Source organism: Schistocerca serialis, chromosome 7 (assembly GCF_023864345.2).
Source record: "Schistocerca serialis cubense isolate TAMUIC-IGC-003099 chromosome 7, iqSchSeri2.2, whole genome shotgun sequence".
NCBI classification, from domain to species: Eukaryota; Metazoa; Arthropoda; class Insecta; order Orthoptera; family Acrididae; genus Schistocerca; species Schistocerca serialis.
The window spans coordinates 69,172,450-69,293,174 of NC_064644.1; the positions used below are offsets into that span (position 1 = coordinate 69,172,450).

At 41.8% G+C, this 120,725-nt stretch overlaps 1 protein-coding gene across 1 annotated transcript; it reads right to left on the reverse strand.

The window, feature by feature from the left end:
- Nucleotides 1–4,544: 4,544 nt before the first annotated feature.
- LOC126412429 (uncharacterized) lies at nt 4,545–72,113 on the reverse strand. Its single transcript, XM_050082022.1, has 6 exons — nt 71,999–72,113; nt 26,636–26,743; nt 12,679–12,815; nt 8,624–8,688; nt 8,351–8,434; nt 4,545–4,702 (listed from the first exon to the last, which is right to left on the reverse strand). Exons 2-6 carry the CDS (start codon nt 26,741–26,743, stop codon nt 4,581–4,583), a joined length of 516 nt encoding a protein of 171 aa, XP_049937979.1. The 5' UTR covers nt 71,999–72,113; the 3' UTR covers nt 4,545–4,580.
- Between the last annotated feature and the right edge of the window lie 48,612 nt (nt 72,114–120,725).

The following is a 120,725-nucleotide window of genomic DNA, read 5'->3' on the forward strand; positions in this document are numbered from 1 at the left end:
TTTCATCACTACTGTTCAATCCAAACATAGAAGAAGCAAGGACGGAAATGAAAGAATGGTTCATGATTGGGATTAAAATTCAGTGTGAATGGATATGAATGCAAACATACGATCCTCAGTAGAATTACAGGGTTTGTTGAGTAGAATGAACAGTCTAATGAGTATAGAATTTTTATTGAGAATAAACCCCAAAATGACAAAACTTATGAGAAGGTGCAGCAATCAGAATATCGAGAGGCCTAACATCAAAATAGGTGATTACGAAGTACGCGAAGTTAAGGAATTCTGCTATCTTGGAAGCAAAATAATCCGTGACGGACAAAGCAATGAGTACATAAAAAAGCGGACCAGCAGAAGCAAACATTGTATTCCTGGCCAGGAGAAGTGTACTAGAGTCAAATATAGGACTTAATTTGGCGTAGAGATATCTCAGCATGTACGTTAGGAGTACAGCATTGTATGGTAGTGTATCACGGGCAGTGGAAAAATGGAACAGAGAAAAATCGAAGCGTCTGAGATGTGACGCTACAGAAGAGTGTTGAAAATTAGGTGAACTGATAAAATAAACGGGAGAAAGAAACATACGGAAAACACTGACAAGAAGAAGAAGCTGGATTGTAGGGGATGTGTTAAGACGTCAGGGAATTAAGCTCCATGGTACTACAGAGAGTTATAGAGGGTTAAAACTGTATGAAAGATATTTGAATACATCCAACAAATAAATGAGGGCTAAGGGTGCAACGCTAGTCTGAGATGAAGGGGTTAGCACAGGAGAGGAATCCGTGGCAGCCCACATAAAATCAGACAGAAGATTAATGAAAGAAGAAAGAAGGAAACGAATCTTTACGAAAAGACTCATTATAGCTCCGTCTCAGATATACATTTTTAATTAGATTACGTGTTTCAATCACTCAGGTTATCTGCAGATCTAAGTAGTTGTGTCAGCAACAGTTCTTGTCTAGTCAGAAACATTTCTCAGAGTACTGATCAGTTCTCTGACATGTGGTTTTGAGTATACAAGACGGGTTGCTTATGCAACTACCTAGATCTGAAGATGATCCTGAGTTATTGAAATGTGAACCTAATGAAAAATGTGCGAATGAGACGGAATCATAAATGAGAATTATCGTTGATATCAATATAGTTGCTGAATGTCTCAAGACGTGTATTTTGGCTTTAATGGGAATGATTATTGTATTATTTTTGTCTTCTCTACTCTTTCTGAAAACTGTCTGAGGATACCCTTCGGCTGGGCGAAAGTCGTTATGGCATTTTAGAATGCTTTGTGATCTTTGTCACAAGAAAATAAAGGAAGATTAAAGGCAACAATTTGCTCAACGATGGGCCGGTCTTTCTACAAGGTTTTCCCATTTCGTCTGACGTCCTGCAGTGCCATCCAGTACAGTCTGAATGCTGTAAGTCCATTTCGGATGCGATTATTTCTTGTGGATCATGAATCAGAGCGCAGGAACCTCATTTCCGCCACCTGGATTCTACATTTAGAATTTCATTTCTGGATACAGAACTCTTCACCATAGGTACTGTAGGAAGTGCAATGGTTGTATAAAACTTCGTCACTTTTTCAGCACTGGTTTTTCCATCAAAGATTATTTTAATTTTTGAGACGTGACAGAACGCTGTCACACCACTGCAAACTCTCAAGTTAATAATTAAACTCATTAAAAAATTAAGCATAACTAACTAAAGTACTTACCTGGAAATGTTGTTAACTGCGGCAGTACTTTATTGTACAAAGAATGGTGAAAACAGTTTGGCAATTGGAATTCATACAGGTTGCTTGTTTTAACTTGAGGCACCTGAATACTTTGAACACGATGCGTTGAACGAAAAATGTACTCAGTGAAAATTTCATCTGAGTAATGGGGACATGGGACATTTTTGTTGTTTGTGCCACAACTGGCCTCAATTGTGCTCCTTCCCCCCCCCCCCCCCTCCCCCCTCCCCGCGTTTTTATTACATGTTCCAATTTTACTGCCAAAAAGTACGTGCGGTTTACTCAAACTATTGTTTTACATTCGTACTAGATGGCGCTGTAATCGAAAAATATCAAGTGTTTTTAAGTCTTACATGCAGTGAACTTTATGGCGGTGTTTTAAGTATGTTTCTGCTGATGACAAACTACCCAGATTTAGACGCAGGTATTTAATGAGCAATGCTTATGGCACGTGCGAGACACCAGGCTGCAAAGTTGGTGGTGTGCGGCCTACTGGCAAACTGTTACCTGCCCATTGTAGTAATATTGTCATCGTTGATGACCCTTTGGTCGCGTTCATAAGTCACGTCATTTGTTGCTTCGCTGAATATCTCATTAATCATTTCGACTTTCCAAATTACTCTGGCGAGTTGCGAGAAGTTGCATGTGCCCCAATATACGATGTAACCCAAAAACCTATTAGTATTTTTGGAAATTGACTGATACACATGACTGAAATGAGGTAGGTTTTATTGAATCCAAAACCAGGGGACGAAAGGTGAAGCTTCATACAATACAAAAGCAATGACGGTGTTCCTTGTAACAAATGTTCAACATGTCGGCCGTCATTCACTAACGGTACTTGTAGTCGAAGGACCAGTTTGTGAGCAGCACGGTATAGGTACGTTGAGAAATTGCCATCGGATGTTTTCTTTTAGCATACGTAATGAGCCGGTCGATCGCGGTAGACTTGAGACTTCAAGTAGCACCCTAACCAGTAATGACACGGATTGCGGTCTGTGCACCTGGCAGACCAAACATGACGGAAGTGGCGGTTCAGTACGTCATCCTCCACCAAATGATGAGTACAAGATATATTTCACATGTGCAGCAAGCAATATGAAGCGGAGCATCATCCACATAAAAGTTCTACCTCCCAATATGTGTTTATCGACCCGTATAGGGATGATGCGAGTCTGTAACACGTCGGCGTACATCTCACCCGTCACGTTTACGATTCTCATGCGACGGAACAAACCTTCGTGTCCAGTGCCATCTGCTGGCCGTTTTCTTCAGTTATTTTCTGTTTCAATAAAACCTCATGCCAGTTCACACACATGTGTCGAGTTTTCTCTCTCTACCTACATTATTTGTGGGTTAGTGCATTTTTCAAATGTTTATGGACTTTTGGGTCACCCGGTTGATTAGCTAAATAAAACGTAACTGTTACATGAGTGAAATTCCGTGTGTAGTCTTTCTACCTCTGGCGTCGGCACACTCACATTTGAGCCAGCTATGTGAATTCTGAAAAGCGCTATCTTTCGTTTCATCCTAATTACGAATGAACAGCCACTTATTTTCAAGACACTGGTCCCCCATCATACAGTTCTCTTCTAGCAAATAAGCTTCTCTTCACTCGTAGATGTATTCAAATTCCCCAAGTACACCTGTGTTGAAAACTTAATTAGGCAGCATTAGGCAGGTTTCGTGTTTTCGAAGGGCAGCGTAATGGTAACGGCATTGGCCGTAAGGACAGATAAGTCTGATATGTGGATGGGGAGACGCTGGCCAGCAATCACGAAGTACTGGTAGGCAGTTCAGTGCCAACATAGTACCCCGCAACCCCTTAACTGCCTCCTGCTGTAACAAAGAGCTATATGCTTTGTCGATTAGGGTTCGTCGTATCATATGCGCCCATAGCCGTCCGATATGGCTGGCCCCAGCACAGCTATTAACTTCATAACAGAAATCAATCTGACCATGTTACAAGACTACACACTTCTGTTTTAATCGTGGGAAGAGCACCGCAAGGCATCTTATAATTCTGTAACTACTTCCCTGTTTGTAAAAAATAAGGTCATGTTTCGTGGCTTTATATTGAATTTCATAGCTAAGTATTTTTTCTGTTATGAACAATGTCAATCGCATCAAAGTTAAATAAAGCAAGTGATAAGTTACAAATCTGTTTACAGTGACATACTCCCTTTTCTTTGTACGTTTATCTCCTATCCAAATTCTGTTCAAATGGTTCAAATGGCTCTATGGGACTCAACATCGGAGGTCATCAGTCCCATAGACTTATAACTGCTTAAACCTAACTAACCTAAGGACATCACACACATCCGTGCCCGAGACAGGATTCGAACCCGCGACAATAGCAGCAGCGCGGTTCCAGACTGAAGAGCCTAGAGCCGCCCGCCCGGCTCCCAAATCTGTTTCTCGATAAAAAATTCTAACAGCCAAACGCGTTAGGACCTCATCTCTTTCCATTATTTGCAATAGTGTATGGATGAAAACTGGACCAAACATTCACATAATTCATAATGACCATTAAAATAGGTTTGTTGATTTATTTATATTTTCACTTAATTGCGCCATACTAAATACAGCACGTGTATGATCTTCCTCTTAGAAAGCTGTTTTGATGATTTAAGCATTTTTTCTGATACATAACTCAGACTCAGACATGTAATAATCTGGTACAAAATGTGCTGCATTAATATTCATAGAGAAGACTCTAGTTGAAGTATAACAGTAGATTTTGGTGTTTCCTGAAGGTGAATACCTCTATTGTCCACAATTGGCAAGTTCTAAAAATTTAAAAAAGTCGTGTTTTGAAATCAGGGTTTATTTGCACTATACATAATCAACAGTTGACTCTCCTCAGTTTAGACTCGTTTACCTCTGGACTCTCAGCAACGACTTTCCACATTCTCTTCAGCACTTCGGCACTGGGATTCTTCACATTCGTAAAGACTTGAACGACATCTACAACAAAATAGCACAACATTTAATGAAAACCACGCATTTAGCTAGTATGTTTTATGGGGTGAGTCAGGAGGAAAGGTAAATGTTTTGACGGGTGATAGCATTAGTGATTCTGAACAAAACCTTTATGTGGATATATGCCCCGTTCCGAATGGTTTCCGAGATAGAACACGTTTAATGCACATTTCTATTTATTTTCTGTGATATTCATTGTCATTGTTCACAACGTACCACAATAACATAGAGGAAGTTGAGACGAACATTTTGATGCATAACACTTGTGGTCTATCAAGTCGGAAAACTACCCCAAACTGGCCTACAAAAACTACCTAAGCTACGGCGCACGCTCGTCGCGAGAGATTTTCAATGTTCTCGCGATTTCTCCGCCTGAAATGTTAGTCCTAGACAAAAAATAAATAGAACTTTTTTGTAGTAAATTTAATTTAGTTTAATTGTGTTCCGAGACACGTTTTCGTTGGAGTGTGCGGTTTTCGAGCTATCAAAGGAAAACGCACAAAAGTGATTCTAAATGTATTCTATCTCGGAATCCAGTCGCCTTAGAACTTACTGCTGCATATAATTATCATTTGCGTCACAACAAGTTCGTTGCTTATTGCCGTAGTGATAGCTTTCCTGTATTTCTCCAGGAATCAACTGAATGAAATGGGGTGCCTGGGAGGAAAACGGCTTGGAATGCTCGAGACAGGTCAGAACTTGTAGTGCTTTGTAGCAGGAACCCTCCTCACACCGTGGATGACCTCTGGTGAACTAATTAAGCAGCAGCGTCTTGAACTCTTGGTCAAGAGCGTCCCGCGGAGTATTCATGGTTGTTAGATTGCATGGGATGGAGCAAATTGTGTTTAACGTTACTCAGAACTAATGTTTGATTTCACTGAGCACTTCCGATCAGACTGTATTTACTTTGGCGTTTCACTGGCTTTTGTTTCACAGCAAAGGTTACCTGTAAGGTTCCACACAACTTACTCTTTCACTATCCGCCCTCTTTAAATCTACACTAACACGTGTTTGCAGATGTGCGTGTGGTCAGTTCATTCAGCCCACTGTTTTCTAAACTTCCATTGCAATGATCTCTCTATCATTCAAAACAGACGTCACTACCCTGTGATCTCCGGTGTTGACGGTTAATCCGACCGTTGGTGGGACACGACAGCGGTTCATCGCATTGGCCTGACCACTGAGTCAAGCCGAAGACGATACCAGTCCATTTGACCACTGCAAGACACTTCTTATCATGCTGTGGCAAAGTCTCTACCTTTCTTAGACGGTACTTCCGTGACTTAGCTGTTTACTGGATTGCGCTTTGGACTGCTGTTCTATGGATTACTGGCAGATGTAGTTGACCCGGCACAGCAGGGATTATTGTCTTGCTGTATACTACAATTAGCGACGACTCGGCGCTGGTTGGATATATGATCTGTTGCTTGCAGCGTATCCGTATTTTCTATATAAAGAAGAGTGTTTCGAATCGTAGCGGGCGTTATAGATCATTTTCTGTATTTAGACGAAAATAATGAATTCAGTTCTCGAATGAAATATCTAGCAAATATGGATACGCTAAACTACTGACTATCAGCCACGCTATGAGGACCGTAGCTTTCAAATTACATTCACAGTTTGGACAGTAGATACGTGAGATTCAAGCCTATGCGGTCCAAAGTGAGACCGAAAGTTCGTCAATTCAACACATAATGAGAGAGGAATTTTGGCACATGTGATATCAAACTTCTGTGATTGTTGGTGACTTCATTATTTACTCGCAGGATGTGTTTTCTAGCTACAGTAAGTAAACAGTTTCCTTGTTGTTTACCTGAGTGCAAACACAGGATCATGTTATAGACTATCCAATTCATGATTAATGTTCTTCTGAAGGGCGAAAAATTACTATTGATATTCTATTGCCTTCAACAGTAATATCTGTGCGTACCATTTAACACTGACAAAACGGAAATCCTGCCCTTTGCAGTTAGTGTAGGCATCATAATTAAGTCCAGCTCGATGTAACAAGAGATGTAACAATAAACTCAACATTCAGAAAGGTAATTAATTGGTTTCTAAGAAGTGACATAAAGATACTTATATGCGATTGCATATAAAGACAATTCGTTCAGTTACATTACAAGACCGTAACAACAGAGCGCGAGGGAAAGGAAATGTGTAAAAGCTTAAGTTCAAAATTCCAGGGTCTGCACACTGATCAGAATTTTTACCCGAAATCATGTGTTACATATCTTCAGAAAAGCTTGAGTTTAGGAACTTTTTCTATAGCTCAATTTCAAATACTGGCTTATTTGTATACCTCCAATCCTTAACTTCGTAAGGAATAATTTTCTGTGACACTTCCACACAAGTATTCATTGTACCGAAACGAGCTCTAACTTTAATGTCTGATGGTGATCTTCGAGCATTATTGCCTTATTGAGGCAACCACAAGCAAATTAGTTGCGGTAACCACCACCTCTCAGTAGATTCATCCTGATGAACGAGTTACAAATTGAGAATAAAAATGGCTCTAAGCACATAATGTTACCATCCTCTTAGTCAGCAAACAGCAAATTGTGCTGACATAAAAAATTTGATAATCACCCTTGCGAGTGAAGGGTCGTGACACGTAATGAAAATGTAAATAATTATCTCAGTAATTTGTGTCTGATATGTTATTTTACTCCATTTATGAATTTCTAACCAGATAATAGCAATATGAGACTTGATTAGATTTATTGAATTTAATTCTAAATTTGGATAAAACTTTAAATAACCTGAATGCATACGTATTTTAACAGACGAGCTGTAATGTATTTGCTCACCAACTGACACATTCCAAGTCATTGTGAGTCGCCACAGAATACAAATAAACAATTATATCAATTTAATTTCATAATTTCTGGTAACATTATTGTGCCTTTACTTCTTTAACACGGACATCAGAGACAAAATTACCTGAAATACTGCCAGGAGTAAAATGTTTCTCTTAGAAGACTGACATATACACTGAATACGAACCATAAAGAATAAAACTTGAGAGCTATACGTAAGATGAAAGTAAGTTATTTCGAAAATCGAACACAGAGAACGGATCATCGCCTGAAAGAGTACTGCCTGTTATGCAGCTGTGTCCGAAAGAAATGCGAAATTGAAGAATGGTAGCTTAGTCTTTCATTGAAATTTATGACATTATCACCGACATACTGCTATAAAGACGTGAGCTTCAATTTTTGACGTCACTAATGCAGCAGTTCTATTCTGAAGCGAGGCTGAAATTCCTTTGGAAGTTTAATTACTGGTCGATAACGTGCTGTGATGCATCGCTCCTTTTCATTGCATACACGAAGATAGCTAACAGCCTTGCTCGTAACATTGACTTGAATTCGTCATTTCACATAGTCAAGATTCCAAAAAATGTAGATTGAAACAAGAGTGTAACATGCAGATTTCGAGAATGAAAGGTGGTCAGTTAAATATCCTCACTGCAGTTATTCAGTTTTAGAGTTGTGGTTTTCTATAAATCTAGATCTGTTTAACAAGAAACGTTTACTGCTCCAGAAACTTGTTGTAGGGAGCAAAAGTATTCTTGAGCAGCGCAAGCAAGTTGGTTCAAATCGAATGTGCTAGTTGGAGCAAGATACTCACCATTGCCTAAGAAGCAGTAATGATCAATGAAGAGATCCGCATCTGTGTACACGACATTGTACGGTCCACTCAGGAAGGGATACCCTGAAACAAATACCGATTCCTGACTGTGATGCAACAGTACCTGGTAAGCAAGGTAAACAGACCCGTTATTAACTTTATCCTTTCCTAGAACCAAAAAAAGGAATACGGCAAATTTGAAATACCATTTTTTTCATACATATGAGCGCACAGAATGCAGTAACCAATAAATTCGTTCACTTTTATACTCACATATGCCTTTGTAGACTTTGTCTAATCGGTTCCCGTTGAAAGTGGCTTTAGCCGACAAGGGGAAACTGCAAGAAAACGAAGAGTGTTAGATTCACAATATCTGTAATTTGTAAACGTTTTGACGTTCGTGCTTTCCAGACTAACCACACAAGCAACTTTCAATACAAGCATTTGTACAAACGTACCCTGAGGGTCCGTTATTCCGATAGACGGAACTGGTATAGTTGTCTGAACAGTGGCATAGTATTTTACATCAATAGCCTTCGCATATAAAAACGAATTTCTTAAAAAAATTATGTAGTTAATAGCTACAAGACTAATACCAAGATGGTTCCTTCATTGTGACCACAATTTTTTGTCTGAGCCTGCAAAAATTCTTCACAGGTTAATGCAAGTACAGAACGCAACAGATGTTACCACGCTGCCTACATCCCTAGCTGCCTAGTTAAAGCCATGCGTAATTCTTCGCACAGTTATGCGTACCACTGTGCTTGCTGTGGAGTAACGAACCGTGTGTAGGACTCTCTGATCAGGTGTACCCTCTACTCATCCTCCTTCCTGCACTGCCTTTACTTGATCTGTTTTTCAAGGACTGTCAAAAGAGGCAGCCATTTAGCTAATTTTTAGGGGCTTAAGGAACCCATAATGGAACTTATCTATCAAAAAGATAAGCATTGAAGATAATACCTCTCACATAACTAGCGAAATATTCATAGCTTCCTTGGAAGTGTTGTTCCTCTAGGATCAGTGTAGTGCACACTACATTTAAGCATCCAATTTTATGTTATTTATGATGGGATGCGTTTATTCATCCTTGATTATATCAGTAAGAGTGTTAGATATTATTCGACCGTGGAGGCTCCAGTTAATTTTATCTCTGTCTTCCCGTTTCCTTCTTCCACCGGGGCTCTGACAGGTGCCACGAATTTAGCTTGCAGTTTTGATAGATGAATGCTGGCTCACATTGTTTGGAATTGGCCGGCAGTGGGTTGTGAAGTTCTCAGCGGGACTCAACAGCAGGAGCAGCATTCTCTTGAAGATGGCGACCAGTTGGATCGCCGAAATATCGAGCGCAGTTGATTTTAGGATTCGGCAGTAAACCCGAATAGACTTTCAACTGAGTTGTACCTTTGCGTTTGTTTTATTGGTGGAAATTTTTGGTGAAAATTCGTGACCGTCCCTGCCCTGGTGTAGATTGTACCCCTGAGACCATTACTTGTTGTGGATTACTAACACTGTAAGCGGTGTTGCACATTCGAATTCAGTGGTTTAATAGTGAAACTTAACTTTAGTCTCGTGTTTAATGAAGTTATTTACTCAGTTTTATTAACTTGGTCCTGAACGGTAAGGTTTTATTCCTGTTCACTGAATTTGAGACTTTTTTGTGTTTTGTAAGGTTAATCATTTTAGCTTTTAATTATTTGAAGGGGAAATTCCTCTTTTTATGTTAGGCCTATAACTTTTCTTCCGCCGTTTTGCAATAGACGGCAGTAGTGGAAATTGGGGTGCGGGTGGTTAGTCGTTGGTGTAATACAATAAGCGTATGCATCTGTAAACATAATGCGATAAAAATGTTAGTCGATTTGTGATCGCATCATAAGGTTATTCTCGATTAAGTACGTCAACTTACGCACCGGTTCCCGTTTCTGGCCATTTGCGGGAAGTTTTAATTTTCTGCTTTAATATGAAGAAATCTGCGGCTATGGCTCTTAAAATGCTGGGTAAGACCAATGGCGAGCGAACTATTAGTGGAAGAACGTGCAGAAAATGTTTTCAACGCCTTGAGGACGGTGATTTTGATGTCGAAGACCAGCATGGCGGTGAAAGACAGAACGTTTTCGTAGCTACTGAAACAGACGAAAACAATCACAGGACATCATTATCGAAAGCAATTGATGGGTTCGAGCCCAGCGCTAAAACACAAACGGACACAAACAGCGATAGGCACGTAAATGTAATTTTGCAGCAGGTCATTGCTCTACCCCATGGCCCAAAACCCGTCAAAATATACATGGAAACGTTGAAATGAGAAATCCTATCCCTCCCGCCATATTCCCCATACGCTGCTCTCTGACTACCACCTTTTTCGATCAGTGGCATATGGCAGATGGGAGGATATAGTGGCCAGAGATGGGCAATACTATAAATCTTTTTTTTTTTTGTAGTTTTTCACAATAAAACCCCGAACTTAGAGAGAAAACGTCGGAAGCAAAGTTGTAGACCTGGTACTTGTGTCTTGAAACTATGTTCTAGATGGCTGTTAGGCCTGAGGACCGATTCAAAGAAATACTGTTTGGAATACCTGGATATTAAGTATTTCCTTGGAGGGGTAAGCTTGATCGTTTATTTGTTCTCTCTGCTTGATTCAAGTAGGCACCTGACAGTGTAATTTTGCTCTTAAGTTTACGTAAATTGTTTTGGGAGACATTAGTTATCACATTTTTATAGTCCCTTGCCACTGACGTAAGACCCGTCCGCTTTAGGCAGATTTTTGGGGTTGATATTTACTACCTTATTTTATGATGGATTTTTTTTGAACTTGTAGTCGTGATCGCTTAACAAGGTGGCGAATGTTGTTCATGTGGTTCGTATTTCCGTAACCTGTATCCCACCTTTGTGTTGTTTGTTAGCAGCGCTTCTTAGCCTTGTCAAGCGCGAACCCAACGATTCTGCGGCTGCCAGCCACGAGGTTCTGTTGCTATTGTGCTCCTGCACGTGCCTTCCCGCTGTGTTTGACACGTGTCCGCTGTTTCTACAGTGGATCTATTCACCTTGGCGGCTTGCTTCCTTTACGTTAAGCTTCGCTTTTCGCTTCTTAAGGATCTGATTTACTTCCTTTAACTTATAAATATTCTGCCAAAAGGCCTATATGTAAGCGATGTTGCAATTAAAATCTGAGTTAGTTCCTTTGCCTGTCCATGTATTCGGGTATTTACTTGGTGTGCTGAGAAAAGGTTTAATATAATTTCAGTTCTAATTGCCATCTCCTTAGATTCCTACTTTTAATTATAGCTCCCTATTCTTTGCTTGAGTTTAATTTACCAGTGTATCCGTTCTATGGAGGTAAGAAAATTTGTCAGATCTTCCATGGAAGGATGTTTATTCTGAATTACCATTTCTTAAAGTAGTGACGGTGACGGTTTAAGAAGACTGTACAAGAGCTATCGTTTACGCGCTTATTGTTTAAGAGAGGTTTGTTAGGATTTCCTTTTTTATTTCTTGTTGGCACTGATTCCTTGAGGTAGCAAGAATTGAAAGTTTAGTTATGTCAATCTATGGTTAAATTTTAAAATGGTTTGTTTTCATTTAACAACTTCTTATGTTCAGAGATATTTGGTTCTTACAGTATTTTATTTCTTACTATCATGTGCATTGTAAATGTGATCATTCAAAGGACAAATGATGTAAGAATTGTGGACCCAACCATCCATATGACACTTTTCCTATCCCAACCCGTATCTTGAGGTTTAGATTATTTCATATTTCATTCCACAGACCAAATACATATTAATCAGTGCATAAACTAGAAGTTACTTGGCTTACCCGGGATATCACTGGGTTCTTCTGTTTAGCGAATAATTTAATGAAATAAAAAGTCATTTCTTGAGCACGAACTTCCCACATTCATGCATGTTTTAATTTTTCTTAGATACACAAATCATTTCAATAACTTAAATTTCCTGTTCTCGACATTTGTGTGGTTTGTCACCAGTGGATATGTCACCTTTATCTGTGTCTTTTCGAATGATATCTCGTGTATTATTTCCTGTCTGGTTTTTTGTTGGTTTATTCCTTGACTTCTAGCACCTTATATGTTATTAGCGTGTATTGCTAACACGTCTCGTAGTCCTAAGCAATTTAAATTAAATTACCCTTTTGTTAATTTCAGTTTGTATTTTCTTTCGATTTTCCCTGTATCAATATCTTATGAACTTTCCCACAGAACAGTTGAAGATTGTTACCCTAAATACTGCAATTTTTTATTGTATGAGCAACCCTGGCAGTGAGTTCTCATCAAGGAGATAGGGGCAGAGCGGTTAGCCGGGTAGACTTACAGGGGTAACTTGCTGAAGTTGCCATTCAGGTACATCTCCGTGTCGCTGTCACCAGGCGACTGCTCGTAGGTAATGCAGCCGATCCATGACAGGATGGGAACCTGGTACTGGTATTGCTGGTACCAAGATTTCTCCGCCTGCGCAAACAAATAAATTGCTGGTTATACACATTTAAAAAAAAAATTGTTTAACTGGAAAAAAATAAATTGGCAAAACTGTTCAAGAGTTCTCACTACCGATACACTGAGATAAATTATTACGTGAACGGCACTGGTGCAGTAGGATTTTAAATTTATTGAGAAGTAGCACAGAGCAGGACAGCACTCGGTATTCTGGGATAGTATGTAGACAGCCTGGATGCCTAACTTTGTCGACTGGGGTCGAGGTATGATTGCCAAAGTAAAGGCACAACGCAGAGGCGAGTAACCAGGTGTTACAATGCTATTCCTTACTTTATTCATTGTTATAATAATTTGTGAGCAAAGTTTCGGCACCCTCACGGATAATCCAAGTAAGTACACCTAGATTTTCTCTAGTGAACTCGATGAAATAAGATGACATTTACGATCATAAGTTGCTGAAGCAACATGGAGGGTTTGCTCATTAGGCTTCATGGTATGCCCTGAAATGCTGATCAGTGAGCGACAGTTCCTTTTTTCATGCGTGTGCCAAGTCTGGCTCTAAACGCTGCAACTGTCCCACGCTTAAACGTCACCCTTGGCTAACCGCTCCTCACACCTCTGTGTTTAACGCAACCAGTCAGTCTATCGATACCTAAAATTCTGTATTCGACATCATTATAGTTGGTTTTTTAGTCACAGTCTCCACGCACGAACACCACATCTAAGGGCCCTGTTTTTATCATTCACGTGAGGTCTGCATTATATGTGCTACTTCCGGCTGAAATTTATTCTCCCTCTCCACACAGACCTCTCCCTAGGAGAGCTACAGGTCTCCGGAGCCTAAGGTCTTTTTTCTTCATAGCTTTTGGGGATAGTGCTTCTCACTCACGTAGGTAATCAGTACCTCTAAGCTGAGTGCGCCCAATTGTAGGCCTGCCGATGAGGAGCACTTGTGGGAGCAGGCAGCAGCTTCTCTGTATGGTGATCAGACAAGCTGACTGCAAACTATAGGTTGTCCATGTATAGTCTTAGACATAAAAACTGACCGCCGGCCGGCCGCCACAGAGACTAAGTACGAGTCGTACACTTAAGGTGGCCAATAGAACCGACCACCCCTGACAACGCTAAGTCCGGCCATCTGCACGATCTGGCAACACTTCTAGATGCGGAAGTGTCAGGAGGAAGTGTTGTCTACTTCCGAGACGTGCTTGTGTTGGGTGAGCCGGTGGTCTAGAGGTAATCGTCGCGATTTCTAAACTTACAGTCGCGTGTTGGCGTCAAACTGTATTTCTATTTTTAACCACATTTCGGCCCTCATCTAAAGCTATGAGTCCAGCAGTAACAAGCACCTCCAGAAACAATTCTGCAAGACAGCTCGTGGCTATGTCGCGATCAGAACAGTTTACGCTCGAGAGTTTCCTCGACCTGCAGCGGCTACCGACCACCGGCCAGACGCCACCCTCCACCTGAAATCCCGCGCCGCCCAGGTGAACGCAGCGCGACGCTGTCAGTGTATGTATCAACTGTCATTTTCGGATTCGAAGTTCTAGTTATCATCTTGCAGTTAAGCATTGGATTTTGCATATTTGAAAATCATGAACAACAGTTAAACGTTGTAAAATTGAGTCTCAAGTGGAGAAAGGTGTAACATCTGCAACACAATTTTTATTTTTGGTATAACGGAGGGGTTAATGCAGACGAGGCAGCTAGAAAGATTTGAACTGTGTGTGGAGCGAGTGCTTTTGGGAAAAATGCGCCAGTAAAAGATATTCTTGTTTCAACAAAGATCGTTCTGGCGTGAATGATTTTCCACATTATGGAAGTCTCGAATACTGATATATGTGACGGATCACCATTTAACCATCATGCGACATTTGCGTTCATCAGGCAAAGTTCAGAAGTCTGGTGTAGGAGTACTGCGTGCTCTAATTCGAAACAACAAAAATCAACGGAGTGACTATTATTTAACGTCATCAGGTCGCTCATTGAGCATTCCTATGCAGTACTGTTACTGGTGAGGAGTTATGATGCCTTTATCGTTAACTTCCTAAGAAGAAATGAAAGGCTGAGCCCCACCAAAAGACGTAAACCCGAGCAAAGAGTAGTGTGAATATAATATTTTACATCTGATAGCTCCAAAAGTGTTTTGCGCTACGAATTCTGCCCCAAGGTATGTGCATCACAGCTGGAATTTGTTGCCAACAACTGAGACACCTTTCGGTCGCAGTGTAAGAAAATCGAACGACAAAATTACATCACATGTGATAAGTTACTCTGATGATTTGAGAAACAAAACTGTCCAGGAGACTGATAGGAAATTTATCTCTTAGGCACTTGTGTTGATAGGGAGGTCCTCTCTCAAGCACTTGTCCCTCTCATCATATACTCGCAAAATTTACCTTTACCACTATTGATCGATGAACCGTAAAGGCAATCCATTTCTAGAAGAAAATACTCTACAAACTACACTGGTTTAATGACGTCATTAGAACCACTAGGTTTCTACGGATGTAGAATTTGTAAACTACTTTAGCATTGTCAGATTGTTTTAGATATCGTGACAGAAAATCGTGCTGCTGATTAATTTCTCTTTGATGATTACTGTTGCGTTCAGTAAACTAATGAAAAACGCAATTAAAATATTCACTGTACTAATACAAATTAAATTCAGTCTACTACAGAAACATCACGACGGCAGCCTATTTTAACACGAATTAGTAGGATATTACCGACTTTTGACTTCGCAAATATCTGTATTTACTTCATGTCCTGTATCATTCGCAAGTATTATGAAAATGTGGCAATTCATAGATAAAATTATTTATTCACAACAACAAAAAGTATTTCGGAAGAAAACAAAAGTGACATGAATTTTGCAGTACCGTAAGGTTTTCGCTCTAAAGCTAAGGGGTACTAAAAGTAGCAAAACGAATTTTGCTCGAGCGTTGTCTTACGATTCTCTTATTGAGTTTGTATCTGCCTGCTTGTAGCTCTGCTACAAAAGAATAAAAAATCTGGCTTTCAGCGAGTTTCGAAAGGCGAACGAAAGCAGCTTGCACTTGGTAGCCATGCATGTTACATGGGAACTGTTTTTTTCCTGATGTGTGTAGACATCATTTTGAGGTTGAATTGCTGGCAAAAGTCAGTCAGACGTGTGTCGTTGGTGTAAGTGTTTCGGTGTGTTGAATTTGTGCCAATGGTTTATCTATAGATTTTTTCTGTCCCAAATAGAGAGCTGAGGAGTCCCATTAGTATCTACACGTCGTCTTGATGAATTCTGCTGATGGTTTTTCCGAGTGTGTGCCAGAATTTTTCAACATTTTCGGTGTTTTCTTATTTTCTGTGTTGGTGGGGGCATGTGCATTGATAAGTGTGTATTTTTTATCGGGACTCTGAATGAGCATAGTCATAAGTCGATTGTTGATGGGTGTGATTTCTTTGACAGAGTTGATAGTAGATCTGTGTTCGAGAAATGCCATGCCGAAGATTGGTGCGCCTTTCGGATTTCAGGCGGCGGCTGGTGCCGGGTGGCTGTTATGATCGCGACGCAGCCACGAGCTGTCCTGCGGAATTGTTCCTGGATGTGCTTGTTATTGCTGGTGGGTAGAATGCGAAGAGAACTATCTTCGATGTTCAATCAGACTCATAGCTTTAGATGAGGGCCGAAATGTGGTTAAAAATAAAAATACACTTTGACGCGAACACGCGACTGTAAGTTTAGAATTTGCGACGATTACCTCTAGACCACGGGCTCACCCACAGAACTACGTCTCGGAAGTAGACAACACTTCCTCCTGACACTTCTGCATCTAGAAGTGTTGCCAGATCGTGCAGATGGCCGGACTTAGCGTTGTCATGGGCGGTCGGTTTTATTGGCCCCCTTAAGGAACGACTCGGACTTAGTCTCTGTGGCGGCCGGCCGACGGTCAGTTTTTATGTGTAAGACTGTTCATAAACACACTGCGCAAAAGTTTTGAAGGTTCACTTTTTTGAAATCTCATAATTGAACCCCCAATGCAACGCAGAATTCAGAAATTAGGCTCAAAGGTGCTTACAACCTCCTTTCGGTCCCTTCCATTGATCAAAAACTTGGCACCCTGCGACTTCCATCCTCGCGCTCGGCGAAACTTCAAACAGCAGGGTATTGAAACATGCAAAAAGAAGACCAGAGCTCATAAGTGCATGTGAGGCGTAAGTCACATTGGAGGCCCGTTTTAGCACATTTCTCCCCATTTCCACCGTGGACTTGTCACACGACGTCCCTTAGAAATACGAGGGTTGCTCGGAAGGTAAGGAACGATCGGTCGCGAAATGGAAACCATAGTGAAAATCACAACTGTTTTCTTTGCACATTTAGCTGCACCTTCCAGGCACTTCTCCACATAGTCGCCGCTCCGACTTAGACATTTGTCGCAGCGTTATACCAAATTTCCAACATCGTAATAGAAGACAGCCGCCCGTGCTTTCCAATAATTCTCTACGCTGGTCTATAGCGCGTAGCCTGCGTCCAAGTATTGTCTTCGAATCCAGCGTTTCATGTGAACAGAGATGATACTCAGGACGACCCAATTAGGGCTGTGTAATGGGTGATCGAACACTTCCCATGGAAAAGGCTGCAGGAGCGTCTTCACTGCCCCTGCAGAGTGCGGCTGAAAATTGCCATGAAGAAGGAACTGCGTGGCAGCTGTGTTAGGTGGGCTGCATTCATTAAGGCGAAGCTTCTCAGAGGACGTTCCTGCTTGGTGGGAGACATTATTGTTTTAGGCACCTTTACTCGTTCACAGTGCGCTCACAACTGAAAAGAGCGTCTTGATGTGATCGTCTGGCATACTAGAGACACTGCCCAAAACGTCTGTGAAAAGCCTCGTCGGATTTTCAAAGTGGTTCCCTTTTCGCGACCGATCGTTCCTCACTTTCCGAATAGCCCTCGTATACGTAATACCTTTTCTTGAGGTAAGAACCTCTGCGGTGGAGGTAAGAACCGCGCTTTCCAGTCTTGAAATCTCAGGCTTTTCGTAACGGTGGCTGAGGAAAACATTTCAGACACACCGCCGTTCAGAATGGATAAGGAAATTCCTCAAAAGCTAGCACAAAGGGCGTTAGTGTAACGACCTGCTTCCTTGGGGAATTCGTTTGCACACATTTCGCAGTCAAAAGCGACACTTTACACTGCGATGAACCACGGTAGGATACCAGCCACCAGACTACTCGGCGCTACTCTAAAGACATCGTGGTGCTGTACCCCCAGTTAACGTGACCTGATCCCTTTGGGATACCAGCCACCAGACTACTCGGCGCTACTCTAAAGACATCGTGGTGCTGTACCCCCAGTTAACGTGACCTGATCCCTTTGGGATACCAGCCACCAGACTACTCGGCGCTACTCTAAAGACATCGTGGTGCTATACCCCCAGTTAACGTGACCTGATCCCTTTGGGATACCAGCCACCAGACTACTCGGCGCTACTCTAAAGACATCGTGGTGCTTTACCCCCAGTTAACGTGACCTGATGCCTTTCGAGCGAAGAGTGACAGTATTTTCTTCTCTAGTATACAGTATTTAACCATTTGGGATCGTTCAGAACCATTCTAAGACATCTGAGCGTGAAGTGAATCAGCGAGGGAATTATATGCACTTTAATTCATCCTGCTTCGTGGTCTTATTTAGCATGATCATGGGAGGATAAAAGCACATTGAATGAGCGTAAATTAAAACCCAAAGGGTTCCTCTAAGACTTCCCAATAACTCCCTCCTCGGTGCTACATACATACCTTGTAACTATCATTAAGAACGATTATTTCTTTAAAATTACGTTGAATGAATGTATGATCTGTGAAATGAGTACTGATCTCGAATTGTCATGTTGCGTGTTGTAAGTGGAATTGGTGTGCTTACTTTGTGTTATTGTTAGCAAAACTTTACATAAATTGACTGAGCAATGCAACGCCCGGTACCAATAAAGAAATACAGTCACTGCAAAATACATTCAGCCCTTTAGGAAATGAAGCACCTCTCCCTCTTCAAAACTGATAACTTTGATCGCTGTGTACATATCAAATAAATTAAATTGTCTTACCTCTAAAGAAGCAACGGCGTAACGATATATATTCTGGTCTCTCACAAAAAATATAGATATGCTAGTTAAAGGTTCAGCGATGTGCAGTACTGGCTGTAATACTTTGAAATGCATTTGAAACTGTTTACGCTGATAAATGAAAACATTTATGAGAATGCAAATTCTTTGAAAAATATATGACCTGTACAGGGAGGTGGCACTGACTGTGGTGAATTACTAGTACTGAGTTTTTTTTTTTTTTGCAAAAATCGTATTGCGAGTTATGTTTGTCTTTTCAGAAACATCTGACAATTGAAGTTACATTACTCACAATTGATTCACAAACAATGAGATTTAAACAGCAAGTATTTTCTAACTTCGTCAATCCAATATAAACGCAAATCATCAAATTAAATATAGCTCTGTTACCAAATCAAAGAAACTTTACAAAGTAAAATATCTAACTAGCCTTTTTATCAAAACGGTTTACTTACATTCTGGGTATACTCAATAATTATAAATTATCAGCCCACTCATCTACACTAACGCGCTGACAAAAACATAAATCATAATAATTTAACGTGTTTACCTTGGTTGCATGAAGACTTCAGCTCTCATGTTCAACGATATAGACATACTTCATGAATCTATCACTTGGCAGCTTTACACAGCACACCCAAAAGACTGCCTGCTCCATCGTCTTTCCCTCACAGTTACCTACAACTGTGCACCCAGCGCTCTCTTACTCCAACAAAGCAGTATCTTTGGCTCTGCGGTCGTGCACAGTCACGATCCGCATTATCGAGCCTATCAGAGACACTGATCGTTTATAGTATAATAGTTTCATTTATTAATAATCGTATCTTATTCTGGTGTCACATAAAAGCGTGGCCCAGCATACTCCTTTCAGCCTTTATTGAGCATTTTTAAAATATGCCTGTACTGAGACATCCCTTGATCAACTAAGGCCCGCAGACTGGCAACCCCTCGACACTCTTCAGCTGAGTGACACGCTCCTGCCACTCTAGCACCTGCTTGCAGGTATGCGGAATCAGTGGTATCGAAGGTTGGCTTGCATGCAGATGCCTAGGAATCAGTTAAGGGTTGTCTCTGGGTGGTACGTTTTTGAAGGATTCAACAAAGGTGCAGAAGTAGCACTGAGGGTGTTGTCGAACTGCGGGGCGTTAGCAGGACCCTTTGCCGTATTATTCACACATGTTTCAATGTCAGACACATGTGATCACGCCACAGGAGGCTGCAAAAGAAGAGGGGTGCGAAGGGCTACATATCATTTTCTGCTTTGGAGCAATTTCAGTTCTGGTCGATTGATTCTGAATTGTCCCTACTGGTTCCACATTATACACCAGGAAAAAATTCTGGTGGCGCTACACGCCAAAGGATTCAGATCACGTTAAATGAAGCTATAGTCCCACGATGTGCTTACAGTAGCGTTGAGTCGTTTGGAGTGTGTGAACAATGTCACAGATTGTAAAGAATGTCCCCTTTTGCACATCGCACTGCATATTGCCATTCTAGAACACGAAATGTGTGTAAATGAACGACCTAGAGGTTGTTTCTTTCACTCCCTTTAGGCCACTTTCGTTATGGCGAATTTGTGTGGCGGTTCACCTGAAATGTTTTCCTCTCCCACAAACAAGAAAATCGCGTGAGATCAACAAAGGGAGTCGCGGTTTTGACGTTCATCGCAGAGGGGTCAGATGTAGATAAGAGGAGGTGTGACCTCTTACCAACAAATAATTCTGGACAGATAGAGAGTATCACGACGAATGCTGGATTAGTGACCACAAGGCAGTTACTGCTAGGCTGAATACCGAAACCCCCACAACCATTAAAAGGAAACACAAAGTACATCTTGAAAGGTCTCTGTTGGATTACTTTCATGTTAATTTCTTAAATCTGTTGTCATTTACGGCATAAATTCCTCTTCTAAATTTACTGTGGTGTTTCTGACTATCTGGGAGGAGACTGAGCAGTGAAACGTGTTACTTTTACACATAAACAAGAACGATCTGTCACACTACTACACTTTAAAGCACAGTTTATATGTAATTCATGTCACACAGTCTCATACGGAACCTACATCTGCTTTCTTTTATATACTGTATATGATAAGATACTGTCATCCCCCTTCCCTTCTGTGTGAGAGGATGAATGAGAAAATGTATTTCTAGTTGCATGCTGGATGGTAGCAGACAAGCCTGTCTGCTAGAGAACAGTAGGACCAACGTCGGAACAGGTAGCTACGCTTTCTAAAAGCAAAGAGGTTTCTATCCTTAGTTGGTCCTGTCCGTCCCTTGTCATATTGGTATAGGAAGCTGCCTCTCTGGTCACTTCCGTTTTGTATACGGAAGCACCGTTGGTAGGAGCCCAGGTCAGTCTGTCCGCGGCGAGCGTCTGAAGTGGTAGGATCTCCGGCTAAGCGCATCTCTGCTAAGTCTGTAGGACAATGGATTTCTTAAGATCAGCCTACCTGAAAATTTAATCACCTTTATTTCAGGTTTAGCTCTAAGATATCTAACGTTATCTTAAATTGCAACGCAGTGTAATTCGAGTGTGAACTTCAGAATATATTCCGGTAGTTGCTTTGTCACTATTTTTCAATATAGCAACTTTTATTTGTGTTCAACCCACATGGGGTGTACTTTGTGAGACCAGTACCACGTGCTTATACAATTGTTTGACCCATCAGGTTAGTAGTAAGACTATAGTAACCAGTTCGAGGTTTTTCTGTTGTAAATTGCTTTTCGATCCAATTTATTTTAATTATCAAAATTTTTGTGGATTACACTCTTTGTGTAAACCAAGTTGACCATGTGAAGCATGTGGTGTAATCATCAAAGTAGCCCTCAGCTATTCTTTTCGGGAAGATTTCACAGGGAGTTAGTATGAATTTAGTATACCAGTGTGTGGTAATTACATGACGGACAGGATTGTGCTACGAACGTAACTTCTTCGGGTGAAAAGTGAATCGGTTGATTGTGGTAAATTTCCTCTTGCATATGTTTCAACGTTCTTCGTGTGTTATTTTATAAATGCAGTGTTGTATGCAGTCTGCCAATCTTGGCTCCATATTTGATGTGTTCCGTAAGAATACAATCTCACATTTTCACAATCCTAAATAAGGCACCAGTTTAGTTATGAATCAAGTTTAATGTGCTGAAATTTCAATGATCAATGTTAAAATAAATTTCCAAATATAAACTGATTTATTTCTTTTTATTTAAATTCTCTTATATATATATATATATATATATATATATATATATATATATATATATATATCACCGGTTGTCGTATGACTATTAAAAGATTATAATTAATGTTAGTCTGATTGGGAATTTGGTAAGCTAGACTGGATACTTGGTGAAACAGTTGCGCAGTAATGCAAGGTTAACTTCCCCAGACAGCTCACAGCTTTTAAACCGCTTTTATTCTCTATCAGCACCGCTTTCAGAACAAATTAAGCAACAACATTACAATCTATTTAAAAAGCTAATAAAAATGATCTTAACGCCTTTTTAAGAGACAGTCTCCACTCCATCCAATCGGATCACGTAAGCGTAGAAAAGTTGTGGAATTATTTCAAAGAGATTGTATTGACGGCAACTGAGAAACATATGCCGCATAAATTAATAAGTGATGGTACTGATCCCTCTTCGTACACAAAACGGGTCAGATCGCAGTTTCAGAAGCAACGAAAAAAGCATGCCAAACTTAAAAGAACGCAAAATCCCCAAGATTGGCAAAGTTTTGCAGCAGTTCGAAATATAGCGCTTGCTTCAATGCGAGATGCTTCTAATAATTTCCACAATGAAACTCTGTCTCGGAATCCGGCAGAAAACCCAAAGAGATTCTGATCATATATAAAACATACCAATGTCAAGTCGCAATCATTGCCTTCACGGAGCGATAGCTACATAAAAGTAGATCTCCTCTGTGTTGCAAAGCAGCTTAAATCACTCAATAATCATTACCTTCACGGAGCGATAGCTACCAGGTGCAAGCTGCTTTCGTTCACCTTTCAAGACTCGCTGAAAGCCAGAAGTCACTTATGGCAGTGCCACTAAAGCAGAGTTATTGAACACGGTTTTCCAAAACTCCTTCACTAAAGAATACGAAGTAAATATTCCGGAATTCCAACCAAGAACAACTGACAAGACGAGAAACATAAAAGTAGATATCCTCTGTGTCGCAAAGCAGCTTAAATCACTCAATAAAGGCAAGGCTTCTGGTCCGGACTGTATACGAGTCAGTTTCCTCTCAGAGTATGCTGATACAATAGCTCCATATTTAGGAATTATATACAACGGCTCGCTCGTAGAAAGATCCGTACCTAAAGACTGCAAAATTGCTCAAGTCACACCAATATCCAGAAAGGGAAGTAGGAGTAATCCGCTGAATTACAGGCCCATATCACTAACGTCGATTTGCAGTAGGGTTTTGGAACATATTCTGTAGTCGAAGATTATGAAGTACCTCAAGGAAAACGATTTATTGACACATAGTTAGCATGGATTCAGAAAGTAGGTTTCTTGTGAGAAGACAACTAGCTCTTTATACTCATGAGGTAATGAGTGCTATCGACAGGCGATTTCAAATTGATTCCATATTTTTAGATTTCCAGAAGGCTTTTGACACCTTTCCTGACACGCATCTTCTAACCAAACTGCATGCCTATGGAATATCGCCTGAGTTGTTGCGACTGTATTTGTGATTTCCTTTAAGGAAGGTCACAAAAAATGGCTCTGAGCACTATGGGACTCAACTACTAAGGTCATTAGTCCCCTAGAACTTAGAACTAGTTAAACCTAACGACATCACAAACGTCCATGCCCGAGGCAGGATTCGAACCTACGACCGTAGCGGTTGCGCGGTTCCAGACTGCAGCGCCTTTAACCGCACGGCCACTTCGGCCGGCAAGGAAGGTCACAGTTCGTAGTAATAAACAGAAAGTCATGGAGTAAAACAGGTGGAAACACAAGCGGCCAAAGACACTGCTAACTAGGGCATAACCACCTATGGTAAACTAACATACCCAAACAGCGACAAACGCCGGTAAGCCCCTGCATATCAGCAACACTGACTGGTAACTACCAGCTGCTATTAGAGCCGTCCAACAGGCCACAGCAGGGACACCGACGAGCTCGCCCACAGACGCACGAACAATCTGCAAACACTCCCTCACACTGTGCCTCCGGTATATGACCTATCGGACACAAGACCGATAACAAACCTAACTGTTGCAGGTTGCAGGACGCTGAACGAGGACTCTGTACCAGCACCCAGCGCCAGCCGCCGAGCAGCACAAACGCACAACGTCAAGGTATCGACATGCATGATACCCACAACTAACAAAGCCTATCCTTGCACAATCTATCGCAGGCAGCCAGACAACCGCTACTGCTCTTGCCGCCCGACCTAACTTTCGCAGAGGTTTTTTCCCTTGGCTCTTGCCTTGGCACTTTTTTTCCTCTGCCCTTCAAACCGCTGCCCTTCGTCACATTTCGACCAATCTATCTCCAGATGAGCGCGTATTAATGGTTAATCCTAACCAGACGTACGCAAACATCGCAGTACCCACATCCTGCGACACCTCACTTTAGTGAATACTAACCACTATGCAGAGATGGCAGTAGACCTTTTGTGTTGGCCATCATGCCGGTGTGGGCGTGGAGGGGCTCCACCTCTATTACAAAAAAGTAAAACAGAAGTAATATCCGGCGTTCCCCAAGGAAATATTATAGGTCCTCTATTGTTCCTGATCTATATTAGCAACATAGGAGACAATCCGAGTAGCCATATTAGATTGTTTGTAGATGATTCTACCATTTACCGTCTTGTAAGGTCATCAGATGGCGAAAACGAATTGCAAAATGATTTAGATATGGTATCTGTATCGTGTGAAAAGTGGCAATTGACCCTGAATAAAGAAAAGTGTAAAGTTATTCAAATGAGTACTAAAAGAAATACGCTAAATTTCGATCAGGCGATAAGTCACACAAATCTTGAAGCTGTAAATTCAAGTAATACTCAGGGATTAAAATTACAAATAACCTAGTTTGGAACGATCACACAGCTAAAGTTCTGGGTAGAGGAAAGCAAAGACTGCGATTCATTGGCAGAATACTTAGAAGGTGCAACAGGTCTACGAAAGAGACTGCTTACACTGTACTTGTCCACCCTATCCCGGACTATTGTTGTGCGGTGTGGGATCCGCATCAGGTGGGACTGACGGATGACATCGAAAAAGTTTAAAGAACGGCAGCTCTTTTTGCATTATCGCGAAATAGGGGAGATAGTGCTACAGACATGATACGTGAATTGGAGTGGCAATGATTAAAACAAAAGCGTTTTTCGTTACGCGGGGTCTTCTCCTGAACTTTCAATCCCCAGTTTTCTCCTCCGAATGCGAAAACATTCAGTTGGCGCTCAACTACATAGGGAGAAATGATCATCACGATAAAATAAGAGAAATCAGGGATCGCACAGAAAAATTTAAGTGCTCGTATTCCACGCACTCGTTCGAAGGTGGAGCGGTAGAGAGACAGCTTGAAGGTGGTTCACTGAACTCTCTGCCAGTTGTGAATAGCAGAGTAATCACGTAGATGTAGATGAGATGTAGAGGAACTTTCCATAGTGTGTCACGTGCACGGCAGAAGTACGTTCTAGGCACTTTTGAGCTAAATAGCAAACTTCTGTCTCTCAGTGGAGAAAAATGACGTGTTTTCGAATGGGTGATCTTTTAACTTCATTGCTCAGTGTATACACAGTGAAGTTTTGTACGTTTATCTTGAATAACTCGAAAATTTCACCTTCCTACGAAAACGTGGCTCAATACACAAACTAGATTAAATTTGCTACAAGAAAGGTCCGATGTGTCTTTTGTCTAGGACTAACAGTTTGCGCGAAGAGATCATGAGAATATTGGAAATCTCGGGCGACCGGTGTGCGCTGTGGCTTAGGTACTTTTTGAACGCCAGTTTGAGGTAGTTTTCCGACTTTATAGACTACAAGCGTCCTGAATCAAAATGTTCATCTCAGGTTCATCTATACTATTGTGGCAAGTTGTAAAGAGATGACAATAAATAATACAGAAAAGAAATAGAAATGTACTTTGAAAGTGTTCTCTCTCGGAAACCATTCGGAATAGAGCATATGTCCACATCAAGTATTTTGTTCAGAATCACTAATGCTATCACCCGTCAAAAGTACGTACCGTTCCTCCTGTTTTACCCAGCATATCGATAATGTAGGATGAAATTTGTGGAACTAAGATGGCTTTTACATCGATGATGAATCATTATTTTACGATAAGCACAAGATCCGAGCAGTTCAGCTGTTGAATACAGCAGGTGTTTCTACCAAGAGTTGTCAGGTGAACTTTCTAAGAAGTTTCACGATTTTTTGTAATTTATTTTATGAATTAGCAGATGGAGTGCTACTGTGCAACGCGCATTTCATAGAATTCACGACTGCGATGGAAAAAGGTGATTTATTACTCATTAAAATTCTAGGTTTACGAAACGGAAACTATCAGTGGTATTATGGCACCGATGGCGCCTATGATGACACGTCTTGCGTCCAGTGTCCTGCTCTAAAAATCACCACGCTAGCTTCAGTAGGTCTCGCCTAAAGACGAGATCCAGAGTGTTTGATATTTAATAAAGAGAAAGTAATGTTTCGTACGTGACTGGTCGCACTGAGCTGTAGACATAATTTGCATGTGTCACTCAAGGCATGCACGTCGCATCAACTTACTGTTGTCGCGTTGAATTGTTGTGTGGAGGGAGGCGGCAGGGAGCATCCAAACACGTGCGAGGCCTCCGAGAATGCTGGCAGCACGACGAGAAGCGACCACAGCAGCATCTGCAAGGAGAGAGTCCCGCCTGCTGAGGATCTTCATCGTCAAATCACATTTAAATATCAATGGCTTGTGTATCAAGTTCGTCCCTGGACCTATCAGATGAGGTTATTGGTACTCGATTTTGTAGGCCAGTGCCCTAAACCTTCATTCCAGTATTTATGATATAAATGCATCGTCAACTGAGCTGATTGGATTACATTTACCTTGGGAAATGTGTGTCTCATCTTCGACAATGATAAAGGCTGAAGAACTGAATTAAAATTTGTGTCATGGTGAAGGATTGAACCCAGGGATCCTGCTAGCTGAAGAACTGAATGAAAATTTGTGCGATTGCTGGACTTGAACTCAAGGACCTGGTTACTACGCAGATTTGCTATCCATTACACCAGCGTACCAGTACGGCTAAAACAACTGAATGGAGTATCCTACTCTAATATGCTGCCGGCCGCGGTGGTCTAGCGGTTCTAGGCGCTAAGTCCGGAACCGCGCGATTGCTACGGTCGCAGGTTCGAATCCTGCCTTGGGCATGGATGTGTATGATGTCCTTAGGTTGGTTAGGTTTAAGTAGGTCTAAGTTCTAGGGGACTGATGACCACAGATGTTAAGTCCCATAGTGCTCAGAGCCATTTGAACCAATCTAATATGCTCCCTAACAGGTATAAGGCTGGGGTGCTATTCCAACACCGTAGAACCTTGGCAATACAGATGTTTTAAGAAGGGGATTGAAGGCATGAACTCAAGCTTGTGTTAGGATGGGCATTCGTTTAGGGTAGTCCATGCAGTTGTATTAGGCACATTGCTATGGTCGTGTAATAGTTAGCAAATCGCAATAGTACCAGGAGTCATGGGTTCATGTCCCAGCCATGGCACAAATTTTAATTCATTTCTTCAAGTTCTGTCATTATAGGAAATACGTCATTCTTTAGTTGTAACGACTTTCTACGCTGACGAGGAAAACACGGAAACGCGACAACCCGGTTTCCCAGACACTTCACTTACTGTAAGAGGAGCAAAAATAAGCGAACACGCTCTCTACCTATCTCCAGATACTAGACCGATTCTCAAAAACCTACCATCAAAGTTGTTCAAGCAATTTAGAATTCATTAACCAACATACAGTTAGAAGACAAACAAGGAAATCCTTATTTCAGTATACTTTGGAAAATATTAATGTAGTATTATTCCACGCACATTGGTAGATAACTGAATAACAAATATAAAAATGAAAACAATAACAGGATTCCGAAAGCGGAGAGATCAGTGTGATGTCACGTCGCTACCCAGTGGACTACCGCTCTGGTTGGACTGTTTTCTCCCTAAAAGGCACATACGTTACCTCGAAAACTTTGACCGTCGTGTTCCCAGAAATGGTCGAATATCTATTGATAAGCCGAAAAATGTATTCACTTATTCTGACCCCTCTTCCACTGAGCTAAGTTTCTGGGAAATCTGATTATGGCACTTACCGTGTCCTCCTCGCGGTCAAGGTTTTTGACATTCGGAACAAACGGCAATATGAACTCCTTAAGTGTCACTATCTTGTAAGTGTGCGTGTTTATTGGCGTTTTCCTCTCTATCTTTGTGTATAACTGAATTTTTTGGCTGATATGTTTTTTCACCACCACTGTCAATATGCTTAGAAAATGAAGAAGCTTTTACGTTAGGTTGAGTGCTTCAGATCTGGTTCATTACATAAGCTTCGTGATTTTCGATATTTTGTTCATCGTTAGATGTGGCAGTCCGGTGAAAGAGTGGAAGGGTGTTTCTGGCTCCTGTGCAGTTTTGACTTGATTTCTGTAATTTTTCTACCTCTTATATACTGTTGTAGCCTGCCTGAAAGAGACTAACGGTGTTTATGCCGGTAAATTCTAATCACGCTACCCACCTTCTCAACTTCAGTACAGTTTCCAGATATTTTGACAATACATTTCAACAACAATAATAAAAAGCGTTACATCACTGCACTCCTCTTTTCAAGACTCTCGAATGACGTTAAGAAAGGTGTAGAAACAACAGTTTCTCCATATGCCTCCTCTGATACGGGAGTTACGTGTACAAATGTTGTAACAATATTATGTGCATTTACGTCAGCAAATGCTCAAAACGAACACCTTCTAATTACACAAACAATTTGCACTGAAGAATGAAAAGGAGATAATACGTCCCGTCTAGGACAAGTCGGTTACCACTGGGGAAAGAAATCGACTGTGGCCTTTGAGAGGAAACATATGGACATTCGCGTTAAATGAGTTTGTAAAATGACGGAAACCTAAATGGCCGATGACCGAACAGGTATTTCTACCACCGTTCGCTGGGATGCAGGTCTCTATTCCTGACATTGTGTCAGCTCGCTTTGTTTCTTATGTGAAGACATCTAGTCAGACCGAATACGCTTCATCATAATCTTTGCACTAGCTGCCATAGCGCAATGGTTTGGATCCACTTGAGTCGTGGAACTGGGGTATAGCCTACATCTGCCGGCCGAAGTGGCCGTGCGGTTAAAGGCGCTGCAGTCTGGAACCGCAAGACCGCTACGGTCGCAGGTTCGAATCCTGCCTCGGGCATGGATGTTTGTGATGTCCTTAGGTTAGTTAGGTTTAACTAGTTCTAAGTTCTAGGGGACTAATGACCTCAGCAGTTGAGTCCCATAGTGCTTAGAGCCATTTGAACCATAGCCTACATCTCTGACACGATGACGTTACGGCACTGGTGTCAAATCAGTCGAAACTGCAGAACTTCTGATAATGCATTCTCTTATCTTTTATTGACTTTCAGCCATACAGACCGTACCCACTGAACCACCTTGCTGGTTTTATGACACAATACGAACGTAGGAATAACACAACGGCCAGTCCCGGAGCGGAGGAAATCTCGAACCATTCCCCCTCTGTCCAGCGATCAGTAAAGTAAGTCACAAGCGCTTTGCTAGCAACAGAGGATGGGTGAACTGCGAACCTGTTGTTCTGGTACCACACACATCTAAGTATTTCAAATGGTTGTTCCGCTACGAGAGCCGAACGTACACTACATGATCAATAGTATCTGGACGCCATTACGTATTGCGGAATTTACCACTAGTTGTCATGAGAGAAGGACTCGCGAGTGTGAAAGTAGGCGGGGAGTATTGCTTTTTCAGTATAGAGACAACAACAGCAGAATGGGTCGGTCAAGAGATCTGAGTGGCTTTCAAAAGTACCAGTCACTGAATGTCACCCGAGTATCAAATCCATCAAGGGCGTTTCAGTCCTTGTAAGGCTGTCCAAGATGAACAACTACAGTTAAAGCACGACGAGGCAGACTTCAGGTATAGATGGACAGGAACCCCTCAGCATTACAGTAGGTGGTTGTAAAGGAATTCTGAGCCCAGCCAGCACGATGACTGTGCGAATGGAGTTAAAAAGCATAGGGCGTAATAGTCGGACACCTTCAATGAAGCTGTAGTCAGTTCTAAGCGACACCTGTGATGGTGTGAAGACTGACTTACTGAACCGTGGATGACTGGAAACAAAACGTGGTTTGGAGTGCTGAATCACGCTATACCCTGTGGACAGCCGATGGATGTGTTTCAGTTTGGCGAATGCTTGGAGAATGGTACCACGGTACCTGCCGTCAGGTGTACTACCAACAGTGCGGTACACAGTATGTTGTGTTGCGGTATAGGGGTGTTTTCCGCGCTTAGTGCGTGATCCAGTCATTGCGTTTAAAAAACTACAGTCTTCTTCTACTGCATACAGTAGAGGAACACAACCTGCCATAAAACAAACAGTGGGAGGCAACGGTTTGTGGACAATATCATTCCTGAAATGCACTGGCTTGCCCAGTCTCCCACCGTCAGCCCAAAGGAACACCTTTGGGATGAGCTACAGCGCGTCGACATCCCACCAAACTCCAGCGTGCACCATCACTACCTTCCCTAGTTCGGCTGTCGGGGAACAATGTGGTGGCGTTGCTTCACAGACGTTCAGCCACGTGAATCAGCTTTCACTCTGCAGCTGAGTGCGTGGGGATTTGAAACTTTCTGGCAGATTAAAACTACGTACCTGACAGGGACTCGCACTTGCACGCTTGCCTTCCGCTGGAATGTGCTCTACCGACTGAGCTATACAAGCGCGATTCGTAATTTGTCATCACAGTTCCTCGTCACCCAGTACTTCATCTCCTACATTCTTACATTCATTCTAGAAACAATCAACGAGGTTGCGGGTAAACAGTGTCTCCACAAGATCCTTTCTGCCGCTAGTGATGGTCCCGTAAGGTATGTAGGAGAACATCTGTCAAGTTCGGGACGTAGGAATGGGATACTTGCAAAATTGGAACTGTGAGGACGAGTCGTGAGTAGTGTTTGGATTGGTCAGTATGAGCGAAAAGCAAAGGTCGCAAGTCAGAGTCCGAGACTGGCACACAGTTTAAACCTGCGAGGAAGTTTCACTCAGATAAGTCATTGAAAGAGTCGCCAGGAGAGTCAAGCCGTCAACGCGAAGGGCGGACACACCCTCTATTGATGACCACTGACAGATGTCCGGAAGCTTTTGATCAGATAGTTATTACGAGGGTTTAAGTTATACGAGGCTTAACGAAGTAGGTGCATAGCAGTGTGTACACAACTCATCCCATAATGATTTGCCGCAGAGGTAATTTGGTTAATGGTCGCCTGTACATTGAGATATTGAGATACTTACGGCTGTTGGATCAGTAAATGTGCCTTGCCTCGACAGTTCCTCACTTTATATAGAGCAGGCCGAAGATCTGACGTGTCGTAAAGACAATTAAGTAAACACTTGCAAATCACACCTATGCACTGTGGAGTCAGGTGCAGGTGAAGTCGCAGTGTTTACACGAGACTTGTTAACTACGTCTTTGGAGTACAAGGAGCAACTACGGCCGTACTGTGGATATTTGAAAAGCACTGAACACCAATCAAACGTACGCTCCGTCGCACGACTGTCTAACTTGATCAGTAGAAAAGGCACTATCTCGAGAGATATTTTGATAATTAATAAATTAAATTATGTTTTTTCGTTATTGAATGTAACAGCTGAATTTAGTAATTATACGGCAGAAAGTGTACAAATTACTGAAAATAGTATAGCTATTAAATAGTACGAACTATTTTAAATTTTGCAGTCAATTCAAAAGTGAATGGAAATTTTTTCAGGATAATTTAATTAAATTAAGATCCAAAACTGGAAGCAGGGAAGGAAATATCATAATAATGCTCAGTTTAGTATGAGACTAGCGCTGATTGTGGATTTATTTCGTTGCTTGAGCTATAATCGTGTCATAAGTGTCAGTAAACTATACTTTAATAGAAAGTTTCATGGGAGATGCTCGGTACATCTGTTTATTACTCATCAAAAGTAGTTTAAAAAAGGATTTTCGACAATTTGGAATGGATTATAAAACGAGCTAGTAATTAGCTCTATTAGACGGATAGAGCTAATTAGTAGCTTCTTTTAAAATCAGTTCGAAATTGAACGACAGGAAGTTCAAAATGGCTAAGCAGGGGTGGCTAGAAGACAAAGGTAAGGATGAAGACGCATATATCACTAGGGTGAAATAGATACTGCCTACAGGAAAATTAAAGAGACCTTTGGAGAAAAGAGAACCACTTGTATGAATATCAAGAGCTCAGATGGAATACCAGTTTTAAACGAAGAAGGGAAAGCAGAAAGGTCGAAGGAGTATACATGGGGTCTATATAAGGGCGAATTACTTGAGGGCAATATTATGGAAATGGAACAAGACGAACATGAAGATGAAATGGGAGATACGATACTGCGTGAAGAGTTTGACAGATCACTGAAATACCTAAGTCGAAACAAGGCCGCGGGAGTAGACAATATTCCATTACAACCAGTGATAGTCTTGGGAGAGCCAACCCTGACAAAACTCTACCATCTGGTGAGTGAGATGTATGAGACAGGCGAAACACCCTCAGACTTCAAGAAGAATATAGTAATTTCAATCCCAAAGAAAGCAGGCGTAAACAGGTGTAAAAATTACCGAACTATTAGTTTAACAAGTTACGGCTGCAAAATACTAATACGAATTCTTTACAGACGAATGGAAAAACTGGTAGAAGCGGACGTCGGGGAAGATCAGTTTGGATTCCGTAGAAATGTTGGAACACTTGAGGCAATACTGACCCTACGGCTTATCTTAGAAGATAGATTAAGGAAAGGCAGATTTACGTTTCTAGTATTTGTAGACTTAGAGAAAGCTTTTGACAATGTTGACTGGAATACTCTCTTTCAAATTCTGAAGGTGGCATTGGTAAAATATAGTGAGCGAAAGGCTATTTACAACTTATATCGAAAGCAGATGGCAGTTATAAGATTCGAGGGGCATGAAAGGGAAGCAGTGGTTGGGAATGGAATGAGATAGGGTTGTAGCCTATCCCTGATGTTATTCAGTTTGTATACTGAACAAGCAGTAAAGGAAAGAAAAGAAAAATTTTGAGTAGGAATTAAAATTAATAGAGAAGAAATAAAATCTTTGAGCTTTACCGATGACATTGTAATTCTGTCAAAGACAGAAAAGGGCCTGGAAAAGCAGTTGAACGGAATGGACATTATCTTGAAAGGAGGTTATAATATGAACATCAACAAAAGCGAAACTAGGATAATTTAATGTAGTCGAATTAAGTTGGGTGATGCTGAAGGAATTAGATTAGCCGACCGGTGTGGCGGAGCAGTTCTAGGCGCTTCAGTCTGGAATCACGCTACCGCTACGGTCGCAGGTTCGAATCCTGTCTCGGGGACTGATGTCCTCAGATGTTGAGTACCATAGTGCTCAGAGCCATCTGAACCATTTGAATTAGATTAGGAAATGGGACACTTAAAGTAGTAGATGAGTTTTGCTGTTTGTCGAGCAAAGTAACTGATGATGCTCAAAGTAGAGAGGATATAAAATGTAGACTTGCAATGGCAAGGAAATCGTTTCCGAAGAAGAGAAATGTGTTAACATGCAGGGTAGATTTAAGCGTCGTAAATTCCTTTCTGAAATTATTTGTGTGGTTAGCCATGTACGAAAGTGAAAAATTGACGATAAATAGTTTAGACAAGAAGAGAACAGAAACTTTCGAAATGTGGTGCTACAGAAGAATACTGAAGATTAAATGGGTAGATCACGTAACTTATTAGGGGATATTGAATAGAATTGGGCAGAAGAGGAATTTGTGGCACAACGTGACTAGAAGAAGGGATCGTTCGTACGACATGTTCTGAGGCATGAAGGGATCACCAGCTTAGTACTGGAGGGCAGCATGGAGGGTAAAAATCGTAGACGGGGACCAAGAGATGAATACACTAAGCAGATTGAGAAGGATGTAGGTTGCAGTAGGCACTGGGAGATGAAGAAGCTTGCACAGGATAGAGTAGCATGGAGAGTTGCGTCAAACCCGTCTCTGGACTCAAGACTACAACAACAACCGCCGGAAGGAAACTACTGGTCTGTTTTCATCATTTGAGTACCATACTCGTCTCCTCCGACGGCCGTTGCGTTACTTTCATTGGTGCAATAATTTTCTTCGTTACCGTTACTTGTAATGTCCTGTCTGGCAACAGTAGTGACGCTTGCTTTGCCTGCTGCCATTGGCGACCACTCGGCTATGAACTGCGCTTAGTACTTTTTGTATGAGTTGTCAGTAATTCCCATTTCACTCTTTTTATGAATCGGGCGACTCCAACTTCGGAAGCGACAACTCACCATATTTGAGTTCGGTCCTCAGCTCGATGAAGGTACCGCAGACACTTCTGTGCTCACGAAACGACCGAATAATTCTCCCCCCCCCCCCCTCTCTACCACTCGCGCATCGCGCGAGGGAAAAACGACTGTCTGAAGGCTTCAACACGAGCTCTAATTTCCCTTATCTTTGAATGGTGATCATTGCCCGATTTTAAAGTTGGTGGTAATATATATGCTGTACATCCTCGGCGAAGATCGGATTTCGGAATTTAGTGAGCAGCCCCTTCCGTTTAGGGAAACTTCAAACTTTCTATGAGATTTGTAACGCTCTCGCGATGGCTAAATGTACCAGTCACGAATCTTGCCGCTCTTCTTTGGACCTTCTCAATCTCTTGATTCTGACCCAACTGGTAAGGCTCCCATACGGACGTACAGGACTCTTAACACTGGACGAACTAACTTACCGTAAGCAATTTCCTCTGTTGACGGACTGCATCGCTTCAGGATTCTACCAAAAAACCACAATCAAGAGTTCGCCTTGCCCGTTACTTGTGTAATCTGACCATTCCATTTCAGATCATCTCGTATAGTAACACTCAGATACTTGACGGATGTTACCGCTTCTAACGACTGGGCGTTTACTTTGTACTCGTACATTAATGCGGATTTTCGGCTTGTTATACACAGTAGGTTACACTTACTAATATAGAGATTCATTACGCCACGCACTTATATTCTGCAAATCCTCATTGTTTTGTTCACAACTTTCGTGTGATACTACTTTCCTGTAGACTACAGCATCATCGGAAAACAGTCTAATGCCGCTGTTAGTACCATCAACCACATCGTTTATGTAAATCGTAAAATGCAGCGGACCTATTACACTGCCCTGGGGCACACCTGAAGTTAGGCTTGTTTCTTTTAAAGTCAACCCGTTCAGGTTCTGTCTGTTAGAAAACTATCTATCCAACCGCATATGTCATCGGATAGGCCGTAAGCGCGCAATTTTTGGAGGAAGCGAAAGTGTGGAACTGAGTCGAACGCTTTTAGGAAGTCTAGAAATATGGCATCAACAAGGGAGCCGGTATCTAGAGCCTATTGTATATCATGCACAAAGAGGGCCAGCTGTTTCCTAAACACGTGCTTGTTTCTGCAGATGATCTTCTCATAGTCTAGAACTGTCATTATGTCTGAATACAAAATATGTTCCACGATTCTACAACAAATCGATGTCAGTGAAATTGGCCAGTAATTATGTGCACCCGATTTTCCACCCTTATTATAGATTGCAATGACCTGCTCTTCTTCCAGTCATGTGGAACTTTCCACTGTTCCAATGATATCGGATAGATTGTGGGTAAGAATGGTGCTATATTTGTAGCATACTAAACATATAACCTTACGGGGATACCATCTGGGCCAGATGCCTTCCTGGCGTCTAAGGATCCTAACTGTTTTACAATCCCAGACACTATGTCAGCTATCCTTGTGTTTATTCGATAATTGAAACAGAGAATGATGTTGCAGTCCTCTGCCGAAAGCGAGTTTTTGAAAGCAAGGTTCAGAATTTCGGCCTTCTGTTTATCATCATCCCTTCCATTACCTGTACTGTGAGCAAGACAAGGTATTGATTTTTTTTGTCGCGTTCATAGATTTTACATACTACAATAATTTTTTGGGGTAACTTTTAGAAGCTGCAGATAAGATATTGCTTTCAAATTCGCTAAAAGAATCTCTCTCTGACCTTCTGACAGCAGCTTTCATTTCGCTTTATTTCTTTTTGTCAGCAGGGCAGTGTCTATGTTTAAAACGACTGTGCAAAATTCTCTGCTTTCTCAGCAAACTTCCTAATATGTTAGAATTATATATTAATACATTCAGCTGCTGATGGACGTCGATCTATATCAATGGGGACAGGTGAAAATTTGTACTCCAGCCGGGACTCGAACCCAGGATCTCCTGCTTACATGGCAGACGCTCTATCCATCTGATCCACTGAGGGCATGAATAACAGTGCGACTGCACGGACTGTCTTGCACATGCCTTCCGCAAGACCCACATTCTGACCTTATATTCCACACACTGTAAGATGGCAAGAACTATGTCCCTTACATGAAGTCATTAAAGATCACCGAACTCACGTTGAGTGAACAGTAGGGCTGAACAAAAATGACTGACAAGGCACTATGCATCTTGTAGAGGGTATAGTATAAACGTATTGGAATAATTAATGTTGGGTGATGGTTTTAAAGTAATTCACACGATATGAAAACTTTGTGGAAACACGCCGATTTACTAGAGGCTAGTTCATCCCAGGGAAGTATTCAGCATTGACCATGGTGTGCAGCTGGGTAGCAGCAAAGGGAAGCGAAAATAGGCAGCTTAGGGCGGCTCAGACTCTTGAGAAAGCGGTAATGGGGCGCGGCCTCCAGCTTCCTTAAGATAAAGTGCCAGTGAGGGGGGGTTGACCCCGTGCTGGTGTGCTGGGAAGCAGACGGAGAACTTGTATGCCTGTTGATAAATGTCCATTGTCCCGTTTTCAGTGAAACATGCGAGTGATCCGCGCAAGGCTACAGTGGAGTGGTCAACAGAGGCCAAAATATGCGTGTTTGTGACTACAGCAACTTCACACTGAATTCACAGTCTGCAGAGTCTGAAGTAAATCAGGTGAAGAGTGACAGAATGAAATACACCGGCCTCCAATGGGAACATAGGACCAAGGAATTTGAAGTACTCTCCTGGGAGTCAGAATTCCGGAAAAATTGGTGTTTGTGCAGATGATAACCTTGATGGGTGGCCTGGGAGGAGCTCAATAGCAGAAGTTGAGGGGAAGGGAAATTTTGTGGGAATTTGTTCACTTCCCAGAGCAGGCATTGGTCGGCACTGGGAAGCGACTCATAATTAACGTGACTTGCGTTGCAATTGGCGTAAGTGATTTTGCTGGAGGGGAAGCCGAGGCAAAGAGCTGACTGGCAGAAGTCCCCGTAGTAGTCCTCCGTTCCCAGCTTCCCTGGAGGGTGGACGTGGCGTTCTTTACTCAGCTTGCCTGAGAGAGAGTGAGCATCTCTGCAGTTTAGGACTTAGCAAATGGAACGATTGAGCTAGGAGATAGAAAGTTTTCGTTCAGCTATGTACTGAGCAAGATAGCTAGAAGTGAATAGATGAGCGCAGCCTTGCAGCAGCATGAGGTCGGCTGACGTCCGCATAACGATGCCGCACTGCCACGCTGAATTCAGTGATATTGCGTCCGCTCTGGCCACTGATTAATTTGTTGGATCTATTCAGCAAAGTTTCCATGAGAGTTTCATGGGTCGTGTATTGTAGGATTCTTCTCGCACTTCGCATTACGCCTGGATCAGTCGATAGGAATTAGTTATGATTTATCGCGCTTTACTCAACGCAAACGCAATTTATTACCACGGCCTGTGAGGAGAGTCATGTAATGTGATGAATGAAGGTCGTGAGTTAAAATAAATCTGTGCTAATCGACTGCATCTGTTTTCAATAAAGTATTTGAAATCACAAGTGACTTTCTTCATTAATTTTATGTTCAACATTTGCATGAGGTGTTCAATAGCTGACTATAACGTCAATGTGCACCCCTTTATAATTAAATGGGATCAATTCTGAATCAATTAATGTCAACACTGCCACTGCAGTTCAATCAGGAGTCACAGGGCCTTATTACTTTCTTTGTGTTATCTGACATTGCGGCAGTTTTGCACTCTCTGTTGATCTGTTAGTCAGTTACCTGGGGTGAACACACACCAAAACCAGATAACTGACTGGTGGGGTGTTACAACACTACATTCTAGGTGTCCCTACGCAACACACTCACTACTCGTGGAAGACATTTTTACCAAGTCCCATAAGAGTTTGGGTAATATGTGTGCATCTGCACAGAAGAGGAAGGTCATGGCCGGATTTGCTGTTCTGGGCGCTCAGTCCGGAACCGCGCGACTGCTACGGTCGCAGGTTCGAATCCTGCCTCGGGCATGGATGTGTGTGATGTCCTTAGGTTAGTTAGGTTTAAGTAGTTCTAAGTTCTAGAGGACCGATGACCACAGATGTTAAGTCCCATAGTGCTCAGAGCCATTTGAACCGGATTTGCCAGAACTATATACATATACGGATATGGTGTCTGTTCTTTCTGACATGTCCGAAAGAACCGACACCATATCCATGTAAGTCGTAATGTGTTTGTTGTACCAAGGTATATCCTTTCCCTCCCCTATATTTTTGCTGGGTAAATACTTGTCTAGCATGTGGTGGACCATACCTTTAAATTCTGACAAAGGCTGCTCAATACCTTTGTGTCTCGTGATGAACGTTTGTAGCTGATTATGAAGACATTCATTAATGACACTTTTATTTCCTTTTCCAAACAAGAAAACTCTACGCTGTTTCTTTCGTTTTTTTGCATTCCACTGACATAGAAGTCACAACGTCATTACGGTCGCTAATGCCTTCTTCTAGATTAACTTCCTCAAAAATATCAGGTCTGTTTGTCGCCAAGATACCTAATATGTTCCCATTTCGAGTTGGTTTTCTAACCAATTGCTCAATGTTGTATGTTGAGAGCGCTTCTAGAATAACTTCGCACAAGTCTTTGCTTCCACCCCATGTGATAAACATGTGATTTTCCCAATCAATGGATGCCAGATTAATGTCTGCAACTATAACTAATACATAATTTGAAACGTTCTGCGTCGTTTGTTCCGGATGCTGGTGGTCTATAAAAACATCCTTATACAATGGTCAATCCCTGTTTGTTTGACAGCTTTATACTGACCATCTGACAGTCCGACCCAGTATAGATCTGAACTGCGTTTAAAGAGCTTTTAATTGCAATGAACACACCACCTCCCATAGCATCAGTCCTATCCTTCCTAAGCATTGTCAGAATTTCACTGCTATTTATGTTTGGTTTCAACCAGCTTTCGGTACCTAATAGAATACTGGCGTTGCTACTATTTATTTCGGAGAGTAGCTCGGGGATCTTGCTACAGACACCTCGCCAAGTTACTAACATGAAATTTAGCACATTTATATCCTTCGGAATGACCTATTTAGGCGAACTAACAATTTTTAAAGTTGGCACACCCACATCAGTGTCATGAACAGGTAATTTTTCAGACCAACAGTTTCTCTCCTGTGGGGAGGAACCTAATCTAAAAAAAAAAAAAAAAAAAAAAAAAAAGCATGCGCAGGTACTGTGCTACCCATGTAGCTGCTTCCTGTGTGTATTGCACCCCTGGTCTATCGAGAGGCGTCCTACAACCTTCCACCCCATAGCGCACGTCGAGGAATCTACAACCATTTTCGTCACAGAGTCGACGTAGCCTCCGGTTTAGATTCTCCACTCGACTCCAAAGCAGAGGACCCCGGTCCACCCGGGGTACGACGCTGCTGGGAATGGAGGCGTTCTCCTGTAATTCAGGCTTCTGGGGAGTCGTTGTGTGGGAAAGATCTGTCCATTATCTGCACATTCGAAATCTCAGAAGCGTCCGTGGTGCCTTCATAGTGCTCTGGATTCAACGCAGATGTCAGTGTGGAGATACTCGGCGTCCGGTCGCAACCATAGAAAGGCCCAGTTCACAAATCCTGTGAAAACCGAAGCCATTTGACGGACAGCCCGTGATATTGATCATGGTATCATCGGAATAATCTGCGAAATCTTGTTTGTTTCGAGTAGTGTCGTTTCAGTTTCCCTACTGGATTCGTGATTTCCTGTCAAACAATTCACGGTTGCTGCAGACAAATCACCGTGTAAAACTGATGTAATAACTAGGGCAACCCAAAGAAGAAGGACTTCCGCTCTAGCCAATTCATATAATTGAGTTACGAGAGAATTTGAGCAGCGTTCTAAGATAGTTTGTAGATGATGTTGTCGGTTAACGCCTAGCAAACACATCAGAAGATCAAAACCAATTGCAAGATGATTTATACAACATACCTGTATGCTGCGAAAAGTGGCAGTTAGAGTCAATGAAATATGTGGGGGCATCCACATGGATACTGAAAATAATCCGTGAGGTTCTGTTTACATGGTGCGTCATAAAAATTTAAACGTGGGACCCTTAGGTCAATTAAAGATACTGCTGACACTACATTTGTCCGGCCTCTTCTGGATTATTGCTGTGAGGTATGGGATCCGTATCAGATACGACTGACGGAAGACATGAAAAAGCTCAAATCATGGGTACTCGTGTTGTACTGTCGTGGAGTAGGCGACAAAATGACATGGATATGAGACACCGAATTGGAGTGAAAAAAGGTGTTTAACGTTGCGGCGGGATCTTTTCACGAAATTTCAGTCACCAACTATCTCTTCTGGATGAGTAAATATTCCGCTAGTGCGCACCTACGCAGGAAGATATAATTATTGTAATAAAGTAAGAAAAATCAGAGTTTAAGTGCTCCATTTTCCTTTGCCCTGTTCGCTAATTAAATGACAGAGGAATAATCTGTAATCCTGTAGTCGTACTGCACAATAAATGTCTTGGATGAACTTCACACATTTTGTATAACCAGTTACGCTGATATGATTATTATTCTTTTTATTTGAACTAAGACCCATTTGTAAATGTATATAAAATCATATTATGGATAAGTAACTCACACGTCATAGAACCAATGCTCCCAAATTTGTAAAATGCTCTAATACATATTAGATGATGATATATGTATTGCTGGAATAGGCCTATAGCTCAAATAAAAAAATTAATATTCGTAGCAGCGCACTGTTTATACAAAATCTATTATGTTCGTGATAGAGAAATATTGTGAAGGTCGTCCGATGGACCATCTGAGGGCAGACAGCTCTACATTTACATCTACATCTACATCTACATCCATACTCCGCAAGCCACCTGACGGTGTGTGGCGGAGGGTACCTTGAGTACCTCTATCGGTTCTCCCTTCTGTTCCAGTCTCGTATTGTTCGTGGAAAGAAGGATTGTCGGTATGCCTCTGTGTGGGCTCTAACCTCTCTGATTTTATCCTCATCGTCTCTGCGCTAGATATACGAAGGAGGGAGCAATATACTGCTTGACTCCTCGGTGAAGGGTTGTTCTCGAAACTTCAACAAAAGCCCGTACCGAGCTACTGAGCGTCTCTCTTGCAGAGTCTTCCACTGGAGTTTATCTATCATCTTTGGCGATTACTAAATGATCCTGTAACGAAGCGCGCTGCTCTCCGTTGGATCCTCTCTATCTCTTCTGTCAAACCTGTCTGGTACGGATCCCACACTGCTGAGCAGTATTCAAGCAGTGGGCGAACAAGCGTATTGTAACCTACTTCCTTTGTTTTCTGATTGCATTTCCTTAGGATTCTTCCAATGAATTTCAGTCTGGCATCTGCTTTACTGACGATCAACTTTATGTGATCATTCCATTTTAAATCACTCCTAATGCGTGCTCCCAAATAATTTATGGAATTAACTGCTTCCAGTTGCTGACCTGCTATATTGTAGCTAAATGATATGGGATATTTCTTTCTATGTATTCGCAGCACATTACACTTGTCTACATTGAGATTCAACTGTCATTCCCTGCACCATGCGTCAATTCGCTGCAGATCCTCCTGCATTTCAGTACAATTTTCCATTGTTACAACCTCTCGATATACCACAGCATCATCCGCAAAAAGCCTCAGTGAACTTCCGATGTCATCCACAAGGTCATTTATGTATATTGTGAATAGCAACGGTCCTACGAGACTCCCCTGCGGCACACCTGAAATCACTCTTACTTCGGAAGACTTCTCTCCACTGAGAATGACATGCTGCGTTCTGTTATCTAGGAACTCTTCAATCCAATCACACAATTGATCTGATAGTCCATATGCTCTTACTTTGTTATTTAAAGGACTATGGGGAACTGTATCGAACGCCTTGCGGAAGTCAGTTAATTGTGAATTGCAGAATAGTCGTGTAGGTCTGGGCGTAGAGGCGGGTTACCCGGCCCGTGTCATACGATCATTTCATTAACACCAAAATCATTTTAGATGAGCAGCATTGCTGTATGAATAAACACCAGAAACGTACACAGATATACTACATAAACTAGGAGAAGTTCACAAAGTTCACAGGTTGCATTAATTAACATTAATATTTGTATAATAAGTGCACCTCCGTTTATTTTCTGGTCTGCTTCCCTTCTCCTGCAGTTTTAGCAGGCCATCCTTTCACGAGAAGCAGCCGAAAAAGAAACGCAGATCTACAGAAAGAGGATCATATTAAGAGCAGAAAGGCAATTGGAACCTGAAACAGGTTTATTGTCCTGGTAGACGGAAGAGATGATATAGAAAAGTTACTGTCCAGTGTCAAGATTGAAGTCAAACACGCCACAGATAAGGTGATGAACCCATTGGAGAGAAGAAGTAACAGGACATGGTTGAATGGTAGCTGTAGAGACGCAGTGGACAAGAGAAATACAGATAAAGTGTTATTCCTGACAAAAGAACAAGATGAAAGAACAAGGACAGGATACATGAAAGCAGCAAGATAATCAAGAACGGTCCTTCAAAAAGAAAAGCGAGAGTATATAATCAGCAAGATAACAGTGGCAGAAATGGATCGAACAGTAGATAATACAATATGTTTCTACAGGACAGGCAGGTTCATCAAGAAATGATATAGCGCAATGATAAATGTGGCTAAATGCGAAGCAGGACAGATGTTAAGAGATGAAGTGAAAGCTGTGCATGAATGGAAAAACTATTTCGAAAATCTCCTGAATTTTGATGACATCAACGACGGCGTTGCGACAGCAGCATCGGAAGAAGAAGAAGAGTTATAAAGACAAGCTAGGGTGGCAGTACCAGCAGCACCGAATGAAATACCGAACATAAAACGGATAGAAGTCACAAAAATGTTGAATAAAGGAAAGGTGCCCGGCATAGACGGAATATCTGCATAGTTGCTGAAAGTGGGAACAGATATTCTACAAGAGAGAGTATATAACCTAAAATGTCAAAGTTCGAGGACAGAACGGCTACCGGGCAGACTGGAAGCGGTCTTTTATCTGCCCAATATTTAAGAAAGGAGAGCGAATGCGATGCACCGACTGTAGACCAATTACCGTACTATGACCAGCGAGTAAAATCGTAAGCATGTGGTTATTGAAACGGCTAACACCGTACGACGAAAAGAAAATTGAGTACCAACAAGCTGGGTTTTGAGAATGAAAGTCGACGGTAGACGAGCTACATTTAATCAGGAAATTCTTATTTAGAAGCTTGGAATTTCGCGGAGATGTTCACTTTCTTTTAGTGGACTTACAAAAAGTTTATGATAGTGTAAACACGCAGGCAGTGTCACAGGAACTGGAAATTGCGGGTTTCCCAGAAAACTAATACAATTAACACAACCAAGTGTATGGAAAGACGCCGGAGAAGTTCAAGTTGAGGACTTCTGCTTAATCCTATTCTGGAAGGAGCATTGAGAAAGGTAAGAAGCCTGAAGACGGAATTCAACTGGGCTGAGGGCTCAATACCCAGCACTATGCGGATGATATAGTATTAGAAGAAAAGAACGAGAAGCATCTGTTATAGATGGCAAAAATGTTAGTGGAAGAGGCAATGAGAGTAGGTTTGAAGATAAAGTCGGTTGAGAGCAAATACTTCGTGACACGTGACGCCTTTACATCGCTCCCGTTTGGAGCCTGTGTATCGGGAATACGACTCATGTGTGCACCGTGAGAGATGGTCTGAAGTGGGTTCAGTCGAGAACGTAGTTCTAATTTTCAGCCACCAAAGTACAGTAGCGGACAGAGACAATCAAGACACACGTTAAAAGAATTTTATTGTGAATAGTTCAGTGTATTTCTTGAAGTTTTTTCTGTTTCTTTATGTTTGTACAAAATGGTTCAAATGGCTCTGAGCACTATGGGACTTAACACTATGGTCACCAGTCCCTTAGAACTTAGAACTAATTAAACCAAACCAATCTAAGGACATCACGCAACACCCCTTCATCACGAGGCAGAGAAAATCCCTGACCCCGCCGGGAATCGGTCCCGGAAACCCGGGCGCGGGGTGCGAGAACGCTACCGCACGACCACGAGCTGCGGACTATGAATGTACAGTTTTGTATATGTATTAAGTTGTGTAAATGATGCATGAATGTGGCCTAAAATAAATATGTAGATCATTGTTATTCCGATAAATGCTGTACAAACTAGCGTGATAAATTTTTAATACAGTGTTAATGCAGACGACGAGGAATTTTGTATCATAATATGTTAAGTAAGTTTGTGGTAAAACGGAAGTTAATTCGAGTGCTAATGAAAATGGTGAATAAAGTAAAGTATAAATAAAATATCAGAATGATAAATATTTATTTCGGAAGACGGTACATTTCGAAAGTGCATTATTTGTTGATTGGTTAGTCATGAAAAGCGCGGACTAACGCGGGAGAATAATGTCTTTCTATTGGGCTTAAAAATACTGACCATTCAGAACGGAGTATTCTTCGCAAGTCTTTTCCCTCGGAAATATGGAATGCTTACAGTAGTCAAAAGTAGTCGGAGCCCAGCCTTTCAATGGTTCGGTCGTGTGTAGTACGAGCTCCGAAGGAAGTTACAGTTTGCCGGTTTTAGTTGTGCTACATGCCTCAAAAGTGCTTTAATGTGAAGGTATATATATTCCGTTGCGTTTTTTAGAAAGAACGGATTTTTTAAGGTAATTTTGTGTATGACGAAAGACAGTAATTCCGCGTGGCATATTGAGCAGATCGGTGACCAAAAACTTGATCGGATTAGACATCGATAAACTTCCTAGTGTGAGGAGCATTTTCATTTAAGAACACTCTGCGCTTTGTAACTGTTCAGATTTCGGGAAATGTGTAACCATAAACTTGCTAACGTGAATGAAACGGTTTGTACTGTGTTAGGATCAGCACGGGTTTGGCAGTGAACTTGTAATTCTCAGCTTCAGGATAAACCAGCAATTTCCAGTATTTCCACCTTTCATTCAAAATTAAGACCTTTTCCCTATTTTTTGAATAGCTGCATGCAGCCTGCTGCGAGTCGCGGTACGGTAGGTTTGTGCTCGGCTTTCCTACCGGCGATTTGCTGCGACAGGTAGGTGTTGGTTTAATCCCAGAAAGGTACCGCGCCGCTGTACATGGTGGCTCTGAGCACTGTGGGACTTAACTGCTGTGGTCATCAGCCCCCTAGAACTTAGAACTACTTAAACCTAACTAACCTAAGGACATCACACACATCCATGCCCGAGGCAGGATTCGAACCTGCGACCGTAGCAGTCGTGCAGTTCCGGACTGAGCGCCTGAACCGCCAGACCACCGCGGCCGGCGTACATGGTGCATCGGCCGGGAAAACAGTTAATAAGCCGTAGTACATTGAATCCGTAGTTAAGGCAAATTTACTGAAAGACCGTAAAGTGAACGATAACGAAAAATTTTGTTAGTCGTTACACGCGGAATTTGGAACGGAACACGTTTCGAGTCGCCGGAGGGATATACAAGAAAGAAGATGCTAAGCCGGCACAATAACAACAGGAGCGCATCGAAGTAGCAGACGGCGTCTTAGCGGTGTCAACAAGCAGCAGTACGGCGGGGTAGCGATGCCAACTTACACGACAAGTGGGGTACCTGAAACTGGTACGGCAGACGAAGGAGGTCGGACTCGCAGTTTCTGCACGCCGAGGCTGCAGCATTCAATGAAAGATAAGCTAAGTTGGTTACATTTGTTGTGTGTGTGTGCAGGAAAACTGAGTAACATGTAAACTAATAACGATTTTGTAAATACGAACGAAGTGGAAGGACTCTCATTCAATGTAAGTGCTTCACAAACTAGCACGCCTAGACGGAGAGAAGGAATAGATGTTCTACATATACATCTACATCTATACTCCGCAAGCCTCCTGACGGTGTGTGGCGGAGGGTACCTTGAGTACCTCTATCGGTTCTCCCTTCTATTCCAGTCTCGTATTGTTCGTTGAAAAAAAGGATTGCCTCTGTGTCGGCTCTAATCCCTCTGATTTTATACTCATGGTCTCTTCGCGAGATATACATAGGAGGGAGCAATATACTGCTTGACTCCTCGGTGAAGGTATGTTCTCGAAACTTCAACAAATGCCCGTACCGACGAGCTACTAAGCGTCTCTCCTGCAGAGTCTTCCACTGGAGTTTATCTATCATCTCCGTAACGCTTTCGCGATTACTAAATGATCCTGTAACGAAGCGAAGGTAAAAGAAGTTTTTGAGGATATTTCTTTGTTATTTACGGACAGTGGAGTAGAATCTGCTTCAAGTATGTCAGTTAATGTAACTAGTGAGATTAGTGTAAATACTGAAAGTGACATTAGGCATGAAATCGGTAACAACCAATTGCGTGATGACAGTGTGGGGAGTGTTACTGAAATAATTGTGTCAAATGTTGATACCAAATTTGATACAGTACCGGTGGAAACAAGTAAACAGGGAACAAAAAAAAATGGTTCAAATCATTCTGAACACTATGGGACTTAACATCTGTGGTCATCAGTCCCCTAGAACTTAGAACTACTTAAACCTAACCAACCTAAGGACATCACACACATCCATGCCCGAGGCAGGATTCGAACCTGCGACCCTAGCGGTCACGCGGTTCCGGACTGAAGCGCCTAGAACCGCACGGCCACATCGGCCGGCAAACAGGGAACAGTAATGCAGTAAATAGAACCTGGAAGAACGCAAGAAATGTTTGCAGCATTAATGGGTTCTGTAAGAGATGGACATACTAATTTATCTGAAACAATTGGTCAGAAAATTGAAAAGAAAATTAGTGATTTTAATGAGAAACTTGAAAATCAAACTATTGATTTTGATGAGAAACTAGAAAAGCAGACTTCGGTTTTAAAAGAAATGTGGAAAAATGATTTAAAGTTGTTAGAAAGTAAAGTGGATGGCAAAATTTTTCAAGTTAAGTATAACAATCCATTATAATAGTAAAAAGTGAATTGACCGACGCACTGAAAAATGTTGCCGTTGGAAACAAAGAGAGGTAGATTTAGTAAAAGAAAGAGTGCAGAAAGTAGAGGTCAAAATAGAGGCGGTAGGGTCCATATGTGTAAATGGTAACACGTTGTTAGAACGTAAAATCAGTTCTAAATATTCCAAATGTATGAACGAAGGAAAAACTGTGTCTGACCGAGTGGCTGTGTCTAAAGAAAATGTTATTCATCTAACTGATCAGGTAGAAGAGGTTGAAAATAAGTTGCATGAGCACAGAAGTAGATTATGCCAAGTTCAGACTAACCCCAGACATGGAACTGATAGTAGTGGGTGTAGCTTTCTAGCAGAATCGCCTGATATATCATATGTCGCTAACAGGCAGTTTTTATGTTTTGATCCAACAGGAAATGTACTTCCAAAAGAATTTTGGAATGACTCTGCAATTGTTCTACGTAGCTTTGTGGTCAGATAGACAAAAACAGGGTTTGTTACGTCTAAATGTTTGGAAGGGGCAAGAATTTGGAGGATTATTGCTACTGAACAGTACTTTATTATACACAAATGTAAAGAGGCATTTTTTAAAGAATATTGGGGCAAGTAAACACAAATGTAGTTGCTAAATAGCTTCTGGGTTGGGGAAAAGTTTAATCCCTGAAAGAAAAGTGTAAGGAAATTTGCGTTAAAATGCATGACCAATTTGTCATATTTAAACAATAAAATCAAGCCAGAACAAATTGTTATGGGTCTGGAGCGTAAACTGCCCATGAGCTGTCGAAACAAAATTATTTGTAGGTCCGAGGGATACGTTCTTAAATTCATAAGTTATTTGGAGAGAGTTAAGAAGTTGTTGCATGAGGAGGAGCATGCGAATCGTAATGGTAGATCAGCGAATGATGCAGAACCGCGGCAGAATGTAAACGTTAACAGATTTGGCGTGTACCAGGAGGTGGCGGTATCCAGCAAATGATAGGTGAAATAATGGGGAGAAGGTGCACAATTGTCGATCGTATTCTCCGGTACGAGAAGATGATGTGTCAAGGCGACAGCAAATGGGGTTAAACGTGATAAATGGTACAGAATCACAGAATCCATTAAACTAAATGCCGTCTGTGAAAGTATTAGCGTTTACAAGACAGGAAGTAGTAGTTTGAACCCGCTAGCAAAACCCTTTGTACATACTGGAACTAAACAAATGGTTCAGATGGCTCTGAGCACTATGCGACTTAACTTCTGAGATCATCAGTCGCCTAGAACTTAGAACTAATTAAACCTAACTAACCTAAGGACATCACACACATCCATACCCGAGGCATGACTCGAACCTGCGACATAGAGGTCGCTCGGCTCCAGACTGTAGCGCCTAAAACCGCACGGCCACTTCGGCTGGCTAGAACTAAACAGACAGGGATTATAAGTGAGGAGCAGAGGAAGGTAGTAACAACAGACGGAACGAGCAACATAAAAATCGGTACATTTAACAGAGGTTTTGGGGATTTTTTTGGACACACATAAACAAAAAAACAATTGCAGACGACATGGTTGATGAATTACCGGAATATGTGACATAATCTGATTTCCAGGAAGTCTTTAGCAACCAAGCTGAAGTCGAGTCATGTTCTGGGGAAGGAGAAAGTACAGAAGTTGCAGTATTACAGGAGATTAGTGATGTCAGTGTACAAGAAATTCTAGAGTCTATAAATGATGACGTATGTTACGTTCTATGGAAGAGGCAGGAAAATGGTGACCAAAATGTGGGTGAGCCAACTAATTGTGGAAAAAAGGAGGAGAGAGAGAGGAAAGGGAGAATGGCGAAACAGCCGGAAAAAAATTTTTTGCTCTCTTTTGTGGACAGAATAGTTAGTAATAGTAGTGGTAGTAGAGGGGTTTTTGGGCGCACGACAGCAAGGTCTTCAGCGCCCAGAATAGTTAGTAGGTGAGAGAAAAGTGTTGTGGGTAATTCTGCAAATATCTATGTAATTTCTGGAAACAAGGAAGGTTTCGATAGAAGGGAGGTTGTGAATGATTTGTTGGAGGAGGGTTCTGATACTATCAATGAAAGGAAGTTGGTGAGTCAGACAGCAATTAGTCTGCAAGTGTGTAACAAAAAAGTACAATGATTAGCAGATGGTGGCAGTGATTTATGTGCTGTGAGTAAAAGTTGGCTCGAATCGTTGCTAATAGAAATGAACTTGTAATAATGCCAGTAATGGGGGTGCAGACAATTGTAGCTACAGGAGAAGTTAGGAAACCTATGACGCCCACAGTTCTAGACGCTTCAGTCCAGAACCACACAGCTGCTACAGTCGCCGGTTCGAATCCTGCCTCGGGCATGGATTTGTGTCATGTCCTTAGGTAGGTTAGGTTTAAGTAGCTCTAAGTTTAGGGGACTGATGAACACAGCTCTTAAGTCCCATAGTGCTTAGAGCCATTGAACCGTTTTAGAAAACCTATTAAACATTATGTTCTGTTGCCAGTAAAAATAATTGGTATGCAAGTACCCCATAACTTCCTTATAATTCCTGATATATGTATAAATATGCTAATGGGCGTATATTTCTTTAAACAATTAAAAGGGAGATTTAATTTTGATGAAAATATAGTAACTTTTGAAATAAATGGGTAAGATGTAGTGATAACATTTTTTTGGGAGAATAATTTGACCAAAGAAGAAGTAGCCAGAATACCAAATAGATATTGTAGAAGGATGGAGGATTTAGAGGGCTACAATTAGTATGGGGCTGATGTGGGGTTGGAGATTGAGGAGATGAAACAATTGGGCTTAAGAAATGTTATCAGCTTGAAAAGATAAATTAGTCAAGTGTTAGATATCAGCTAAACTTGGAGGCTTTAGAGATCATTGCTAAATATGCAGTGCTAGGTGTTTGACGAACACCAGGTGCTCGAGTTACTGACAGTGCTACTTCAGTTTCTTTTCGTATTGTTAATCTTCCTCTTCTGTCATTATGAGCCGAAACTGTCATCTTTAATTCTCTTCTCTATCCATGAAGGTAAAGTGTTTGAGAGCTTCAGACGGATTTATAGTGTCTTATGAGGAATTAAGTTTTATGGTTGGAGAAATAGGGGTCAAATTGTAATGGAATGAAGCTACAACATAATTATGTTAATATAGGGAAATGAAAGCAACTGGATGAGACAAGTGCAGATAATAAAGGAAATTTTCATGATGAACCCTAAAGTGTACTGGTAAGGAAAAGACGTGTTGTAATGAAGAAAGATGATATACAGTAGCCACATAGGTAATGCAACTCTGACAAATGTGACGAAAAATATACTTGGATAAAGCTGAAAAACATTTATTATGAAAGGAATATGAACTCCACCACTCCTGGAACCAAGACCAGTGCCTCATCTCCCAAGCGATGAGGAAGGAGAAGGGGGTGGGGGAGTAACACCTCATAAAAAAATCTGTGTTCATCTGGCTCTGGATGATAGTACACTGTGAAAACCCCTGTCTGGGATTACAGGTGAAGCCTGGTAAACAGTCTCAAAGGTGGAAGAGGAATCAAAACTCCCAATGGCAGAGTGATAGGAGGAACCTAATGGAGAAAATCACCAAAAATCATCATTTCGAACCAACAATCCGATCTTACTTTGGAATTTATTTCCTACCATGTACAATGTACAATTTCCATTGCAGAATGAAAAGTCTGCCAGAAGAAAACACTACCCAAGTTGATAACTCGGAAAAGGATTACACCTTTGCTTTATGCAATGCATCAGGACTTAGAGTTCTGGGGAGTCCCAACATCTGCATTGAGGATGGAGCATCCTTGGTTTCTTTCCATACTCAAGTTTGAAAAAAAAAGTCTTTGCAGGCACCCTGAAAGTAATCTCATTACTAAAAATTGGTGAACAAAAAGAACTTGAAATTCTTAGATAAGCATGAAATAAAAATTTTAGCAGTTCAAGAAACAAGAGTTTTGGATGAAAATGTTACAGAAACAAAAACCACAGAATTATTAAAAGTAAACCAGGAATAAATATCATGAATAGCTTGACAATACATGGTACTGCTTTCTGTGTTCATAAGAATTTACATCATTTAAGTCCACTACAGAAAGACTATCTCTTCTCATAGTTAAATGCAAAAATAAACAGTATAGCATTGTTAATTGTCATGCACCAGTTAATGACGACAATAAGAAAAATCCAAGTAAAGTAACGGCATTCTGGGAACTTTTAGGAGAAGAAATATCAAAAATTCCAAAATCAAATGTTGTTACACAGTTGGGGGATTTTAATGTACAAATAGGAAGGGAAAAATCGTTCCAAAAATTAGTTGGATATTATCCGGCCAATGAAAGAACAATCAAAAATGGCACAAGACTAATCAGTCTTTGTAGAACATTTCAGTTTAAGATAATATTAAACTTCTTCAAGAAATTACCAACAAAGGCAAAAACATGGATCTCTCCGAATGCAATGTTAGGGGAGTTCCAGTTAGATCACGTGGATATTTTTTACAGCAGTTTTAAAGAAATAATAAATCTAAAAGTAGCAAGATATAGGGAATTTGATTTTGATCATTAATTGACTAAAACTGAATATTCTCCCCAATAAAAACCAAAAGAGACAGCAAAAATTAAATAAATATAATGCAGACAGTCTCAACATCACCAAAGAGGTAATAAAACATTTTCAGGATGAAATTAAAGTAACTAAATCAGGAAAATGGGAAGAATTATCGAAATAAATCAACATGACAGCGAAAACTGTATTTGGAACAACAAAAATGAAGAAGAAAGTCTGGTGGAATGAAATCTGTGAAGAAGCAGTTACAGAAAGAACAAAACAGAGTAAGAAATGTAAATGTTCTCCGAATCCTGAACTCCTTGATGAATTTAGAGTGCAAAGGAAAGAAAGGGCAAGAATAATAAAGAGTGCTAAAAGATCTTTTGAGAGATAACAACTTCTTGACATAAAAAACAACTTTGTAAAAAATAACTTCCAGAATTTCTATCAAATGTTTAAAAGTCATCTAAAGGGCTACCAAGCTCCAAGTATTTGCTTCACAGGTGTGAATAGTTAAGTACGCCTAAGCAACAGCCACAATTGTGAAATACTAAGAATGTACTTTGAAAAAATATTGAACTGTGAAGCAGCAAACTGTAAGCTAGAATATCCAGATCTCCATGAAAATACAGAAGCAGATCCACCACCTACAGCTGAAGTAATAAGTATCATGAAAAACAACAGAGCCAGTGGAGAAGACTCTATTACAGCTGAACTTATTAAACGCTCATGTTTGAAGAAATATGGGAAACTGAAAAGATACCAGAAGACTGGAAAGTGGCTCTCATCCATCCCTTGCACAAGATATGTGATCAGCAAAATGTATATAACTACACAGTTATATCTTTGTTGCCAGTGGGTTATAAAATATTTTCAACGATACTACTAAAAAAGGTAGAAGCAACACTTGATAGCCATTTGGAAGAATATCAGAGTGGATTTAGAAAGGACAGATCTAGCTCACAACAGATTTTCAACCTAACGCCCATAATTCGTCACAGACTTACAAATTCCAAAGATAATGTTGTAACATTTCTAGATTTTAAAAAGGCATTTGAGTCGGTTGATAGGGAAACCCTAGATAAAGTGATCAGAGAATTTGGCATCAAATCTAAATTATCAAACCGTGTTCGTGAAATGCTCACAGACACCAAATAAAAAGTAATGTTTTGGGTGAAATATCGTAGGCATTCAACATAAAAACAGGTGTATGGCAAGTCCTATCTCCACTCCTCTTTAAGTGCGTGCCAGAGAAAGTAGTAAAAGAATGGAAACAAACACTAAAAGAACAGAAGCTGTCAACAATCAGACTGGGAACTAAAAACAAAGGTATTGAAATACACTGTTAGCATTTGTGAATGATTTTGGCAGTCTTTCTGAAAACCTAACAAGTGCTGAAATACAAATCAATCTCTTAGGAGAAATAAACAACAAAGCAGGTTTAAGAATATCTGTAGAAAAAAAATTATGACAAATATTTAAAAAATGCTCCAGAATCCTTAGCAACAGATATTGACTATATAAAGAGGGTAAACAAATTTAAACATTTGGGAGAAATTGTCCAAGAAAAGGTTTAGAAAAATTCGCTGTAGAAGAAAGAGTACATAAAATGGAGAGAGATTATGGAATAACTAAGAATGTCTCCAACAAAAGGTGTCTGTCTAAAAATTTGCAGATACACCACTACAAAAATACAAATTACACAAAAGAATGAAAAAATCATTCGAAAAATACTAGGGCCACCAAAAAATACAGAGGTATGGAAATTAAACAGCAATGAATACGTTTTTTTCTCAAGATAGAAAACATAATTGAAACACTACAAAAGAGGCGACTGTTATTTTTAGGACACTTACACAGAATGAACAGCAACAGGTAAACCAAACAGATTTTAAAATACCTTTGGACAAGGATTCAGCAATACCCTGGATTTAAGACGTTAGGAAAGAATTGGAAAGAACCAATGTAAGTAAAAATGATGCACCAGAAAGACAGATGTTCTAGAGGAAAGTGTAAAAATGGAAGGATTTCAAGGCAACAGGGGGAAGAAGAGAGGGTCAAAATGGTCCAAGGAGAGAAAAAGGACACAGTGAATAGATGAAAGAATACTGGAAGAAGAAAAAACAACAACAAAGAAGGAAGCACTCAAATTAGTGTGTGGTTCTTAGATGACCCAAACGAAGAAAGCAGAAGAAGAAAGTAATGTGAATGAATGTGGACATTGTAGTAAATTGTAAGATGGAAAGAACTATGGCCCTTACATGAAGTCATTAAATATCACCTAACTCATGTCGAGCGAACAGTAGGGCTGAAAAAAAAATGACTCACAAGGCACATGCATCTTGTAAAGGGTATAGCATGGATGTATTGGAATAATTAATGTCGGGTGATGGTTTTAAATTAATTCACATGACATGAAAACTTTGTGGAAACGAGTCGATTTACTGGACGCTAGTTTACCCCAGGGAAGCAACAATTGGCAGCATAGGGCAGCTCAAGCTCTGAGAAAGCGGTAATGCGGCGCGGCCTTCTGCCGCCTTACGATGAGTGACAGTGAGTGGGTGGTTGACCCCAACTCCATGCTGGTGTACCGGGAAACAGACGGAGAACTTGCACGCCTGTTGATAAATGTCCATCATTCCGTTTTCTGTGAAACATACAACAAAGCTGCGCAAAGCCGTGGTGGAGCGGTCAACAGAGGTCAAAATATGCGTGTTCGTGACTATAGCAACTTCATACTGAATTCACGGTCCGCAGAGCCTAAAGTAAATCAGATGAAGAGGGACAGCTTGAAATACACCAGCCTCCGATGGAAACGTAGGACCAAGGAATTTGAAGTACTCTCCTGGGAGTCAGAATTCTGGAAAACTTGGTGTTTGTGCAGACGCTAACCTTGATGGGTGGCCTGGGGGGAGCTAAATAGAAGAAGTTGAGAGGAAGGGGAACTTTGTGGGAATTTGTTCACTTCCCAGAGCAGGCATTGGTTGGCACTGGGAAGTGATGCATAATTAACGTGACTTGCGCTGCAATTGGCGTAGATGATTTTGCTGGAGGGGAAACCGAGGTGAAGAGTGGACTGGCAGAAGTCTCAGTAGAGGTCTTCCGTTCCCAGCTTGTCTAGAGTGCAGACGGTGCATTCTTTACCCAGCTTGCCTGAGAAAGAGTGAGCATCTCTGCAGTTTTGGACTTAGCAAATGGAACGATTGAGCTTGGGTATAGAAAGTTTTGGTTCAGCTTTGTACTGAGCAAGATAGCTAGGAGTGAATAAACGAGTGCATCCTTGCAGCACCACGAGGTTGGCTGATGTCCACACAACGACGCCACTCCGCCACGCTGTATTCGGTAATATGGCGCCCGCTACGGCCACTAATTAATTTGTTGGATCACATCAGCAAAGTTTCCACGAGGGTTTGATGGGCCGTGTACTGTAGAATTCTTCTCGCACTTCGCATTACGCCTGGGTCAGTCGATAGGAATTACTTTTGAGTTATCGAGCTTCACTCCACGCAAACGCAATTTATTACCACTGCCTGGTAGGAGAGTCATGTAATGTGATGATTGAAGGTCGTGAGTTAAAATAAATTTGTGATAAACGACTGCATCTGTTTTCAATCAAGTAGTTGAAATCCAAAGTCACTTTCTTAATTAATTTTATGTTCAACATTTGCATCTGGTGTTCAATAGCTGCACATAACATCAATGTGCACCCCCTTTTAATTAAAAGTGATCAATTCTGAATCAATTAATGTCAACACTGCCACTGCAGTTCAATCAGGAGTCACAGGGCCTTATTACTTTCTTTGCGTTATCCGATATTGCGGCAGTTTTGCACACTCTGTTGATCTGTTAGTCAATTACCAGGGGTGAACACACGCCAAAACCAGATATGTGACAGGTGGGTTGTTACAAAATTATTATTGTATTATTATTATTATTATTGTAAATAAATTTTTTTAGTTCTGTTCATTAGTGGTAGAAAAATATGGAGAAGAAATGATGCAAAGAGACACTGCATAAAAGTGGTAACTTTCTGTTATAAAATGTTTCTAAATAATTGCTTTGTGTGAAATGTGTTTTTCCCAATCAAATTTTCTCCAGTTGAGTTAAAGGAAACAAAGTGTTTAAGATTTGCCTTGAATAGCAACCAGTTAAAAAAAACTTATTAGGTCTTGATAATTAAACAAAGCAATACTCTGTTAATTCACTTCCATTTGAAATCAAGTTAAATGAAATGTAAAATTTGTAAGTAATTTCTTGCAATAATAAATAATAGTGTATTATGATGTATGTAAAGAAAGTATTCTTGGACAGAAATAAGGTTTCAGGGACAAAGTTGCATGAGAACCATAGAAGGACAGAGGTGGGGAGAATGGAGAAATGTTATGGATGCTACAGTGCAAAGGTGCCGTAGTCAAAAACCTGGGGAATGTGAGTGACAAATATTGTGATGTGCTTGTGCTAAGGTAGATAAAATATCGTTATTAAATGTAAGGACACAAATCGCAGTGCCTTTAAATAAAAAAGCGAAAAAAAGGTAACTTCAAAAGACTTTCACGAAAAAGTTATTAAAATCCTCTAAATATCTTTTGAAAATTTTTATCAGTTTGTCAAGTAAGAAATTATTTTCCATAAATAAATTAAAAAGTTAGGTTATATTAGTCGTAGACTGCAAAGTCTGGAGTAAGGAATTTGTAATTTTGGTTTATAAGAATGAGAGTTTTAGAAAGATTTAAAATTTGAAGCCAGGATCGATAATTTTGTATAATTCTCAAATTTTTGGAAAAAACTTCATTAACTTCGCTTCTGTCTGGGGCCTGTGTATCAGGAGAATGAATCATGCATGCACAGTGACAGAAGGTCTGACACAGGTTCAGTCGAGTACATAGTTCTAATTTTCAGCCAACAGAGTACAGTAGCGGAGAGAGACTGTCAAGAAACACTCAAGAGAATGTTTTTGTGAATTGTTCAGTTTATTTACTGAAGGTTTTTCTGTTTCTTCATGTTTGTACAGTTTTGTGTATGTTTTTGGTCATGTGAATGATACGTGAATGTGGTCTAAAGTGAAGATCATTGTTATACTGACAAACGCTGTAGGACCTAGCGTGAGAAATTTTTAAGACAGTGTGAATTCAGACGACGGGGAATTTTGTATCATAATATGTAAATAAGTTTATGGTAAAGGGAAAGTTAATTCGAGTGCTATTTAAAATAGCTAATAACGTAATGTATAAATAATATATATGAATGTTAAATATTTATTTCGGGAAAAAGTACAGTACGAACGCCTGTTATTTGTTGATTGGTTATAAAATAGTTCATATGTCTTAGTGCAGCATTCAGTGAAAGGAACGAGATAGACCAGGAAATAACGGCAAGAATCCAGGCAGGAAACAGGTCAAGGTTTGCTCGCGCTTTTATGAGACAGGTTTTTGGAGTAGTGAAGGACTGAGATGAGTGGAGAAAAAGGAAAACCCGTGAATTACAAGAACTGTACAAATGGCAGGACATCATGTCTGTGATTAAAGAAAGGAGACAGAACTGGTATAGGCACGGAATGAGTCGAGAAGGGCACATCACCAAGCAGTTGGTGTAAGAAGACATCAGACGTAACATCCAGAGTCGAAGACCACGGCTGAGATGACTCGTTGTGATCAGATGGGATACGAATACGTGGACCGATGATGAAGTGGTGGCCGATTGGCTAGGCCAAAGACAAACTGCGGTTTTCACGGCCAACCTAGAAGGTAAGTAAGTTCGCCTCATGAGTGACGGATGACGACAGTAATTAAAGTCAAATACTAAACGTAAGAAGTACACAACAACTGACCATCGGGCTTGGTATTACGCACTCTAAGACATGCCCAATTTGATGGCTCGTTACAGACTCAGAAATGACACATACGTTTTCAAATTTACTGCTTGCCTGTATGCGACTCCCATTTACAGGTGTTTCCGTAAGAGAGTGAAAAACTTTTACAGGACATAGAGTGAGCTCCACTGAACAATTTAGGATAGTGAACCCGGGGTCCGGGAAGCCATCTTAAGGAGGTAATAGCAATAATGTCATATTATTGTGTACTTTTTTATTTACATTAGTTACAGTTAACTGCAAATGCCACCATTGATACAATGAACGTACCATTTGGAATTTATAGTACAAAATGTGCTGAAACCAACAGTCATCAACCACAATTCAAGCAGGACATCGACGAACAATATTCTGACGCACCCTGACATGTATCCCTGGTGTCTTTCGAAAAACATCACAGGCAGCTGCAATTCTGGCAACTAACTCCATCTTTGGATCCACTGGGGTGTCTGACATAAGTGACTTTAGATATCCTCATAGAAAATAATTATGGGAATTCAGTCAGGTGACCTGGCACGCCATGGATTAGGACCTCCTTTTCCAGTCCAGTGACTGGAAAATGCAGCACCTGGATGCTTTTTGACATCCACAACGACGTGAGGTGGTGCGTCGTTACGTTGTATCCATATCCCCTCAGGAACAGCCAAGGATACGTTCTCCAACAACTCAGGTAGAACTCTGTGCTCCAACATAGGTACAGGTGGCCATTTAGACGGCCAGGTAGAAGGCATGCCCCAGTGACATTGCCGGCCAGATATTCACGTACTTGGTGGTGCGATTCTCTACAGCCTGAGGGTTTAGAGGCCTCGTCAGGAAACAGCAAAATCGGGAGGAAATCTGGTCGATCAGTCGATTTTCGGAGCAACCACTGGCACAGTGCGGCCCTTGCTGAAGAGTCAGTCACAAGCAGTGCATGCATTCGTTGTGGGTGATAAGGGTGTGACTGTTTTTCGTGGAGTACTCGCCACACGCTAGTATGTGCAGCGCCCATTTCACGCCCAATACGAGTGCCTGTAGTGGCGTCCGCTGCAACAAATTCCAGCACCTCCTCTTCCAAACCGGGTGTGTGAATGGTCCTGATGTTGCCAGGTCCCTCGTTGGTGCTTTCCAATGAGCCAGTGTCCCGCATTCGTCGATCAAGAGAAATAAACACTCGTCGTGACGGATGATGCCTCTTAGGAAATCGTTCCCTGTATAGCCTTTCAGCGGCTAGAGCGTGGCAGAGTACTTCCTCATACACAAGGTGCAAGTCACTGAGTTCTGCGAAGCTGTAACGGTACTGCTCCACCGTGTTGTACCATAAGTCTCAGAACAGCACTCAGTAATAAATGGGTCTATCGTTGATTCATAGCACGTTCTGTCATGGGACAATACAACAGAGCCACCTTATGGACTATAGTTCAATTCTTTTATCTTGGCGGCTCGCGCATGCCCGCCCAGACGCGGGAGATTGCGGCGTTGCTAGTTGCACAACTCTTTCGCTGCTACAGAGACTTGCTCCCCGCATTCAGCACTGTGCGCGATTTTGTCATCACTGCACTGCTCGCCTGTGCAGACACAGGTGTTCCGACTGCTTTGACACACTTATCATTCGATTTCACAAAAACTATTTGGCCCAAAAATTTGATTTTTGCAGATCTTCTTGACTGGTACCTTCCCCCCATAAATGACTTAATTTTGTTTCGATGTTCAACGCAGTTATTGTGCAGCATTAAATGTAGTAAACCATTGCACGAAATTTTGAAGAGTTTGCAAAGGTAAAAGTCCACAGCATATACTTTCCGTATCATCGATTTTAGTTGCCACTAGAAATTTCAAAAAATACCGCAGCTCGTCATTCAATTGTATTCCTGGAGGACTTTAATCAATCAAGCAAAATACCGACAAACACTGTTGGTATGACTATGAATTACTCACGTTTCGTCGAAGTACAATAGGAAATAAACAATTACCACTGTTCTTTATTGTGACAAAACGGTTAGTGAGAATGAATTTCCTTGCTATCGCCTGAATTAGGAGGCTTATTGCTTGTTTGGTTTAATTAATTAATAGAATATGAAGCAATTGGTATAAATAAAGCTTTTTCCAAACTTTCTTATATAGAAAGTCTGCTATGAAGACATTGCTTTTGTTCAATTGCTTTAGTTATAACTGAACATCTCTAAAACTGAAGACACTCGTCCGTGCTCTTCACTGCAGTCGAGCTCTGGCAACGTTGTTCTCTGTTCATTGGCTGACTGTGTTTTGTGACGTCAGATGCACAGAACGAACCTAAACTCGGCCGCCGTCGTAAATGACGCGCACTTTAGTAAAGTAAACAAAACCTGCATCATGACTTCCTAGTAAGTAGGCTCGTTGACCTCGTTTTCTTGCAGGAAATAAATAATGTACATATGAATAAACAGCACAGTATGTGTGAACCTGAACGCATGTTAGTTGCAAATACGCTGGAAGACAGAAATGCTAGACAAAGTGGTAAACCCTTTACGTCCATATCTAATAAAAATGCCTTCTCCAACCCCAGGTTCCATATCTCAATTTCTTTAGTACAGCATTCCCTATGTCCTGTTACGTTTTTTCACTCTCTAACAGAAACACCTGAGTAGAAGCGCGTGTTACAGGACTTACATAATGGTGAAATAAAAAACTATTACATTTGATATAGCAACAAAAAAGACAAAAAGATACAATGCGCAGGGAAGCAACTTCGTTTCACCAAAGTCTGTACAATCGGAAAATGGTGAAATAATGGTTCTGTGGAAGGGAAGTTATAGTATGCACGGGAATTCCAAAAGTTTGCGAAGAATTTTCTAGAAACAGATATTTTCTTATTTTAATAGTTAACAAACTGACATGTGACTTTAGTAAAAGTATACGAGGTGCATTCAAGTTCTAAGGCCTCCGATTTTTTTTCTAATTAGCTATTCACCCGAAATCGATGAAACTGCCGTTACTTCTCGACGTAATCGCCCTGCAGACGTACACATTTTTCACAACGTTGACGCCATGAATCAATGGCAGCGGCGAAGGCTTCTTTAGGAGTCTGTTTCGACCACTGGAAAATCGCTGAGACAATAGCAGCATGGCTGGTGAATGTGCTGCCACAAAGAGTGTCTTTCATTGTTGGAAAAAGCCAAAAGTCACTAGAAGCCAGGTCAGGTGAGTAGGGAGCATGAGGAATCACTTCAAAGTTGTTATCACGAAGAAACTGTTGCGTAACGTTAGCTCGATGTGCGGGTGCGTTGTCTTGGTGAAACAGCACACGCGCAGTCCTTCCCGGACGTTTTTGTTGCAGTGCAGGAAGGAATTTGTTCATCAAAACATTTTCGTAGGATGCACCTGTTACCGTAGTGCCCTTTGGAACGCAATGGGTAAGGATTACGCCCTCTCTGTCCCAGAACATGGACACCATCATTTTTTCAGCACTGGCGGTTACCCGAAATGTTTTTGGTGGCGGTGAATCTGTGTGCTTCCATTGAGCTGACAGGCGCTATGTTTCTGGATTGAAAAATGGCTCCACGTCTCATCCATTGTCACAAATGACGAAAAGAAAGTCCCATTCGTACTGTCGTTGTGCGTCAACATTGCTTGGCAACATGCCACACAGGCGGCCATGTGGTCGTCCGTCAGCATTCGTGGCACCCACCTGGATGACACTTTTCACATTTTCAGGTCATCATGCAGGATTGTGTGCACAGAACCCACAGAAATGCCACCTCTGGAGGCGATCTGTTCAACAGTCATTCGGCGATCCCCAAAACAATTCTCTCCACTTTCTCGATCATGTCGTCAGACCGGCTTGTGCGAGCCCGAGGTTGTTTCGGTTTGTTGTCACACGATGTTCTGCCTTCATTAAACTGTCGCAGCCACGAACGCACTTTCGACACATCCATAACTCCATCACCACATGTCTCCTTCAACTTTCGATGAATTTCAATTGGTTTCACACCACGCAAATTCAGAAAACGAATGATTGCACGCTGTTCAAGTAAGGAAAACGTCGCCATTGTAAGTATTTAAAACAGTTCTCATTCTCGCCGCTGGCGGTAAAATTCCATCTGCCATACGGTGCTGCCATCTCTGGGACGTATTGACAATAAACGCGGCCTCATTTTAAAACAATGTGCATGTTTCTATCTCTTTCCAGTCCGGAGAAAAGAAATCGGAGGCCTTAGAACTTGAATGCACCTCGTACATTATAGATTATAGAAATACCACTGCTGCAAAGTTATTGCACTGGATTTGGGGATGAAACAAGTTTTTACATTGGAATATTCTTAAACACGAATATTTTGAATATGAATAACTATTGAACTGGTAAGATTTCGTTACAAAAAAAACCCTTACAACAATTTCTAAGAGACAGAAATCTGGTATGCACGTATGATTCTGGTATCGTAAATTGTAAATTTTTCTGTACACTAAACGTTTTGATTTGTACTACATATATTTTTATCATCAGCAAAAGGAACAATATTTGGTGAAGTGCTGGAATAAGAATTTCGAAATTTTGTGTACAATGGTATATGCACTAGCAGTACAATGGAAAAATAAGAAAAAAACTACTTATATAAGCAGTATAATTTTAGCATGTGGGAGCCGGCCGGAGTGGCCGTGCGGTTCTAGGCGCTACAGTCTGGAACCGAGCGACCGATATGGTCGCTGGTTCGAATCCTGCCTCGGGCATGGGTGTGTGTGATGTCCTTAGGTTAGTTAGATTTAAGTAGTTCTAAGTTCTAGGGGACTGAACCATTTTTTGACAATATCAGGGATGTTAGACCTCAAACGAGGGCTTAGCGTTAGCCGTTTTCACGCGTCATTCCCGAATAATAGAGGAAATGATGATGTCGCGGGGTGGTTTCTGGAGCACAGTTGGGGCTATAGACAGATGGTGTCTAAAAAGTAGGGGAGAGAGAGATACAGATAGATAGCTATTTGACTTACATTTACATGAATTTTTTGGAGCCATTTCAGGGCAATATGCGTAGTGCGATAATAACTAAGAGTTCACCTGTACAAACATCCCTACAGTTCCGTAGGCTACTTGTGCTGCATCTACATGAGGCTGTCAAAAGAGGCTCGTACAGGTAGCTGGCAGCTGAGTAATCACATGCGGTGCTTGTTAGCGCATACTCGCCCCTGTACGTAACACCTTGTGCAGGCACGTGTCACAACGGAACTGCACTTGGATCACTGTTATTGGTTATTGCGTTGTGGCAGAAAGGGATCGCCTGCTCCAGCTAGAGAACCAGCCCTCTCAGAGCGCCTTGTACCGACTAAAAATGATTTCAAAGTACGGGGACGCTTCTTTCCTATCACCCGTGAAAAATCTAGTCTGCGAAAACTCTGCATGTGTTTACATTAGGATCACTGTTATTGGTTATTGCGTTGTGGCAGAAAGGGATCGCCTGCTCCAGCTAGAGAACTACCCCTGTCAGAGCGCCTTAAACCGACTTTCAAAGTACGGGGACGTTTCTGTCCTATCACTCCTGAAAAATATAATCTGCGAAAACTCTGTATGTGTTTACACCCTTCGTTTGAACTTTAACGGATGTAAAGATTGCTGACGCACATGTAGTTGAAGAAAAAATATCATGCAGCAGACAAGTGTGACCAGTATATTCACAAGAAAACCTGATCTGAAGTATTAATTTGCGAAAAACATCACATTTACTAGAAACAACATGTATTAAAAGTCGTCGTTCCCAAAACAGAAGATCCTATGTTGCCTCAGGTTCTTCATCGTACCAAAGACTTCATCGAAGCGTAGATAGGAATTTTCGGAGAAAATGGTAAAATCCCAGCGGAATCAATATCTACATCTACATGAGTTTTTGTCAATTCACACTTCAGTGCTTCGTACAGGGCTCATCGAAACACTTTCTCTGTCGTTCCACTCTAGAACAGCACGTGGGACAAATGAACACGTAAATCTTACCATATGATCCTGATTACTATAATTTTCATAAGATGGTAATTTTTCCCTATAAAGATGGAAGTCAGAAAAATATTTCTGCATTCAGAGAATGTTCATGATTGAAATTTCGTAAAAAAGACACGCCTTCGTTTTTATGACTGCCAATCTAGGGCTCGTACCATTCCTGTGATAGTCTCTTCCATTTTTCCCGACGATGAAAACGAGCTCCTCTATTTTGAAGTTCTTGATGTCCCCCATCCATCATATCTAGTAAGGAACTGATACGGCGCAGCAGTATTCCAGAAGACCACGGACGAGCATGATGTGTGTAGTCTCTGTTGTATATTTGTTGTCTGTTCTACATGTTTTGTTAATGAAACGCAGTCTTTGGTTCGCTTTAGAAACAACATTTTCTATGTGATCATTCAAGTTTAAGTTCTGTGTTGTTGCAATTCTTAGGCATCTAGCTGAATTGAGAATTTTTAAATATGCGTAATAACCGTCTGACTGAAGTTAAGAGATTCATTTTAAATCTCATGAGACTCAACTACCCTGCCCCGTTGAATACGCCGGTTCCCACGAGATCACCGAAGTTAAGCAGTGCCTGGCGTGACCGCCTGCCGGAGTGGCCGAGCGGTTCTAGGCGCTGCAGTCTGGAACCGAGCGACCGCTACGGTCGCAGGTTTGAATCCTGTCTCGGGCATGGATGTGTGTGATGTCCTTAGGTTAGTTAGGTGTAGGTAGTTCTAAGTTATAGGGGACTGATGACTTCAGACGTTATGTCCGATAGTGCTCAGAGCCATGTGAATCATTTTTTTGAGCCTGGTGTAACCTCCGTGTTACGTCGCACGCTGTCGGCTGCTTCCCTTTTCCCATTCCGTCAAAGGGGAGAAGTGGTGGTGGCGTAAAAATGCTGACCACCACCGTTTTCGTCAATATCCTGTATTAAACTACAAACTTCACTTAAATGTCTCACACTACAAACACCCCCAATTATAGTGATCTACATATATGACAAGCAATTAGTGGCTCTCACAGTTTTCAATGAACATGTGTCAATGTGAACGAAGGACGGGAGAAAGCTTCACAATCAAGCAGCTAGCGAACTACGACCCAACCATGCCGTATGACATTCTCCTTTTAGTACCGTACTAATGTGGATAACCTCACACTTCTTTATTATTTAGTCAGTTGCCACTTTTCGCACCATACAGATATATTGTCTGAATCATTGTGCTATTGGTTCTGAAAATGGTTCAAATGGCTCTGAGCACTATGGGACTTAACATCTATGGTCATCAGTCCCCTAGAACTTAGAACTACTTAAACCTAACTAACCTAAGGACATCACACACATCCATGCCCGAGGCAGGATTCGAACCTGCGACCGTAGCAGTCGCGCGGTTCCGGACTGAGCGCCTAGAACCGCTAGACCACCGCGGCCGGCTATTGGTTCTGATCTTCTGTGTTTTATAGATAGTAAATGACAGCATCATTGCAATGAATGAAAGAGGGTCACTAAAATTGTCTCCTAAATAGATAAAATCGATTAGGAATAGCATTGGCTATATAACACTTCCTTGGGGAGCCCAATGCCTTAGCATCAGTTACTACAAACTGCGATCGTTCTGACATAAGACCAAAGTAGTGCAAATGTCACGATACTGCAAAGGCATACTATGTTATTAGAAATCACTTCTGATGATCGATGTCATAAGTATTCCCGAAATCAAGGTAAATAGAAACAATTTTACATCGTCTGTATTTCCTGAATTCGTGCTATGTTTCAGATAGTGAACGGAACAGGTATTGGGAAGGCTCAGGAAATGTGATCACTGTGGCTTTTAATACTGGATAACTGCAGTTTCGACTAAACGAAAATGTTGTAGCACACCCATATTCGAGGCCAACGAGAAAGACAGGCCGCGGCGCATACGTCACGAAGGTAGTCGTGAACTCGCTCGCCTCTCAGCTTGGCAGACAAAAAGTGTTTCTAAATCTGTTAACTTGCAGCTGGGCGTTTACATACTATCGAGAATTGCATCTTCAACTGGACTCTGCTATTATGAAGTCTTACTGATCAACAGGACTACAACAGAATTTAATTGAAGCTCAATACTCGATGTAAACAGTATAACGGCTTTTCTTATAGCATGTAGTCTCTTCTGCCGAACAGTCCTCATTTCGTACATGAAGTGGTGCATTGCGCAACTGATAATCATTTTGGCACCATTTTAATTTGGTTGTACCCCAGTAAACGTATTATAAGTAGGCCTATGGACTTCCGATCATTGTAGGACTAGTAACTGTAAGATTTCATAAGAGCGGATTCCAGTAGAAGATGCAATCCTCGTTTGTACGTACACACCTAGTTACGAGTTAGCAGGTGTATAAGCGTAGTTTATATGCTGAGTTGAGCGAGCGAGCGAGCTCAGGCCTATCTTCGTGACGTAAGAGCCGTGGCCTCGGCCATATTTGAACTTTGACAATTGGGCGAACTACCCTATTTCATTTCCTTGCTGAAGTGTTTGTATTTACTATGTCCACCCTTCCACTGCCCCTTCCTGCGCCACAGTTAATTATTCTTGAAATCCTTAACAGGCGTGCCATTAACCTGTCCTTTCTTGTGGTAAAGGCTTCCCATGGAGCTTCTCCTTCATCTATGTTGTTTAGGACTTCATTTCCTACTTTTTCTGTCCCTTTGAATTCAAAACTTCTTGGATAACACCATTCGACCAACGATACAAGTTTCACTGTGCTCGCTTCTAGTTTACACTTTCTGGAACACCTGTCTCAGTTCCAGATGAATGAATTACACCAGTAACGATCCTTTAGTGAAGTCAAACCTCTTCTCTTGTGACAATGTACTTCTGACCCCTTCCTTGCTTCGACAGATATTTCCTCTCCTGTGGCAGTCTACTTCTTATATCTCCCTGCTTCGGCCATAATGTGTCGTTACCAGTTTTGAGTCTAAGAAAGTCTTTACGCTTCTGCCACTTTTCATCAGCTTCGACCCCGCATTATTTCTTCATAAGCTGTATTCTGTGCCAGTTATGCTGCAGCCTACCTAGAGGAAGTAATTAGAAATACTACTGCTTTCATTGTAAATCAGAATAAATCAGAATCACGATAAAAAAGAAAAGCCCGGGAAAATGAATTTTTGACATGAAAATGGATGTTTAATGTTTCACTGACGACTAATCTTTTACAGAGGAAAAAAATGGTTCAAATGGGTCTGAGCACTATGGGACTTAACTACTGAGGTCATCAAGTCCTCTAGAACTTATAACTACTTAAACCTAACTAACCCAAGGACATCACGTACATCCATGCCCGAGGCAGGATTCGAACCTGCGACCGTAGCGGTATAGCGGCTCCAGACTGTAGCGCCTAGAACCGCTCGGCCACAGAAGCCGGCTTACAGAGGAAAACAAGCTCGCTTTGTGACCGTGTATAGGTATTAAATCAGCATTCCCATTTTAAAGGAACCAGCCCAGCATTTGAGAAAAGCTAAATCGGGTAGGACAGACGGTTGTTAAAGCCCTGCAATTTCCAATTGCGAATCGAGATTCAGAGCCACTATGCGAGGTCTATAGCTGTATTTGTGTTGCAGAATGATTATTAATTCCATGCATATGGTAACTGCAACTCAACGCTACAGATGATGTTCTGGAACTAGAAACACGGTGTAGACAGCTCAAGAATAAGACTAATAAATGGAGAAATATGTGTGTGAGCTTGTACTGGGAAAATTTTTTCACTTACTGCTTTCAGCAACGGCAAAGAGACGTCGCAAGGGAATAGGAATCATAATACACCACGAAGATGACGTTCTACAGACGCGAAATTTAACCGAGAGGCAGAAGATGCTGTGATATGAAAATGATTAGCTTCTCAGAGCATTCACACAAGGTTGGCGCTGGTGGCGACACCTACAATGTGCTGACATGAGGAGAGTTTCCAGCCGATTTCTCATACACAAACAGCAGTTGACCGGCGTTGCCTAGTGAAACGTCGTTGTCATGCCTCGTGTAAGGAGGAGAAATGCGTAACATCACGTTTCCGACTTTGATAAAGGTCGGATTGTAGCCTATCGCGATTGCAGTTTATCGTATCGCGACATTGATGCTAGCGTTGGTCGAGATCCAGTGGCTGTTAGCAGAATATGGACTCGGTGGGTTCAGGAACGCCGTGCTGGATCCCAACGACCTCGTATCACCAGCAGTCGAGATGACAGGCATCTTATCCGCATGGCTGTAACGGATCGTGCAGCCACGTCTCGATCCCTGAGTCAACAGATGGGGACGTTTGCAAGAGAACAACCATCTGCACGAACAGTTCGACGACGTTTGCAGCAGCATCGACTATCAGCACGGATACTATGGCTGCGGTTACCCTTGACGCTCCATCACAGAGAGGAGCGCCTGCGATGGTGTACTCAACGACGAACCTGGGTGCACGAATGGAAAAACGTCATTTTTTCGGATGAATCCTGGTTCTGTTTAGAGCATCATGATGATTGCATCCGTGTTTGTCGACATCGCGGTGAACGCAAATTGGAAGCGCGTATTCGTCATCGCAATACTGGCGTATCACCCGGCGTGATAGTATGGGGTGCCATTGGTTACACGTCTCGGTCACCTCTTGTTCGCATTGACGGCACTTTGAACAGTGGATGTTACATTTCAGATGTGTTGCGACCCATGACTCTATCCTTCATGCGATCCCTGCGAAACCCTACATTTCAGCAGGATAATGTACGACCGCATGTCACAGGTCCTGCACGGGCCTTTCTGGATACAAAAAATGTTCGAGTGCTGCCCTGGCCAGCACATTCTCCAGATCTCTCACCAACTGGAAACATTTGGTCAATGGTGGCCGAGCAACTGGCTCGTTACAACACGCCAGTCATTACTCCTGATGAACTGTGGTATCGTGTTGAAGCAGCATGGGCAGCTGTACCTGTACACGCCATCCAAGCTCTGTTTGATTCAATGCTCAGGCGTAACAAGGCCGTTATTACGACCAGAGGTGGGTGTTCTGGGTACTGATTTCTCTGGATCTATGCACCCAAATTGAGTGGAAATGAAATCACATGTCAGTTCTAGTATAATATATTTGTCCACTGAATTCCCGTTTATCATCTGCATTTCTTCTTGGTGTAGCAGTTTTAATGGCCAGTAGTGTAGTAGCAGCTGGTAACCAATACACGTGTGCTCTGAGAACAACAGATCGTTATGTTCGTGTGTGTACTCAGCAACAATAGAGTCTGAACATATACACCTGCCGCGTCTGTCCTCGTCGCTTGCAATCGTAGTACTGAAAGAAAACAACGATAGACAAAATAAAGCTCTACAAGGAAATCATATTTCGGAATTGTCTCTCATTTTATTTTGGAATGAACAATTTATTTCGTTATTTAGTAATTAAATAATTTCGGCCTCTTGGAAATTCTCAAGCTACTTCACGTTAAATATTTGATTTTGAGAGAATCCACATTTCACTACCTTCAAGGAATTGTCTAACGTCGTTTCCGCTTACGGATGTAAAATATTGTATTTTATAACTAATGCGACTGCAGTTTCGAATATTACTCTATAACTAACTCTAAAATAAATTTCCTCTTTATTGGCAGTAGCGATATAGCCGCTCTCCAGGGTACAGGCTTTCAGATGTTGAGGACGCATTAAAAAATATTCATGGTTGGTAACGATGATTTCTTATTAAATACTAGGCGATGCTAATTCAGTGTAAATGAACCTGTGTAATGAGCTGGTTAGTGGTTATGTGTTGCAGAAGAACATGCTGATCCGAGTTCTTACTTGATGATCAGTTGCAGGTGATGAATAGATGGGATGATATGAAGGTGCTTAGGTGAAGGATGAGCATAGGGAGCAGACGTTGAATTTATAAGTATTGAAAACAGGCTGTTAGGTGAAATTTATGAGGGCTGTCGTAATGAGAGGGATGTAGTTACACTGTGAGAAGTGGTGTGTGAAAAGTACTAGATGAGGGGATCTAGCCGAGAAAACAGGAATTTAAATGAAACGGAAATCTGGTAGCCGAGGTAATGGAGCATATGGAGACACACATATGGGTGAATAGTTTGAAGACAGTGGGAATGAAACGGATGACGTTGTCAGTCGTGAGAGTGGTATGTAGTCAGTTGTTGTTTGGATGAAGTGGTGAGTCGATAAGACAAATTGATGCTTTCAATTCAGGTTTGGTGAGAGGCGGTTTAGGTCTACATTTATTAAACTAAAAATGTTTGATCGCAGATGTTGCGGAAGGATGAGATCCCTAGATTAGTGTTGCTAGATTTCCATGGATGGTTTGGGGGGGAGGGGTAGGGGGGGGGGGAAGAAAAGCGGGGAGGGGATTTGACATGAATGTGATTTGGCACTCAAAAGTTAAACTGCAGTTTTGGTGCGTCTTCAGAGAAGATTTGGATGAGGAACGTGGGACCATGGTGGTTCAGAATTCGAAGAGCTTCTTCAGTCTGTCAGTTAGGTAGGACATTAGCTCCCACCTGACTACATTCGCTGCGTTCTCGTGGTCTACTCCTTTTGCAACAACAATGAGGGTCGGTAAAAACTGTATGGAAAAACAGAGATTTCAATACCTCCAACAAATAACCTAAAATAAATGGTACAAATACTACTCTGCGACGAAGAGGTTAGCGTGGGATAGGAATTTGTTACAGGCCGCCTCAAACCAGTCAGAAGACTGAAGACTCTAGCAATGCAGGAGCTGACGGACGGTGAGGGGTTACGGGGTGTATGTGATGTGGGAAGTAAGGAGGATTGAGGACCGGAAGTTACGGCAGGAAGTCCGTGCTGCAGGTGGGAACAGAAAGCAGTATAAGACGACCTGGTGATTATGGAGCATCTTTCGGGAGATGGCAAGTGCTGTTTGCAAACGAAACGTCTAAAGAAAGAGCAGGAAATGGAGTGACAGAAGAAAAGAAAATTCATGGAGTGAAACACGAGAGTCATACAACCTTATGTGACCTGATAGGGTGCCAAAAAATGGTTAAAATGGCTCTGAGCGCTATGGGAGTTAACTTCTGAGGTCATCAGTCCCCTAGAACTAAGAACTGCTTAAATCTAACTAACCTAAGGACGTCACACACATCCATGCCCGAGTCAGGATTGGAACCTGGGACCGTAGCGGTCGCGCGGTTCCAGACTGTAGCGCCTAGAACCGCTCGGCCACACCGGCCGGCGATAGGGAGCCAAAGAGAACCCTTACAAAAAGAGGTATCCTTTGTATTGCGTAGCGAGTGTTGGGCAGGAGCTCTGCAACACTTACCTGTTTGCGACGCGATCTCTCAAACACGCATGTTGTGTATTTTCTGCTGTAAGCAGGAAAAGACTTCTGCGGTACTCAGCCAAATATGTACAGAACAACCATTTAAAGAGAAGCATAATTTGCTTAGAAGCACGATTGTTTCATAAAGCAATACGTAAGTGAGTAATTACTTCCTGAAATACACTGTGATACCTCCGATGGGGCTATTTCCACCGAATCAAAACACCAGCGGCCCAGAGTGACTGCATGCGGCGAGCGACCGAGACGTGGACACTAGAGGCGTTCTACAAATACATGGGGCGTGCGTGGGACAATGCCCCCGTCTCACTGAAGAATGGACACCTTCCAGAAAGCCTGGTGGGCAATGAACAGCGTGAAGCACATTAATGGACCCCGTGCAGCCACTAGAACGGATTGTCAAGAATTCACATGTGAAGGCGTATGAATTCTGCTGCTGAGTTGATTCCTCTAAAAATGGGACGGCGAATTTAATGGCTTTACCTTTCCCAAAAGGAGATGGTTTCTCTCAGTAAAAGCCTAATCGTCAGTATGATATCAAACAATAATTTTTGTTTCAAAAATTCATTCACACAAGCATATCTTTTTTATTGTAATTCTGATTTACTCTGATTTGTAATGAAATTAATCCTGTTCCTAATTACTTCCTCTAGAATGGCTGTAGCATGGAATGCTAATAACTTGGCACAGAATAAGGCTTATGGGGAAATAACGCACAGTCGCAGCTGGTGAAGACTGACAGAAGTGTAGCGGGCCGGGGTTTGATGGCACTAGATACTGAGCGTTAGTGACAGAGGGGAGCATTATTTTGTCAGGCATGGTGGGAGGGAAGCGACGTTTTCTGGGCTGTGAAATGTGTGCTTTCCTTGGCTCAGTGGGTGAGGTGCGAGTGAAATATTGGTGCTTCCACTAACGGTCATTTATTGAGATGTAAGACCCTTTAAACAAACACAGTAATACCACACCTTTCAACTCGCTCAATTCCTCGCGGCTGCTCATCGGCGGAGTAGTAGCGTGCAGATTGCAGCGGTCGCTGATGCGGCGACGGCTCGTGTTGCTGCGGCGCGCCGGTGGCTTAAGCAGTCGGCACACGGGCCGTGCCGTCGAACGACAACATTGAGCGTGCTGAATTCAACGTGCTGGTGAACGCTCAGAAACGATGCGACTTGTGCATACGGTACGTGGGCCCCACCAACGTGGTATACGCGATCACAATGATCTCCAGCGGCAGTTGCGGGATGTTTCTAGTTTGTAAATCACACTGTTTGCTAAACGGGCACGCGTAAAATTCCCACGTTAGCTCTATTAAAACGCACATGTCCTCCATTGTCCATATGCTAGTCACGTTGTTCTATATGTAATATACACAAACAAAAACTTCAATGTCCATTTCCACGTTTTAAGACGAAAAGGAAAGTACCATGTCCAACCAATAAGCATACAGGCTTATAAACGTTCCATTACAAACGCCGCGATCCAAATTTGCAATAGCTCTCCACATAAGATAAACATTATTTCATCATTCCCACATTATAGAATAACGCCAAGGTCATCGTTACTTGACCACTGTTCCTACCTAGTAGCGGAATCCATGCAACGTGTGAATTACGAAGTGTAAAAGAAAAAGTAGCAAAATATCTTAATACAAGTAGCGCAAGCTGTCCTGTAGATTAAGCCAATCGAACAAACTCACTGCTCAAAAAAGGTGAACTTATATTTAAATAACATCAAATATTATCGTAAATACTTACATTAAACTAATAATAAAGCATCAGAAACTATTAAAAACGCGAATGTTAGGAAAAAATTAGGTGTGTGGGGTTGGAGACGCGAACCCCCAATATCTCATTCAAGTCGTTCATGAATCAGTCATGCTACTCACTACCCTGCACCGACAACCCCTATAGTGGCGCCAATATTAGCATGTTGCTAATTGCCAAACGATTTAATCGTAGCTATGTTACTAATTGAAATTTAATTATAACAAATTGTACCAAGAACAAAGCGTTTCTAGTGGATCCTCAGTGTGTCCTTGCCTTCAAATGGCATTGTCCCATAATACGCAAGTTACAATAATTCTTTTGCCACGAATATGATGTTTCTCATTATTTTACACCAACGAATCACACAGTTACAACGTGTTTTCGAGTGAGTCTCAATTTGCTGGTGCTCAGAAATGGCATATATACATATAAGCTTGAAATGAATGCCAATATGACGCCTCACAACTTCGTGCTGAAGGGAGATGGCGTGCGTGTGACGTAGGTGGCGATGTGCCATCTCACTGGTCAACGCTCAGACACACGCTCAGAATATTTGACATGATAGATATTGCTCAGCACGTTCGGAAAGACTCCCGAACGTGCTATTCCATGCTATGACATCAGAAACTCGGCACGCTCAACGTTCGGATGTACGGTCCGTGTACCGACGGCTATAGTCTTCCATTCAGTACAGTGCCCGTTGAGTCACTGCTGTGGCGGCGTGATCTTCTCCTCGAGGTAGAAATCTAAGAATTTTCAACATATTGCAGCCCCGTCAGCAACTGTGATCGACTGTGGTGTAGTTTTCAATGTATTTCTCCTTGAGGATTCGGTCGCTGCGTTATCAATAAGCAGCTACGGCGTAGCGCGGTGTTCTCCGTCTCGAAATCGAACCAGCGACCCTCAGATTGAGAGTCTGCTGGCGGAGTGCATCAACCTCTTGGTTGACAGGTGACCCATTTGGTGAGGCCGCAGTCTCTTCGTCCTCACCGGCCACTTGAGTAAGCACCACACGAACTTCCACCTTCTTTCTGATAACATCTGGGATGGCAACCTCTGCGTTGACCTATTGGCGCCGTATCGACACCTACTTCTGTCGAGCATCATAGTGGCTAAGCAGTTGACATCCACTGACAAACCATCGGTCCGTCCGTCCAGGGGACGTTCCTTCGTGTCTTCTTTCTCCTCTCGAAGGCCCTCCCTAAAGGACTCCCTTACACCCGTTTTTTGATGTTTTTGCCAATGTCGTGAAGTTTCCAGGCCGCGACTGACTCTTCAGTCGTTGATCTACGCTTCTCACGTTGGGCAGAAACGTGACCAATGTCGACAAACGTGCCGGCTTTCCACTGTTTTACCTCTACGCTGGCGTGCTCGTTATTGCCCTGTCGCCCTCCTCCACATCGTCAGATAAGTCACGCACGTGAGTTCAGTATGCTGACAATTCTTGGAGCATTTGTAAGTAGGCTGTTTAGGTTCTTATGTTGGTAACGCCACGTACCGCACTGTATGAAAATCACCGACTGTGCTGTGTGCAGTCTCTGGCTGATTTCCATTGTTGGAATTTTGCTATTGTAGTGCTGGGCAGTTGGATGTGAACAACGCTTAGCGTTGCGCACTTGGAGGTGAGCCGCCAGCAGTGGTGGATGTGGGGAGAGAGATGGTAGTTTTGAGAGCGGACGATCTGAACACGTGTCCATCAGAAAAAGGAAATCTGTAAGACTGGAAGTCATATATATATATATATATATATATATATATATATATATATATATATAATGACTTTTGATCACTATTAAGGTAAATACATTGTTTGTTCTCCATCAAAATCTTTCGTTTGCTAGCTATGCCTATCAGTAGTTAGTGCCTTCAGTAGTTAGAATATTTTATTTACCTCGCAGTATTGGCGCTCGCCGTATTGCAGTAGTTCGAGTAACGAAGATTTTTATGAGGTAAGTGATTCATGAAAGGTACAGGTTATTGTTAGTCATGGCCATACTTTTATAGGGATTATTGAAAGTCAGATTGCGTTGCGCTAAAAATAATATTGTGTGCCAGTTTAGTGTTGATCAGAATAAGTAAAGAGAGAAATGTCTGAGTATGTTCAGTTTTGCTCAGCTGTTTGAAAATCAAGTAACGTAAGAGGTTTACCAGCACGGTCATTTATAAATTTTTCTAAGGGGATGTTTCACATTGACAACTGATGTGCGAAGAGCGTTGGTCGTTGTTTCCCTTCGAATCATTGCCCATCCGCTCGTTCGTTGATCTGTCGTTCTGCTGCCTGCTATGCACAAACTCCGCTGGTCATTTGCCATCTCACGTGAGCTACGTGAGCAATATCGATGCATGTGCTGGCTTCCCTAGTTCGACTGCTGGCGCTTCCGAATATTGTTGCTTAAAGTGGACCATGGACCTTGCCATTGGTGGGGAGGCTTGCGTGCCTCAGCGATACAGATAGCCGTACCGTAGGTGCAACCACAACGGAGGGGTATCTGTTGAGAGGCCAGACAAACGTGTGGTGCGTGAAGAGGGGCAGCAGCCTTTTCAGTAGTTGCAGGGGCAACAGTCTGGATGACTGATCTGGCCTTGTAACACAAACCAAAACGGCCTTGCTGTGCTGGTACTGCGAACGGCTGAAAGCAAGGGGAAACTACAGCGGTATATTTTCCCGAGGGCATGCAGCTTTACTGTATGGTTCAATGATGATAGCGTCCTCTTGGGTAAAATATTCCGGAGGTAAAATAGTCCCCCATTCCGATTTCCGCGCAGGGACTACTCAAGAGGACGTCGTTTTCAGGAGAAAGAATACTGGCGTTCTACGGATCGGAGCGTGGAATGTCAGGTCCCTTAAACGGACAGGTAGGTTAGAAAATTTAAAAAGGGAAATGGACAGGTTAAAATTAGATATAGTAGGAATTAGTGAAGTTCACTGGCAGGAGGAACAAGAATTTTGGTCAGGTGAATACAGGGTTATAAATACAAAATCAAATAGGGGTAATGCAGGAGTCGGTTTAATAATGAATAACAAAATAGGAGTGCGGGTAAGCTACTACAAACAGCATAGTGAACGCATTATTTTGGCCAAGATAGACACGAAGTCCACGCCTACTACAGTAGTACAAGTTTACATGCCAACTAGCTCTGCAGATGACGAAGAAATTGAAGAAATGTATGATGAAATAAAAGAAATTATTTAGATTGTGAAGGGAGACGAAAATTTAATAGTCATGGGTGACTGGAATTCGGTACTAGGAAAAGGGAGAGAAGGATTCGCACAGAGCACAACTTATTCATAGCTAACACTTGGTTCAAGAAACATAAAAGAAGGTTGTATACATGGAAGAAGCCTGGAGATAGTGACAGGTTTCAGATTGATTATATAATGGTAAGACAAAGATTTAGGAACCAGGTTTTAAATTGTAAGACATTTCCAGGGCCAGATGTGGACTCTGACAACAATCTATTGGTTATGAGCTGTAGATTAAAACTGAAGAAACTGCAAAAAGGTGGGAATTTAAGGAGATGGTACCTGGATAAACTGAAAGAACCAGAGGTTGTACAGAGTTTCAGGGAGAGCATAAGGGAACAATTGACAGGAATGGGGGAAAGAAATACAGTAGAAGAAGAATGGGTAGCTTTGAGAGATGAAGTAGTGAAGGCAGCAGAAGATCAAGTATGTAAAAAGACGAGGGCTAGTAGAAATCCTTGGGTAACAGAAGAAATATTGAATTTATTTGATGAAAGGAGAAAATATAAAAATGCAGTAAATGAAGCAGGCAAAAAGGAATACAAACGTCTCAAAAATAAGATCGACAGGGAGTGCAAAATGGCTAAGAAGGGATGGCCAGAGGACAAATGTAAGGATGTACAAGCTTATCTCACCGGGGGAAAGATAGATACTGCCAACAGGAAAGTTAAAGAGACCTTTGGAGAAAAGAGAACCACTTGTATGAATATCAAGAACTCAGGTGGAAACCCAGTTCTAAGCAAAGAAGGGAAAGCAGAAAGGTGGATGGAGTATGTAGAGGGTCTATACGAGGGTGACGTATTTGAGGACAATATTATGGAAATGTAAGAGGATGTAGATGAAGATGAAATGGGAGATACGATACTGTGTGAAGAGTTTGACAGAGCACTGAAAGACCTGAGTCGAAACAAAGCTTTGGGAGTAGACAACATTCCATTGGAACTACTGACGGCCTTGGAGGGCCAGTCCTGATAAAACTCTACTATCTGGTGAGCAAGATGTATGAGACAGGCGAAATACCCTCAGACTTCAAGAACAATATAATAATTCCAATCCCAAAGAAAGCAGGTGCTGACAGATGTGAAAATTACCGAACAATCAGTTTAATAAGTCACGGATGCAAAATACTAACGCGAATTCATTACAGACGAATGGAAAAACTGGTAGAAGCCGACCTTGCGGACGATCAGTTTGGATTCCGTAGAAATATTGGAACACGTGAGGCAATACTGACCCTACGACTCATCTTAAAAGCTAGATTAAGGAAAGGCAAACCTACGTTTCTAGCATTTGTAGACTTAGAGAAAGCGTTTGACAATGTTGACTGGAATACTCCCTTTCAAATTCTGAAGATGGCAGGGGTAAAATACAGGGAGTGAAAGGCTATTTACAATTTGTACAGAAAGCTGATGGCAGTTATAAGAGTCGAGGGACATGAAGGGGAAGCAGTGGTTGGGAAGGGAGTGAGACAGGGTTGTAGCCTCTCCCCGATGTTATTCAGTCTGTATATTGAGCAAGAAATAAAGGAAACAAAAGAAAAATTCGGAGTAGGTGTTAAAATCCATGGAGAAGAAATAAAAACTTTGAGGTTCGCCGATGACATTGTAATTCTTTCAGAGACAGCAAAGGACTTGGAAGAGCAGTTGAACGAAATGGACAGTGTCTTGAAAGGAGGATATAAGATGAACATCGACAAAAGCAAAACGAGGATAATGGAATGTAGTAGAATTAAGTCGCTTGATGCTGAGGGAATTAGATTAGGAAAAGAAACACTTAAAGTAGAAAAGAAGTTTTTTTTTTGCTATTTGGGGAGCAAAACACCTGATGATGGTCGAAGTAGAGTTATATAAAATGTAGACTGACAATGGCAAGGAAAGCGTTTCTGAAGAAGAGATATTTGTTAACATCGAGTACAGATTTAAATGTCAGGAATTCGTTTCTGAAACTATTTGTGTGGAGTGTAGCCATGTATGGAAATGAAACATGGACGATAACTAGATTGGACAAGAAGACAATAGAAGCTTTCGAAATGTGGTGATATAGAAAAATGCTGAAGATTAGATGGGTAGATCACATAACTAATGAGGAGGTACTGAATAGAATTGGGGAGAAGCGGAGCTTGTGGCACAACTTGACTAGAAGAAGGGATCGGTTGGTAGGACATGTTCTGAGGCATCAAGGGATCAGCAATTTAGTATTGGAGGGAGGCGTGGAGGGTAAAAGTCGTGGAGGGAGACCAAGAGATGAATACACTAAACAGATTCAGAAGGATGTAGGTTGCAGTAAGTACTGGGAGATGAAGAAGCTTGCACAGGATAGAGTAGCATGCAGAGCTGCATCAAACCAGTCTGAGGACTGAAGACCACAACAACAACAAAGTGTCAAAATCTGTAAAATGTTCACTTAATCTATAATAACTCTTTACGTATTTTTCTGTTAGAACAACCAGTCATAACACGTTATTATTATACATAATAATTATACATCCTACAGAACCATAACTACTTGCTTAGAATCAAAATTGAGAGCGGCACAGTATGATCGAAGCAGGATGGTTTGCACTGCCACAGGGTAAGAAATTTCGCCGAAGCAAGGAAGGTGCCAGAAGCACTCTGTCACAGGAGAAGAAATTTGTCTTCTCTAAAGGATCTTTACCGGTATTACACATTCATGTAGAACTGAGACATTAAGTTCCAGAAAGTGTGAGGTAGAAGCAAGTACAGTGAAACTTGTATCGCTGGAATGGTGGTGCTGTAGAAGAAGGTTTGAATTTAAAGAGACATAAAAGGTAGGAAAAGAAGTCCTAAATACCATAGGTGCAGAATGAGATTCATGGCAAATCTTTTCCAGAAGAAAGTGTAACACTATTATTCAATCAGTCATCTAACTGATAATTTTTTTTCCTTCAAAGTTTGTCATAATACAACAGTGACATGCAAAGACTATATGGGAGGTGTGCTGTATGTGAAGCTAGTGTACTTTGTTAATGTATGTTTGTAAATTACGTAAAGAAATGTGTGAGGTGTATAATTTACTAAATAATATTTCTTCGTGGACTCTTCAAATGGAAATGTTCGAGTATAACATTTTATATAATTGTGCACGTTTTCATTCATATAAAATGGTACACTCTTAGGGACTTTGCGTAGGATATGTGTTGTGTGGAAGATGGAGTGCTTTTGTATGGCTTGGGCTATCGGGGCGCCCCACCTGTAGAGCGAGAAGGTAGGAGAGGATGCACTCCGTAGGCAGCAGTGAAAGCGGCAACACGCGGACGTAGCACAACAGCCTCTGATGACGACTGCTTAATTATCATGACTCTGGCACAAGTTGTTCGGCTATGTTATGAACGCTAAAATGATGCCAAGAAGAAACAATTAATCCGCACTTCAAGAAACTTTACACTGTACCGTTGGTAGCGTGGCAGCCATTACTATCCACCATGCCCAACGACTACAGCCAACTGTATAATTAGAGTTGTAGAAGCATGAAAATTAAAGTTTCTTGTATAATTATTGTGTTAAACATAAAATTTGGTTCACCTATTACTTAGTTCTTAGTCATTCACCTACGCAGGGTTATTTACAGTTGTTTGATTATTATGAGTAAACCGGCTATAAAAACTTTGAAGAGCTTTACTCAGTATCTACAAGCACTAATTTTCATCTTTAAATAAATGTCTGAAAACAATTGTTGGGAATTAGATTTAAAGAGCAGGTAAAAACAGTGTATGGTTTACATGGTAGAAATGCTGTAGTGAAATTATGCATAAGTACTAAAGTAGATGTTTTCAGACAAATATAACGCTTTTCATATTCTTACTCTCTTTGTGGTAATCAATTAAGTGGAAGTAAGTGCTAAGTTTGGCTAACAAGACGAACTTGTCACGCATCGATGAGGTTATACAAATTTCAGTTTTGACTAAAGATAAAATTCTTTCAGCTATAAATGAAATTCAGTATGTTGCTCAGAAACACTGAAGTAGGGTTGCATAAACATATTGAATGAGAGTTCAGTGTGACCACACCCGAAAGATCATTTGCTGGTAGAAAGGTACAAGAAAAAGTGTCTCAAGACATTTTAATCTGTGTATTATGCTATTAGAATATTTAATTATTTCATTTGTTGGTTGAAAGAAATGCAAATGTAGTATTCTCCCACGGCCAAATTAATTTTAATACATAGCGATGATTAAAAATTCGTGGCCTTTCCAGATCAAAGCTATATACGTATTTGGTGTACTAGCTAATAGAATCTTGAGCTTTCTCAGAACCATATCCTGAAAAGCTATATTTATTTCTGAATTTATTTTATTGAACAACAGGAAAGTAGGGCAAATTTACTTCTTATGCTTGTCTCAAACTTCATCAGTTCTTTGCCTTGGTAGTCTGAGGACCGCAGATCCATTAGATAAACCACTTAATGAACTTGGTACAGAAACGATTTAGATTCAGTATTATTGCATTTTTTCTGCGTTTCTTTTTAACAGCTAGAAAACTCTTAAGAAAAGAATTTGTAGTCTGATTTCTATAGCCATTAGTTATACATCAAGATCAAATCGTGAAAAAGGAGTAACATTATGTGACAGTTGTGGGAGGTAGGCACGTTTATTTCTATATATTACATGCACAGCTCCCCGTAAAACAGTGATATACGTTGCTTTCCCATGACGGGACCACTTTCTCTGTTATGGTGTAGTGTTGTAAAAGAAGAGGTTAACACTACGTCTGTTAAGGCATTCAAAAATAGTTATGCGTGAAGCAGACGGTGGTAGCAAAAGGATAAACATAGGAAAGACAGACAATGACCTGAATAAAGAAGAGAAACAGAATAGTATACACATTTGGCAGCGTCAACATATGGGTATGCTACATCCTTTTCTATTAGTAGATGCTGCAGTTATCCAATTCTAAAAGCCACTGTAATCACATTATCCCGATCCTTGCCAATATCTGTTCCGTTCAGTACCTGACACATACTTAGCATGGATTAAGAAAATATCGTTCTTGTGAAACGTAACTGGTTCTTTATTCACGAGAAGTAATGACGGCTGTCAACAGGGGATCTAAAATTGATCCAGTTTTCATGATTTCTAGAATACGTACGATGACATTCATCGCAAGTGACTTCTAATCATATTTGTAGTATCGTCGCAATTTTAGCGCTGGATTTGTGGTCTCCTGTCGGAATGATCACAGTTCGTAGTGACTGATAGAAAGTCGTCGGTTACACCACGTGAGTGTTATACGCCTTCTGCTATTCATAATCTATTCAAACTATTTAGCAGGCAATGTGAGCAACCCTCTCACATTCATTGCAGATGATTCTGTCGTTTACTATCTAGAAAGTCGCCAGAAGATCTGAATCAATAAGAAAATTATTTAAAAGAGGTATCTGCATGGTACAAAAAGTGGCAATTGACGAAATAATAAAGTGTGAGGCTATCCACACGAGTACAGCACTAAAAGAGGCATGATTGGCTGGTAATTCCCAAACTGCTTAACTGTATAGGTTCTCTCGTCCTTCGTGCACACTGTCACCTTTCCTTTTGGAACTATTAGAGCCATTTTTTATTTGTCTGTCATATATTTAGGTGACTGTAATGCGTGTGTGCGTAGAGTGTGGTATCACGTTCGAGATGAAGAGTGAATGGAGATGGTGAAGACGCTAAGGCACGCAGCTCACACCTGTCGAACAGCACAAAGCGGTTTGCCGATCTTAACCTCCTCTTCCGACAGACGGATCACCTTCAGCAGCGGCTGTGGCCCTCATTCCGTGAGACACCGCAGACACTTTTGTAACTTGATCGAGGACATTGACGAAAAACGTGGTGATCACCATTTTTACGAAGCATCCAACAGCGCGAGGCATAACAAGGAGGTTACACGATAAATCACCCATATTTCAAGGTTGCCAATTCAGCTAAATGCCTGTGGACTTCCATTACACAGAACCACAGTTGTAACGGTCACGTAGAAAATGTTGCGAGGAAGGCGATCCAATGACCACGTTTTGTTTATAAAACGCATAGAACGGGCAACAGATCTACTAAAAGACTGCTACATTGCTCCTTCCTGTCCTCATCTGGACTATTGCGGCGCCGTATGGGATCTTTACCAAATAGGGTTGACACGGGACGTCGAAGAGTTCAATAACGGGCATCTACTTTTCAATTTTCTAGAAAAATGGAAGATAGTGTCACGGAACTGATACGGCTGTTGGGTTGGCAGTCATTAAAACAAAGGCGTATCCCGTATCTTTTCACGAAATTTCTATCACCAACTTAGTGTTCTCAACGCGAAAATACCTTTTCTGACCATCACCTGCATAGGGAGTAAAGACCACCATAACAAAATAAGAGAAATGAGAGCTCGCATGGAGTTCATTTGACCCTCGTGCTGTTCGAGAGTGTAACGGTAGAGAAAGGGTTTCTTCAAACTCTTCACCAAGCACTAAAGTATGAACTACAGAGCAATCACATAGATTTAGATGCTGATTCCACTGTACTTTAATCATTTATCTGATAATCCCATTCTGCACATCGGTGACGAGTAAGTGAAGAAATTATTCTTCTGCGAAGTAATACCTCTTGAGTTGGTGACACTTCGCTCTCATCTTCAGGCTGTGATGGCTTCGGTTACACAGCTTGAGGCTGCAGTGGATGGGCCACTGTTGTTGGCCGGCCGTTGGGATCCAACGGTCGTACAGCAAGTCCGAGTCCTCCGATCAGTCCTCACCGGTGACCAAGTGCTCGCACTACATCTACATCTACATTTATACTCCGCAAGACACGCAACGGTGTGTGGCGGAGGGCACTTTACGTGCCACTGTCATTACCTCCCTTTCCTGTTCCAGTCGCGTATGGTTCGCGGGTAGAAGGACTGCCGGAAAGCCTCCGAGCGCTCTCGAATCTCTCTAATTTTACATTCGTGATCTCCTCGGGAGGTATAAGTAGGGGGAAGAAATATATTCGATACCTCATTCAGAAACGCTCTGAGGTTGACCCCCCACCTGTTGTCGAGTGGGAGGTCGTCCCGGGGCGAAGCAGGCGGTGAAAGACTTCCCAGGCGGCCACACGTAAGGCCTCTGCTGTTTGACAAACAGGTTCCAGGTGCTGTTTGTGGCTGACACTGTCGCTGAGCCAGATGCTGTCACTTATCCTGTTTCAGGGAAAACCACTCAGCCCGCCAGATCCGGGTGGGGTTATGGGTAGTCGGGAGCTCAAATGTGAGGTACGTTATGCGGCCCCTTAGGGACTTGGTTGACAAGAAAGGTAAGAAAACCAACGTGCAGTCCGTGTGCATACCGGGTGGAGTCATTCCAGATGCAAAAAGGGTCCTCCCGGATGCCATGAAGAGCAAAGGGTGCTTGCCCACGTCGGTACCAATGATGTGTGTCACTTTGGATCAGAAGAGATTCTCTCTGGTTTCGAGCGGATAACAGAAGTGGTAAAGGCTGCCAGTCTTGCTTGCGAGATGAAATCAGAGCTGACCATATGCAGCATAGTCGACAGGACCGATCGCGGACCTCTGGCACAGAGCCGAGTGGAGGGTCTGCATGAGAGGCTCAGACGGTTCTGCGACCGTGTAGGCTGCAGATTCCTTGACTTCCGCCAAAGGGTGGTTGGGTTTCGGGTTCCTCTGAATAAGTCATGTGTCCACTATACGCAGGAGGCGGCTGCATGGGTACCAGGGGCTGTGTGGCGTGGACTCGGCGGTTTTATAGGCTAGAGGGTCTCGGGAAAACACAAGAAGGGCTTCAGTCACAAAGGGTACAGGCCGAAAAGAAAAAGGGCGTAGATACAGGAACCATCGGTATAACAGTTGTAAATCGTCGTCGCTGTGTTGAGAAAGTACCATAGCACTGATGCTCAAATCGTTATAGGCACTGAAAGCTGGCTAAAGCCGGACATCAGCTGAGCCGAATTTTTTGCCAAGAACCTAACGGTGTTCCGAAAGGATAGGCTGAACACGGTTGGCGGAGGCGTGTTTGTTGCTGTAAGAAGTAGTGTAACTTGTCGCGAAATTGTAGTAGATACTAATTGTTAGTTATTATGGGCAGAGGTCATTGTTGGCTACCGGAATAAAATAATAATTGGGACCTTTTACCAACCTCCAAATTCAGATGATACCGTTGCTGAGAGGTTCAAAGAAAACTTGAGTCTGATTTCATCCACGTTCCCGATTAAAACGATTATAGTTGGTGGTGACTTTAATTTACCCTCGATATGTTGGCGAAAACATATGTTTAATTCCAGAGGTACGCATAAAATATCATCCGAAATTGTGCCAAACGCATTCTCTGAAAATTATTTCGAGCAATTAGTTTATAACCCCACGCGAATAGTAAACGGTTGTGAAAACACACACGACCTCTTAGCATCAAATAATCCTGAGTTAATAACGAGCTTCAAAACCGATACAGGGATTAGTGTAGACAGGGTTGTCGAAGCGAAACTGAATATTGTAATCCCCAAATTCTCGAAAAATAAGCGAAAAATATACCTATTCATAAAAGCAGATAAAAATTCACTTGACGCATTCCTGAGAGACAATCTCCACTCCTTCCAAATTAATAATGTAAGTCTAGACCAGCTGTGGCTTGAATTCAGAGAAATACTATCGGCAGTAATCGAGAGATTTATACCAAATTAATATAACAAACGACGGAGACGATCCTCCTTGGTGCACAAAACGGGTCAGAACACTGTTGCAGAAACAACGAAATAAACATGCTAAATTTAAACAGACGCAAAACCCTCAATATTGCCGATCTTTTACAGAAGCTCGAAATCTAGCGCGGACTTCAATGCGAAATGCTTATAACGGTTTCCATAACGAAACTTTGTCTCGAAATCTGGCAGATACTATCGAAGACAGTGCTGCCGAAGCAGACTTACTGAACACAGCCTACCGGAACAAAAGAAGAAGAATATTATAGCATTCGAATCGAGAACAGCTGCCAACATGAGTAACGTAGAGGTAAATATCCTCGGAGTAGTGAAGCAACTTAAATCACTTAATAAAAGCAGGTCTTCTGATCCAGACTGTATACCAATTAGGTTCCTTTCGGAGTATGCTGATGCCTCGCTCCATACTTAACAATCATAGACAACCGTTCGCTCGACGGAAGATCCGTACCCAAAGACTGGAAAGTTGCACAGATCACACCAATATTCAAGAAAGGTGGTATGAGTAACCCACTTAATTACAGTCCCACTTCGTTAACGTCGATATGCAGCAGGATTTTAGAGCATGTATTGTGTTCGAACATTATGAATTATCCCGAAGAAAACTGTCTATTGACACACAGTCAACATCGGTTTAGAAAACATGGTTCTCGTGAAACACAACTAGCTCTTTATTCACATGAAGTGTTCAGTGCTACTGACAAGGGATTTCAGATCGATTCCATACTTCTGGATTTCCGGAAGGCTTTTCACACTGTACCACACAGCCGGTTTGTAGTAAAATTGCGTGCTTATGGAATATCGTCTCAGTTCTGTGACTGGATTTGTGATTTCCTGTCAGAGAAGTCACAGTTCGTACTAACTGACGGAAAGTCATCGAGTAAAACAGAAGTGATTTCTGGCGTACCCCAAGGTAGTGTTATAGGCCCTTTCCTTATCTATATAAACGATTTGGGAGACAATCTGTGCAGCCTTCGTAGGTTGTTGGCAGATGACGCTGTCGTTTATCGACTAATAAAGGCATCAGAAGATCAAAACAAATTGCAAAACGATTTAGAAATGATATCTGAATGGTGCGAAAATTGGCAGTTGACCTAAATAACGAAAAGTGTGAGGTCATCCCCATGAGTGCTAAAAGGAATCCCTTAAACTTCGGCTACACGATAAATCAGTCTAAAGGCCGTAAATTCAACTAAATACCCAGGTATTACAATTACGAACAACTTAAATTGGAAGGAACTCGTAGAAAATGTTGTGGGGGAAGGCTAACCAGGGACTGCGTTTTACTGGCAGGACACAGAAAATGTAACACATCTTCTAAGGAGTCTGCCTATACTACGTTTGTCCGTCCTCTTTTAGAATACTGCAGAGCGGTGTGGGATCCTTAACAGATAGAACTGGCGGAGTACATCGAAAAATTTCAAAGAAGGGCAGCACGTTTTGTATTATCGCGAAATATGGGAGAGAGTGTCACAGAAATGATAAAGGATTTTGGCTGGTCATCATTAAAAGAAAGGCGTTTTTCATTGCTACGGAATCTCCTCACGAAATTCCTATCAGAAACTTTCTCCTCCGAATCGAAAATATCTTGTTGATACTGACCTACATAAGGAGCAACGATCACAACGATAAAATAAGGGAAATCAGAGCTCGTACGGAAAAATATAGGTGTTCATTCTTTCCGCGCGCTATACGAGATTGGAATAATAGAGAATTACGAAGGTTGTTTGATGAACCCTGTGCCAGGCACTTTAATGTGATTTGCAAAGTATCCATGTAGACAGATGTAGATGTAGGCCACCCAGCTAGCCGCACCGTCTAACGTGCTGCTTCCCCAGCGGGAATGTGTACTGGGCCCCGGCACGAATCCATCCGGCGGATTAGTGTCGACGTCCGGTGTTCCGGCCAGCCAGAGGCTGGTTTTTAAGGTGGTTTTCCATCCGCTTCGGCGAATGCGTGCTGGTTCCCCTTATTCCGCCTCAGGTACACTATGTCGGCGATTGCTGTGCAAACACTGTCTCCATGTACGCTTACACAATGTTTACGCTTTCACGCAAATAACCCTCGGCACGGTACGTGGGTGTGGGGGGAGGGGGGGGGGAGGAAGCCGGTGGGGTGGCTGGACTGCTGTGGCCGGTTGTGGAATTGTGAACCACTGAGGACTACGGCGGGACGAAGCCCTTCCGTCGTTTCTAGGTCCCCGGTTCAATACACAATACAATACCTGATGTGCTCTTGAGAATATACTGTCACATTTGTCTGTTGTATGGTATTTATTCTTCAGCAACATGCGCGTCTGTGGTCTTTACATCCGTTAACGTTCAAACGGCTGTTGTAAATACATGCTGAGTATTCGCAGATTAGACTTTTCAGAGGTAATGGGACAGACACGTTGCCGTACTTCAAAATAATTTCTGATTGGTTTTAGGCACTCTAGCAGGGGTAGTTCTGTAGCTGGAGCCGGCGATCCCTTTCTGCCACAACCCAATAACCGATAACAGTGATCCTAGTGCAGTTCCGTGGTGACACGTGCCTGCACAAGGTGTTATGCACTGGGGACGCATATGCGCTGACAATTATCGTCTTTGATTACTCAGCTGCTGTCTACCTGCTAGAGCCTCTATTGACAGCCCCGTGTCGGTACAGCACAAGTATCCTATGGAACTGTGGGAATGATTGAATAGGAGCACTCTAGTTTTCATCTCATTACGGTTTTCACTTGAATGGGTCTATAAAAATTCATCTAAAAGTAAATCAAATACGTCTCTATCTGAATGTGTCTTTCTCTTTGTCTAAATGATTTCTTCCTCTTTTTCCATTGTACAGGTAGTGTACAAACCATGTGTACATAAAATATCCAAATTCTTGTTCAAGACTTTCATTAAATACTTTTCTTCCTCACAAACAGTTTACAGCTAGCTGATGACAAGGGTATATTTAGTTCCTATCGAAATATTTCACTCAGAGGAAAACTCGTAATTTACTATACCCACGACATACATGGGCGTAGAAATTAAGTACAGTCACAAAATTGTTTCAAGGCTCGATACAGAATGACTGAAAGCCCTTACTCTCCTCTTCCAAGAAAACCTTTTGCTTGTATCGAAAATTTACCGGTTCAAACGTTATTCACATTCAAAATATTCGCTTTCAAGAACGTTCCAATGTAAAAACATGTTTCATTCATTAATCCAGCATAATAACTTTGAAGTAATAGTTCTTCTGTATTCTACAACGTATACGTTTACTGAAGTAACACATTAGTTTGTAAATTATTCAAATAAGAAAATGTCAGTTTGCAGAAAATTCTTGGTAAACTCTGGGAATACCAGTGGAGATTAAAAATTTTCCTTTCATAAGAACTATTACCTCACCAGTTTCTAATTAGACTGCTGTTGGTGAAACAAAGTTACTTCCCTGTGTATTGTATCATTGTATCTTTTTTATATTTTTTGTTACCATACAAAATGTGATGGTTTTGTGTTTCACCATTTTGTAAGTTATGTAATACGCGCGTTTATAGATGGGCGTTTCGGAAAAATAAGCAGTAAATGTAAAAAATTATATGTCATTTCTGAAGTCTGTAACTAGCCATTAATATGCTATATCTTAAGTTGCGCATTTCCAAGCTCGGTGCTCGGTTGTTGTGTACCTCTTAAGTTTAGTATTTGGGTGTAATAATTTTCGTCTTCCATCATTTGTCATACAAACTTACTTACCTACTTACTAGGTCGGCATCAGATACCGCAGATTGTCTTTGGCCTCAACCGTCAGCCACGTCCATCTTCTTCTGTCCATGCATTCTTCTCCAGCTGGTCGCACTGTAATCGTATCCCCTCGGATTCCGTCGATCCATCTCAGCCGTGGTTTTCCTCTCGCTATTATAGTCTGATGTCCGCTTTTACTCCAACTGCTTGGCGAACCGGACTTCTCGACTCATTAGCACTTCAGCCTCCTTTCTTTAATCACAGACACAGTGGGTCGCTATTTGTACATTTCGCGGTTTTTCCTTTTTCTTCAGTTGTCTCTGTCTTTCAGTAGTCCACAGACCGGTCTCAGAACAGCGAGTGCCAACCTGGACCTGTTTCTTACTTGAATTCTTGTTGTTATTTCCTGGCCTGTCTCATTCCTTTCACTAAGTGCTGTCCTAATATATATGAACAGTTTTAGCCTTGCAAAGATTTTGCCATCCATATATAAAAGTCTGTAGTGGTTCGCTTAGTTCACTACGAGGTATTTGCTCTCAACCATGTTCATCTTCAAGCCTGCTCTCAATGACCCCCTCCATCAACACTTTGCCATCTGTAACACATGTTGCTCCTTCTGCGCTAGTAATACTACGTTATCAGTATAGTCAAGGGCGTTGTTCCCTGTAACTAACTGAATACCTCTTCGCAGGGCTATCATCTTCCTCAGCATTCTTTCCAGGATCAAATTAAGCAGATGTTCTCAACTTGAACTTCTCCAACGTCTTTCCATTCATTTGGTTGTGATAGCTTTATTAGTTCTCCAGGAAACCCACCTTTCCCGGTTATTGCCACGGTGCTGGCCTGTTCACACTATCTTACGCTTCTTGGAAGTCCACCAAAAGATTCCAAGCTTTTTGATAACACTTGCCTTAATGTGTGTAGCTGGTTTACGGTTGATTTTCACTCTCGAGAACCTGCTTGTTCAAATCCAAGTATCTCCGTTTCAGCAACAACATGTTCCATATGTTATAAATTGGCCATAGTACGGTAATTATTCTACAGATGTTGTAGCTCATGGGGTCTCGTGTACACAGATGACAGACTGCATCCGAGCTGCCGGGATCCTTTTTCCCCTCAAAATTAGATTATATATTGTCTTTTGTAGGATATCTGTTCACTCTTTCAGCATCTCTGCAGGTATTCCGTATATTCCTGGTAAATTTTCTTTCTTCAACATTTTTGTGACTTCATCTCTCTGTTTCATACTCGGTGTTTCATTCTCCGCTGTTGCTGCTGTCGCTTTATTTTCTCTATAAAATTCTTCTAGTTCTGACGCTGCTGTCACAACGTTGTCGAGCATCCACTAGATTTTCGAAATAGTTTTTCCCTTCCTGCACACCTCTCGCTACATCTCTTATCATTAGTTTTGCCTGACATTTGACCACATTAATCCTTGCATTTTATCGTTTCTTTAAGACCCTGACTTCCTTCTATAAGTCTCTTGTATTGTTTACTGTTCGATCCTTTTCTGCCAGCGTTATCTCGCTGATTAAATAGACGCGCTTTCCTTTTCGGTGGACATTTCTTGATTCTGTACCTACTTCCATGTATCTCTATCCTGTTCTTTGATCTTGTTCGCTTGTCAGGAGTAACACTTTATCTGTATTTATCTTGTTAGTTGCATCTCTACACCTACCGTGAAACCATTTTGTGTTCCTTTTTGGTTTTTGCATCTCATCTGTGACGTGTTCGATTTCAATCTTGAGATTGGACCATAACTTGTCAGCATCATCTCTCTCTTCTTCCAGGGCGGCAAACCTATATCTAATTTCAATAGCTCGTCTGTTCTTAATGCGATCCTCTTTTAGTAGATCTGCGTTTATTTACGGTCTGGTTCTCTTCTCGTGAAGGAAGGATTCCGCAAACTGGAGGAGAAGAGAAGAAGACCGTAAAGCAAACACAGAAATACTTATTATTCAAATGTCTGTTAATTAATGCAACTTGTGAATTTTGTGAAACTTCTCCTAGTTGATGTAGCCTATCTGTGTTACGTTTATGATGTTTATACATACAGCAAGCATGCTCATCTAAAAAGAATTTTCTGTTAATGAAATGATCGTATGACATGTGCCGGGACATAGTCCGCTCCCTACACTGACACCTATATGAAAACTCTGCAATTCACAATTAATTATCTGCAACAAGAGGGTTCAACGAACCCCTTTCAGACTATTTCTCTACGAAATACGTAATTTTGTACAAAAAGAGTGACTAGCTAAACTAGTTACGCTGCTACGAATATTATTATTTTATATGAAGTACAGGCCTATTTCAGCTATACAGCCATCATAAGATTATCTGTAATAGAATATCTTATGACTTTTGCATTGTTGTATGATGTGATTTTGCACACAAGTTTTCAAATAGGCCTATAGTTCAAATTAAAAAAAATAGTATTCATAGCAGTGTAACTGGTTATAGAGTATCTAATATGCCCTTGCAGACATTTATCACGAAGCAAGCCCATACGATTACAAATTATTTCTCTACGATTCACTCCCCCCCCCCCCCCCCATGCCCCATGAACCATGGACCTTGCCAATGGTGGGGAGGCTTGCCTGCCTCAACTATACGGTAGCTGTACCGTAGGTGCAACCACAACAGAGGGGTGCCTGTTAAGAGGCCAGACAAACGTATGGTTCCTGAAGAGGGGCAGCAGCTTTTTCAGTAGTTGCAGGGGCAACAGTCTGGATGATTGACTGATCTGGCCTTGTAAGACTAACCAAAATGGCCTTGCTGTTCTGGTACTGCGAACGGCTAAAAGCAAGGGGAAACTACAGCTGTAATTTTTCCTGAGGGCATGCAGCCTTACTGTATGGCGTCTTCTTGAGTAAAATATTCCGGAGGTAAAATAGTCCCCATTCCGATCTCCGGGCGGGGACTACTTAGGAGGATGTCGTTATCAGGAGAAAGAATACTGGCGTTCAACGGATCAGAGCGTGGAATGTCAGATCCCTTAATCGGGCAGGTAGGTTAGAAAATTTAAAAAGGGAGATGGATAGGTTAAAGTAAGATACAGTGGAAATTAGTGATGTACGGTGGCAGGAGGAACAAGACTTTTGGTCAGGTGAATACAGTGTTATAAATACAAAATCAAATAGGGGTAATGCAGGAGTCGGTTTAATAATGAATAAAGCAATAGGAGTGCGGGTAAGCTACTACAAACAGCATAGTGAACGCATTACTGTGGCCAAGATAGACACGAAGCCCACGTCTACTACAGTAGTACAAGTTTATATGCCAACTAGCTCTGCAGATGACGAAGAAATTGTTGAAATGTATGAGGAGATAAAAGAAATTATTCAGGTAGTGAAGGGAGACGAAAAATTAATAGTCATGGGTGACTGGAATTCGTCTGTAGGAAAAGGGAGAGAAGGAAAAATAGTAGGTGAATATGGATTGGGGCTAAGAAATGAAAGAGGAAGCCGCCTGGTAGAATTTGCGCAGAGCATAACTTAATCATAGCTAACACTTGGTTCTAGAACCATGAAAGAAGGTTGTACACATGGAAGAACCCTGGAGATACTAAAAGATATCAGATAGATTACATAATGGTAGGACAGAGATTTAGGTACCAGGTTTTAAATTGTAAGACATTCCAGGGGCAGATGTGGATTCTGACCATCTATTGATTATGACCTGTAGATTAAAACTGAAAAAACTACAAAAAGGTGGGAAATTAAGGAGATGGGACCTGGATAAACTGACTAAACCAGAGGTTATACAGAGTTTCAGGGAGAGCGTAAAGGAACAATTGACTGGAATGGGGGAAAGAAATACAGTAGATGAAGAATGGGTAGCTTTGAGGGATGAAATAGTGAAGGCAGTAAAGGCTCAAATAGGTAAAAAGACGAGGGCTAGTAGAAACCCTAGGGTAACAGAAGAAATATTGAATTTAATTGATGAAAGGAGAAAATATAAAAATGCAGTAAATGAAGCAGGCAAAAAGGAATACAAACGCCTCGAAAATGATATCGACAGGAAGTGCAAAATGGCTAAGCAGGGATGGCTAGAGGACAAATGTAAGGATGTAGAGGCTTATCTCACTAGGGGTAAGATAGATACTGCCTACAGGAAAATTAAAGAGACTTTTGGAGAAAGGAGAACAACTTGCATGAATATTAAGAGCATTGATGGAAACCCAGTTCTAAGCAAAGAAGAGAAAGCAGAAAGGTAGAGGGAGTATGTAGAGGGTCTATACAAGGGCGATGTACTTGAGGGGAATATTATGGAAATGGAAGAGGATGTAGATGAAGATAAAATGGAAGATACGATACTGCGTGAATAGTTTGACAGAGCACGGAAAGACCTGATTCGAAACAAGGCCCCCAGGGTAGACAACATTCCGTTAGAACTACAGGCAGCCTTGGGAGAGCCAGTCCTGACAATACCATCTGGTGAGCAAGATGTATGAGACAGGTGAAATACCCTCAGACTTCAAGAAGAATATAAAAATTCCAATCCCAAAGAAAGCAGGTGTTGACACACGTGAAAATTACCGAACTATCAGTTTAATAAGTCACAGCTGCAAAATGCTAACGCGAATTCTTTACAAACGAATGGAAAAACTGATAGAAGCCGACCTCAGGGAAGATCATTTTGGATTCCATAGAAATGTTGGAACACGTGAGGCAATACTGACCCTACGACTTATCATAGACGAAAGATTAAGGAAAAGCACACCTACGTTTCTAGCATTTGTAGACTTAGAGAAAGCTTTTCACAATGTTGATTGGAATACACTCTTTCAAATTCTGAAGGTGGCAGGGGTAAAATACAGGGAGCAATAGGCTATTTACAATTTGTACAGCAACCAGATGGCAGTTATATGTGTCGAAGGCCATGAAAGGGAAGAAGTGGTAGGGAAGGGAGTGAGACACGGTTGTAGCCTATCCCCGATGTTATTCAATCTGTATATTGAGCAAAAAATAAAGGAAACAAAAGAAAAGTTTGGAGTAGGTATTAAAATACATGGAGAAGAAATAAAAACTTTGAGGTTCGCCGATGACATTGTAATTCTGTCAGAGACAGCAAAGGACTTGGAAGAGCAGCTGAACGGAATAGACAGTGTCTTGAAAGGAGGATATAAGATGAACGTCAACAAAAGCAAAACGCTGAAAATGGAATGTAGTCGAATAAAGTCGGGTGATGCTGAGGGAATTAGATTAGGAAATGAGACACTTAAAGTAGTAAAGGAGTTTTGCTACTTGGGGAGCAAAATAACTGATGATGTTCGAAGTAGAGACGATATAAAATGTAAACTGACAATGGAAAGGAAAGCGTTTCTGAAGAAGAGCAATTTGTTAAAATCGAGTATAGATTTTAATGTCAGGAAGTCGTTTCTGAAAGTAATTGTATGGAGTGTAATCATGTATCGAAGTGAAACGTGGACGATAAATAGTTTGGACAAGAAGAGAATAGAAGCTTTCGAAATGTGGTGCTACAGAAGAATGCTGAAGATTAGATGGATAGATCACGTAACTAATGAGGAGGTATTGAATAGAATTGGGGAAAAGAGGAGTTTGTGGCACAACTTGACTGGAAGAAGGGATCGGTTGGTAGGACATGTTCTGAGACATCGAGGGATCACAAATTTAGTATTGGAGGGCAGCGTGGAGGGTAAAAATCATAGAGGGAGACCAAGAGATGAATACACTAAGCAGATTCAAAAGGATGTAGGTTGCAGTAGGTACTGGGAGATGAAGAAGCTTGCATGGGATAGAGTAGCATGGAGAGCTGCATCAAACCAGTCTCAGGACTGAAGATCACAACAAAAACAGCAACAACGATTCACTCCAGAACTAGTCTTACTGCGATAATCATGTTTTGAAATTTAGGTGACCGTCAGCAGAAAATTTTTGCATGTAGTAGAGAGAGCTTGTGGTTGAAATATAGTGAAAACTTCTACTCGTAAGTTTTAAAGAACGCCACATTAACTCGCAGCTAATTTCCGTGACACTTCGTCCCCTACTTCACCCCAATACAAAACGAACTACCATAACTTAAACATTTTCGATGTCATCCGTCATTCGCGCGTGATACTTACTTTTAGTACTCTTGTGGATGATCCCACGTTTTTCATTATTTAGAGCCAGCTGCCATTTTTCGCAACATACAGGTGTCTTCTATGACTCATCTTGTAAATAGATTTCATCTTCTGATGAATTTACTAGGCCTTAGACGACAACATCATCTGCAGACAATCTAAGAAGGCTGCTCACCCAACTCATTTTTATAGATTGTAAAGAGCGGATAAAGCTTCACTCAGAACTGCAGAAGTCTCATCTGTTACACCCTATTCTTCCGAAATACTAATGTGGATCGTCAATTATAGCTCATGATGTTCACATTTGCCACTTGAAGTAAAAATCTGAAACGCGATGTTTTTTTCTGTTATATAGTTATTGAGAAGCCACATCAGCCACTGTAATTTACGACAAGTTAGATAAGTAATTAAAGATAATTGAGGGTTGCCGGCCGAAGTGGCCGTGCGGTTAAAGGCGCTGCAGTCTGGAACCGCAAGACCGCTACGGTCGCAGGTTCGAATCCTGCCTCGGGCATGGATGTTTGTGATGTCTTTAGGTTAGTTAGGTTTAACTAGTTCTAAGTTCTAGGGGACTAATGACCTCAGCAGTTGAGTCCCATAGTGCTCAGAGCCATTTGAGCCATAATTGAGGGTTACTGTAGACCATTTTGATAGTTTTCTCTTTTGTGAAACTTAGTTTAAACCTAGATTATATATGTGATATGGCATAGGTCATCCTTCGATCCATTGTAGAACTTGGAAACCCATTCAGGGAATATTCGTTCACATTTTTGTTGAACGCAGTTGGTTTTTACCATCCTGTATTAAAACATTTCCTTTTATCAATAGTGCAATTTATAAACAATATTTTGTGAGTAGAATAAAATTTCCAATGCTAAACTTAACTGCTTTGTCGACGTTGTTTTACCAGCTAACTAAAAATAGGAAAGCCTTGAACCCCTTCCACTAAATTTAGTTGGTATTAAGATTCTTTTACAGGGAGTGCAGTGGAGCTGACGCTGAAATAATTAAGTATTTGGTTATATCATCGCTAGTCTCACTGAACTCTTCTGAACTCTACAAGTCTTGTGTGGTCTGACGTCTCCTTACCAGCAACAGGTCTCAGGTTCAGACTAGTCAATTCCCTAAAAAACAGGCTCAGAGCGTCGTTGCGCGAAAGTGGTAGGGAGACATGATATAGAACAAACAGACACCACGCAGAATGTTAGAAAATGGCGACCCTGCCAGGATGGTAAAATATCATGATTGAAGGTCGACCACATGCCTAACTAGGTCAGAAAAATATCCTGCTGAAAAATTTTCGTAGTAAAAAGTTTTTTCTTAAAGTTATACATAGTCGGAAACAGTAGCTGCAGCGATAGATAGTAAGAAAGTATTCAATAGAAAGTGAGACATTGTAGCAGAGACAATAGCATAATTAAGTCATGAATTTTAATATTGTTAAAATTAAGTTTTCTCTCCAATGCAAGCGCACAGGTGGCGGATACATCGTTGACAAGTTGGTTCTGACCCAACAAGTAAGTGAATTGATTGTCAAGTCGTGTGTGCAAAAAGTTTATGAAACGCGTGAGACCGTATGAGCGCATGTTGACGCGAAGTAGGGCGTGTGAATTGCTTTTAAAACAGAAAATGTGGGATTCGGAAAGATTGGCAATGGCAGATCGAGACCTTGACCGAATTGAGGTAGAGACCCAGCATGAAAATGGACAGAGAATAGAGGACAGTACAAAAGACGATGCAGTATCGCGAGAAATAGGACATATAACGCACCATAACGAGGATAATGTACGTCAAGGCATAGAAAACGTAAGTCAGCACACGACAGAGGAGCAGGAAAGTAGAGAGACTGTCGATGAGGATTCTAACTTGCGTCTTGAATACGTAGAGCCCATAGTACAAGTAATCAGAGATCCCTCACCACAGAGTACAAGGAATGCGAGCAGAAACGTGTCACAGCACAGTTCAATGCAATCGGTTGCGAACCAACACTTGGGCGAAAACACGGAGCGTAGGACGTCAGAAGAAAACGCAATAGGACCCACCGATCTGGCAGAATTATTACAACAAATTACGGAAACCACGACAAGGCACAATAAAGACATAGCGAGTCAAATTAAAATTCAGAATGCAGAAACCACGAGACAAATGCGTGAGATTAAAGAACAAAACAAAAAAATTCAGTTACACCTAAGTCATATTGAAGACGAGGCAAAAGAATCTCGAGAAGTGATACGAAACTTAATAACAGGTCACAATCAACTGAGAACAGACATTGACAAGGTACAAGCGGACGTACAAACATTGCGTAATGACATTCAGGACGAGATCAAAACATTACGTAACAACACCCAGGGAGAAGTCAAGAAACTAGAGAAACAGATAATCGAAATTACTAGACAAGCAGCAGGTACAGCGCGTGAAGTTGTTGAAAACAGTGTGTTACACAAACGTATCACAAAAGCAGCGCTGAAAAGATATGATAACCGCATAGTCAAAATAGAAGCGCAAACGAAGCGACCATTTCAGATATTGCGAACAGAGTTGTTGCAAACCACTGGAGAGCGTAGTGAACAGGATCGAACAAGCACAGAGTCTGAAACCATATCCGTATCTGTAACAGCACCGGAAAAACAAGCAATTAACGAAGATATTACGCATTTGCGATTCCAATCACAGGCGGAAAGTAACATACGTGAAATCAGACAGCCTGCACGGCGACAAACACGTTTAGAAATTCTTGATGAACAAACGTCATCACAAACACATGCGGAACCACAAATGTATGTTTCAAGACAGTTTGGATCGTGTAATGAAGCAGCAAGGTTAGCCAGACAAGATACCGAACCAATACCTGACAATCGAAAGCCAGGTCGCGAAGAGTACAGTGCAATGCATTCAGCTACACGTTCACAACCGATGGAAGAAAATTATTGCGTACCACTCCAACGATACTGCGCAAGGGTAGGCGAAAGTTACAGTGGACAATATCCAATGGATCTACCACAACCGGAAAGAACGATGGGTGAAATGATCAGAAACAAAAGTGGCGAAGAATCGCGAATTTCATATGGAACTATGACGAAGTTCGACAACGATCATTTCCTCACAGAAAACTTCAACACTTTCGAGAAGGATACTCATTACATCCACTAATTTTTATTGATCAATTCCGAGTAGGATTACCAGAACACTGGACGTTAGCACACAAATTAGACTTTATATGTGCACACATGTCAGGAACAGTCGCAGAAACCATGCAGAACGTTGCAGCGACATGCCGATCGTACGAAGATTTCAGAGCGAAGTTTCTCTCACGATATTGGTCCAGCGACGCACAGAACAGAGTGAAGTACGAATTATTATAGAACCCATATTTTGAAAATTCAGGAGAGAAGAGTCCCGTGAAATTTTTCGAATTAATGGCAAAGAAAAATCAATGCTTAGATATACCATACAGTGACGGAGAGTTGATTAAATTATGCGAGATGAAGTTACCATTGAAATACCAGCAATGATTTGTAGGTCGCGGAGGAAATGACGTCGAAGCATTTAACGGTATTCTAAGGGAACTAGAGTTCATATTTTCGGAAGATGACGCAAGAAAAAGACGAAGCGCACAAGAAAACGAAAGCAAAAAGCAATGGAATTCACAAGACACAGTACGAAGAAACAATAATTACGAAGCATGTGGTAACTTCGCACCAAGAAACGACAATAGATTTCAACAAAGAACCGGTTATGGATTTAGAAGAGAATATGGCAATCACTATAATTCACCCAGGAACGGCAACAACAATTACAGAGGGAATAACGACAACAGGAACGGGTACTGGAGAACCAATAGACCGACAAATTATCAACAAAGAAACCACTATCAACAAGCTGAACAAGAAAAGAGAATACAGATAGAAGAGGTGGAGGTAAGACCACCAAACCCCGATAAACGTTCGAATTGACAGCTAAGCGCCCATGCCAAAGAGAATGACGCACCGACTCAGGACAATTGCAGCACCTTGAACAGAGAAGTAAAAATCTTATCACGAGAAGAGAAGAAGGAAGAAACAAATCTGCAGGGACCAGATGAAAACGAAGACAGGAAAATAACAATATTGTGTTGGGACGAAATTAATTGGGAGAATACTGACGAGGAAAATGAATTACCAGAGGCATGCACAACGAATGCGGGAGGAAAGGACGAAGCAATGAGTATTGCAGAGCTATTTGAGTTGGAAACCAGGGAAAGCGAATTCAATGAGGATAATGCGCAGTCGACAGAAGTTGGAAATAAGTTACGAGGGGGCACACAACCCAACGTATATAATGAAGGAAGTTATGAAGCGATAATTAGAGCATTTAGATGCGATTATGTGGAAGTAGCGACGAGGAAGGAGAAGATAGACGAGGATGAGGAAAAAGTCGAGAATGTTGAAGAAAGCGTAAATGAAGGAAGAAATAGAGAAGAGGAAATAAAAGAGGGGGAAGTAGCAGTCGAAGCTTATCATACAAAAAGTTCGAATTCACAAGGGAAATTCCTAAAAAGACTCATGTATGGTTCAGTGGAGGATTCGTTGATGCAAGAAGAAGAAGAATAGAACCAGCCCTTTCAAATTCAACCAATTGTGAAGGCCATCGTAAAGCATATCCCAGTCAATATTGTAACAGATAGCGGAAGTGAACTGACTGCGATCTCAGAAAATTTATTCATGCAGTGTAATGCCAATGAGGAATTTCCAGTTCTGAAAACACGTAAGATTAAAGTAAGAGGTCCTATTAGAAACAATGCTGCGGAAGTTACGAGACAAACAAGGTTAACTCTTTCGTGTCAAGGTCAAAAGATCGAAGCCAACTTCTTGATTATACCGAAACTAACTGTAGATTTGATTATAGGTGCAGATTTTTTAAATGAGAGACGAGCGATAATAGATATGGGGAAAGGTAGCGTAACATTCGGGAATGTCACACTTCTCTTTGAGCAAAAGCTAAAATTAGAAGAAATACCAGCTATAAACAAACAATTAAGAATGACACGAGATAAAGAGGATGAAGAATTAGAATGGTAATTACAAAAGGGGGAATCGCCTCAACTCATGTTAGAACTTCATAAAGAAATCGACGAAAAATTGCAAGAAGTTCAAGGTATTTCGGAACACAGTAAAAGAGAATTAGAGGGTATTTTACGAGATAAAGCAGAGGTATTTTTACCTAAGACTAGCAGTATTAAACACTTTCAGTACAAGTTTGAAGATTAATTTTATAACTGGTAACTAATCAGCACAATATTTCAAGATTATGTTGCAGATAAGGTCGTCAGGAGAAAGAAGAATGAAGAGAGAGGAAGGTGGGAAAAAGAAAGTAGTTTCAATAAAAACAAAAACAAAAATAAGACGAATAGTAGCATAGATTAAGGTGAAGGGATATAACATAGATAGTCTAACAGCATGAAATACTAAAATGCTATACACCACAACACTACACAAAAATAAAAAACGAATTTGAGGATTCTTTTAGAAGTTAAGACTCAAAAATCTTAGAATTGTAACACGGAAAGGGCGCCGAAATTTGTAAGCTTTTTAAGAAGGCGTAAAACAATTTAGGTACCAGACATATGTTAGATGATTATAAGTAAAACTTTTTGTAAGAACCATTGTAAAAAGTCCAGCAAAGACCAGATGCAACGACCCACAAGTTGCAACACGAGAAGTATCAAGACAGTAAATGACGTAATTAGCAAGACACGATTCCTTCAAGGCAGAAGCGTCGAGAGAAGGGAAAGGACATTGAGACCAACAGAAGGTCCTTGTAGCGAAGGTTGGCCGTAAATCTGCCCGCTAAGCGAAACCCTGCTGGGACAGAACATGGAACCACACAGTGGTGGAACCCTGCAGAGACACAACAGGACACCGAACGCCAGAAGGGACTGGTGCAGGGACTGACAAGCAAACACTGGACTTTCACCGCTCGTAAACCCCGGAACGCCCGGCTCAGCGGAGCAAGAAACGGCCCGACGAGAAGACTGCTTGGGCAAGCCACCACTGGCAAAAAAAAAAAAAAAAAAAAAAAAATGTGTAAAAGTCACACTACTGCTATTAAACAGCACGCTGATGCATGAAACTGAAGAAATCGTCCACAAAGTAGAAATGACATGCCCAAACAATTTATCAAACTGTTACTAAGAGGAGAACTTCAAAGTGACTAGTTATCAATAAATATTTCCATATCCTGCCCAGAGAAGAACGAGGAAGCAAGTAAGAGGCAGAGAAAAAAGCAGGAAGAACAGAAGTTGAAGATTCGCAAGATTGAGACCAAGCAAGAAGATGGGTGAAGAATAGACGACATACCTTCCCAAATCCCTATCCTATTGTAAACTAGTCGTCTGCGAAGTATTACAACGAAGAACGATCGCTTTCAGCGACACATAACGATGACTTTCACGTATACGAAGCCAGTAAACCACGAGATTCTGCAATCACAGCTCCATTCCATTATGGGACCTCCACAACAGCAACACACACTTGCAAAGCCAACAAGGAACAATGAACGAAGCTGTACATCAAATACTTGCCCACATCCATCTTGCTCAAGTCCATCACCTTTGTGCAAAATCATTCGCCAACCTCATGCTTATACACTCATAGGATTGTGTGAATGTGTAAAATCAAATTATGTGATGTAGGAATTGTGCAAAAGAAACGTGTGAAACACTAAATAAGTTAAGCACACCAGACAGCTAATAAACTAAAAATAACAGACATTGACTATGGACTTAAGTAAAAATAGACTATCGATAAAAATAAGACATTAGTTCTGGAATGGACAGTATATAAAGAACAAAAGTAAGGTATAATAAACACTAAAACTATATGCCACTTATATTCTCCTCATAAAAATAAAAGAATAACTATATTTTACAAATTTTCTCCTTATAAAAACAAAGAATAAAAAATTATCTTGTTGGATGTTTTCCCCTTTTTTTAACATTTGTACCATTTGTTAGGATAATATCTCAATACTTGAGTATGTATATTTCTTTGTCAAAGCAATTCTTGTAAATAATTCTTATTTGTTAGTGTAACAATGTTGAAATGAGTGTCTAGAAACAAAAACATTTTACTTGTGCATGATATCTAGAAAATCTGTTAGGAATAGATTTTACTTAATTACTACATTTATAAAAACAATATTTCTAAGAAAATCGATGTGAAAGACTCCTCACTTTCGATAAGAAACTTCTTAAAAAAACAAACTTCACAATTAAATAAAGAAAGAAAATAATTAAAAATTAATAATTATAAGAGAATAAAAATATTCTTCCCTTGTCAATATAAACATATTTTTGATAAAAATGTGGAAGAATATAAAAATATAAATTAGTAATACAAACTAACATAGAACCAGAATAACGTGGCTGAACAGTAGGCAACAAAATTTAGATAACGGAATAATTTTTGACTGACTTGCACAAAGATTCAATCATTGTTTAACTTCAGTGCAAAAATTAAGTTCGAATGGTGGTGATATGTGAGGTGTCAGGCAAATCCAACACCATCCATGAAAACCCTGACATGATAAGCAAATCCGGCAGTACGTCACATAGCTACGAATAAATCGTCACATTAAATTAACCAAAGTAATACGAGTAACGAGTGAGCAAATGGAATATCACAGACTAACACAAGAATGCCTAAATGCATGTCATACCTTCCCACCGTGAGACAGACGCAGTTCCGAGTGGAGAAACGAGAACAGAAGCCGAGAGCAGAACTGTGTTAAGCTGGAAGGCTCTACGATAAGGGACGGACACCCACGTCGCCAGCTAACCGCTAGGACCACCCCCCCCCCCCCCCAGCCCATGTTAAACGCTAGAGCCCTCCATAAGAACAGTATAGATCTTACGATAACACAAAAAGGGAAACCCACAGGCGCAAGTTTTAACGTGAAACTTTTTCGCGTCTCTGTTATGTCAGGACCACCCCCCAGCCCACGTTAAAAGGTAGAGCCCTCGAGAAGAACAGTATAGATCTTACGATAACACTAAAAGGACCACACCAGCTGCAAGTTTTAGCGTGAACTTTTTCCCGTCTCTGTTACGTTGCAAACTTTAAAGACAGTGCCCCACCACGAAAAGTATAACGTTTCTCATTGGATAGACAGAATTTTTGTAGGCGGGGCTTAAGGTTAGCATTGAGACCCTGATTGGCCAGATGAAAACACAGCCAGATAGTTTTTTTTTAACCAACTTCGGTAAATTGTAGTAAGGAGAAGTTAGGAGAGAGTTGCTTCCGGGACGGCGAGGTGAGCGGAGCTGTGCTGCACTCCGCCCCCTGACGAACACCAACAAGGTAATGAACGCACGCGATGCCGCATAACAGCGCATAAAGCTTCACTCAGAACTGCAGAAGTCTCATCTGTTACACCCCCTTTTTGCGTATTACTAGTGCAGCTCGTCAATTAAAGCTCATGGTGTTCACATTTGCCACTTGAAGTAAAAATCTGAAACGCGATGATTTTTCTGTTATATAGTTCTTGAGAAGCCACATCAGCCACTGTAATTTACGACAAGTTAGATAAGTAATTAAAGATAATTGAGGGTCACTGTAGACAATTTTGATAGTTTTCTCATTTGTGAAACTTAATTTAAACCTAGATTATAGATGTGATATGGCATGGGTCATCCTTCGATCCATTGTAGAACTTGGAAACCCATTCAGGGAATATTCGTTCACATTTTTGTTGAACGCAGTTGGTTTTTACCATCCTGTATTACAACATTTCCTTTTATCAATAGTGCAATTTCTAAACAATGTTTTGTGAGTAGAATAAAATTTCCTATGGTAAACTTAACTGCTTTTTCGACGTTATTTTACCAGCAAACTAAAAATAGGAAAGCCTTTAACCCCTTCCACTATATTTAGTTGGTATTAAGATTCTTTTACAGGGAGTGCAGTGGAGCTGACGCTGAAATCATTAAGTATTTGATTATATCATCGCTAGTCTCACTGAACTCTTCTGAACTCTACATGTCATGTGTGGTCTGACGTCTCCTTACCAGCAACAGGTCCCAGGTTCAAACTAGTCAATTCCCTAAAAAACACACGCTCAGAGCGTCGTTGCGCGAAAGTGGTAGGGAGACACGATATAGAACAGACAGACACCACGCAGAATGTTAGAAAATGAGACGATATTACTCGAAACTGAAAGCTTTTCCAGATCATATCATGAGCAATGTCACCGACTTTCCGTCAATTGGCTTCTGTTTCGAAAGAATTTCTGAATTTAGCCTTTCTAATTTTGGACGGGACAATACGCCGAGATTCTCCACACTTCCATCTGCAGTCCAGAGCTCCATGAAAGTTCTACTTACGATGCTGAGCTTACGAATCACCAGGCAATGGACAGACCTCTCCCACAGTGTAACATCACAGGAGCTAGCATTATCGGAGTACGCCTCCGTTCTCAGCTATGGGAAGGCCATTATGTGGGAGATATCTGTAGATTACCTGCGGAATCTGTCGTTTCGTGAGCACAGAAGCGTCCGCGGTGCATTCAGCGAGCTGTGAACTCAACACAAATGGCAGTGTGGACAATTTTGTCAAGTTTCCACTTCCGGAGTCAGAGAAGCCCTATTTTCAAAATGAGAGAAATAGGATTTACTGATAATTTATTTGAAAAGCACGAAAAGCAGTTCAATTGTTACGGCATAAAGTCAAGCGTCGGCATGCTATGCAGGAACAAGAGAGGTTAAAGGGCAGTGAAGAAGACGTCAGTCAGTTGCACGCTGACCGACCCCTCTCCAGGATGACAACGCGCCAGCAGCGGCCTCTATGCGAAGCGCACGTAAGAGCTGCTCCCGATACTACAGCAGCTTCAGGACTAGTCATTACGCTAGTGTCCGCCCCCGGTAGCTGAATGTTCAGCGTGACGGATTGTCAATACTTTGGGTCCGGGTTCGATTCCCGGCTTGGTCGGGGAATTTTCTCTGCCCATGGACTGTGTGTTGCGCTATCTTCATTATCATCCTATCATCCTCATCGACTGCAGGTCGCTGCAATCGGCGTCTAATTGAAAGACCGGCACCAGGCGAACGGTCTGCTCGATGGGGGGCCCCAGCAATACGAATAAATAAAATAAAATTACGCTAGTACTATGTCACATTGTCTGTACTGAAGAAGCTTGGTTATTTCGTACGTCGCTCTTTGCTTGCGACACTTCTATGTTGTTATCAGAGTTAAATATTGTCATTGTTCATTTCGTAATAAAACTCATTAATACGATTTGCTTGAATTGTTGTCTAGCGATCCGAGAAACAGGTTTCCTAGATACCCCACAATTTCACGACGACTTGGCAGGGTTCTATATCAATGTTGAGGGATCGCGCTTGACAACAGGCAAACCAGACAGCACTGCTGATGCCAAACCATAGAGTATAAATATCTATGAAGTGAGTATCTAGAGGCGCAGAACGAGAAATCTGTCCGTACCATTTCCTGCTGCTCCAGTCACGTGGCATGTTAGTCCGTTTTGCGCTTCTAACATTCTGCGTAGTATCTGTTTGTTCTAAGTCGTGTCTCCCTACCACTTTCGCGCAACGACGCTCTGAGCCTGTTTTCTAGGGAATTGACTAGTTTGAACCTGAGACCTGTTGCTGGTAAGGAGACGCCAGACCACACATGACAGGTAGAGTTCAGAAGAGTTCAGTGAGACCAGCGATGATATAATCAAATACTTAATGATTTCAGCGTCAGCTCCACTGCACTCCCTGTAAAAGAATCTTAATACTAACTAAATTTAGTGGAAAAGGTTCAAAGCTTTCCTATTTTTAGTTAGCTGGTTAAATAAAGTCGAAAAAGCAGTTAAGTTTACCATTGGAAATTTTATTCTACTCACAAAACGTTGTTTATAAATTGCACTATTGATAAAAGGAAATATTTTAATACAGAATGATAAAAACCAACTGCTTTCAATAAAAATGTGAACGAATATTCCCTGCATGGGTTTCCAAGTTCTACAATGGATCGAAGGATGACCTGTGCCATATCACATCTATAATCTAGATTTAAATAAGTTTCATAAAAGAGAAAACTATCAAAACGGTCTACAGTGACCCTCAATTATCTTTAATTACTTATCTAACTTGTCGTTAATTACAGTGGCTTATGTGGCTTCTCAATAATTATATAACAGAAAAATCATCGCGTTTCAGATTTTTACTTAAAGTAGCAAATGTGAACACCATGAGATTTAATTGACGATCGACACTAGTATTTCGTAAAAATGGGATGTAACAGATGAAACTTCTGCAGTTCTGAGTGAAGCCTTATGCGCTCAAAAATGTGGCATCGCGTGCGTTCATTACCTTCTCGGTGTTTAGGCAGCGTCAGGGGATGACCAATATAGCTACACGCACCTCGCCGTTTTGGAAGCAACTCCTCCTAACTTATCCTTACTACAAATTACCGAAGTTAGTTTTAGAAAAGCTATCAGGCTGTGTTTTCAACTGACCGATCAGGGTCTCAATGCTAACCTTAAGCTCCGCCTACAAAACTTCTGTGTATCCAATGAGAAACGTGAAACGTCCCCTTTGAACAATTATACATGACTGTGCTTAAACTGACACACAATATTTTGTTAGCGCAGCGCAATCTGACTTTCAAAATTCCCTACAAAAGAATGGCCCTGACTAACATTAAACTATACCTTTCACAAATCACTTACCTTACAAAAATCTTCGCTGCTCAAGCTACTGCAATACAGCGAGCGCCACTACTGCCAGCTAAATAAAAGATTCAAACTATGGAAGGCACTAACTACTGATAGGGATAGTTAGCAAATGAAAGATATTAATAGAGAACAAACAATGTATTTACCTTGATATCATCATATATAAATATAGCAGTTCATGACAAATTTCAAAACTCCGCCATCTCTCTCCCCACATCCACCACTGCTGGCGGCTCACCTCCAACTGCGCAACGCTACGCGCTGTTCACATCCAGCTGCCGCTGCCCAACACTACAATGGCGAGTATTACAACAATGCAAACTAGACACAGACTGCACACAGCACAGCCAGTGATTTTTATACACAGGTGGAGTTACCAATTAAAAAACCTAAACAGCCTACTTACAAACGTTATGCTTTTCGTGGTGGGGCAGTGTTTTTAATGTTTGCTACGCCACAGGGACGTGAAAAAGTCTCACTCTAAAACTTGCAGCTGGTGTGGCCCTTTAATGTTATCGTAAGATCTATGCTGTTCTTCTGGAGGGCTCTATCTTTTAACATGGGCTGGGGGATTGTCCTGGCGGTCAGCCGGTGATGTGGGTGTCCGTCCCTTATCGTAGGGCCTTCTAGCTTAACACGGTTCTGCTCTCGTCCTCTGTTCTCGTTTCTTCCCTCGGAACTGCGTCTGTTTCACGATAGGAAGGTATGACATGCATTTAGGCGTTCTTGTGTTAGTCTGTGATATTCCATTTGCTCACTCGTTGATCGTATTACTTTGGTTAATTTAATGTTAGGATTTATTCGGATCTATGTGACATACTGCCGGATTTGCTTTTCACGTCAGGTTTTTCATGGAAGGTGTTGGATATGCCTGACACCTTACACGCCAAGCAAATTTGGATGTTATTACTCCTCTAGAACAGATAGGTCACCTTCAGAAGTATACTGAAACTTTTAATATGACTTTTATAGACATCATAACAATTTTATGCCTGGAACTGAAGTAGTTTTGAAGCTATGAAGAGTAAGGGTATTGGGCTTTTTCGCCACAGTATCATAGCACAGTTCCACTTTACTTACGGTTTTTCGGGTGCGGGAAGAGAAGTGACAGCCAGTAATACCTTTTTAGGTGTTCTATTGCAACTATTCATGTTCTCAAATCTCCATTCTAATTAATTAGGTCACAATGATACTGTATTGGGCGTCGATGATTCACAGGAACGGGGGCATAAACGCATTTGTAGCAATGGAATTCGTACTGTAAATAAGCAATTTACACCACCTGCTTTATTTATTTGGTAGACACTGACTGGCAGCTTACACGCAATTGCAAATTTATATAGCATTTCTCTTGTAGACACAAGGCCAAATAAAAGAGAAAAAAATTATTACATAAATTTGGTCTACAATACAAGATACTATAATACCACGTCTTGATATTTTTGAGCATATATAAAGCACCTCACATCAATATCATATTGACTATTAGAGATTTTTGTACGTACCTGTGAAAAATATCTGGTCATCTTTCCACGTTCTTCTCTTTACACACGTAGAAGCAACAATACTGTGCCATGGCCGTGTAATATTAAAGTTTCGCTTTTATCACAAGTTGCAGACAAGAAGCTACGTCCCACTACCACGTGAGTAGACCAGTGTGATGTTGAGAAAATGCGCAGTAGGCCATGCTCACTCCATAGATGTTTATAGTCTATGTGCCAGACAGGCTACAAGGATATATAAGTGATGGCAACGAAGAAAATTACTACGCTAGTGTCACTATTCGAACGGTCGTTGAAGGTGCCGGGTCTGATACTCAAATAATGAAAACGGACACGGAATTAAATATAAGATGAATCTCGTGTTTCAAGAAACATTGGTCATAAACTATCCAGGACATATATCTAATTACTAGCCTCTTTTAAAATTCATTCCACATTGCCGAAAACCGTTCCTTAAACTACTTTGCATCAGTAATAAACAGCTGCACCACTCATCACACACGAAAATTTCTCTTTTACTATACTTGGCAATGCTTGCTTGAGCAACGCAATAAATCTAAAGTCAGTCTAATACTGAAATTAGCATTATTTTGATATTTCCTTCTGTGGTTCCAGTTTTTGGACTTCATTTAAATAAATAATTTTGACATAATTTACATTCATCTGTGAATTAATTGCAGGATTTAAAATAATTCATACTACTTAACATCTAAAACATTGTGAGATATTTGTATATCTGTTGCCATATTATTATTAAGTTGAGCTGTTACAATTTTCAGAAAAATCATAAGAAATGATTACTTATAAAAATAACTCTCAAGATATTTCTTTTTCTACTGCCCAAGTTAGACAGTTGTGGGACGGAGCATAAGTTTCTGATGTATCAAATATCCCTACCATTGCTGTACTTCAGTCACGTATGGCAAAGACGCAGTTACCAAATGTCGTGTAAACACTGCACCTTCAGCTGCACCTGATTTAACACTGCACATGTACGATTTGCCACTGTTTACTTAAGTGTCTTTACAACACAAAGGTTCTTCGGCTAGCGCTATATAATGTGGGCCATCGTCGAAGAAAGGAACCTTTCGCTGTACCACCAGCTGTAAGTACACTATGTGATCAAAAGTATCCGGATACCTGGTTGAAAATGACTTACAAGTTCGTGGCGTCCTCCATTGGTAACGCTGGAATTCAATATGGTGTTGGCCCACCCTTAGCCTTGATGACAACTTCCACTCTTGGAGGCATGCGTTCAATCAGGTGCTGGAAGGTTTCTTGGGGAATGGCAGACCATTCTTCACGCAGTGCTGCACTGAGGAGAGGTATCGATGTAGGTCGGTGAGGCCTGGCGCGAAGTCAGTGTTCCAAAACAACGGAAAGGTGTTCTATAGCATTCAGGTCAGGGCTCTGTGCAGGCAAGTACATTACAGGGATGTTATTCTCGTGTAACCACTCCGCCACAGGCCGTGCAAAAAGGTGCTTAAAACTTCAATGTAGGCCTGTTTTTCCACTGTTTAACCGTCCAGTGTTTATGCTCCTTACACCAAGCGAGGCATCGTTTGGCATTTACCGGCGTGAAGTGTGGCTTATGAGCAGCCGCTCGACCATGAAATCCAAATTTTCTCACCTCCCACCTAACTGTCATAGTACTTGCAGTCGACGCTGATGCAGTTTGGAATTCCTGTGAGATGGTCTGAATAGATGTCTGCCTATTACACATTACGACACTCTTCAATTGTCGGCGGTCTGTGTCAGTCAACAGACGAGGTCGGCCAGTACGCTTTTGTGTTGTACGTGTCCCTTCACGTTTCCTCTTCACTATCGCATAGGAAACAGTGGACCTAAGGATGTATAGGATTGTGGAAATCTCGCATACGGACGCATGACTAAAGTAACACCCAACCACCTGATCATGTTCGAAGTCCGTGAGATCCACGGAGCGCCCCATTCTGGTCCCGCACAATGTCTAATGACTACTAAGGTCACAGATATGGAGTAGCTGGCAGCACAATGGTTTTGGGGGTGTCTGGACACTTTTTATCAAGTAGCGTATCTCAATGTCGCAATGTACCGGCGACCTTTAAACAATTACCTCTAGTAAAAATCATTATAGAATGAGTTTGTGGACACTGTTAGTTACCTAGTCTGTTAAGCTTGATATTTTTTAAGGCCTCATAATAAGTGTCCTAAAACCACACATAAATTATCCGATGAAAAGCATTTGGGCAACTGTTAGTGGAAATTAATGTGGATCGTGCCCGCCCTTCGCCTTGACGGCTTGACTCTCCTGGGGACCCTTTCAGTGACATCTGTAAATGAAACTGCCTCGCGGATTGAAATTGTGCTCCAGTAGGGGACTACAACTTCTGACCTTTGCCCTTCACGCGGTAATGATCGACATACTGACCTATCCAAACACTATTCACGACTCTTCCTCTCAACTCTAGTTAGACTCGCCCTCACCGTTCAAATTTTGCAAGCATCTCACCTCTTACGTCCCGAACTTCACATACGTTCTCCTGCGTACGTTACTGGACCAGCACTAGTGACAGAAAGGATCTTGTGGTGACATGGCTTACCCGCAACCTCGGTGACTATTTCTAATGCAGGAATGTAGGAGATGCAGCACTGGTGAGCGACGAACTTCGAGGAAAGGTTATGAGTAGCGCTTTTATAGGTCAATCTGTAGACTGCATCGATGCGGAAGTCAGAGGTGCAAGTTCGAGTCCCGGTTAATCCGCCAGGAAGTTTCAAATGGCGCACACTCAGCTCCAGAGTGAAAGCTGATTGACGTGGCTGAATGTCTGTGGAGCAATGCCACCACAGTGTTCCTCGACAGCTGTAACCAGGGAAGGTAATGCCGATGGACGCTGGGACCTGGAGCGATGTCGAATCTCTGACTCATCCTAAAGCAGTTCCGTTGGGTTCATGTCGGGAGACTGGGCAAACCAGCTAATTTCAGGAATGATATTGTCCATTAACCGTTGCCTCCCAATGTTTGTTTTATGACATGTTGTGTTCTTCTATTGTTTGCTGTAGAAGAACATTGTAGTTTGTTATACGCAATGACACAACCAACGAAAAGCACCCCAATACTGTAACACAACATACGCCGTTCAAATGGTTCAAATGGCTCTAAGCAATATGGGACTTAACATCTGAAGTCATCAGTCCCCTAGACTTAGAAGTAAGTAACCTAAGGACATCACACACATCCATGCCCGAGGCAGGATTCGAACCTGCGACCGTAGCAGCAGCGCGGTTCCGGACTGAAACGCCTAGAACCGCTCGGCCACAACGGTCAGCTCAACATACGCCGTTCACCACTGTTGGCAGTAGGCATAATTGCAGGTACCGTTCTCCAAGAATTCACCAAACTGAAACACATAAATCGGTATAGCTTGATTCAGCACTCCAAACGACGTTATGTTTCCAGTAATCCACTGTTCAGTAAGTCAGTCTTCACACCATGGCAAGTGTCGCTTAGAACTGACTACAGCTTCATTGAAGCTGTTCGGCTATTACGCCCTATGCTTTTTAACTCCATTCGCACAGTCATCGAACTGGCTGGACTTCAGGGCGTGCTCTGGAGCTCTGAATTCCTTTACAACCACCTACTGTAATGCTTGGGGTTCCTGTCCATCTACAGGTGAAGTCTGCCTCGTCCTGTTTTAACTGTAGTTGATCATCTTGGACAGCTTTAGAAGGGTAGAAACGCCCTTGATGGATTTGTTTCTCGGGTGACATTCCATGCCTGTTACATTTTAAAGCAGCTCAGCTCCCTTGACCGACCCATTCTGCTGTTATTGTGTCTATACTGATAACTCAGTACTCCCCGCCTACTTTCATGCTGAGGAGTCCTTCTCTCGTTTCGACCAGTGATCAATTCCGCATTACATAATGGTGTCCGGATACTTTTGATCCGGTAGTGTACTTTCAGCTTTCGTAGAGGAAGAGCCACTTGAAATTCTTAGTTGAGTGTGGTAGCAGAAAAAGGGGTTGTCAGTTCACCGCTCCCGTGTGGCTAGGAAAGCGCTAGTGATGTTCTTTCCTAATCACTTGATATAGTGGGAATGCGTTGCCCGCCTAGGTAACTGCGCAGATTGGTAAGCAAAGCGGCCCGCGTTCGATTCCCGTCCGGGTCCGAGATTTTCTCCGCTCGGGATCGGGGTGTTGTTCTTACGTTCGCTGTCGTCACAAATGATATTAAAATAGTGTGATGACTGAGTGGGCAAGACCCGGAAGTCAGTAACAGAAATGGGAATGAGTTATCAGAAGTGCAGTAAGCTCAGAGATGCAGGATGTATAGTAGTTCCGATATCCCAAGTACATCTGAAACAACGTGTTTTGGCAGCGCGTGTAACGATTTAGCCCGTTGGCTCCAGCTGTTGCAAACCTCTTCGTGGAGAATTTTGAGGATATTGCCGTATATTCTGCTCCATTGAAGCCGAAGTGTTTCTTTCGATACGTTGACGACACGTTCGTCATTTGGCCACACGGACGCGAGAAACTAGACGAGCTTTTGGAACACCTCAATCGCAACAACCGTAATATTCAGTTCACCATGGAGGTGGAAAAAGATAATGTATTGCACTTCCTCGACGTCCTTGTCCATTGTAAACGAAATGGGTGCCTTGGCCACAGCGTCTACAGAAAACCCACCCACACAGACCTGTGCCTGCACGCCACCAGCCATCATCATCCATCACAGAAGCGAACAGTATTAGAAACATTGGTGCATCGTGCAAGAGTTATACCAGACGACTACTATAACCTGCACCATGAACTGAGCCACCTACGCAAGGTTTTCAGGAATAACGACTACAGCGCCCATCAAGTGAAAAAAGTGATTTCTGTGAAATATCAGAATAAGACCACCGACGAAGAGCAGGAAAAGAAACTGGCTTTGCTGCCATTCTGTGGCTCTGTGTCGGGCAAGTTAAGCCGCCTGTTGAAAAGACATAAGATCAATTCAATCTTCAGGCCTCCAACGAAAATCCGTCAATTACTGAGACCAGTTAAAGACGCAGAAGGGCTCAGAACACCTGGAGTCTACGAAATACATTGTGAGTGGGGCCAGAAGTACATCAGACAAACAGAGTGCACTGTGGAACAACGCAGGAAAGAAAATGAGAGATATTATCGCCTACGCTATCCAGAGAAATCTGCCTTAGCTGAGCATGCGTTAGGAAACGGTCACCACATAAAATTTGTCATGGCTCGCACTAACTGCTTCTGGGACAGTTTAATAAAGGAAGCTATTGAAATAAAAATTACCGAAAACACCCTGAATAGAGACGGTGGCTTGCAGCTCAGCGCTGCGTGGGATCCAGCGATCGCGCGGTTGAAGAGGGCACATCGAACCCGACTCAAAACATGCCCATATATGGCAATGTCACGGGCACCAGTGACGTCACAGACGGCAGCTAGCGTATATAAGGGCGCACCAACAGCCCACTTGCAGTCATACCACTTGACAATGGCCAAGAAGTGCTTGGCCGAAAGCAAGTGTAGTTTTAAGCAATTGACGAGGTAGGAAACCCGAGAACATTTTATTCAATGTTATCGCCATGAGACTCTGCATTCGTAAAATCTGCTTAAGAATCACAAGAAGACGATGTACAATTGGAGAAGGTCGGGTGATACGGGAAGAGATTCCGAAATCAGATAGTGGATAGTAAGGCGAACCAGGAGTAGATATAGGCTCAAATCACAGCGTAGCAGTGATAAAGAGTAGGCTGAAGTTTAGGAGATTAGTCAGGAAGAATCAATAAGCAAAGAAGTGGCACACGGAAGCACTAGGAAATAACGACATACACTTGAAGTTCTTGAAGGCTACAGATACAGCAATAAGAAACAGATCTGTAGGCAGTATAGATGAAGAGGAATGTACATCTCTAAAAAAGGGCAATATAGTAGTTGTAAAGAAAAACCTAGTTACAAAAAAGATAACTGCGAAGAAACCCTGTTAACTTCAGTTGCTCGATGAAAGAAGGATGTAAAAAAATGTTCAGGGAAATCCGGGGGGTATATAAAGACAAGTCGCTGAGGAATGAAATGAACGGGAAGTGGTGGGAAGCTAAGACGAAATGGCAACATGACAAAATTATGAAATGATCGTATAGCTGTGCAGGGTGGAGACCCCCCCAAGAGGGATCATCGCCGACAAAATTTTATTAAATAAATTTTCCATGCAAAATGTTCGGCCGTAGCCGGCTTGGGCATACTGTGGTGGAAGGTGCTGGCCCGAAGACCATGGTCGGCACATTCCTGCCACGTGCTCCTCGGTCAGACTCAAGTCCCACGGGTTTGTTGCGCTGACGGGGGTACGCTACTAGCAAGGCGCGTTGGCGGAATCAATCCTCCAATCAGAGACTAATCGTGTGATCACGTGGGGAGCCGACCGGGAGCGGCGAGTGCGGCTTGGAAACAGCTCCGCGCTCTCTTAACTTCCGACCTCGGCCCCGAGTAGTCGCTCCTCTAGCCTCTGCCTCTCTGATGAGCAGACGACAACCCCTCTTGGGGCTCCTCAGACCTACGTAGGCTCCAATGTATCATCGTTACAGGAATAAACTGGGTCCATTCCACTTCATTACTTTTCATTTTACAGCGCCCTCCGCTCCTGACCTCTACCCTGACGAACATAGCATTCATGGCCGGGAGGCCCCATCCGGGGAAGTTCGGCTGCCGAGTGCAAGTCTTATTCCGGTCGACGCCACACTGGGCGACTTGCGTGCAGGTTATGAGGATGAAATGATGATGAAGATAACACAACACCCAGTCCAGGCGAACAAAAACCTCCAACCCGTCCGTGAATCGAACACGGGCTTACTGCATAGGAGACAAGCTCGTTACCACACAGCTAACCAAGAGGACGGAAGCATGAAAATATAAGAAATCGAAAATGAAATGGTTATCGGAAGGATTGACTCAGCATATACGAGAGTCAAAATAGCCTACAGTAAAATTAAACGCAAGGGCGGTAACATTAAGAGTGCAACGAAAATTCCACTGTTAAATGCAGAGGAGAGACAGTATAGGTGGAAAGAATACATTGAGGCCTCTAAGAGGGGGAAGATTTGTGTGATATGACAGAAGAAGACACAGGAGTCGGTGTAGAAGAGCTAGGGGATCAAGTATTAGAATCAGAATTTAAGAGAGCTTTGTAGAAGATAACGCTGAATGGATAGATCTCATTCCATAAGAATTTCTAAAATCGTTGGGGTAAGATGGAACAAAATGACTGTTCTCATTGGTGTGTAGAATGTATGCGTCTAGTGCTAAAATATCATCGACGCTATTCTGAAGACTGTAAGAGCTGACAAGTGCGAGAATAACACGCAATCAGCTTAATAGATGATAAATCCAACTTACTGACAACAGCAATATACACAAGAAAGGTAAAGAAAATTGAGGATGTGTTAGATGACGATCAGTTAGGCTACAGGAAAGGTAAAGGGGCCAGAGAGGCAATTCTGATAATGGAAGCAAACCTAAAGAAATGTCAAGACAGGTTCATAGTGTAGAATGATTCAAAATGTTCGAAATTATGAGAAAAAAAGAGGTAAGCTATAGGGAGACACGAGTAATATAAACACAGCAAAAAAAGTTTTGCATCAGCCAGGTTCACAGAGCTCCTGAAGACAGCCGATCACCTACAGTCATTCCACCAGGAAGGAGGTACACGGCTCGTGTTATCTTCAGTTTAACAATGTCTAGAAGGTTCGACGGCGGCCGCAATGTTACTTTGTTCCAGGAAGGGCTCTCAACAAGGGAAGTGTCCAGGCGTCTCGGAGTGAACCATCGCGATGTTGTTCGGACATGGAGGAGATACAGAGAGACAGGAACTGTCGATGACATGCCTCGTTCCGGCCGCTGAAGGGGAGGAGATAGAGAGAGACAGGAACTGTCGATGACATGCCTCGTTCAGGCCGCTCAAGGGCTACTACTGCAGTGGATGACCGCTACCTACGGACTATGGCTCGGAAGAATCCTCACAGCAACGCCACCATGTTGAATAATGCTTTTCATGCAGCTCCAGGACGCCGTTTTACGACTCAAACTGTGATCAATAGGCTGCATGACGCGCAACTTCACTCCTGACGCGCATGGCGAGGTCCACCTTTACAAACACGACACTATGCAGCACCGCACAGATGGGCCCAACACCATGCTGAATGGACCGCTGAATGTCGCATATGCCTTCAACCAGAGAATCGTCGGAGAGGTGTTTGGAGGCAACCTAGTCAGGCTAAACGTCTTAGACACTCCGTCCAGCGAGTGCATCAAGGTGGAGGTTCCCTGCTGTTTTGGGGTGGTATTATGTTGAGCCTATGTACGCCGCTGGTGGTCATGGAAGGCGGCGTAGTGACTGTACGATACGTGAATGCCATCCTCCTATCGATAGTGCAACCACATCGGCAGCGTATTGGTGAGGCATTCGTCTTCATGGACGACAATTTGCTGGTGCTCAGAAATGGCATATATACGTATAAGCTTGAAATGAATGCCAATATGGCGCCTCACAACTCCGTGCTGAAGGGAGATGGCGTGCGTGTGACGTAGGTGGCGATGTGCCATCTCACTTGTCAACGCTCAGACGTACGCTCAGAATATCGTGCACACCTTGCGAATGACTTCCTTCAGGGTAACGACATCGCTCGACTACAGTGGCCAGCATGTTCTCCAGACATGAACTCTATCCAACATGCCTGGAATAGATTGAAAAGGGCTGTTTATGGACGACATGACCCACCTACCACTCTGATGGGACAATCTGGACCAACAGTGACTTGATGAACTTGTGAATAGTATGCCACGACAAATACAAGCATGCATCAATGCAAGAGGATGTGCTACTGGGTATTAGAGGTACCGGTGTGTTCAGAAATGTGGACACCACTTCCGAATGACTCGCTGTATGGTGGTACAACATGCAATGTGTGGTTTTCATGAGCAATAATAAGGGCAGAAGTGATGTTTATGTTGATCTAAATTCCAATTTTCTGTACAGGTTCCGGAACTCTCAGAACCGAGGTCATGAAAAACTTTGATGTGTGTATAACATATGCAACAGCCAAGAGGGAACAATAAGGGTGGACGACAAAGAATGAAGTGCTCGAATAAAAAACGGTTTAAGACAGGGATGTAATTTTTCGCCCATACTGTTCAATCTGTTCATCGAATAAGCAATTATGGAAACAAATGAAAGGTTCAGAAGTGGGACTTAAATTCATGGTGAAAGGATATCAATGATTTGCTAATGAGATTGCTATCCTGAGAGAAAGTGAAGAACAATTACATGATATCCTGAATGGAATGCACAGTCTAATGAGTACTGAAAATGGACTGAGAATAAGTTGAAGAAATATGAAAGTAATCAGAAGTAGCAGAAATGAGAACAAGGTGAAACTTAATATTAGGATTGACGGTCACGAAGTAGATGAAGTTGTAAGGTGGCTATAATTTCGCACCTTACAACAACTCATCCACATACTTTGCCGTGATCTACAAACACAATTGGGCATCATGTGATAGGTTGTACATCCTATATATGAATATATAAAGGAGACTGACATTGTCACGTATGTCTTGTAAATTATTGTTAACGCTTATTGCATGAAAGGTGACGGAGTGTCTTAATTATAAAAACGACGTAAAGAATGATTGCCCATACTAGTAGAGGTTGGAACACCAGTGTAGATGAAACGGCAGGCAGAACTCAAGCTCTGGGCGGAAGGCGCGCACAGGTGTTGGTCCTGCTTAAACACAGGAAGTACCTAGATGGACGTCGTGGCACCTGAGCTCTGGAGCACAATATGGTGACGGCCGGCAGCTATTGTAGTAGGCGCCGGAAGGATAACCGGATAATACTTCCGAACGCTGAAAATCTTGGATGCAGATGAGATGAACGAAGAAACGGCCCCTCAGAAACCACGCAGGGTGGGTTATTTCCAAGGATTATTACTCAGAAGCATACCATTGTAAGAGTATAGGTTTTTCCTCGCAAACTTTCCGTGCTGGACGACAAACGACTAAAATATGGTTGGTTGGCGTTCGGAAGAATCTGTAGAGAAGCAGAATATTCAGTGATTTGTTTTCGGGATTACAATAGTGGTGAGCCAAGCCTTGCTGGGAAGCATGCACTGGAAAGATGTGGTCTTCCGTTGTGAGGGCCCGTGTGTCACAGTCGCTCGATATCAGCTTTGTTGTTACGGACGGACTTGCTGTCTTTGCTCTCAGGAGAGTTTATAGTTGGAACAGTTAGGCACTGTACTGTTGCGAACCTATGCGATTGTGGACTTCACCTCCGGGTTGGAAGTCGTCGTTGAGTACGCAGCGTTCAGTAATTGAGAGCACTTCCTCTACCTATACTTATGTTGAGACGTTTCTGAACTCCGTCCTTGGGGCTGGGTGTTCACGTTTCTCGTCTGTAGAATACAGAGAGGAGAAGGCAGTATTAGAATATATTAGTCAGAGGACCGCCTTCTGCAGTCCTAGTGTTTGAAAGAGTTTATTTGTGGCTGGAGTTCTTCCATCGTTGCAGACGAGTACGAGAACCGAAACTTCGACACCGGACGCAGTACATACGGTGATATCGCAAATTGCTTCGGCTTATTAGGGCTATGAAGGCTAAACAGCTGTGATAACGTTAGTTTATTTCCACTGAGATTCCACGCCACCGTAGATCATCTTTGAAAGAAGTGTCTTCTAGTGTTTGGTAAGTAGATGATGTCAGTCATTTCAAGTTATTGATATTCGGCGGCACAGTCATAATAAGGGGCAGAGTTGGCAATTGATTAGTAATTTTACTTAGGAAATGTAAACTTTGTAATATAAAGGTTTTTCTAATCTACAGTAAATACCGGGTGATCGAAAAGTCAGTATAAATTTGAAAACTTAATAAACCTATAAATAATGTAGATAGAGAGGTTAAAATTGACACACATTCTTGGAATGACATGAGGTTTTTAGTAGAACAAAAAAAAAAAAACAAAGTTCACAAAATGTTAAGCAGATGGCGCTGGAGAGCAAAACGTCAGTGACTGCGCATGACAATCGTATATAAAGGGAGCTGTAATGAGAGAGAGAATCAGATGCGCCAGCAGTCGCAGCATGTTGACGTTACCTAAAAAGGCGCTTTTGCTGAAGCTGTATTATCAGATGCGTGAAAGATCTCTTGCGCTCGTCGTCATGCTTGGCTTCTCAGGCCCCCAGACCTGAAGTCACGAGTGTATCGTGATCGACCGACATCTCTAGGTAGGCTGAAAGACAACATCCGACGCCCATGCTTTACAGTGCTGTTCACAACATTATTCCTCGACTACATCTATTGTTGAGGAATGATGGCGGACTTATTGCGCATTTCCTGTAAAGAACATCATCTTTGCTTTGTCTTACTTTGTTATGCCAATTATTGCTATTCTGATCAGATGAAGCGCCAACTGTCCGACATTTTTTGAAATTTTGTATTTTTTGTGTCAATTTGTACCTCTCTATCTACATTATTCCGTGATTTATTCAGTTTTCAAATTTATACTGACTTTTTGATCACCCGGTATATAAGCAGGAGCAAGGTTTATCATTTAGTAGGATTAGTTGCTTTCATCATTCATTTATCTTTAGATTGTAATTTATAGAATTAAGAGATCGTAAGATCTGCTTCAGGTGGAAGTGAGACAGGGCCAAATCTTCATTTTAGTGTTCGTTATTCTCCGTTGCGTCCATTCATTTTACACCCGCCAGGAGTCGCCTCTTGGATATTTCCTACCCTGCCAGGATCCTGCTTAGACTCTTCTGATAGTAGTCACAAAGTGGTTTGACACGTCGGAAAATTTCAAAAAAAATTTTCCCTTTTAATGTTTAGGTGTTATTGATAGTGATCACCAGCTTATGTGTATGGTTTGCAGTGATAAAGCCACGCGATCACATTAAAAAGTAATATTTGTGTATTTTAATGTATTTCTTTTCAGAGGCGTTGTGCTTCAGTCCCCTGGCCGCAATTTATTGATTTACGTTTTGTAATGTGTCAATGTATTTTGTTGTATTGTAAGGACACTGCTCGTTCACGACGTTGCCATTAGTTTAGCTTCTTTGTCGTAGATATTTTATGTTACATGCCCATCTCATAATAAATGTGGGTAGTGTAGATTGTGTACCTTTAAGAGAGAGCTGTTATCAGGCATCAGTCCATGTGAAATGAGGCGAAAGAGTGCTTAGTAGCACAACAGAGCACATGTTGTAACAATATAGAAATGGCAGATATACGGGGTAGTCAAGAAAGCCTATGGGACGAGAAAGAGTTAGCTATGATAACAGCCAAGGCACTGGTGAGAAGAAATTCGATCCAAGGGAATTTTGTGAGGATGATAGACACAGTCAAGCCCGTGATGGGCAATCTGATAGCGAAGATGAGGCACGGCGACACACTGAGGCAATCATAAAGATACGGGACTATAATATAGGGAGTCCAAGTGGACGTAGAACAACTAAGAATTGTGGTAGATCGCCGTCAGTGGAATCGTCACGAGGCGGCATATCAGGGGCACTCGGTGATGACTATCTTGAATTCCAAGAACTTGAAAGGGAAAAGGGGAGAAGATCACCTAAGAGCAGGATAAGGGAAAGTCACACTAGGAGAGAAGATTTAGATAACACAGGTGTGTCGGACATCCACGCATACCTAAAAGAAATGGGAAGCAAAATTCAAAATGTTACTGCCGAAATTGGAAATAAAATTGAAGGGGTCAGCGCTAAATTGAGAGAGCAAATAAAAAAAGGGGGAATGATGAAGTACGCTCAGAAATGGGAAGTAAAATTCAGGATGTGAGCTCTGTGTTGGAAAGTCAAATAAAAAAGGGGAACGAAGAAGTACGCTCTGAAATGGGAAGTAAAATTCAAAATGTTAGTGCCGAAATACAGTCCATAAAACATGAGACGAGGGAAGTGAAAAATGCGGTAGTGACGCTCCGAACAAAA

Bases quoted from the DNA above. Each gene is read 5' to 3' on its own strand.
- LOC126412429 (XM_050082022.1), bottom strand. From the start codon at position 26,743: ATGCTGCTGTGGTCGCTTCTCGTCGTGCTGCCAGCATTCTCGGAGGCC. The intron at 12,816-26,635 runs GTAAGTTGATGC...TTGTTTGCGCAG, and splicing joins AACAATTCAACGCGACAACA to GCGGAGAAATCTTGGTACCA. The intron at 8,689-12,678 runs GTAAGTCTACCC...GTTTTCTTGCAG, and splicing joins AACTTCAGCAAGTTACCCCT to TTTCCCCTTGTCGGCTAAAG.